This window comes from Phaseolus vulgaris, chromosome 2 (assembly GCF_051622355.1).
Source record: "Phaseolus vulgaris cultivar YP4 chromosome 2, ASM5162235v1, whole genome shotgun sequence".
NCBI classification, from domain to species: Eukaryota; Viridiplantae; Streptophyta; class Magnoliopsida; order Fabales; family Fabaceae; genus Phaseolus; species Phaseolus vulgaris.
The window spans coordinates 41647989-41776873 of NC_143499.1; the positions used below are offsets into that span (position 1 = coordinate 41647989).

At 29.7% G+C, this 128885-nt stretch overlaps 8 protein-coding genes, 2 non-coding genes and 2 pseudogenes across 23 annotated transcripts; 6 read left to right on the top strand and 6 right to left on the bottom strand.

Annotated features, from left to right (window-relative positions):
• Positions 1 to 11210: 11210 nt before the first annotated feature.
• On the top strand, positions 11211 to 18334 carry LOC137812149 (shaggy-related protein kinase eta). 9 transcript variants are annotated; one of them, XM_090298857.1, is made up of 14 exons: positions 11290 to 11414; positions 12721 to 12876; positions 13897 to 13986; positions 14165 to 14224; positions 14298 to 14358; positions 14449 to 14570; positions 14654 to 14728; positions 14825 to 14881; positions 16486 to 16626; positions 16733 to 16783; positions 16863 to 16928; positions 17056 to 17139; positions 17288 to 17389; positions 17559 to 18334. In XM_090298857.1, exons 3-14 carry the CDS (start codon positions 13897 to 13899, stop codon positions 17652 to 17654), a joined length of 1005 nt encoding a protein of 334 aa, XP_090154983.1. In that variant the 5' UTR covers positions 11290 to 11414; positions 12721 to 12876; the 3' UTR covers positions 17655 to 18334. The 9 variants fall into 9 exon arrangements, with proteins under 9 accessions (XP_068470161.1, XP_068470169.1, XP_090154986.1 ...); XM_068614067.2 differs by adding an exon at positions 13520 to 13569 and having other exon boundaries at positions 11303 to 11414; positions 12728 to 12876; positions 14298 to 14570; XM_090298858.1 differs by lacking the exon at positions 11290 to 11414 and adding an exon at positions 13520 to 13569 and having other exon boundaries at positions 12728 to 12876.
• An 8825-nt stretch (positions 18335 to 27159) lies between these two features.
• LOC137812151 (uncharacterized) lies at positions 27160 to 30932 on the top strand. The gene is made up of 3 exons (XM_068614070.2): positions 27160 to 27467; positions 27739 to 28490; positions 30305 to 30932. The coding sequence occupies exons 2-3, from the start codon at positions 27778 to 27780 to the stop codon at positions 30522 to 30524; spliced, it is 933 nt and encodes a 310-aa protein (XP_068470171.1). The 5' UTR covers positions 27160 to 27467; positions 27739 to 27777; the 3' UTR covers positions 30525 to 30932.
• A 671-nt stretch (positions 30933 to 31603) lies between these two features.
• TRNAE-CUC (transfer RNA glutamic acid (anticodon CUC)) lies at positions 31604 to 31676 on the top strand. Its single transcript has one exon. It is a non-coding gene; the product is annotated as a tRNA-Glu (tRNA).
• Positions 31677 to 37080: 5404 nt separating this feature from the next.
• LOC137809497 (uncharacterized) lies at positions 37081 to 43746 on the top strand (annotated as a pseudogene).
• A 559-nt stretch (positions 43747 to 44305) lies between these two features.
• TRNAE-CUC (transfer RNA glutamic acid (anticodon CUC)) lies at positions 44306 to 44378 on the bottom strand. The gene has a single exon. It is a non-coding gene; the product is annotated as a tRNA-Glu (tRNA).
• A 182-nt stretch (positions 44379 to 44560) lies between these two features.
• Positions 44561 to 47612, top strand: LOC137812152 (pentatricopeptide repeat-containing protein DOT4, chloroplastic). The gene has a single exon (XM_068614071.2). It carries the CDS (start codon positions 44692 to 44694, stop codon positions 47326 to 47328), a length of 2637 nt encoding a protein of 878 aa, XP_068470172.1. The 5' UTR covers positions 44561 to 44691; the 3' UTR covers positions 47329 to 47612.
• A 5716-nt stretch (positions 47613 to 53328) lies between these two features.
• On the bottom strand, positions 53329 to 54995 carry LOC137812153 (receptor-like protein 51). Its single transcript, XM_068614072.2, has one exon. It carries the CDS (start codon positions 54892 to 54894, stop codon positions 53659 to 53661), a length of 1236 nt encoding a protein of 411 aa, XP_068470173.1. The 5' UTR covers positions 54895 to 54995; the 3' UTR covers positions 53329 to 53658.
• Positions 54996 to 56464: 1469 nt separating this feature from the next.
• On the bottom strand, positions 56465 to 62507 carry LOC137809498 (cellulose synthase A catalytic subunit 8 [UDP-forming]). The gene is made up of 13 exons (XM_068610605.2): positions 62053 to 62507; positions 61606 to 61697; positions 61433 to 61484; positions 61200 to 61347; positions 60389 to 60658; positions 59619 to 59964; positions 59328 to 59465; positions 59084 to 59209; positions 58789 to 59001; positions 58212 to 58437; positions 57924 to 58123; positions 57390 to 57743; positions 56465 to 57210 (listed from the first exon to the last, which is right to left on the bottom strand). The coding sequence occupies exons 1-13, from the start codon at positions 62228 to 62230 to the stop codon at positions 56623 to 56625; spliced, it is 2931 nt and encodes a 976-aa protein (XP_068466706.2). The 5' UTR covers positions 62231 to 62507; the 3' UTR covers positions 56465 to 56622.
• Positions 62508 to 66506: 3999 nt separating this feature from the next.
• LOC150029169 (Transducin/WD40 repeat-like superfamily protein) lies at positions 66507 to 79953 on the bottom strand. Of its 4 annotated transcripts, none has more exons than XM_090298861.1 (12): positions 79835 to 79953; positions 79567 to 79728; positions 79275 to 79374; positions 78622 to 78683; positions 78342 to 78401; positions 75123 to 75182; positions 70605 to 70661; positions 70211 to 70253; positions 68151 to 68228; positions 67154 to 67478; positions 66913 to 67069; positions 66507 to 66809 (listed from the first exon to the last, which is right to left on the bottom strand). In XM_090298861.1, exons 2-12 carry the CDS (start codon positions 79696 to 79698, stop codon positions 66720 to 66722), a joined length of 1164 nt encoding a protein of 387 aa, XP_090154987.1. In that variant the 5' UTR covers positions 79699 to 79728; positions 79835 to 79953; the 3' UTR covers positions 66507 to 66719. The 4 variants fall into 4 exon arrangements, with proteins under 4 accessions (XP_090154987.1, XP_090154988.1, XP_090154990.1 ...); XM_090298862.1 differs by having other exon boundaries at positions 79807 to 79839; XM_090298864.1 differs by having other exon boundaries at positions 78324 to 78401; positions 79567 to 79895.
• A 2806-nt stretch (positions 79954 to 82759) lies between these two features.
• Positions 82760 to 85519, bottom strand: LOC137812154 (WAT1-related protein At3g30340-like; annotated as a pseudogene). The gene is made up of 6 exons (XR_016518769.1): positions 85268 to 85519; positions 84899 to 84961; positions 84663 to 84779; positions 83969 to 84395; positions 83113 to 83264; positions 82760 to 83002 (listed from the first exon to the last, which is right to left on the bottom strand). The product of XR_016518769.1 is annotated as a WAT1-related protein At3g30340-like (transcript).
• Positions 85520 to 106340: 20821 nt separating this feature from the next.
• LOC137812155 (BTB/POZ domain protein, putative (DUF177)) lies at positions 106341 to 110689 on the top strand. Of its 2 annotated transcripts, XM_090298865.1 has the most exons (4): positions 106341 to 106555; positions 106746 to 107315; positions 109515 to 109585; positions 109899 to 110689. In XM_090298865.1, the coding sequence occupies exons 2-3, from the start codon at positions 106774 to 106776 to the stop codon at positions 109552 to 109554; spliced, it is 582 nt and encodes a 193-aa protein (XP_090154991.1). In that variant the 5' UTR covers positions 106341 to 106555; positions 106746 to 106773; the 3' UTR covers positions 109555 to 109585; positions 109899 to 110689. The 2 variants fall into 2 exon arrangements, with proteins under 2 accessions (XP_090154991.1, XP_068470174.1); XM_068614073.2 differs by lacking the exon at positions 109515 to 109585 and having other exon boundaries at positions 106434 to 106555.
• A 4374-nt stretch (positions 110690 to 115063) lies between these two features.
• On the bottom strand, positions 115064 to 116213 carry LOC137812156 (uncharacterized). Its single transcript, XM_068614074.2, has one exon. The coding sequence runs from the start codon at positions 116019 to 116021 to the stop codon at positions 115269 to 115271; it is 753 nt and encodes a 250-aa protein (XP_068470175.1). The 5' UTR covers positions 116022 to 116213; the 3' UTR covers positions 115064 to 115268.
• Positions 116214 to 128885: the final 12672 nt, after the last annotated feature.

Genomic DNA, 128885 nt, shown 5'->3' on the forward strand with positions numbered 1-128885 from the left:
TAATTAATGCAAGAATTCTTCATCAAAATCAGGGTAAGTTGGGATAATACTCGTAACAATGAATTTATTTCTCATGTGTCTAAAAAAATGAAATGAAAAGAATGAGACATTTTAAGTTTTGTAGGCTTAATACAAGAATATATATATATATATATATATATCACATAAGGGAGCATTAACCGTGTAGATTAAGTGTGAAATAAATTTCAAAATCAGATATACACTATAATTTTAAACAAGACAACTTGCTTCTTATCATAATTTTATATTTATTTTATTTTTGAAAGATAAAAGTATTTTTGTTGGATAAATTATAATTTTATTGTCTCTCTTCATGTTTTGTGACAATTATTTCTAACAATCAAATAAGTTAATTAAAATTTAGAAAAATAGAAATACGCAATTAGAGGTGAACAAAAGCAGTTGTTGAAAGGAAAAGTTTGAAAAGTAAAGAAGAAGCAATAATTTCGGCTTCTTTAGACAAACCAACCAAACGCTCCTGTGAGGTCACATGCGTTTGCACATAAATATAAATAGCATGACCATCTCTTCACTCTCTCATCACAAAATAAAAACAAAACCTCACACAATCTCTAACATTTCTTTCTTCATTCTCTTTTTCTCTAAATTTTTCATAGCCATGGCATCTCAATCATTCTCCATCAAGTCCTTCCTCATTTCTCTCCTTATGACACTTTTCTTTGTTGTCCTTGTCGCTGCTAAACATTCATCTAAAGATTCATCCAAACATTCATCTAAACATTCAGTGTCGGCACCAGCACCGGGACCTGATGCCGAAGAAACTGGATTTTCATATTGACATTTTTTGTCTGAATCTTGGTAACAAATAGCAACATCTCAACGTTGCTTTAGGTGATAATTCTCACATTGCATTAAGTTTTGTGACATTTTTATTTGTATAAACAATCAGTGTTTGTTTGTTTTCACTTGGAGAATTACTACCATAAGTTATAAGTACATTCTTTTGAGAATTACTACCATGGGTTATAATCTGTTATGCATTTGTTATTATTTGACAATTTTGTACATCACAATGGGTTTCATTAGATATATTTTTTTTGCTCTTAAATTTTGTTCTCATAAAAAATTATGAATATTATTTAAAAATATAATAACTACTGAATTATTAGTAAAATATAATAAAAATAAAAATAATAGTTATAATATTTTTACAATATTTTAAAAACATTGAAAATTTAAAATAACATAAAATAGCTAAAATATGTAATAGAAAAAAATATAAAAAATTACAAAAAAACGATCATATATCAAAGTTATTGAATTATAATATCCAAATAGTAAAATAACTATTATAAATAATATAAAAGTTAAAATAAGTTATATAATATAAAAGTATCTAAATATAATATGGCTAATGATAATAATAATAATAATATTATTTTTATTTATATGTTACATAATTTTCAATGTTTTATTGCTAGGGACTGAAAATAAAAATATGCACAACAAGTAAAATTTAATAAAGTTTTATGTTTTATGAGTGAAAGAAAAAAAAATAAAACATTTCTTATATGGAAAATAATAGAAAAGAAAAACATATTATGTTTTAATTTTTTTTTAAATAAGGTTATAAAATTAAAAGATCGAAATCAAAATTGAATTATAAAATATTATTTAATCAAAATAAAACTAAAATAAATAATCGGTTTTTATATTTGATTCGGATTCTAAATCAAATTGATTTGTGTTCTCTTATAAGAGAGTGTGTGTGAAATAAAAAATCCAATTAATATTTTTTAATAAATTATTTTAAATCTAAAAAACAGGTATTCATCTTTTACTTTTTAACTTGACATATTACTAACTTAGTTTATATAAATACTAGTGGAAACACAGACTCTGTTGCATTTATGTATCTGCATATTTTATTTTATTATTTATATATATTTATTTTAATATTAAAAATTGAATAAAAGAGGTTATATGTATATTATGTATTTAATAATATTTATTAAAACTAAATTCATCAATTAAATATACAAATGAGAAAGAATATTTTAATAGTTTTGTGTCACTAATTTTACATCTGAACAAATACAAATATATGATTGCATCATCCTCGATTAACCATTTTTTTCCTTTACATAAGAGAGTCAATGAGAATGAATCAATAAATAAACACTATTTTTTCCATCTTCATCTTTGTGCTTCCTCCTTTGGGTTTTGTTTACCTCTGGATTAATGACTTCTACACCTTCGTATCAAACAAGCCTAAGAACAAAACAAGAACATGTAAATAAGCTTAATAAAACATTTATCTCTTTTTAGTTTTAAAACCTTAAAAATGATCTTTGAAGACAAAAAAGAAGTAGTGAATCATTAATGTTTATAAAACAATCATTTTAGTGTTTTGGATAAAAAAAACAACATTTGAGTCCTTAATAAAGAAAAAAGATTTAGGGGAAAAATCGTGAAGAAATAAGCAACATACGCCATATGGATATCTGAAACGCCATGTAGATATCTAAAATGCAATGTGGCTATCAGAAACGCAGAAAACGAAACGTGGTTAGATTTACACTTGTAGTGTTTTATGAAAAATAAATTGAGAAACTTACTCATTTAAGAGTGGAGGAAACATATTGAGTGGGGGAATTTGAGAAGAAAGAGCGTTGGAAGAAGAGTCACCCATCTTAATTCAAACAAGAGATCAAACCTCATGCGCTTGATGATGACGACAACTGTAAACCAATACAAAAAATATGTAGAAATACACAATGCATGTAAAGAAGATGGAACAATTGGAACAAAATAAAAAAAAAATTAAAAAAATTGAGGATGAAAGTACGTGTCTAAAAAAAAGAGAAAGAGAAAAGTAAAAATAGAAGGTATCTTTCCAAAAGAAAAGACGTGAAAGAAAGGAGTGAGGCTTCTGATAAATTAATATTAATATTGTAAGTGATACAATTAAGAAAGAAATGAGAAGTTTTTGACAGAGAGGAAAGTTGAAAGTTTGTTATAGTGAGGGAAGTGGAAAGTTTTTGATAAAGAGGAAAGTGTAAAGTTTTTTATAGGACGGAAAGTGGGAAGTTGTTAACAAAGCTACGTTTTGTTTTCTGATTATAGAATTAAAAAAATAAGATTGAATAAATAAAAACTAACAAGAATGTTCAAGATAATAATAAAATGACAAACAACCTCTTATTATATAGATAAAGTGGAAAAAATAAATGTGTACACCAACAAGAGCAAACGAGAAGAATCCTCTTTATATATAAGTATAGACAAGTAGTGAAATAAAAAAAGATATTTTTTTTTATATTACCTAATAAACTAAAATTTTAACGATTGAATATTAAAAAACAATTGTCATACATTTTCATATGAAAAAAATAACAAATAATTTTTTTTAAAAAGAAAAAAAATGATCAAATGTATACTTTATAAACCCTAAACCCTAAATACTTTATAAACAATATAATTCTATAAAGTGTTTTTCTTGAAATGCCACATAAAGAAAAAATGATGAAAATAAGGTTATGAAGAGATAAAATACCTTGAAAATTATAGTCAAAATATTAAATTTGACAAATGAGAGAGATAATAAAAATTTATGCAACAAAATTTTAAAAATGAAATGAAACAATTGACAAAAAAAAAACAATGGAAATAAGTTAACATTATTTTATTAATTTAAATTATAGATGGGTATGGAGATAAATTGAATATGTTTCATGTCATGATATTATCTATATCCATACTTTTATTTAATTAATGCAAGAATTCTTCATCAAAATCAGGATAAGTTGGGATAATACTCATAAGAATGAATTTATTTCTCATGTGTCTACAAAAATGAAAAGAATGAGACATTTTAAGTTTTGTAGGCTTAATACAAGAATATATATATATATATATATATATATATATATCACATAAGGGAGCATTAATCGTGTAGATTAAGTGTGAAATAAATTTCAAAATCAGATATACACTCTAATTTTAAACAAGACAACTTGCTTCTTATCATAATTTTATATTTATTTTATTTTTGAAAGATAAAAGTATTTTTGTTGGATAAATTATAATTTTATTGTCTCTCTTCGTGTTTTGTGACAATTATTTCTAACAATCAAAGAAGCTAATTAGAATTTAGAAAAATAGAAATACACAATTAGAGGTGAACAAAAGCAGTTGTTGAAAGGAAAAGTTTGAAAAGCATAAAAGAAGCAATAATTTCGTCTTCTTTAGACAAACAAACCAAACGCTCCCATGAGGTCGCATGCGTTTGCACACAAATATAAATAGCATAATCATCTCTTCACTCTTTCATCACAAAATAAAAACAAAACCTCACACAATCTCTAACATTTCTTTCTTCATTCTCTTTTTCTCTAATTTTTTCATAGCCATGGCATCTCAATCATTCTCCATCAAGTCCTTCCTCGTGTCTCTCCTTATGACACTTTTCTTCGTTGTCCTTGTCACTGCTAAACATTCATCTAAACATTCGGTGCCGGCACCGACACCGGGACCTGATGCTGAAGAAACTGGATTTTCATATTGACATTTTTTTTCTGAATCTTGGTCACTAATAGCAACATCTCAACGTTGCTTTAGGTGATAATTCTTACACTGCATTAAGTTTTGTGGCACTTTTATTTGTATACAGAATCAGTGTGCATTTGTTTTCACTTGTATACATTCTCTTTTATGCATTTGTTATTATTTGACAATTTTGTACATGACAATGTGTTTAATTAATTATATTTTTTTTGCTCTTAATTTTTTTCTCATAAAAAAATTATTAATATTATTTAAAAATATAATAACTACTGAATTATTAGTAAAATATATTAAAACTAAAAATAATAGTTATAATATTTTTACAAGATTATAAAAACATTCAAATTTAAAATAACATAAAATAGCTAAAATATGTAATAGAAAAAATATTTAAAAATTAAAAAAAACGATCATATATCAAAGTTACTGAAGTATAATATCCAAATAGTAAAATAACCATTATAAATAATATAAAAGTTAAAATAAGTTATATAATATAAGAGTATATAAATATAACATTGCTAATGATAATAATAATATTATTAGTTTTATTATATGTTACATAATTTCAATGTTTTATTGCTAGGGACTGAAAATAAAAATATGCACAAAAAGTACAAATTAATAAAGTTTTATGTTTTATGAGTGAAAGAAAAAAAAAATACAACATTTCTTATATGGAAAATAATAGAAAAAAAAACATATTATGTTTTAATTTTAAATTTTTAAAAAAATAAGGTTGTAAAATTAAAAGATCAAAATCAAAATTGAATTATAAAATATTATTTAATCAAAATTAAATTAAATTAAATAATCGGTTTTTATATTTGATTTGAATTCTAAATCAAACTTATTTAAGTTATCTTATAAGGGAGTGTGTGAAATAGAAAATCTGATTAAAATATTTTCAGTAAATCATTTTAAATCTAAAAAACAGTTATTCATCTTTTACTTTTTTAACTTGACATATTACTAACTTAGTTTATATAAATACTAGTGGAAACATAAACTCTATTGCGTCTATGTATCCGTATATTTTATTTTATTATTTATATATAATTACTAACTTAGTTTATATAAATACTAGTTGAAACATAAACTCTATTACGTCTATGTATCCATATATTTTATTTTATTATTTATATATAATTATTTTTAATATTAAAAATTGAATAATAGAGGAAAAAGGGAGTTAGTGGAAGGTGGAGGAGAGAGAAAAGGGAAAAGGGTGGTGGTTGAAGGTGAAAGGTGGAGGAGATGGAGAAAAGTGAAAAAGTGAATTTGACATCACGTTATTTGGAGTCGAAAGGATCCATTTATATACATTTTAAAAAACATAGAGATCAAATTAACTTTTTTAAAAATCACTATATTAAATTGAATATTGTCCATAAATGTAGGGATGAATAAGTTAATTAAACCTTTATATAAATACTAGCGGAAACACAGACTCTATTGTGACTATGTTTTCGCATTTTTTATTTTATTATTTATATATAAAAGAGGTTATATGTGTATGATGTATTTAATAAGATTTATTAAAACTAAATCCATCAATTAGGCTTGAGAGTCACTTCTTAATATGGTATTAGAATCATTTTGGGTATATCCTAGTGATGATTTGCTGGACTTATCAGACCACTCACTATCAGTTATTGGACTGCAAACCTCACGTTATAAGTCGGTTTTATGAGATCCGAGTAGAGATAAGTGGTAATAATTATAAGGTATTAAAAGCATGACAACAAAAAACATTAAAAATTAGACAAAAAAAATTAAAAATGATTCACAAATTGTAAATGACATGAAAAATAAAGATAAAAGTATAAATTATTATAGATAGAAAATAAATCTAAGCTAAAAATAAGATAATTGGTAAAAAAAAAAAATTATCGGTTTTGTCATTTCTAGTTTCCTGTTCATAGAATGTCAGTACCAAATACAAATATTCATACCAAATGACTTTCATAAATAAGTCGTTACAAAATGCTTGTATTTTTTTTTTTATGAAAAATGGTAATAGAAATTTAAACAAGTCAATTAAAAAACAAAAAAAAATTATACGTTTTTTTTTAAGTTAATAATAATTTTAAAATATTTTAAATTTAAAAAAACTAAATATAATTTTAAATGTAATTTTTTTAAATTCATAATGCAAATAAAATCTATGAAAAATATATTGTATGATTATCTCCAAAGATAATATTTATCTCTAAAGTAGAAAATAAGAGGAACTTCATTAATAATATTTAAAGAAATAAATTGTAGAAAATTTCACATTGATTAGAAATTAGGATATTTCACCGTATATAAGTTGGTGCATGTTAATATATTTAATTTTCTATTTTAAATTATTGGGTTTTGTTTGTTTGACCCAACTTTCTTTTTGTGTTTCAGCTAGGTAATCTTTTTTCTTATATATACACCATGCATTTTACTCTCTAATATACAAGTGAATAAAAGTTTTTTTTTTTCTCTACAATTAGGGTTCATCAAAACCTCTCTTTCTTCATTATGATTACGTGCGCTACATTAAAGCATCACATCAGACAAGGAATATTCATCTTCATTTACTGTAATATGGTATCAGAGCTCTTCGAATGAAGAGTTCTGCTGCGTTTCTCTCTGATTTTTATTTCCCTCGTTCTTGGTTATTTTTTTATTTTTTTTCTGTTCTCTTTCAAAATATTGATTGGTTTTAAAAATCTTTTAGGCAATGTTTAATGAAAACTCTAGTCTTAACAGTAGTCACACTATTACATGCAATTTTTGTGGTAAATATGGTCATACTGAGACCGTTTGTTTTTGCAAAGTGGGTTTTCCTCCTGGTAATGTTAAAACCTCAAAGTTTTCTTTTACTATAAAAGTCTGCACTTTTTGTAATCGTCTTGGCCACACTTTTGACACCTGTTATAAAAAGCATGGGTTCCCTCCTGGCTACAAATTCCCCAATTGGACATCCCAAGTCAATAATATGATTACTACTGACACTTTTATACGGATTTTTATACGGATTTACTTTATAAAATTATAATAAAAATTAAATAAGTCAACTAAAAACAAACAAAAGTTTTTATACGGATTTTTTTAAGTAAAATAATAATTTTAAATATAAGAAATTTTTAAATTCATAATGCAAATAAAATCTATGAAAAATATTTTGTATGATTATCTCCAAAGATAATATTTATCTTTAAAGTACAAATTAGAAAAAAAAAATTAAGAATTATTCATAAATTGTAAATGACATGAAAAATAAAAATAAATGTGTAAATTATTACAGATAAAAAATAAATCCAAGCTAAAAATTAGATAATTGATAAAAAAAATATTGTTTATCGATTTTTTCATTTCTAGTTTCATGTTCATAGAATCTCAATTCCAAATACAAAATATTAATACCAAATAACTTTTATCTCCTTTTATAATAAATAATAAATCTTATACATATACCACTTGTTCTTCAAGGGATTCATAGTTACTATCTAAACATGTTAATTTCACATCAATTTATAACTTCCATATTTTAAAAGAAAACCATTTCTTCAAATTCAAAAAAACATATTATAACATATCTACCATTTTCTTAATATTGCTAGATTAGCTGAAATCAGTGTACTGCTTAAAACAATATTCATCTATTTATAAAATATTAGTCAGATTCGTTGTAATATATTATCTGTTGAATGAAAAAAATTATAGTGACAATGCATATACTTAATTTCTTATAAAATATTTATTAAAGACTTATATCTAAGCAAAAAACTTTTCTTTCAATTACTCATTTTAAATTCATAGTAACAAAAAACAATAACAGCCACTGAAAATATAAAAATGGAAATGCCAAAAATGAAATAGACACCATATATTTGCAGATGGAGGATTTGCCACAAATAAAATTTGTTTAAAAGAATTTAAAAAGTCATAATCCAAGCAAAAAAAAAAAACGTTTCTCATCTCATTGATCCAAAGTTACAAAGTTTTCTCTTATTTATAAGTTAGGCTATCTTTTATGAGTATTGATAGATGAAATAGAATTAAAATCCCACACTAACCATAATTCAACTTGGTCCCCTAGAATTAAAGTCCTAATAACCATTATACACCCTATCTTTCTTTTTAATTATTGATTCTTTTACAAAAGTATGTTTCTTATTGTATATTTTTTTTTCAAGATAACATAACTTTTTTTTTCTAGTCCACCCTTAATTTAATTAATGAGAGAGAAAAATTAATTATAGGACATAAATTTACTTTGAAATAAGAAACTAAAAGGGGAGATAAGTATAACTTACTTAAAATGCATTAAAAATAAAAATAAATGTTTTTCTTGATTTGAGTGAAAAAAACTTTCAACAACTATTATAAAAATAATATAAAATGAGTAATAACTCAGGAAGACTAATAAACATAAAAAAAACACTAACCTAAAACATATTACACAAATCATCTTATTATTACATCAAAATTAAATACATAATTATGGAAATTAATAAATGAGTTTGGATTGATTCTTTAATTCAAAAATTAAGTAATCCACTTCAATAAACTCTTATATAAGCATATTAAGTATAAATTATTGAACTCATTTTACTCTCCAAATTATTGTCCTAAAATTTACACAAGGTAAATATGATACAAGCTTGTTGTTGTTGAGTATAAAATATCTATGACTTAAAATTTTTATTTATAGAAATTCTTGCTTTAATCACTTTACTCCTTAAAGAATATTAATAATAATTAGATCTTAAACGGAATTATTTTAATTATTAGTAATGAATTTTCACTCTAACTAAATTAGAAACACAAAATTTTGGTTTCTAGATTAGTTTCTATTATTGTTAAATAGTTTCTAAATAATTAGAGACCAAATTTAGAAACTAAATAATTGGTAGTTAAAACATTGGTTGTTAATTAGATACAAACTATTTAACAATGATAGAAACTAATTTAGAAACCAAATTTTTATTTAATTTTTAAAATGGTCTCTAATTTAGTTACTATTGCAACTAATTATTTTAGTTTTTAAAAATTGATTTCTATTTCATGATTTTCTTGCCGTGTTTGCACTGAACTAAAGAGAAAAAAAAAACTATTTATAAATTGCAACAACATAAAGTGATTTTTGCATAGGCCAGCGGAGAAGACATGATCATCATTTTCACTTCTGGTATGACTCCTCTACTATTAGTGCCACCAATTTACAAATTATATGTAAGAATATAAAATTTAAAAAATACTTACAAAATAATTATTTTTACTATTTTTTTAATATTTAGTATTTTAACAAGGTTACAAATAAATATATAATTAAATAGTACACAAATGAACAATAATACATATAATAAATATATTATAATATATGATTTTCACGTTTCATCAATTTATTATAATAAAACAAACATTTATCTTGATTCATGAATTATATCATCAATTTATTATAATAAAACAGTTTGTATGTAAGTAGTTTTTTTCAATTACTTCTTTTAATTTATCTCTTGTAAAAAATATTGTCATATTCTTTCTAGTTAATCAACCCTCATACAACTTCATTTGTAAATACAAAATTCAATTTCTTTTATGTTTTTCAATCTCCGATCATATTATATTTTCATAAGTTTCATAAAATATATATAACATTCTAAATTAATTAATAAACTATTTTATATTATTAAATTATATTCAAATCCAAAATTCAAAATCTATTTTAAGTAAATCATATTATAATGCTACATAATTTTTTAATAATGTAAAAGTAAGCTTTCTTGTTTTCTATCTATGCTTTGGGATGAGATTATGAAAGGTAAGAAAGTAAAAAGAAAAAGAAAAAAAATCAATTTATTTAAATTGATGAAAGAAAATAAATATGAATGAAACATGATATAATATATATTTATATTATTAACTATTTTAATATTATTTATAATTATTATAATAAAAATTAATTAATAAAATATTTGTAAAGTAATTTATTTGGAAGAGTATTTAATGGATTATGTAATTTTCTCTTTATATTAGTGGAAAGAAATGGAACACAAAGAGTGGGATAATAAGCATGAGAGAAAGAAAAAAAGAATTAATAAAATTTCATTTTAATTACTAAAATTGTTTGTTACTTATTTATAAATAAGTGTTAATAAAATTATAATGAGATGAATTATTATAGTTACCACAGTAAAATATTAAAAAGACTTGTTCTTACAATTTTAAGAATCAAGATTTATCAATGTAAAAAAAAGAATTTGGATTTACCACATAAGAAAAAGAGAAAATTACTAATGGAAATACATAGGTTTTATTCTAGGTAAGCATAAAAAGAACTGAGTCAAATTATATTTTTATTTTATTTTATTTGTTGGTGGGTGTGAGAGAAGGTTTTCTAGTTGACATAGCTTTCTTTGAATTCAACCTTTTAAGAAAAAAATTAATAAAAAGAATCAAATTTAAAAATTAACTTGAAAAAAGTAGAAATAAAATAAAATGTTTAATTTTCGGTACAAGAAAAATAGACAAAAATAAAAAAAGAGTATATTATTTAATTGATTTAATAAAAAAATAAAAATAATATATCCACATATTTTTTACTAAACTCAATAATTTTTCCGAAAAAACATTTCGTACCAAAAAGAACGATAAAAACAGATGAAACGAGGTTAGATGGTGTTATGGAAAGATATTTACGCAGCAGATATTTTATCTAAAAGTGAAAAAAATCAGTTATATATCTTGTTCAGCAGGGCGGTGGGCAGGTGCACACCACCAGTAGCTATAAATGAAAACTCTCCTCTCTCGCATCTTCTTCACTTTTCCACCTTCTCACAACCTTAACATCCTCTTACCTCATGTCAGACCATAGCCAGAACAAGGTGCGTGCGTTTCCCCTTTCTTTTTGTATCTCATTGGATTGCTTTATTGTTTTGTGTTCGGAAAGTTTATTGACACCCGAATAAAATACCTGATTTCGGTTATTTGGGATGATAAAAGAAGCCAAAAGAGTTATATGGGTTTTCCATTTTTTGTTATCCAATTTTTCTCCTTTTATCCTTTTCCATTCCTCCGGTGGCCTGGCTAGGAGACTCTTAGGTTTTCTTTTGTGTATAAAAGTCGGTTCCTTTACTGAAGATTTTGGTCCTTGGGTTTAAAAAGGGAAGACCCACTGGCTCAGTTTCGTCTTGATCTCTCTTTTTGTGTCTGTAATGTTTGGTTTATTTATTTGGGGGCAGGAGAGTTCTGAATTGGGTGTGTAATGATAAAGATTTCTCAGTGCTTTGGTCTTGATTTTATTTTTATGATCTTTTGTTTGTTATTTAATGGATCTTCTTGATTCCTTTGCTGCTCATGACTCTAGTTTCTGGTTAATTTATTAAGATTCAATGATGTTCTACTTTGCTGCTGGCTGCTAACGTTGTATTAAGTTATTTAATGTGCGATCCGTCTTACTTGTCAATTTCAACAATTGTTGCAAGTTTCTTGTCCCAGGATCTTAGTGCTATTATGTTTCTTGTCTTCAACCTTTTTACCAGCTTGTTACTGTAATTTATCAAATCTAATATGATTCTTGCCCTGTCTACCTACCCCTTTTTATTTTTTTATGCAACATATATGGGGCTTAGATTTTGAATAACTGAATTGCAGGAAGACCTGGTTAGCACTCTATATTCTGCTGGTCAGTGTCTACCGATTGTTGAGGATTTCTTAATGAAAATGGTGTAATTTTGAGATTTATGGAATTGGAGATTTTTTTTAAAAAAATTATCCGGTTAACTTGTACCAGTGTGAAGAAGTCGTATATTAATGACATGACTTCAGATTTGTCAAGGTGAAGTGGTGACACAACTTCAGATTTGTCAAAGTGAAGTGGTGACACTACTTCAAGTTTGTCAAAGTGAAGTCATGCCAGTATGTCAGTATGATATGACTTTAGTGTAAGAGAAGAAATCGTGCTTGACGGACACGACTTTGATTAATTTTAATTCAGGTTCATATATTTGTTGTTTTTTTTTTAATGAAGTTGTGCTAGCATGATACCATTTTAGTTGTTTTTATATTAGACTGAAATCGTAAACCCTTTACACGACATGTATAGGATTATTTTTATTTATATTAATATTAATATATACGGTTTTATATATAAAAAAATGATTAATATGTTATTAATTGTCTCATTTAAAGTGAATAGTAATGTGGACGGATCGATACAATCGTCTTATTCAAGGTATTTAGTTCAACGGTAATGGCTATTTGCATGACACGACAACATATAAGCAATGGTACATTAACCATATTATATGATACATATCGTCTTCGGAGTCTACATTTGACAATCATGTAAGTTTACTCGTTATACTTTTCATTATGTAATTTTATTTATCTAAAATTTGACATTGTTTCCCAACACGTCACATGACCTTGACTAACCCCAACCCCAACTTCCTTATCAGCATGTTGGGTCTTCTTATTGTCAACATGACTAGGTACTTGGTTAGTCCAGTCAACTAGGTCTTTAGTAACTACCGATGTCCATATACATGGATCATCATCACCATTTGTCTTTTTATTTTCCACACCAACAAGTTTCGCACACATACAATATTTTCCCTAATTAACCAAATCTTTTTTCCGGTCCACCAAATATGTTTGGAACTTCGACATTCACCCCTCCATTTACACACAATCTCACATCATCCATGTATTATTATTGACCCACATTTGTCCTCACAAGGACTCGATAATGACGGTGGCAATGATGATGATGATGAAGACAACAATGATGATCCACCTCCACCTCTTTTTAAACATCACCATCCACGAAGGCCTAGAAGACAAACAAGAAGACCATCTTGTAGCACTTCCTCTAATAGATAAATTATTTGATATAGTGTAACAATATTCATATTTTAATTTAGTTCCAATTTGCATTATTAACTTTCCCCTTTTTCTTCATTTTGGGGTCAAATAAACTTGGATTAAGATTAATCAAAGTCGTGTGAGTCAAACACGGCTTCCCCTCTTACATTAAAGGTATGTTATGTCATGCTAGCACAACTTCATGTTGACAAATCTAAAGTCGTGTCATGCTTGCACGATTTCTTTTACAACAAGATCATATCATGTTGACACGACTTACTTATATGGTAAATCTTTTAAAAACTACTCATTTCGGTAAATTCTTCGTAAAATTGCACCATTTTTGTTAAAAAACAAACTATTGAGTGTATAATATTTTTTAATAACTGTATTTTCATGCTTAATCTTCCTTGAAACGGCGTATCATTTTCAAAATACATGCAAAACATTTGAAATTGCAGTATTCCTTATATCTTGTCGATAAATGTGGCAATTTGACAGATGTCCACTTCTGTTGTCAATGTGAATGACTCCCTGACTGGTCACATCATATCCACTACAGTAGGAGGAAAAAATGGGAAGCCCAAACAGGTATTTTCGTTGTGAACCCCATCTTTCCTGTGATTTAAGTTATTAATATTTTTTTACCAGATTCTGAGTTTTTAAAAAGTTCACTTGAATTTTTAAATGTTGTGGGATTTAGAAGATTTTACCTTTGATCCATAGTAAACCTTTGAAAATTTAACGTCTTTGTTGATTATTCTTGTAGACTAGAAGATATCTGGCAGAACGCATTGTGGGGACTGGGTCATTTGGAATTGTCTTCCTGGTATGCCAATACTATATTCATATCAGTTACTATCTCCATATATCAGGCACACGGTGATAAATTTTCCTCTTAGGCTAAGTGCGTGGAAACTGGGGAGCTAGTGGCCATTAAGAAGGTTTTACAGGACAGAAGATGTAAGAATCGTGAGCTACAGTTAATGCGCATGATGGACCATCCAAATGTGATCTCTCTGAAGCACCGTTTCTTTTCCACTACAAGTGCAGATGAACTATTTCTTAATTTGGTGATGGAATATGTTCCAGACTCTATGTACCGAGTCTCAAAGTTGTATACTAATACTAATCAGAGCATGCCACTTATCTTTGTGAAACTTTACATGCACCAGGTATGCTTCAGATTTTCTAGTGATTGAGGAGGTTCTGTTTTTATCTTTTCACATCCTGATACAGGTCTGTGGTTCACATATAGATTTTCCGGGGTCTGGCTTATATCCACACTGTCCCTGGAGTTTGCCACAGAGATTTGAAGCCTCAAAATATACTGGTTTGTTTATATGTTTTAGCAGAATGCAATATTGACTTTCTTTCTGAAAAAGAAGGAACCATTTCCTGATCTGATGTAATTTTGTGTATTCTCTAGGTTGATCCTCATACACACCAGGTTAAGATATGTGATTTTGGAAGTGCAAAAGTGCTGGTATGTTTGATATCATTCTCAGTACATTCACATATTTTCGTGTGGGTCATTAATAATTATTATTATATGTAATAAATATGCCCATATTCCCCTTTAATATATTAGAATCTCAACCAAGTATTATAAAATATCATGACTGATAAGAAATTTGACAGAGCCACACAACAAAAATGTGTTGTAGTTCGAGAGCCCAAAGCCTTATAATCCAATAATTCCAGTGTTGGAAATCTCATACCTTGCAATTGGATCTTAACAATCACCTTTTTGTTGATGTAGATGACAAGGGTGTTGCAACTGTAACTGTAGCAAGGAGATGGTAAAAAGAAAACAGAGAATCTATTTTTATAAATTGATGTTTTGTTTACCAAGATGTGAAAAACTTAGAAAATCCTTTTTATTAATTTTTTTTTTGTGTGAAAACCAACCTAGGTTTAGAAGTTGGTTGTGCACAGTAAATGGTGGAAATCAAATATCACTGCACCCATACATTAAAAAAGGTTACTTTCGTAATTAATTGTGCAATTATTAATAATTTTTTAAAATATTTGTTTTAACCCCAAGATAAAATAAGAAATTGAATAGAAAACAAGGAAATTATGTTTTATATCTATTTTAAATAAATAGAGAGCTTCCTTACTCTGATCTAACCCTCGATGCAACAAGAAACTCAAAGCAATGCCATTTCTACTTGCTCCGTCATGTCATAGTCGTGTTGTTTCATTATTTTTGGAAGCTTCTTCTGCTTTCATTTCCTTCTTTTTCTCATCTTCCATGCTGTAATACTTTCCACATTTGAGTGGTCCTCTCGGAATAACTATATTTCTAACTGCTTCACCCTTCATACTCTGATTACTGGTTTCACACCTTGTAGAATTTCCCACTATTGCTACTATAATAAATTCATAATTCCATGAGATCGCACCAGTATTCTCTAAAGCAAAAGGCACTGCGATCACCACCCAGTAGGTGGCTGATTGATGGGAGGGACAAGGAGTACAGAGTGCTCCACCACATGAACTTCTTAAATATAGGGTGCTGATCTCTTGACCTGTTCAACCCTCTAGAGCTTCGAAGTCCTACAAATCTTCAATGACATGACCCTTGCTTGCCTGAACATTTTGTTCCCTTTTCTCTTACTCTTTCATTGCTTTTGCTAGTGCATGAACACCATAGCCACCCTTTTTTTCAAACCTTCTTATATTTCCACAATAATTATGTGATGATTCAGTACCTTCCTAACTGATACCCCATCCCCTTGTCTGTGGGATATGTATTGTCGTTCTCCACTGAAAATTGCTGAGCTATATATATCTATGTGTGTATCTATCTTGCCAGCTGTTACATTGTAACTTTTTTATGCGGTTTTTTGTTTTGGCCTTTTGGGTAGACCAGGCATTTTTGTCTTGTGATATTACTTTGTTTAGGGCCTTTTGGGTAACCCATCCAGTGTTTTGTTTATTCGAGATTTCTGGATGATTTTTATACATTAAACTTATGTCTTCATAAGCTTTTAAATTGTGACTCTATTACGATATGCAGGATTAATATTTTTCGGTGTTATTCCAACTGATGTTTGTTGCTTACTTGGGATTTTATGTGATCAGATTAAAGGTGAAGCTAATTTATCACACATATGTTCACTTTTCTATCGGGCACCCGAACTAATATTTGGTGCCACTGAGTATACAACTTCAATTGATATTTGGTCAGCTGGCTGTGTCCTTGCTGAACTGCTTTTGGGCGAGGTTTATATCATTGCTTTTCTTTTATTGTTAAAATTATGCAAATAGTCTCATTCAATAATTATTTACTACCTCCATGCCATCGGACAAAAAAATGGAACTTTTGAAGCCATTATTTCCAGGCGATAATGCAGTGGACCAACTTGTAGAGATTATCAAGGTGCGACTTACAGCATGTTAGGCTTTTAAGATCGTATCACTATTTTCATAAGAAGTCAGGTCTAAAATCTGTATTCCAGGTTCTTGGCACACCCTCTGAAGAGGAAGTTTGCTGTTCAAATTCGAACAATTTCAAGTTTTCACAGGTTAGAGCACATCCATGGCACAACAGCTGCACTGTTTACTCTTCTTCCACTTTGTTTTTTCAGATTATCAAATTTGAGTGTATAAAGGAATCCTGGACGTTCTAAACCTTAAAAATTTTGAGTGTAGATATTCTGCAAAACAATGCCTCCAGAAGCAATTGATCTTACTTCCCAGCTTCTGCAGTATTCCCCAACACTTCGTTGTACTGCGGTGAGTGTTTGCTTCAATTATGATTTATATTTCTCAGTGTGTAAATCATTTAGTCTTTCTTCAACATGCCATTATATTTCTTCTAAATCTTTATCAGTTAGCGACTGTTGTATATAGCAGTTTGAAGGATTTTTCTTTTGTCATGCAGCTAGAAGCATGTGCACATCCATTCTTTGATGAACTCCGGGAACCCAATGCTCTCTTGCCAGATGGTCGGCCATTTCCTCCTCTATTCAACTTTAAACAAGAGGTGAGTGTGGCTGCATCATCTTCATAGCTATGAATGAGGGTTACAAAAATCTAAATGGCCTAGCTAACAAAATTGATAGACAGCTTCATTATGAATACATACACATGATCTGATATTCAGTAAGTTCGTTGTATATGGTCTATTAAATGTTTTTGTTCTTTGTTTGCAGCTATCCGGAGCGTCTCAAGAGCTTATTGATAAGTTGATACCTGAACATGTGAAGCGGAAGATAGGGCTACCACCTACCCATTTTGGTGGAACATGATGTTAAGCTGTGCAAGGTGTATTCTAATGGCTACAAGTTAAAAGAGGGGTGCCATCTTATTGTCCAAATTACAAGTTGTTATTATACAGTGGCAGTGTAGTTGTGTGCCTGACTCCAGTCACCATCTCTATAGCATGGGTACCAAATTAAAGCTGTATACATACAAACATACCCCAAACATGGGCAGGACAATGTTGTTTGTTGGGTCTGTTTTCTTACTGGCAATGGTAGGACAGGACTCTTTCTTCCTACACCTTCATATGTTCTTCTTCATCCTCGTACAAAACATATGTTCTTCTGCCATCCTCGTACAAAACGTGAAAATAACTTTTTATTCTTTTCACTACCATAAATTAGTTTTTGATTATGTAATCCGGACTACCATAAATTAGTTTTTGATTATGTAATCCGGACATGCATTTGAAAAAATATTTTTTAGATTATATAATTCGGAGTCTAAAAAAGACTTTTAAATTATGTAATTTGTAAGTTAATTACAAATTTGAAAAAAAAATTGGATTACGTGATTTGGGTGGGACTTTTTGAAAATATGAAAATTTATGGAGTGGAAGAACATATGGAGGTGCAGGTGGAGGAAGAAACAGTCCAATGGTAGATATCAAATATGTGGTGTGACCCAAGCATGCCCTTCTCAAAGGTAATGCCGCCTGTTTCTCCTATCAAGTCTCTTATATTCTTTACCCTTCCTTTTTATTTTGGCTTAATTAACTAAAACTAAAAAAAATATCAAATGTCATTTATAGTAAAATTATTTCTTAAATAAAATTAAAAGATATATTTAATAAACATCAATATTTTCTTGGTATAAAAATTACAGTTAACTAGAAATATACTTTAGGTCAGTCTGATGGCATATTTTTTGTATGGGTCAGATCATGTGTTTTGACTTAGTAAATTTACTCCCATTGGATTTTTGTTATAATAAATTTATTAGTAGATTATTTTGTAAGTTTGTTATTTTTTATCTTAGTTTTCTAAGCATGTTTTTTAATAGATTTTGTTTTGTTTTGCTAACATCTTACCCCCTTTTCCGTTACTCTACATATTCACAGTATAATTTTTTTATTAATTTTTTGTGATAATTTTCAATTTTGATCTAAAAACTTATTTTAAATTAATTTACATTTTTTTAAATTTAAATTTTATATTAAATTATATTTTAAATATGTTAATATACAATCACATCTATTCTATCACATTAATCAATCTACAAACTTTTCAACTAAATCTAAACAATATTTATTTATACTTTTTTTTATTTTAATTTTTTCTCAATCTAAATAAAACATGCACCTATTTATTTTGGAAAATACTATTTAATTTCTTAAACACATTTCATCACGTCCAAGGTTGAATATCTTGAAGATGTAAAAGATAACATGATAACAGATAACACAATAAATTCTCAATAACTCACCTATCATCTTATAAAAATAAATTTTAAATTTAATTTATTACTACAAAAAAATAGTTTAATAAGAGATTATATTTGTACATAAATCATATATTATAATTTGTATTGTATGTTTATAGTTAAGAATAATAAAAACGAAATTCAAAATAAATACATTTAACACTAAATATCTAATAATAGGACAAACATGTTAAAAGATAAAATGGTCATTGGTCATTAAACACGTTAACATTAAGTTGGGTTAGTTATTGTTGATCTTTTAACTAAATATTTATCTTCAGATAATTTTAAGAATGTTTCACAAACTAAACTTGATTTTATGATATGACAATTATTGTAAAGATTATATTTTAAAACTCTTATTCAGTGATGTTTTTTTTCATTTATCTTGAGCACTTAATTTATTTTAGAAAAACTTATTTAGTTGTGACATAAAATAAACACATGACATTAGAACTAAAAGTTGGTGATAAGAGACTTGATATACTGCAACACACTGGAAATAATACTCGTTATTAAAGAATGTGTCATGATTTTTGCTAATTTTTTCCATAACTCCATGATGGATTGGACCTTTATAAATTATATGTAGGTTGATTCTCCCTGCACCATATTATTTATGATTTCCACTCACCATATACATGTAAAATGTTTATTTTGTTTTTAATGATTTTAAAATTTTCTTTTCAGATATTGATATCTGAATGTTAAATTATAAAGTTCCGGATATACAAATCTGAAACTAATATGTCACTTATTTGAACAGCACAAATGACTTTTTGGATGTCAGGATCCGTAAGCAAATATAAATGAATTTTGGATCTCAATCCTCAACACCCTTTATAACACACCATTCTGGATATGAAAATTTGGAACTCATTATTCACTTCTGAATATGACCATCCGAAAAGCTTAAATAAAATATAAAAATGATATTAAAGATTTTGAAATCCATAATGTATAAAAATGACTTCTAGATATTGAATTTGTAAGTAAATATATGAAAAGAACAGAAAGAGATTTTAAAATTTTCGTTAAATGCGAATCAAAATTGATTGGATGCAATAAACAATTCTCTTTTATATGTATAGTATTCGTTTCAAGTCCGTGAATCTAGTCTGCTCCTCGTAGAACACCATCATGTATAGAGAATAAGACTAAAAAACTAGAAAAGGCCAATAAGAACGACAAAACTGAGAGATTAACTTTTATAGTTTTTACATTTATATGATCTCAGTGTAATTTTTTTGTAATCTTTCATGATTAAAAATGATCTGAATATAGGATTTGCAAGGGTCAGTGATGAATATTTTGTGGCACATATTGATGATGGTAATTAGGTTGATGGTGTAGTTTAGCCTAGCCAGTGTTTTATTTGGGAAAATAAGGTGACGCATGTAAATGGCTTGCACATGGCACGAAGCGGTGGTTGGATGTAATTAATGTATACCCCACAACCATAATACTATTATCACCCCTTCACAACCATTTTGTGCCAAATTGCATTGTCTTAATGCTCAAAATTAGAAGAAATAAAGGGTTTGAGTATTTGATAAAAAATTAACATTAATTTTTGTTGATGAAAAAAAGTTCAGTTTAGGACACATTGAGCATATCTCTGTAGTTAGTTAAGTAGGTGTTTGTTTGTTGGGTACGAAAGCCCTATTTTTCTACATCACATGCTCACGGATTTAATTTATCTCTCACTTGTCTCTGTTTCATACTTTCATTTCATAGCCTGACTGACTGTTTGACCGTACATTAATAAACACGCTCACTTTTCTCTCCTTCCCTTCTCTTTCTGCTCCCAAATTTAAATTTAATACTTTATTACGACTCCAAATATTAACACCATTTAATTTTATTTATTTTAAAATGATACTATTAATGTATTAAATTTATTTTTATTATTATTCATTTTTAAAATATTATTATTTATTACTAAAAACATACATATTTACTAGAAGCAGATAAAAAATAACTATAAAATGTTTAATAAAAAATTATCAATCTTGTTATATTTTATATCAAATTTTAATGTTTTGTTTGGACTAGGAACTTAATTTGAGAAGTAAATTTGAGATGATTTGAAGAGAAAATGTAAAAAAGGTGAGTTTGTTTGAATTAATATAAATAAAATAAATATTTTAGAAAAAGTTTGTCAAAATTTAAGAGAGTGATGTGATTTATATAATTAAAATTATATATATTTTTAATTATATTATCTTTATATATAAAAATTATTTAAAAATTAATTTGATTGATTTATGTATAAATTATAATTATTTGTAATTCATGATTGAAATATTAATTTAAAAAAAAATACAAAATATATAAAATTTGATAACAAAATATTTAATAAAAATTTATTTTTATATTAAATAAAATTATTATTTTAATCTTTATTTTTTATAATTAATATAATTATATATAAATTTATTATTATTTATTATTGTTATTTGTAATTATAATTTTATAATAATTATTATAATTAATAATTATTATATATTTTTCTAACATAAATATATTTAACATTTAATATTCTAATTTTTAAATTTTATTTTATCATGTTATATTTTTTATTATATTATATTATATTTAATTATGTAATTTTATTTTAAATAAAATTAGTAATAATTTGAATTTAAAATAAAAAATGTATTATAAATAATTATATATATATATATACAACTTTCTTTCCAAATTTTTCCAAGGAAGGAAAGAAAGTTTGAATCTCAAAATGCTTTTCATTTTTGTACTTTTCATTTATTATTTTTTTAATTTTCATAGAAAATATTTGCTTTTCTCATAAACAAACAATACATAGGTACTATTTAGCAAGAGAGAAAGAAGACTGAGCCGTTTGTATATGCTATTTTGTAAAAGAAAATCAGAGAGAGGATTTGTATAAAAAAAGTTTTGGATTCATGACAATTATGAAGGGACACGGAAATGTATTATTAGTTTCTAAGAAGGTGAAGAATGTTGTAGGTTTGGATAAGTAGTGTCACTGATATAATTTTTTTTTAAATTTGTTTATTCTTTATCCTTTCTTTATTTAGTAAGAATGAAAATATTTTAGGCATTTCAATACTGTTAAAGTTTCCCGATTTATAGTAGATATGATTACATGAATTGTGAGTTTATCCCATTTAAATTCTTATATTTTTTTCTATATCGAATATTTAATTTTTGAAAATAATTTAATTTATTAAATTTTTCTTTCATATTTTTATAACTAGTACTGTGGAATTAAAATAGTAAATGGAGTTTATGGCATTTGTGTTTTATAGCGTGAATGTTTGATGAAAAATATTGAATTAAAGCATTTATCTAAAGATGGTTCCGTTGTACTAAGCTAAGGGTGAGGAGGTACTAAAAAGAGTAAGTGGTAGAAGCTACTTTCTTTCTCATATAAGAGGTAACAAGCAAGTATATGCTATCAACTTACTCACAAAAATATGTTTTTCTCCTTACATCTTACATCAACTCAAGGAATAGGTAATGGCTGCCCATTACTCCTTTCCACTTTTCCACATATTTCTAGCTCTCTTTTTGCCTCCCTATTCATCTACTTAAATTCTCTATTAGCTTACAATTAATTAAATTTTCAAAACTTTTAACTATTAAATAACTATAAATAAAATATATTTTTTAAGTCGATTTATAAAATTGAATTAAAGTTAAAATTTACTTTTTAACCTAGTATATTTAAAATCTGTCATAATTTGAGTTTATTGTAATGATCAATTCATCTATTATTATTTTTATATAATCTTCTTAATCTAGTATTGAGATTATTTAAAATCTGTCATAATTTAAGTTTATTGTATTGATCAATTTATCTATTATTAATCTTATATAATCGATTATATGCATAAATTAACCAATATTTTATAATATATAAATAAATAATGATAGATTTTTTTTATAAAAATTAAAAATACTTATAAAATATTTTATTTATTTATTTAAAAAAAATAATATATAAATTTGTGACTTCATATATAAATATGAGAGTCCAGTAAATGATATAAATGAAAAAATTATATATAAGAACTAACAAAAATTAAAAATAATTTGTAGAAATTAAAAGTATTAAATATGCAGTTTTTATGATTACAAAATCTAAACAAATAATTAAATAAAACATTAATGAAAGACAATGTTCTCTTCATATATCAGAATTTAAAAATAATTGTTAATACTGCTATCTATACTACCAGGCCTTTTTCTTCGGTTCAAACATGCCGTCAATCAACATCATGAAGATGACTTCTTGCATCAAAATTTAATGAATCTCTCTCTCTCTTGTTGTATATAATGATGAATCTTTACTTAGCAAAGAAAAATCCAAATATAACTATGAAGACTGTTGAAAATTATTAGAGAATACACTTTCCATTTTAAAATTCGGTATTTCTTTTAAAATTTTACTCTAAAAAATTAAGAAACTAAAATATATATATATAAAAGTTGTCATTGATTTAGATTCTTAAGTAATAGGTAATAGGAGACTGTTCAGTATTTTGGAACATACCTGATAAAAAAAATCCTAATTTGATAAATATTTAATAATTACAGAGTATAAGTATAAATGCTGGTAATTTATTTCTTTCTTAAGACTCTGACATTTGGGAACTTGGTTAAGGTATTTTTGTTTAAATAGAGATACTTAATTTTCTCCGTTCTCCCAGGAACGGATATCTTGAAACTAACTTGATTCTTGGCTTTACCAATATTAATTTGTTAATTAAAATATGAGTTTATGAAAACCATGTGAGCAAGAAATAGCAAGCTAGAGGTGAATGTGTTCTTGTTTATTCTCCACTTTAAATACATGGTTTATGTTCCCTTTTAACACTCAAATTGTAGTTAATCATAGCTCACAAAACTTTAATAATTTTTATACTTCTTTATTAATTGACTAAATGATGTTGTCAGTTATCACATGTTTTGTGGTGCTCTAGGACCTTTTTTAATAAGAACAATCACTTCTGGTTTGATAATAAAAAAGAGGCATACATGCATACTATCTTTTTTATTGTTCCAACTAATATGGTAAAATATTCCCCACAATTTACCAAATCAATTACTAGTCAACTTTACTTAACTCTTCATGGACTTCCATTTTCTTTCTCTTAATATACTTAATACTTATTTCTTTAATCAGACTTTAAGGCTTAATTTTATCATGGTATTAATAAAACACTGATTAATACGGCTATATTAGAATAAAAATACAAAATAAAATAATTTTAGTCCAAAAAAATAAAATAAAGAGTGACTTACTCAAATCTTGTTTCTATCATGGATGGAAAAAGCCACATTTTATTTAAGTGTGCTAACAATAAAAAGTTAAACTCATATTTTATTATATTAAACGAATAATATAGTTTTAACAAATTAAAAAATTATCATTTTTTTGCATTCAATATTATTTTATGTTATTGTCTATAATCAACAAAATATTTTCTCTACTCGCTTTTCTTTCTATCATCCTAATTAATTATAATTTCAATATGATTAATGTTTTTCATTAAATCATTTCAATAGATAACATTGTCAAATTAGTCATATTTGATATTAATGAAACATGATAGCAATTGGATAAGAATATGTGAATTTGATAATTTCAAACGTTTCAATTATTTATACTAATCCTGAAAAATAAGATGTCAAGTTGCATAGTGATATCTAACACGAAAATTTTATTAAAAAAAAAATATATATATATATATATAAAAAAAAAGTTAAATTAACAAGTGGTGAATTCCCAATAAAAGTAACATTGTCTCAAATTACTATTATTTATTGATTTAACTTTTTCACCTCAAACAAAAATCGAAAGTATTTTCAAATTTTCCTTAGTTGATGTCTCAATGTGTCATCCATTCAACTTTCATGGGTAGCTAGAATTGGTATGTAAGCTTAATATTCCAAAGAATATAAAGTAATTATTTGGCTAAGAGATTGTTCAGATAAATTCTTTTAGAAAGAGTTATACGAAACAAGTTAAGGAAAGATATTTTTTGTTCATAATTAAAAAAATAATGTTAACATTGAGTTTTACAATGATTCAATGGAAATTTATGCAAACATTCTTATATTTAAAAACTTTATTTTTATAATTTTTATTTAATAAATATAATATTTAAATATAAAATAATAATTAATTAAATAAAATATAAAATAATTAAGTGTATAATTTGTGATAAATATAAATAAAATTAATATCTATTCCAAATTTAAAAGTGATATAAATTTTATATAATTTAAAATTAGAGGATGTGAGAACCATTTGGCATAACTAAAAAAGATACAAATATTTGTTACTTTAATTAAATTATTTAATATGATAAATTATTTCATTTCACAAATAGTGGTTGAAATTTATGTTACTCTTTAATTCCTAAATATATATATATATTAAGAAAATAATTAAATAAGGATCAATTTTAAAAATAAAAAATAAGTAGTTGTTATATTGGATATTATTTTAGAGATTACAAAAATTTATTGGTATCTAAATTAATTTTTATTATTAATAAATAGTTTATAAATTTATATTTAATTTTTTTTTAAATATTTTTTATTTAATAACAATAATAATAATAATTATTTTAACTAAATAAAATTTTTAAAAATGATAATTTCTTCCAGTTATTTAATATGAAACAAATTCACCATATACTAAACATTCTTTTAACTTCCTCCTATCCTAGACCCAGTAGTTACCTATAGGTTATTTAATTTCATATTTAATACTCAAAATTACTTCTCAATTTTCTCTTTCAATAAAATAACATTCTATACCCTCTAAACCAGAACGATTAAGTTTTACTATATAATTTATTTTTCTAAATGACTGACGTTTTCAGTTTTTAATTAAATATTACTTTTTTTCTAGTACCTCTAAATAAATCATATTAATACTTGTATTAACAACACATAAAAATAATACATTTATTGAGAGGATAATACTATTGTAATAAAACTATGTCTTTATAGTTTTCCTAATTCCCGTCAGTTACAAATAAATCAATTTCCTTGTGGCTTATCGTTTATCTGTTCATTGTTTGTTTGTTGAATCAAACTCAAAGTTTTAATGAATTAAAGTGTACATTTAGTTATACAGTATCAGTTGCACTAACAAGTCATTGGTATTATACAAGCATTTTTAAATTTGTTTACTTTTTAATAAAAATAGTATTCTATGTTACAATTTTTTAATAAAGATAAGTGATGTAATAAAGAAAATGAAAAAATAACTGTAAAAATATTATAGAAACAGAACAAATGGTCTCTAAATGTGCACACCCTTCATCATAGCTTGAATAAAATTCCAACACGATAAAAAAATGAGAAAAAACTGACAATTCTTCACTGGATTGCTAATTTAAATTATTTTATTCGTTAGTTAGAACATTTTATGTTTTATATAATGTCACATTTCTTTTGTAGACTTTCAATATTAAAACGTAAAATGGGAAATCTTTAAAGGCATTTAATACAAAATGTTTCTAATACTCCTTGTATTCCTACTGTTTAAACTGGCATTAAATTAAAATAAATGTCATAAATTTGTAAATGGATTTTTTCAATTCTTTAAAGTGTGTTTATTTTAGATTAAAGAAATCAAAGGAAGGAAAATAGAGAAAAAAACAAGTTAATTTAATAAAATAAAAAAGATGAAAAATAAACAAACAAATAAAAGAGTTAATTCTATTTTTTTTCTTCTATCTTCTTTTCCTAAATCAAACAATCCATATTGTTATTTCTCTCTCCATCTCCATGCCTTCTATACTCTGTAAAGGGTTTAAAAATTATTTTATTTTTCAAGTTTGTCATTAGTTTTCATATTTCATTTTATTATGAAAAATATTTATTACATTTTAAATATAAAACTGGAACATTTTAATATTTTTTAATGTTAACCATTGAAATCGATTTTAAAATAAAGATTCAATGTTTACAAAATAAAAATAATTAAATATTATAATGAGAAAAATTAAAATAAAACATTATTTTGTAAGTTTATGAGTGTGTACTAATGCAGGTCGCTAAAGTAAAAGGGTTTAGTGTAAAAGGACGGAATAAAGACAAAAACCTCAATTTCTTATCCTTTGCTTTACACACTAATCCATTCCATCAAATGATTCAAACGCACTCAATCTATTTTCCAATTTCGATACCATTTTCCCAGTTACTTTCCTCACCTAACCCTGCTACTACTTTTCATACATATAAATAATCATAATTTTGTCCATTCTTCCAACTCCAACCACAACCAGAGCCATAGCCTAGAGCTTTAACGCGCTGTGTCTGGATTCAAACGTACCCAGTTTCATTTTTTATTCTTAAATCCAATGTTTGAGGTAAACCCTCCTCTTTCTGTCTCATTTCGCTCAGACATCCTATTGGTGATGATCCAAGTTTCATTTTTTACCTTTTCTTTTGCGTGTGTTTATGTTTTTGGAACGATATTCGAAGGTTGTGTCTCAAAACGTTAAATGGTCGTTTAGATGTGTATTGTCCGTGTTTTCGTTGGTCACATTGTTCATCCACTGTAAATAACAGATAGTTTTTATTTACTTTTGTTTTTCTTGGTGGGGTTTATCACTGTGGGAGACACGCGTTTCTTTTCAGGTTTGGAATTATTGAGTGGAAGAATTTGATGTTGGGGTGATGGATCTGGCAAAAAGCAAAGGCAGTGGTGAAGTTTTGGATCATGTTGATGAAAGGGTGGGTGAGGATTTTAACCAATTGGTTGAAGGAAATGCAATTGATGCAGGAGGTGGACATAGCTTGGGTGAAAGAGTTAGTGTAAGTGGGAAAGATGGGTCTCCTGAAGAAACGTGTAATGGTCTTGGTTTGAATGGGGAGCTAAAGGAGGGGCTACAAGAAGTTAGTGATCGGAACATGGGTGACCCTCAAGAAATTAATGATACATTACACGGGGTTGATCAAGGAACCAGTTATAGTTCAAGAAATTTGATTAGTGGGGAAGTGCCTGAGACTTTTGTTATAATAGATCCTTCCGCTCAGATTGATTGTGTCAGTGGAGAAAATACAAAATTGGAAGCTAAACCTAATGATTCAGGGTTGAGCAAGGTGTCCACGAAAGTAATAAAAGGGGTGTCTGAGATAGATAAAAATTCATGTGTGATTGATGTAAACCGTGGCAGCTGCGACGGTTTTAGTGAGAATTTGGAAGGTGAAATGATTTGTAGGATTTGCCATCTGGCCTCTGGGCAACCATTAGAAGCAGCACCTATTGGCACTGTAAGTAGTGCTACTACTAATACAGATTTGATTCAGCTTGGTTGTGCATGTAAAGATGAGTTAGGTATTGCTCACAATCATTGTGCTGAGGCATGGTTCAAGATTAAAGGAAACAGGTAACAGTTGATTTTGTTAATACTTGTTTATTTCTATTGTGTATATCAACATCTTGTTTTGTTTTTTGTGTTAACCCCTGCAAAAGTGAACTTGTTCTGATGTGTTGTACGTTTATTTTGAATCAAAATGGCAAAGAGATTCCTGAGGATTTCTACGTTTCGGATTTCTTAGTATATGTAATCCTACTAGATACAATTTCTAAAAACGAAACCGACTAGGGATGTGCATTGTTTTAATAATTTGTAATTTTATTTCTTTTTTATTGATTTTTTCTGTCACGTCTTGTCTAGTGTGAAATCTTCGAAACGCTGCGGCACACTTATGCAAATAGCTCTAGTGTTACTATTATGATTATTAAATTTATTTCCATCAATTGTAAATTCCAAATTCCAATTTTATTTTCTTATTATTATTAAACTTTATCTCAACAAATTTCTTGAATTTTAGTCTGAATATTTGAAACCGGCTTCATTGCTTATCATTTGTTGTCAGTTGGTTATTGCATGTAGTTCGTTGCCGTTTCACTTTTTGCTGGTTACATTGCTAACTGGAGAACCAATATCATCCTTATGCACCCTGACACATGGAGTTTTTAGTAGTAATTAACTTAAATGAAGGGTGAGTTGGGCTAATGCATCCACTGACACCCAGTTGGTTTTCCTTCTGAGGTATTGGTATTAGCAAATAGCTTGGCTTCTGGTGGTTGCGAGCTGAGGTTAATTGACATCTCAAATTCCAAATGATGGCACCAGGTCTTAGTTTGGTATAGTTGCATATATTTTTCATGTTAATATCTGGTCAAAAAATGCTCTTCTTGTCTCCATGAAGTTTCTTTGAATCCTCTGTTTGTCTTTTCAGCTTATATGTGGGGAATGAACTAGGAAAAATAAGTTTATACTTCCATCTCCTATAAAAAGAATAATATATTGCAATGTACCTCCTATTCCTTTTTGTTTTCCTCCATGGTTCCACCCCTTCCTATAGAAAGGAAAAACAAAAACTGTACACATAGAAGATTGTATGCCAGAAACATTGTATTTGAACTGTAATAATTTCCATGATGATTCTGAATGTGGCCATATTTCACATTTAAAATAATTGATATTGGTTCTTAGAGAAGAAACTCTGGTGGTATGGTACCAATGTGACTTTCACTAACGAAGTAATATGAGAAGCTCTCTCCACTTGCCTTCTCTATCTTGACCTTTGTCAAACTCTCAGTTACTGTTTCAATATTGTTTACATCTAATTTCAAATTATGAAATGATTGTTCAGATGTATGCTCAATTCAATTTTTTGCTGTTCTCGTCTCAACTGCTCCTGTTGAAGAACGGTCTGAAAATACCATGGGTTTGGGTAACATAACTCAAATTTGTGTTTGAAATTACTCTCATGCACAGTGGGGTGGGGTAGGATGGGGTGGGGGTAGCTCTATCAGTACTTTTTTTCCCATTCACATCTTGTGTATATGCTTGCAGCTTATTCTTTTTTAAAGTTGAAAAATCTTTATTGCTTATTGAACTGAGATAGAAGAGTTACACGTGCATTTTGCAACCATTTACATGGTTATAAAAATGTTATCACCGAGAATGGTTGATCATGTTTAATAGTTGAATAATCCCGAAGTTCCTTTTGTTCTATGCTAATCTCGTTTCTGATAGAATCTAGTTTTTTGGTTGAATTATTCCGAGGCTCCTTTTGTTCTATGTCAATCTTGTTTCATATGCAATCTAGTTTGTTGGTTGAATAATCCTGAGGTTCCTATTGTTCTGTTAGTTCTTTCACGATCTTTAATTGTCTTTCACGATTATAGGTTGTGTGAAATATGTGGTGAGACTGCAAAGAATGTTTCGGACGTTGCTGATCATGGATTTATGGAAGAATGGAATGATACTAGATTCATTGGCAATGATAATACCTCATCCAGAAGGTTTGGTGGATGCTGGCGTGGACAACCATTTTGTAACTTCTTAATGGCATGCCTGGTTATAGCTTTTGTTCTACCATGGTTCTTTCGTGTAAATATGTTCTAGTGGAAGGAAGCCAACACCACTCTTCCCTTCAAATCTTCATCCTGCTTATATGATGAGTGCATGTCATTGAAGTTCCTGCCATATTCTTTCTCAGAAGGGGTGGTAATGCATAACCATGACCAACTTCTCATTTTTTCAGGGTATGTACCTTGAAATTTGGTTGTAAAGAAACTTGCCAACTATGCAAGTTATGGCCAAGTTGTTTCCTTATTGCATTCTTTGGATTGGAGTGCGTGTGGTGTACTAAATTATATATATAATAGCGGCATCAATTTTATAATTGAGAAAAGTAAAGAAGATATTTTACTTGTGGCATAGATGTTATATGTTAGAAACAGTAAATTATTCGCTGTAAAACAGGCAAACAGAAAAAGCCCCTCCTTGATTTCCCTTCTCTTTTTTACCTTCTTATACTCTTTTCTTTCTTTCCTATCTGTTGCTTTTCTGCTAATATAAAGTTCAAAGAATCCAATGTGATTTGTCATTAGTGTGTTTATGTTCCCTTCTTTTTGTTTACAAATGTTCTAGCTTCTAATCGAACTTTTGCTTTTGTCAGCATTTTCTAAAGTTAAACAAAAGCAATATACTCAAAACACTTGCCTTAATTTTGAAGGTACATATGCTAATGAAACATTTTTATGCCCAAGATGAATCCTTGATCAATATTTTGTTTAGTGATTGGTCTAGAATTTTTAACCAATGGATTAAATTGGTATGTAAACATGTTGGGGGTATTAAATTCAAATATTTACGCATAATACATATAATATTACGAAAAATAAAATGAAATCCTTGTAGCCCCGACTATATTTGGAAGGTCATTTGATCTTGTGCTAAGGGAGCTAAATAATGGAGTATATTCCACCTTTTAAATTGAAAAAAGTGAAAATTGTAATATCTCAAAATTATTAATGATTAAAAAATAAAGAATTTGTGTGACTTCAACATGAACAATATGCGCAGGAAGGCTCTATGACAAGAAATTGAATAATGTTTGAATCAAGTATAAAGTATATTAGATGGCCAAAAGATGAGAGTGAATTCGATAGATAGAATTTATGGAATAAGATTACCAAGCATCCGTTGTAGTCTAGTTGGTTAGGATACTCGGCTCTCACCCGAGAGACCCGGGTTCAAGTCCCGGCAACGGAATTTTTTTATTTATTTTCGAGCAGATTAATTGAGGAAAACCATATCCCTGAAAATTGAAAAATGTTTACCACCAATTTATACATAATACAAATAGAGGTAACTCTCAGTTTAAGTTTAAACACGTGAAACTCACTTTTTTTTGTCTCTCATCCCGTTTAATTTCCTCATTCTCTCTCATTTTGCTTTCTCAGTCCTCTTTCTTTACAACCCTTTTTCTCTCTCATCCCTTTTTTTCTCAAACCCTAATCACATCTCAATCTTTTGCCCCCTTCTCTCATTTTTTCCTGTACTCTTTTTCACCATTTCGGCAACTGCAGAGCTGCTGTATTGGAAAGCATTTTTGCCTAAAATTACCCTTAGACATCTGTAGAAATGGCGCCTTCTTTTGAAATTTGAAATGGAAATGACGATTGTTTTTTACTATATATATACACGTTGTTGTATAGATCAATTTTTCATTTTTGTTCGATTTTCTTCTTTTCATTCTCCATGGAGCAGGTAATCTTTTATATTTTTGTTAATCTCAATCTCACATTTTTGGTGCATTTTTTATATTTTTTGTACTCTGTTTGTTACGTTTTTGAATTTTTTGGGATTTTCTGATTAAAGTTGTTTGCTTTTATATTTTTTGTACTCTGTTTGTTTTATGTTCAACATTTTAGCTCATCCTTAATCTCCATTTTTTATTTCTGTTCGAGCTATGTTCGAGCCATTTTTTATTTCTTCGTTTCTCTTCTTTTCATTGTCCATGATTCAGGTAATCTATTCTATCCTTTGTTCATCTCCTTCTCACATTTCTGTTGTGTTTTGATATTTTTTGTCTATTATCTTTTTGAATGATACTCTTCATCTGTTTTATGGTTTGTTTTCTCCACTATTTTTGACATTCTTCGTTTTTTGTTAAAAGTTCCAGGCTTTTCTGTTCAAAGTTACTGGCTTTTCTAGGTTTTTCCGATCGAAGTTTCTGATGGAGTTTTGTATTGTCTGTTTCATGGTTTGTTTTCTCCACTATTTTTGACATTCTTCGTTTTCTGTTCAAAGTTACTGGCTTTTCTAGGTTTTTCCGATCGAAGTTTCTGATGGAGTTTTGTATTGTCTTTTATCTTTTTGGTGGATGTTGTTTATTGGTTTGTTTTCTCCTTCTCACATTTCTATTGTGTTTTGATATTTTTTGTCTATTATCTTTTCAGAATCATACTCTTTATCTGTTTTATGGTTTGTTTTCTCCACTATTTTTGACATTCTTCATTTTCTGTTCAAAATTTCAGGCTTTTCTGTTCAAAGTTTCTGGCTTTTCTAGGTTATTCCGATTGAAGTTTCTGATGGAGTTTTGTACTGTCTTTTATCTTTTTGGCGGATGCGGTTTATTGGTTTGTTTTCTCCAGTCTCTTTTCTCCATTCTTTTTTACATTCTTCGTTTTCTGTTCAAAGTTTCTAACTTTTCTAGGTTTTTTTAATCGAAGTTTATGATGGAGTTTTGTAGTGTTTTATGTTCAAGATTTTCTGTCTGTTCAAAGTTTTCTTGATGCATTATGTTCATCTCATTTAGGGTTTATTGGTGACTTTGTCATTTTTTTTTCTTCATCTAATTTGTGCATTTGATCCAACTTTAAAAAGGTATTTTTGTTTCCACCCATTTATATTATTTAACTATTATTATTATTTAATCTGAGCAACCTAATTACCTTTTTGCATTATATATTCTGAATGTCCTTATAACATGTTATTATTGTTTTATATTTTCAATGGTTCATTTCTAATTCCAATATAATCTATAATTATGTGTAATGATGATTTCTGATTCTTACTCTTTTATGTCATATCACTCCATTATATATTCTGAATGTCATTATAACATGTTATTATTGTTTTATATTTTTAATGGTTCATTTCTAATTCCAATATAATTTATAATTATGTGTAATTATGATTTCTGATTCTTACTATTTTATGTCATATCACTCCATTTTAATTTAATGTATTAATATTTTAAATTTTAATATATGTATATTTGTAATTTATTTTGTTAATATATTTTAAGTTAACATATTTAAATATTTAATATATTTAAATATTTCATATATTTTAATATATCAATATTAATATATTTAATTTAACTATTAATTAAATTTAATTAGTAATATATATATCGGTAATTAGTAATTAGTAAATAGTAATAAGTAATATATATCATTTTTGTGATATTTTTTTCATTTATGTTTGTTTTTTATGCATTTATATATTTTTTTTTGCCACTAGAGTAAATTTTAACAAGATATTTATTGCATTAATATTTGTATACATTTTTCTGTTAGAGAATTTGAATCGTAAGGTGTATTATTATATTTTTCTATTGAGTTCAAGAATTCAGGTTCTAATTTGAATAATAATATGTATTATATTATTTTTGTTGAGCTCTCTATCATTATAGTCTGATTTAATGGAGTATTTGGCATAATTTTATGTGAAAATCATGTATTCAACATTTAATAATTTATTATTTTTTATGTAGTTATATTTTATTATTTTAATTCAGTAGTTGGTACCTAATTCCATAATCCTTTTTCATAGAAATACACATTATTTCAATTTGCAGGTAAGCTGATGTAGGAATAGGATTAAGTTTTTTTTAGGATTTTTTTGATTTATTTATTTATTCATGTATAATTGATATGTTGTATAAGATAAATCTCATGTAATTTCAATGTAATATATAATATAATTATATTTTTTTTAATTTAAATTTTAAATTGTAGTTGATCTAATTTGTTGTTTCCAGCTTCACATAATTTGTACTGAATTATAGTGAATTATACTGATTTTTACAATGTATACAGTGTTGGTTTTCTTCATACAATTTTTATTAACTACTCGATAGTATGTTTTTGTTAATACAGTAAAACAAATATTCACTTAAACCATAATTTAAATTTAAATCATAAATCAAGATTTTCAAACCATAACACGTGAAGTTAATTTGATTTTATATGAATGTATAAACAGATATCATGGAATAAAGTAAAGACTGCCAAATCATAACAAAGTTAATATCTTTGATTTTCTTTCCATTTGATTTTATGAACACATTATAAATTATAATATTGGCAAATTAATCAATAAAATAAAATATTAATGGTAATTAAAGTTAAAAATATGAAATAAATATAAAATTTTAAATTATTTTATTTCCTACTTAAATAAAAATCTAAGCTAAATAAAATTTATAAGTTTTTAAAATCCTAAATAAATATAAGTCCCAAAAATTTAATGTCATTCTTAAATAAAAATTGAAAATTAATAAAAAAATTAAATTATTTAATGTCATTTTTAAATAAAAGTCTATATTAAATAAATTTCAAAATTCTAAATATATTCATATTCTAAATTATTTAATAAAAATCTAAAATTAATAAGATTTCTAAGTTTTTCAAAATTCTAAACAAATACGAATCCTAAATTATTTTATTTTCTACTTAAATAATAATTTAAATAAATAAAATTTGTAAATAAAATTTTCTACTTAATTTAATTTTTTCAAGTTTATTTAATTTAAGCATATTAGCAGATATTATTTCCAATTTCCAGATTATTATTATTATTAATAATCTTCAAATATTTAATTTTTCATATTTTCAAATTTTACAATTTCAAGATCATTAATTACCTTTTGATTCATATCTTTTTTTTTTCTGACTTCTTCTGCACACTTATAATTCCAATATTATTATTATTACTAATAATATTCAAATATTTAATTTTTCAGATTTTAAAATTTTAAAATTTTAAAATTTCAACAACATTAATAACATTAATTACCTTTGTGATTCATATCTTCTTTTTCTGACTTCTTATGCTACACACTATTTCCAATTCCAATATTATTATTATTATTACAAATGTTCAAATATTTAATTTTTCAAAATTTCAAATTTTAAAATTTTAAAAACATTAATTACCTTTCTGATTCATATAAAATGTTTAAGATTACTATTATTTAGCATTTCATTCAAATTCTTAAATAAATACAAAAATAAATGATTTAATGTTTTACACAAATAAAAGTTATTTTAGTTTATAAAAGTAATATAATAATATAATATTTTTTTAAATGAAAAAAGGTCAAATATAATAATATAATATTATTATTATCACTATTTATATAAGAACTAAGAACTAATTTTTAAAATGAATTGAAATATAAAATATAAAATATTTTAATGTTATTTAAAATAAAATAAAAATAATAACATGATCACATTAAATTTGATTTGACTGATGAACTTTTTCGAAAGCAGGAAATACAACATTAGAATGACAAAATAATACTTCTACTTCTTGTTTTTTTCTAAGACTTAACAGTACACGTATGACACGTAGAAAAATAGTTTCTTATCTTTCATATATTTCCTTCCATCAATTCTATTATTTGCACCGGGAATGTGTTGATATTATAACTCAATATTGCTCAACACTCAATTTATGTCAGCTAAAGTAAGAAAATTATGTTATTCAATTCCCATTGTTTGTTGCTTGGCATGCTTTGTCAATTAGATTGTCAACTAGATGGACTCCAGTTCAAAGGTTGACTTTTCATCTGTGAGCAACCCATTTTATTAAAGACAACGAAGTCATTCCCAACAGAGAACCGTTAATTGAGATAAGTAATGGTAAGTTGATTTTATTTTTTGTTTTGCTTTAAATGAGAAATCTTAGTGTAAATTTTTTTACTTTATTTTCTAATTTATTTTGTTTAGGTTGTCATCCTGAAAAAGCAAGAAATGCAAGAACAACAAAATCTTATCATCAAAGTCAGAAAACAATATCCTTATCTGGGAGAAGCCATGGTAAACTTAATTTTATCTGTTTTTTTACTTCAAACTACCATATTTTATGTATATATATATGTATATATATATATATATTTAACTAATTACTTATTTTTTAGTTTTGGATATTGATGATGCAAACTCTGCCACAAGAAAACGAAAAAATATACAGTATGAAATGCACAATACAAATATCAAAAGAACAGGTACTCTACCTCTCTTTATAATCGAAGTACAGTTAAAATTATTGTTCAACTAAATTGAATTTTGTAAAAGAACAATAAATTTAAACCATAGAATCAATTTATTTGTTACAATTGCATTTCGTTTTTTATTTAACTAACACACTATGTCATTGAATGTAATCATCTTCTAAGTTTTTTAATTATATTATGTTCTTACAATGAATTGTGTACTAATTATATTACTACATTACTTATATTACTACAGTATTGAAGATAATTCAAATAACTGATTTCAAAATAATTTTTGTAGGTCAAAATACTGTCAAGTCAATTAATTATGTTTCTTCTCAATCATCGGTTATTACGGGAAGAGATTACGCAGTTTCTGAAAACATGACAGCAAACAAAGAAGTCAACACTATGCATTCAACTACGAAAGTAGTGTCATCAATGGGAACTATTACTAAAGGACAAAATAGCCTTACAGAATACCTTCATGGTGAGTTCACAACTCCTCATGTAATTAGGTTCATTAAATTTGATACTGATAATACAGAGTGGAATATATACTAATATAGATAAATGTTAAATGTTATTTTGTTTCTATTAATCCAGATGAGGCAAAAAATACAGGAGGAAATACCAAAAACTTAATTGGTAGATTGCGGGAAAAATATCATCCAGGAAGAGGTACTATAATTATAAATTTAAAAAATTACTATTTTTGATACATTTATGACAAAAAGTAATTACAAATTGATATTCAATTTGTAACTTAACAAATGTTTTAATACTTATTAAATGCACTTTTCTACAGGTAATTACAATCGTGGAAGTGTAGTTAAGAAAACAATAAGCTTAGATAACAGGTCCAGGGCATACAGTGATGAAATCCTGCAATCAGTGACTAAGAGATTGAATTTTGAAGATCTGCAAAATGAAGAAAATAATGGTAATAACACAATGTGGTTAGATAAAAGTTGCAGTACATACAGTGCTCAAATCCTGCAATCAGTTACTAAGACCTTGAATTTTGAAGAACATGACGAAAACGAAGAACATAATGGTGATAAAAATAGTTTAAATGTTATTTTTAATTTAGTTAATTGCTTCTAAAGCACTTTGATTTACTTTGTTTCGTGTTCAGATCAGAGCATAGAAGTTTACACTTCCGAATTGTATTCAAAAGCTGAAAATGAAGGTGCATGTCTCTAACTTTAACTTTTTGTATTCAAATTAATTTCATTAATGTAAATGTAATATATAACCTTATTTATTATTTCAATATAGATATTGTTTCATTTGGACAACCAAATATACAATGTGAATATTGTTTGGCCGAGGTGTGGTATGAAGAAAGATCCTTCAAAACAAAGAGTTTCCTAAAGGTTTATTTTTCTATATGTTGCCAAAAAGGAAAAGTACAACTACCTTACCTACAACAACCTGCTAAATTGATTCTAGAGTTATTAAATGGTCAAGATCAACGAAGCCAACACTATTTACAACATATCAGAAGTTACAATAGTATGTTTTCATTTACTTCAATTGGAGGAAAAGTTCACTCTTCCGTAAATGATGGTTTTGGGCCTCCTCAATTTATTCTGCATGGACAAAACTACCATAGGATTGGAAGCTTACTACCTCACAGTGGAGAAATGCCCAAGTTCGCACAACTTTACATATATGATACACAAAATGAACTCTTAAACAGAGTATCTCACTTTGGGTATGTGTTACATTAGGTTAGTTTCTTTTCAGTAGATTCATTTATAATATTATTTTGAATTAATATTTATTTAAATTTTATTTAGGTCCAATTTGAAAGAGTTGAAGTTTGATAAATCATTGATTCAAGATCTTACCAAGATGATTGATGATAACAATGTCCTGGCAAAAAGTTTTAGAAGAGTCAAAGATTTTGTAAATTCTGATGTACATTCAGATTTTGGATTGAGGTTATTTAGACATCGTTCAAAAGATCCAAGGGTGTACAATACCCCTACAACTGATGAGATAGCAGCGTTAATTGTCAGTGATATGAGCAACCTGGATGTAGGACGAGATATCATAGTGAAAAAAATTTCTGGACAACTGTTTAGGTTGCATGAGACACATACAACCTTCATCCCATTACAGTATCCTTTAATATTCCCCTTTGGAGAAGATGGTTATCAAGAAGATATTCCAGTACGCAATAGCAAAGAACGTAAAAGAAGTCGTATATCGTTAAGAGAATTCATTGCATTTAGAATTCAAGAAAGAAGTGTTGAGTTTGGAAATATAGTTCATTCACGTCGTCTGTTTCAACAATTCTTGGTTGATGCATATACTATGGTTGAATCTCAAAGATTGTCGTTCATAAGAGCAAACCAAAAAACAATACGTTGTGATATTCTCAACGGTGTACAAGAGGCAATGAATAGAGGAGAAACAAATTCTTCTGCAGTTGGGAAGCGTATAGTTTTACCTGCATCATTCACGGGAGGAATGAAATATATGTTCAACAATTGCCAAGATGCAATGGCAATTTGTAAAAGGTTTGGATATCCTGATTTATTTATCACAATTACCTGCAACGTAAGTTGGCCTGAAATACGTGACTTTGTTACATCAAGAGGATTAACTGCTGCTGATAGGCCAAATATAATTTGCAGAGTATTCAAGATGAAATTAGATCAAATGATGGTTGACTTCAAAAAAGATGAATATTTTGGCAAAGTTAATGCAGGTAATGATTAATCCATATTTTAAAATTATGTTCAGATTTTTTGCATTATAATTCAATCAATTTCTATCTTATTATAGGTATGTACACTCTGGAATTTCAAAAAAGGGGTTTGCCTCATGCCCACATATTATTGTGGTTGGATGGAGAAAAAAAGTTAAGAACTCCAACAGACATTGATGGAGTGATTTCAGCAGAATTACCGCAGGCAGATTTATATCCTAAATTGTCAAAGGCAGTTGCAACGTATATGATACATGGGCCATGCGGAGCAGCTTGGTTTTCCTCACCTTGCATGACTAACGGTAAATGTTCAAAATTTTACCCAAAGAAATTTAAATTGTTGACTACTATTGATGAGGATGGATATCCATGTTACAGACGTCGAGATAAAGGAATATTCATTCTTAAAAATGGAATTAAGTTAGACAATAGGAATGTTGTCCCATATAGCCCATTGCTACTACTGAGGTATCAGGCTCATGTTAACACAGAATATTGCAACAAATCAAATTCAATCAAGTATTTGTTTAAATATGTCAACAAAGGTCCAGATAGAGCAAATTTGAAAATTACTAATCCTCAGAAAGACTCTACTGAGACACCGGTTATAGATGAAATTAAACAGTATTATGATTGTAGATATATATCTCCCTGTGAAGCTGTTTGGAGAATACTTGCCTTTGACATTCATCATAGATGGCCTCCAGTTCAAAGGCTGACTTTTCATCTGTTAAAAGAGCAACCCATTCTATTTAAGGACAATGAAGATATTGATGAAATATTGCATACAAATCAACATAAAAGAACAATGTTTTTAGCTTGGTTTGAAGCTAATAAAATCTATCCAGAGGGAAAAAATTTGACTTATTCTCAATACCTAACCATTTTGTGTGGATGTCAGAACAAAGAGAATGGAAACCAAGGAAAAAGGGAGTTAGTATTGGAAGGCTAACATATATTCCTCCTTGCACAGGAGAATTATATTATCTTAGATTATTGTTGAATTTTAAAAAGGGTTGTTGTAATTATGATAACATCAGGACTATTAATGGTGTTATTTACAAAAATTATAAAGAGGCATGCTATGCCATGGGTCTGTTGGTAGAGGATAAAGAATTTATTGATGCAATTATAGAGGCCAGCACCCTTGCTTCAGGAACTCAGTTGAGAAGATTGTTTGTTACACTGCTACTCATGAATACTATGTCTAGACCTGAGGAAGTTTGGAACAAAACTTGGAAATTGTTATCTGATGACATTGTATACAAAAAAAGGAAAGAGTTTAACCTACCAGGTATAAGTTTCTGCTTTCTTCAAACATTATAACATATTATTTTGTTCAAAATATGAACTGTTGTTCTTTTGCTAGGTCTTACAATTGAAGATGATCAAATACAAAACCTTTGTCTTCTACAAATAGAAGAATTATTGATTCTTAATGGTAAATCTTTAAAAGACTTTAACAGTCTTCCACAACCTATTCATTCAGATTCTTTTATTTATGAGAATAGATTAATGATTGATGAATTAAATTATGATAAGATACAAATGTCTGAAATTCATTCTTCTCTTTTTCAATCTCTAACTGCGGAGCAATTGGTTGTGTATGAGAATATAATGACAACAGTACTGTCACAAGTTGGAGGTTTTTTTTTCCTATACGGTTATGATGGCACTGGAAAAACCTTTATGTGAAAAACTCTGTCTACTGCAATTAGATCAAAAGGGTTGATTGTGTTAAATGTAGCTTCTAGCGGCATAGCTTCTTTGTTACTACCTGGAGGAAAAATAGCTCATTCTACATTTTGCATTCCTTTGTTAATAAATGAACATTCAACCTGCAACATACCTCAAGGAAGTTTTCGGGCCAAATTGTTGATTGAAACTAATTTAATTATATGGGATGAAGCTCCAATGATGAATAGGTTCTGTTTTGAATCTCTGGATAGAACTCTAAGGGATATCATGAGGGCTGTAAGTGAAGAAAATGCCCTTAAACCTTTTGGTGGCAAAGTCATTGTCTTGGGAGGTGATTTTAGACAGATATTGCCTGTTGTAAAAAAGGGATCAAGATATGATATTGTGAAGGCAACATTGAACTACTCAGAATTGTGGAAACATTGCAAAGTCTTCAAACTTACTGAAAATATGAGATTAAACAGTGAAAAATCAAAGCAAACTGCATCAGAAATAAAAGATTTTGCAGATTGGATACTTCACATTGGAGATGGAGATATGGAATTAAATGAGTTGGGACAAGCAACTATTGAAATATCACAAGACATTCTAATTCTAAATGTTGAACAACCTTTATTGCACTTGGTTGAATTTGTTTATCCAGGGTACATACAGAATCTCAACTCTGATGCATTTTTTGATGATGGTGCAATATTGTGTCCTACTACAGAATGTGTGGACCAAGTCAATGACTTCATTCTAACCTTAATTCCCGGAGAAGAAGTTACTTATTTAAGTTCAGACTCCCCTTGCCAATCTGAAGGACAAGAAAATGCTCAAGCTGAGTGGTTTACAACTGAATTTTTGAACGATATCAAATGTTCCGGAATTCCTAATCACAGTGTTAAATTAAAAGTAGGAGTTCCAATAATGCTTCTAAGGAACATTGATCAAGCCAATGGACTTTGCAATGGAACCAGATTACAAGTAATTCACTTGGGAAAAAATGTGATTGCTGCCAAAGTTATTACCGGAACAAATATTGGTGATAACATATTAATTCCTAGAATGAATTTGACTCCTTCTGACTCAGGCTTGCCTTTAAAGTTCCAGAGAAGACAATTCCCAATATCTTTGTGCTTTGCTATGACAATAAACAAAAGCCAAGGACAAACCCTTAATAAAGTTGGTTTATATTTACCACGTCCAGTGTTTACACATGGACAGTTATATGTTGCTATTTCCAGAGTTAAATCCAATAAAGGGTTGAAAGTATTAATTTTGGATGATGATGGAAATACAACTAATTCAACTACTAATGTGGTTTACAGGGAAATATTTGAAAATATTTTTACAGCAATACTTATCAGGTATGAAAATTCTTTAATACAAAACTATTTTTAATTCTGATATTTTTCTTCTAATATATCTTCTAATATAGCAAGACTAAACTAATATTTTTTTGGTATTTACAGGTTTCCTCTTAATTTGCATAGTAGATCTTTCATGACTATAATGCATTACAAAGAAAGGTATTCATCTATTTCTTCTTAATAAATTTCATAATTAAAATTGTGTATAATTTTGTTTTGATGATTTTGTTTCTTCGGAGGTTTTTAATATAGGAACTCCATTGTAATTATTGAGAAAGAAGGGTATATTTAGTACAGAAAATAGGAAGCTATTATACTTTACACAGGTTCTATATTATAATATTTTACACATGTGTTGTTACATAATTCTTCCTAAATAAAGTGATCAAAATTCAGTTGTATTCAGACAGGTATATGGTTCTTTGTTTACAAAAACAAGCAGCATAATCATCAAAAGTCCATAGAACTTTTGCTAATTAAATTTATTGTATCATATTATTTTATCTTATTTGTTTCATAAATATTCACTTCTTCAGTAGATTTCTTTAAACTACTGAATCAAAAACCTAACATAGGTACAAATTCATTCTTATTCTTTTTTAATATTTACATAATTCTATTAATTGTCCATTCTTTTATTGACATTTCTCTTTTATTTATTATATTTGCAATGATGCAATTAACATCAGATGTGTAATGAGACGTGTTGACATTGAATACAATATTGATCAACCCTCATATTATAGCACCTAAAGAAAAGCAACTATGTAGTCCATTTGTATTTTTTTAGTATGTTTTGTTCTCTTACGGAGTATATTTTCTGTTATAAAACTTTGAATTTAAAAATACGTCTTACTTATTTTGTTATCGAATTTATTTACATTTCTCATGAAATTACTGTTCTCTGAATTCAGCCTTAAATACACTTGGCCACAAGTAATGAAGTTCATATTTATTTTATAATAGTATTTCCTATAATTAATGAGATATTGCATTATGTTACAATTTATTATGTCAAAAGTTTTTATTTAATAATATGAAAACAGAATACAATGACTTACAATATTATGCATACATGTAGGTGTATACATTTAAGTTCTGCTTGCTGTTTTTTTAAACAATGTGTTTACCATTTTCTATGCGGTTAACATGTACAAGACAACTACATGAATATATGACTTATAAAATTATGAATATATGACTACCTCATGGATATTGTATCTAAAAGATTTTGTATGATTTATATTTTGCAGGTACAAAACACCGTTGACAATTTGATGAACAAGAAAATGCTCAGCTACAAAACACCCATTGCCAATTTCAAAGAGAAAATGCTCAAGCACAGTTATTCAGAACAAAACTTTACTATTTATGGAAACCTGTCTTCCTTTTAAATTTGAGAAAACATCTATCTAAATATATTTATACATTGCTATGACAATAAATATAATACACTGGGTCAATTTTTTATTTTTGTTTTTTTTATGTATTCTTAATTGTTTACTAATAATTGAATAATTGATCGATTTGATTTTTTTAATTCTTTACTAATACTTCAATAATTGATGTAATTTTAATTTATAATTTTAATTTTTTCTAAAATAATTCTTAATTTTCATATATAGATTTATTATTATAATATTATTATTTAAATAAAAAATATTATAAATATTCCCGTGCATTGCACGGGTCCATATACTAGTTCTATTAACAGTAGAGTAGAAAAAAAAAGAGAAATATAATTGTCTCATGAGCCCAATGTGCTTTTGATTAAACCCAAGTTTTACATGTAAAACAGTTTTGAATTCGTTTGTGACAATGATAATAAAAAATATACTTCCGTTGCCGGGACTTGAACCCGGGTCTCTCGGGTGAGAGCCGAGTATCCTGACCAACTAGACTACAACGGAACTTTGATATAGAGATTAATATAAAATAAATAACTAATTGTTAATGTAATATGATATCTATGTATTTTTTAAACGTAGAATTAAATGTGTACTTGGTTGAATTTTTTTTTATTTTTAAATAATTAACTTTTATGTTTAGAATAAAATTTTAAAGAAGTTAATTATTCAAGAAAAAAGTTTGTTCCAATGTTGGCATACGATGAGAATATGTGAGAAGATTGGAACGAAAAGAAGGCGTAATTTGATGGTTTAGGTATAAATAGTGGTATCAATTTTGTTTGTTTGATGAGGGTGAGGAACAGCAAAGCCAACCATGTCTAAAACTAAAAGCATAGCACCGTTGAACACTTATCCAACTTACCATAATCCTAGAAACAAGTCAAACTATGCAAAATCTCCCAATTGCTTCATCTTCTTCAGACAATCTTGGACAACGTATCTGCCACCTCCCAATTTTGATCTTTCTTGCAGTAGCAGTGTCGCTGTGTCTGCAACTTTGTCCAAGGCCACCTACAACGTAGCCATGGACAAGAATGCAAAAATTCGCAAATTCTGCCAAATGGGTGATCTCAGAAACGCCATGGAATTGCTCAAAAGGTCAAAAGTATCTGAACTTGAGCTGCATACTTACTGTTCTGTGTTGCAGCTCTGTGCCGAGCTGAGGTCTTTGGAAGATGGAAAGAGGGTTCATTCGATTATCACCTCCAACGGCATGGAAATTGATGAGGTTTTGGGGGCAAAGCTAGTCTTCATGTATGTGCACTGCGGTGATTTGGTCCAAGGGAGACAAATATTAGATGGGATTCTCAATGATAAGATTTATCTCTGGAATTTTTTGATGTCTAAATATGCAAAGATCGGTAATTACGAGGAAGCTGCGAGTCTTATGAAGAAAATGCAAAACTTGGGAATCAGAGGGAATCCTTTTACTTTTACTTGTATATTGAAGTGTTATACAGCATTGGCAAAGGTAAGGGAGTGTAAAGGCGTTCACGGGTATGCTTTTAAACTTGGTTTTGGTTCTGATAATGCTGTCGTTAACTCTCTAATTGCAGCTTATTTTAAATGTCGTGATGTTGAGAGTGCACATAATATGTTTGACGAATTGAGTGACCCAGATGTTGTTTCCTGGAATTCTATGATTAGTGGGTGTGTTATGAATGGGCGTTCCTGGAATGGACTTAAGTTTTTCATTCAGATGCTGCATTTCGGGATTGATATGGATTTGGTTACCTTGGTTAACGTTCTTGTGGCTTGTGCAAACGTTGGCAAGCTTTCATTGGGTAGAGCTCTTCATGCTTGCGGAGTGAAAACAGGTTGTAGCGGGGATGTCGTGTTTGACAACACACTACTAGACATGTATTCTAAATGTGGTTATTTAAAAGGTGCAACTGATGTTTTTGTGAAGATGGGTGAAACTACTATTGTTTCTTGGACTTCAATCATTGCTGCTTATGTACGGAAAGGTCTGTATGACGATGCCATTATGTTATTTGATGAAATGCAAAGCAAAGGTCTTAGGCCAGATGCTTATACTGTCTCAAGTGTTGTTCATGCTTGTGCTTGTAGCAACTCGTTAGATAAAGGAAGGAATATACACAATTTCATTAAAAAGAACAACATGGCATTGAATTTGCCTGTTTCTAATGCTCTCATGAATATGTATGCAAAATGTGGAACCATGGAAGAAGCTCATTTAATTTTCTCTCAAATTCCCGTCAAAGACATTGTCTCATGGAACACAATGATTGGAGGTTATTCCCAAAACTCACTTCCCAATGAAGCTCTGGAACTGTTTCTGGACATGCAAAAGCAATTGAAGCCTAATGACATTACAATAGCTTGTGTCCTTCCAGCTTGTGCAGGCTTAGCAGCTCTAGAGAAAGGTAGAGAGTTACATGGGCACATATTGAGAAAAGGATACTTTTCAGATTTACACGTTGCCTGTGCACTTGTTGATATGTACGTGAAGTGTGGGTTAGTAGTTCTTGCACAGAAACTGTTTGATATGATTCCTAAAAAGGATATCATCTTGTGGACTGTTATGATTGCTGGATATGGCATGCATGGGTTTGGAAAGGAGGCAGTTTCCACATTTGAAAAAATGAGGATAGCAGGTTTTGAGCCTGATGAGGCCTGCTTCACTTCAATACTCTATGCTTGCAGTCACTCTGGATTACTGAAAGAGGGATGGAAATTCTTTAATTCCATGAGAAGTGAATTCAACATTGAGCCTAAGTTAGAACACTATGCATGTATGGTGGATCTCTTCGTTCGCTCTGGAAATCTATCCAAGGCATACAAGTTCATTGAAACTATACCAATTAAACCGGACGCTGCAATTTGGGGTGCCTTGCTTTCTGGATGCGGGATCCATCATGATGTGGAGCTAGCAGAAAAAGTGGCAGAGCATATTTTTGAGCTTGAGCCAGAGAACACAAGGTATTATGTTCTTCTAGCGAATATCTATGCAGAGGCGGAAAAGTTGGAAGAAGTAAAAAAGTTACAGACAAAGATAGGTAACGGGGGATTTAAAAAGGATCAAGGTTGTAGTTGGATTGAGATTCAAGGAAAGTTTAACATCTTTGTTGCTGGGGATACTTCCCACCCTCAGGCCAAAAGGATAGACTCATTGTTGAGAAAACTGAGGATGCAAATGAATGGGGTAGGCTACTATAGTAAGATGAGATATGCATTAATTAATGCAGATGATATGAATAAGGAAGTGCTTCTATGTGGACACAGTGAGAAATTAGCCATGGCTTTTGGTATATTAAATTTGTCTCCAGGGAAGACTGTTAGGGTAACCAAGAATCTTAGAGTATGTGGGGACTGTCATGATATGGGGAAGTTTATGTCCAAGACAACTGGGAGGGATATTGTGTTGCGAGATTCAAACCGGTTTCACCATTTCAAGGATGGTGTATGTTCTTGCAGAGGTTTCTGGTAAATCATCGGAAAAATTCTACATAAGGGTTGTTCTGCAATGCCAATGTATCCTCCTCTTCACGTGAATTGATAGCTTCATATTTTGCAATCACAGTTCTCTTACTGTTGTAAGACTCGTTATAGATTAGGGTACAAGGTCATTACCAAAATGTAAGTAGAAGTGATAGTCATACTTGTGTAGAATCAGTATTTGGATTGGAATAGCTTCGCGGCAGATATCTGTAATTAGGGGTCAGATATCATTTTTCTGAAATAGATCATTGGTACTGCGGCATATTTATGATTTGTGCGAGTGATCTCATTTTGCTTTTAGATTCCAACTTTCTTTTTCTGAACTGATAATGTTGACCAATCTCGACTCGTGAGAAGGGAATCAAAATGAGAATGACAATAAAGATGCTGAGGAAATGAGAATTTCAGTGCTGTGTGTACCCTTTTCTTGAAGTATGGGTGTAGTTGCATATGGATGCCACGCCATACTGAATGGGTGACGTGTTTTTGAGGTATTCTAGATTCAAATTGCTCTCCATTAGGCATCTGATTTAGCTGAAACATTGCACATTCAAATAATCATATTCAATCTGTTTTTGTTTCCCCTTTAAAAGAATGTGAATCAAATTACTTTACTCCTCAAAAGTCACGAATGTGTAGCCCTTCAAAGTCATTTTCGTGGATTAAAATATTAATGGGCTGCATCATGCATAAAATATTTATATTTAAATATAGTAGCAAATAAAAAATCCATATACATAAATTAAAAAAAATAAATCTGTAGTTGAAACCTTGATAATATATATATATATATATATATATACACACACATTTTTACAAAAATCTATTACTTTCTTAAATTTTTTCATCAAGAGTTACAAGTTACAACTTAAGATGATAGTTTGCATCAAGAGATATCAGTATTCAAATATGGATTTCACCAAAGCTTAGCCCTTAAAAAATTTCCTTAGGTAGTCTTTTTTGGTCTTCCTTTCCCTCAACTTTTTGGGTTTCAGGGAAAGAATATCTGTAGCAGTAGTAAATCTTAATTGATAAAAGCTGTATCTACAAACTCAGAAAGGCCAATTAAGGTACTTATTAAAAACAAGCAGAACCAGGGACAATTTCCATGTCAATTATGGTTGGTCTGTTGCTTTGCTACCGCAACGAGTTGGGAATGATGCTCGTAGGTTGTGTTATCATAGCATAGCCCTTAAGTTTCCCTTTCAAAACCTGGTCCTTAATTTGCTAGCACTGGATATGCATTATGCTTGCTAATTATAACTGTGCAGAAATTAACGTTACATGCAAAACTACTTAACTTAATCCAATTAGTATAGCTAATCAAAATTGACTTAACTGGTATATATGGTCAAATACTCAGTCTCAGAGCTATTAGCATATATATCTTAAAATCGTAGAAAGAAAGGACCTTACATCTTCTTAACCTTTGTTCACAAAAAAATAACAATGTGCTGGTAGAAATAGGTGATGTTAAACATTTCCATTTAAAAATAAAATAATATTTATAAGCTTCTTTGAATGAGAGAGATAATTCTACTCATCAAATATTTAATTGACACTTATAAATTAAGCTTTTATCTCATTATATCATTTATGGCATCTATATACTTTTTTATTTTCTTTTTCTTTATTATGAGTAAATTAATATTTTAGTCTCCGATCTTTTTAAAATATGAGTCATGCACCAAAATAAGCTATTAACATAAGTCATTTTTTCCCTATTGAAATATAAGTACATTTATACTTCAAATTTTCGATAAATGACTGTATTATCCATCTAACAACTCTACTTTTATTAATTTTTTTAAGTTTAAGGTTTTGTTCTTCACTCTACAGTTTTTTTTATTACAGTTTTTATTATTATTTTCAATTATAAATAAACTTAACTTTAATTTAATTTTACAAAATCAATTTATAAAATAAAATTGGTATAAATTTATATAATGTAAATTGTTCTTTAATCTATATGAAATTTTTAATAATCACCCATCCATTTCCTTGTTTGATTGAATGAGGCATATTATAAAAAAATTCAAAAACAAAGCTGTAATATATGATGTGTAATGAATTAACTTAGATGTGGAAACTACTCATAAGTTGTACATTTAGGTAGTAATTATACCAAGGAATGATAATTCATCCACAACCATGCATTATTATTATTCTCCACTTACCAAATCATGTTATCAACCATCATCACATCACGTGACCGTTGGCATGACTATATATATCATGGTAAATGAAAGCAGTATTACTTCACCTTATGTTTAAATAAAAAAATTCAATATCTAAAATATATAAATACATTATATTTAAATTAATTTTACTTCAAATTATTTCACTTTTTAAATGTTTTGTTTAGATAAAATATTTTAAATATATTAAATAATATTCTTTTTTATTTAAATAAAGTATCTCAATTATTATTAAATGAATATTTTTTTAAAATATTATTAAAAATTATAAAATATAAATATTAATTATATCTTTAATTGATATTACTTTTAGTAAAAAATTGTTTAGATTTTATCATTCACATAGGTACAAAAATTTCTCAAGTTAGTGTTGATCGAAATTATTTTTCAATTAAGATAAATCAAAATTAATTATATTAATGTGAATAATTTTTTTATAATTAAATTATCCTTTTTCCTTCTCTCCTTTTTTTTACTCTTTCAATAAGGTGAGGATAAATTAGAAGACAACCACGTATGAAACAAATGGCATTAAACACTTTTTTTTGTTGTAACGATAAAATAGCAGACACTTTTATTTTAATACAAGTAAAAACAAAAATAAATGTCTGTAACTTAAAAGCAATAGCATGCGAGGTACACTTTTTTTTTTCTGGCACGGCACAAAGAAAATGAAGAAGTTTATATTTTTATCGCAGTCCTTCTTTTTCTGACTTTATAATTTCATTTGATTATCTTTTTAATCTTTGAAAAAATCAATTCATAGGCAAAGATTCTTACATTCAGAGAATCTGATTGCATCCCATGAATAGCGGTTTTTCTCTCTGCTACCACACTCTAGACCAAGATTAAAAAAATAACTGTAGTTCAATTTTTTAATTGAACAACTTTTATAAGCCACGGAATCATTAATTTTTACGTGACTAAAAAAATAAACAATTAAATATAATAAATATTGATATATTTTATTTTTAATATGTTAATAAAATAAATTTAATTCTATTATTTAGTTTTGAATTTTTAAGAGTTGAGGTAATTGAGTATAAGTTTGATTTTATAACTATTATATATATTTATTAAGGAAAAAATTAATATTGATATTTAATATTAAAAAATCACTAAGAATTTTTTAAACTATAAAATAAAAAATAAAGAGTAAAAAATATTTTAAAATTAATTGGATACTAACATTAATTTTGTTCTATATATATGTAACAATTATTAAACACTAAATATATATTTAATTACTCTAAATGTTAAAAAAGTTTAAATAAAATTAAGAAAAATATTTTTTATACTAAAATTACAATATTTTTTATATTATATTAGAAATAAAATATATAAATAGTTGTTGTAGTGAATAGAGTATTCATCCTAAAAGAAATAAGTGATTGTTACTTTTCATTTTTTTTTTTTAAAAAAAAAACTTATACAAGCTAGAGCTTTGATTTTTTTTTACCTACTTATTAATTAAAAATGCATCCGACATGGATTTTCATATGTCAAATTTTACAGTTTAATCTTCATGATATATATATATATACATATATATATTTTCTATGAAAAAAAACATTTAATGAGAAAATATTATGAAATGATTCACACTTAATAGTTTAAATTGAGATCGACAATAATGTATACACATTCTCAATTTTTTTTTTAATTAATTGAGATTGTTTTAGTACAAAATGTTATCAAATTCTGAAACGAGTAATAATATATAATGTTGAATAACTTGATGTTAATACATTAATATTGCCCTTAGTTTTGACCGTTTCTTACTTACTAAAGTCTTACATTGTTTGTAATATTAGACCACAAGTTGTTTATTTAATACTTCTCCAAAAAAATCCAAAAATTTAATTTTGTAATATGTTTTATTATTATTATAAATCTAATAAATAATTGGTATTAGTTTGTAAACAATTTTTCATGAAAAGATAGAAGATTTAATTACTTATTTAATTCGTATAATTCTCTGTTTTATATTTTTGTCTTTATATTTAAAATTATCTATTTATTGTTTATAAATATTATTTAATATCTTTTAGTCTTTATTTATCATTTTAAATTTTTTAATCTTCATCGCCGAAGTATTTAGGAATAAAAGAAATTATATATATATATATATATATATATATATATATTCAGATTTTAAAGATTAAATGAATAATTTTACCTTATATAATTTTTTTATAAAAAGATTAAAGTGAAAAAAATATTAGATATATGAATTAAATTTACAATTGAACTTATTTTTCTTAATCATCATCACCACAGATAAAGTTTAACCATTTACAAAGTTCTAGAAACTATCTCTTTTCAAGCAAAATGCATTCGACTTTTCGGATTGGACTTTTCTTAACTTCTCCTTCATGTTAGACCTAAGGTTGGCAAACTTCCTAAGTTGGACGGGATCAACTGGACCTTTTGGCTTCTCCTCTCGGTTGGGTATGTATACATGCAAGGCGCTCCGATACTAAAGTCAAGATCAGTTTGATATAGTTTATCAAATAAAAATCACTCTACTTACCTTTTAGATTGATGTCCTCTTTATAGTGTTTTCATACTGAGTCCATAACCTATTTGAGTTTTTCTTTTTATACCTAATATCTTTTTAAATACATACCTATTAATTTGGACCTTATCATTATGAGTTTTGTTACAGTAACTATCATTATGGACTTTTTTAAGTTTGACTTTTCGGTCAAACCTTTCCGCCTAACAATACAAGTATATTTTTAAATAATAATTATTTTAAAATAATTAAATTATATAGCATGATATATTTAATCCTTCTTAACAACACTTAATGATTAATAAATTACCATAATTTAAAATGAGATGATATATTTTATCTTTACCACATACCAAATGTTCACAATACACATTTTTAAAATAGACGAGAATACAATTTGAACCTAAAATCTTGCAAACTTGCCAATTACAGCGACTTTAGTTTTGAATATAGTTTTTCAACACTTTGCAATTAATGAAATGCATTGCATATATATAACTCCCACTAAATGATGCAAATCTTATTGCAATTTTAGTAAACGGTGTAATTCTTATTGCTAATTTAGTAACTCACACCAAAGTCTAATTCAGTTAATTAAATATTCAAGTTTGATATGTTTTTATGGATGAAATAAAAAAAATAGTAACTCGCTAGATCTTTCTACATTTCACGCAATAATAAAATGTGATAAAAAACCATTTTAGAACATATATTGCTTACTTTCTCAGCCAATGCTATTTTATTTTAATGATTTGTATATTAAAATATTGTCTCCACAAATTTTATAGAAAAACCACACTTAAAAAAGACATATTCCTCAAAGGTTGTCATTATTATAAGTAATGTTAATTGAAATTACAAAGTTGTTACATTCTTATTACTAGACACATGCTTACTGATTTGGCCGGGATAACAAAAAGCTTTCAATAAAAGAAATGATAAGAAAATGTTGGCAATACATTTTATGATCACCCATTTAGAGCACATTATTTTTCTTTTTGAATTTGGTAAACGAATCATAAAATGTTGTAAATTTTATTTCTTATTTATATATTTATAACAAAGTTGACCTATTAACAAAATGTTTGCTCTTTAAGCAAGGTTTATTCAAGAAAAAGGGAAATGAAAGTTTGCTGCTGAGTTTATTTGAGAAAAGAGTTGTGAAAGTGACGCAACGCAACAGACAAAAAGAGTGAGATTGAGTTAGTAGAGTGGTGGAAGAAACAATGAAAAGTGAGAGAAATAAGTGCTTATAGCATAAGTTAATCGCATCTTTCTGGATACAGCATGCACCTCTTTCTACTCATAAACAGCTAATTACAAAAGTGGCAAAGACCACCATCAGTCCTCGTATACAAATCATTGCACTGCACAAGAAATCGATTAAAATACCAAATGAAACAAAAGCTCAACATAAAAAATTTTCCTCTCATGATTCTAGGGGGTGCCACCTTTCATTTTTGCAATCTCTCTCTTTTCTCTTATACTCTCCCTCTGCACCATCCTCACCACTCTTTGCATCATAAATAAATGAATCAAACAAAGCCATTTCAAATAAATTACAAAAAGTTCTACTCTTCGTTGCCAAATCAAAACTTTTTTCTCAGCGACAGCACTTGGAGCACAGGATTAGAAAAACAACGAGAAAGACCATGGAAGAAAGTGCAATGGCCACACCAAGAACCAGTTTGTTGGGTCCATGATGATGTTCCTTCTTGTGACTAACAGTGGCACCACCATCATCATAATCACCCTCATCATAATCTCCATCCCTGCTGCTATCATCCGCAGAAGAACGCTTCTGCTTGGACGGCGGAGGAGAAACCGGCCTTCCGAACTTGTCGCAAGGAGCAATGTCCAGCTTCAACTTGGAAGACAAAACCGAACGGTTATAACACAAGTTCCCGTTGCCACCCACCTTGAACACTTGCAGCTTATCGATGAAAGTGGAGTTGAAAGGCAGAACCCCGCGAAGGAGGTTGTTAGCGAGGTTCAAGTGTTTGAGGTTACTCATTTGGGAAATGAAGGCTGGGATGGTCCCATTGAGCTGGTTGGAACTGAGATCCAAGTGAACCAAACCGGGTATGGCGGACAAGGAGTCGGGAAGAGAGCCCGAGAAGGAGTTGGAATCTAAGGAGAGGTTTTTCAGAGAAATGAGGTCCCCAATGGAATAGGGTATCTCACCCTTGAGTTGATTAGAAGAAAGGATCAAAACTTGGAGGGTGTCCAACATGGTGATGGAGGAGGGTATGTTGCCTCGGAGGTTGTTGGAAGAAAGATCGATGTAGGTGAGGTTGGGAGAGTGGATGTGTTTAGGGAGAGAGCCGGCGAGGCTGGCGTGGGAAATGGTGAGGGTTTGGAGGTTGGAGATGTGGGAGAAGAGAACGTAGGGAGCAGAGGCTTTGATGGTGAGGTTGGAGAGGGTGAGGTGGGTGAGGTTCCTGAGGTGGGAGAGGGAGACGGCGGAGATGTTGCGGAGGCTGTTGACGGAGGTGAGGGAGCGGAGAGTGGAGGCGAGTTGGGAAGGGAAGCGCGTGGGGGAGGCGGTGGAGGTGAAGGGGCAGTTGAGGAGGAGGAGGGTGTTGAGGGTGGAGAGGGATTTGAGGGCTGCGAAGGAGAGGGAGAGGTGGGGAGAGGTGCAGTTGGAGAGTTGGAGGGTAGTGAGGTGGCGGAGGGGTGTGGAGGTGTCGCAGACTAAGGAAGGCTGGGAGCATGGGTCTTTAGTTGTGGGGATATTGAGGGATTGTAGGGCCTTCACTTGCTTGGGGTCAAGGGGTTCACAAAGTGAGATGCTTATTGTGGGAAGGAGAAAGAGGAGAATGGTGAGGCTTTGTTTCATGGCTCAACCACACTCATACACCACCACAGATAAGTGATGAAGGAGAGGGTCCTCTTCTTTGCCCAATCACATCATACATATATACTGGGATTCAGAATCGCGCCAAATTTCACTCAATTTTAAACTTATATACAACACTACACTTCTCAAATAATATTAGTTTTCTTTCTTTTCTTACCTGGGAGTCTTATTCTCTGGGGTCAGAACTTTTCAACTGAATTACCACAGGGCGAGTGGGATCCAGCTTGTCCTTGGGGGTTTCACACTTACATTTTCATTTCTTTTAGCTCACCTTTCATAACCCTCTTTCTAATCAATACTTTTATTATATTCCGATATGATAACTACTCTTCATTATCATGTCAACAACAATGGTTTTCACTTTTCAGTAAGACAACAGACAGAACAACCATGGGGTAAAAGGAAGCACTCAGCGTTATCATTATTATATTTCTTCTCTTTCTTTCTTTTAGATTTTTCTTGTCATTTTAGTTTCCTTTCATTCTTTATTGCCAAAAAAAAACTTATGTTCTTTATTTCTTCCATAAAAAGAAAAAGCATTGTAATTATTTTGAGATACCCTTTCAAACTACGTCAATCCTGTAAGACATCCTTTTATTTGACGTTTTTTATGCATCTTTTGTCTTGGAAACTCTAACGAGGGCATCAGCCAAACTTTTGCCATAAATCTATAATTTGAGGCTCAGCATATATACCTGTTTACTCGAATTTTAAAATTAAAATTAAATGGGGTTGAAACCAAAGAGTAAAAAGGAAAATTAGCAAGAGAAAATACACATCTTTCAACCAAAACTTATCAGACTGAATTTGAATAAAACAATGTTGATAACAATAAACAGTATCATGGAATTAGAGACGAGGAAGGGAAGAAAAATATATTTTTATTTATATATTGCAAATTGAAGTTCGTTAGGGGATATATAGACAAAGCAATAACCATTACAAGTTTGATTTAGTGAAAAGAAAAACAAATCAATATATTTTAAAGGTAAATATTATGAGTAATAATTTATAATGTAATATTGAATATTTTAATGAAAGACTATTATAGATCCTTAAATAATAATAAAATATTTTTAAAAAATTAAAAAGAAAATAGGGATGAGTATAAGAAAGGAAAAATTTAAATAAGTTTTCTATTATCATAATTTGTTATATGTGGTATTGTTGTAGTGATCTATTATGCATTCAAGTTCCTAATCTTTTTAGTCGAGGCAGATTTGTATCGCGATTTTGTGGTATTTTGATATTTGTATAAAATCTTTAATGTTGATATGGTTGTAGTTAAGGAGCGCTTGGTTAGTGTTAGGGTATAAAAAATCACTTCTTAATAGGTTGTGTAGGACCTGAAAGGCTAGGGAAGATGAGTCCTGCTAATAGCAAGAAAGTTTGAAGTATAGGCTTATTCAATAATGTAATGCTGGTGAGTTATACGCAAAGAAAATTGGTGAGTTTGGTAGACAAATATATGCGGAACATTGGTAATCTTGTCATGGTGATGGAAACAGTGACAATAAATCGAACAACAACTTGAACTTCAACTTCTCAATGGACATAAAAAATCTCTATTTTTCACGTTCATAGATAATATAAATACTTAGGCCAATGCTTTTAGATTTTCCATTCAGTTCAAAATGGCTACAAGTATTGTCCCATGCACTCTTATACATATTTTCAAAACCTCTTGGTAAACATTCTTGTAGTGACTTAACAATCTATGGCAATGCAGGTTTCAGAGAGGGTTTCACTGTCAACTTTGTTCACGAATGGGTTTATCTTGACCCAAATAAGAGAGAAGACAGAGGCCATTAACACTGACCATAGAATAACAATGGTTGGTGTGCGGTTTTGGCGACCCATGAGACCTTTGAGGAATGGGTAGAGATGAAAAATCACCCAGAATGCAAAGAACACTTTCCCAAAGAGGGGTCCCCAAGACTCGTACCCCCCATTAAGTGCGTCAGAGAATCCAGCAACAACACCAACCAAGTTAACAATGATAAGGGTTGTTGGAGGAATCAAGAGAGTAGTCCACTTGACAAGGTAAAGTTCACCAAACTCACTGTCTTCTGCAGCCTTAGCAGTGACAGTGAAGTTGGTGTCAACACCAGCCAGCATCTTTAGAAATCCTTGGAACACAGCAAATAGATGGGCTGAAACACCTCCAATCACCCAGAACTGCTCATTACGCCACAAATCTTCAATACTAACGCCACTCCAGCGCAGCTCAAGCACACTGGTTATTATAATTGAGAGGAAAAGTCCAAGAAAGAGAAGACTTGCAACGTTGGAAAGCTGTGACAAATTGTATAGAACAATGTAAGGCATTGGTGATTAGTAATGAACACTTTTCTCGGGCTTTGTTATAAATATTTATTTTTCATAGGACATTTACAGATGAACCATGGGGATTACTCAAAATATAATAATTCTAACTAATCATGCTAGAACAAAAACAAAGATGAGGAAATTACCGTTGGTATGATAAATTTTCCTGTGAGGAGACAAATGGCTGGCAAACAGCAATAAGCAATAAGTGGAAGGGATGTAAAAGGGTACACAATGGTGTTTATGTAAGCCATTCTCTGCAGCAATTTGAGACGGCCTCCAGCAAATCCATACCAGAGGGGGCAGTGTCTACTTAGGAAAATTTCAACTGATCCAAGTGCCCATCGAAGGACTTGGTGCAATCTATCAGACAGGTTGATAGGTGCAGACCCTTTGAATGCAGGCCTCAAAGGCATGCAGTAAATTGATTTCCATCCTCGACATTGCATCTTGAACCCCGTTAAGATATCCTCTGTTACTGAACCATAAATCCAACCAATCTGAAAGGGTTTTAATTAATCAATGAAGCAACTACAGGTAAAAAAGTGAAGTAATGAATCTAGAATGAGATTTTAAATGGTACAAGTCCATTAACAAAAGTATAATTCGAAAAGGGAATAGGAAAATGAGAACCTGAAGAAGGAATTAGTACACAAATAAATATAATATTTAAGCCAAACCTCTTTTCCCCAATCAGTCTTTTCTTCATATCCACAGCTAATTACGTGAATGGCTTCCTTGATCAGCATTGAGGGATCTGCAGATTCAGGCACTCCTCCATTCTCCATTAGTGTAGATTCAATGAAAACAGTAGACAAGCCAAAAGTTTTTTCAAAGCTCATTTGTGAAATCAGCATTGACCTCTCATTGTCATCATAATCTGGATGAATGAAGAAAAGAAACCAGAAGAATATTTCAAAGATTCTTATGCTTCCTTAAAACTGATTCAAAAAATTGACTAAGCTTACTGTCAATCTCCTTGAGATTATAAACAGCAGCTTCAAGTTCTTCCCGCTTTGCGTTTCTGTAAACGCCATCTGTGGTGGACTTCTTCGAGGGGCAGCAACAGCATGATGATCTTGGTAAGCTGGGCATAGAAGGAGGGCTATAGCCGTAAAGTGCTTGTCTATTGAAAACACACCCAGTCCCCACATATACTGGTCCTTGAATGCCATCAAGTCCTTTCATGTTAACCTGAAATGAACAATTAAAAACCATCAAATAGGGATGAGGGTTGGGAAGTATAGAGTTGTGTCCATGATTTTACTTCAACGTTGTTGAAAGTTACCGCATTGCATGCATGTACTGTGTGTATTTGATGAAATCTTTACATTAATATTGCTAACAATCAGAATATCAGGACAGGAACAGAAGAAATGCAAAAGAATTAGACTCTTAATCGCAAAACATAGAAAAACTAATCCTTTTTTGTCTCATCTCATGACTAGGAAGAGTATTTAAATAATTGTTTGAAGTTTCAGCCACATAAGGAGATGCCACTTCTCTATTGACCCTAGATGAAATCTCGCATCGATATTAACTCACATCAAAGAAGACTGTATTGCGATTGGCATATCGATCACTACGATCAATACCGTCAAATCTTTGGGGGAACTGCACATAGCACACATCTCTACCAACTTCTGGATCCATGAGAAAACACATTGCTTCCCTAACGGCTTTGCTGTTGTTAACATAATGATCACAGTCAAGATTGAGAATGAAGGGAGCATTTGTGAGAACTGCAGACCCTCTCACCTGCATAAATCCATACAAACATCTAACATTATAAAATCTTATTATCCTTTATATGAAACATCAATGAACTATCTGCACATACCAGTGCATTTTCAGCACCAGCTTTCTTGTGATGTTGGTAACCTGGTCTTTTCTCTCTGGAAACATAAACTAGCCTGGGAAGTTCATTTCCTTCTATGTCACGGGCACCAGTGTGTCCAAGAAAAACCTGAAAGTGGTAAACGTAAATTTTGCTTAAAGTATTACGTGAATATGTAGTAATAATTGTTTGCTAGAACTTAACTTGCCAATCTTATGATCATAAAAGACAGAAATAGTGGACATACCTGAATCATGCCAGGGTGATCACGTGAGTTATTTCCCGGCCAAGGGGTACCATCTTTCATAGTCCATCCTTCTTCTGGTGTTTTCTGAGCCTTAGCTACCATAGCATTAACTCGTACTTTATACTCATCATAGTCTCTCTGGCAGAATTGAAAGGTAATCAATCATGAAGAGGTTCCTCTAAGATACTCATGTTAGAAAAACAAGGTGGTGAATACAAGTAAATCAGATATATCTGACTATCAAAGCTGTTCTTTCGCTGAAATCATAAGTAGGAAGCTTTACACACGTACCTTCATTGCTCTACGCTCCTTCACGAAAGAAGGTTGCACCTTGTCCTTCAGGTAGTCAATCTTCTGAGAGAAGTAATACTCGGGTGCTCTTGGTTCAATTGAAAACTTCTTGCAAAATGGCACCCACTTCCTTGCAAAGTCAGCAGTCTCCACAAGAGATTCGAATGTGAGCATTGCAGCACCATCATCTGACACATAACACGATACTTTATCTACTGGATAGTCAACCGCAAGGATAGAGAGCACTGTATTAGCAGTGATCAATGGTGGCTCTTTCAAAGGATCCACTGTACTGACAAAGAAATCAACAGCGGCAAGTTCATTGGTTTCACCCTCTCTTTCAAACCTGGCATGACATTATAGAAGTGTGCATCAGCATCCAAAGTACAGCCTCAGTATCAACTCTTCTCGGTATTACTTTATTGAATGGATATAATTTTGACTAAGAGTAAACTTCCACTCTCCCCTAATAATATGTTCATTAAAATCATTTGACTCATTACGCAACAGTTTTCAACTCGTCATAGCCAAAATTATTCAATGATGTGACAACACATGATCACATTCATCATATAGAACTTTTTTACATAGGGAGTAGCTAAAAAATTGGATTATATATTTCGTTAGTTCATTTCTATAGTTGCCTTTTGCAATTCCTAGAAGAGAAAGAAACAGAAACAAAAACATTCCCATTCTACAATATGAATTCTAGTGCAACTTGAATAACAAGGCACGAGACATCTTAATATCTCAGTATTTTGTGCATTTACCTTGCAGACAGATTGTCAATAAAAGTTTGCCTATTGACAGGAAACCATTTAGGGAACTGATCTAGCACCCAGGAAAATGCAAACCAGATCTCACAGATGATAGATGTCAACCACAGAGGAAAAGCACTATGAACAGGGTTGGTAACTCGATAATGGAAGAAAAGACCCAATATTATCAATCGCATTATTATCACAGTTCTGTATGGTGCTATTTTGGATTTTGACATTGGAATAGTTACTGAAAGTGGCGCAGCAGCAGCTTCTGTGGGCCTGCAAAATATATCGCCATGTGAATTATAATGAATTTTATTACAGATTTGCAATCAGAGAATTGCAACAAAAGTCATTAATACATGAAATGTACTCAAATTAAATCAATAGTCTTGCAAAACAATTTGGTGAATGATCAAAAGCAATTATTATACACAGGAAAAAAAATGAAATTTTAATTTGATATAATAGCTGGTAAATTACATTTTCAATACACTGAAGAAGAGTAAAAACGATGATTAAAGTGGTCCTGACAGTTGAAATAGTAAAAACATGTCTTCCATTGATTCTTCATATCTCATTAGGAGGATAAAATATTGAAATGTTTTTACATTTAGATTTTATCTTATAACTATGAGACTTTACCTTGAAAAATGTATGATTTCTCACATCACTTGAAAATTAATCAAATTTTTTTGCTTAATTCCATGCTTCAAATTAAACATCTCTTACAATTAGCCTAATGCACAAGGCATACTTCTATAATGCCATATTAAATTACCCATCTCGGGAGATTTGTGTCATTTCTCATTGAACTCACCGTTTTTCTTCCATCTGCTGCTCTGGTGGAACGGAAGCCTCATTTTCTACCTTTGGTGCAGCCTTTTTCTTTTTGTTCTTTTTATCCTTTCCCTTCCAGCTTTCAACTCTATTTTTCCAAAATGATTTCCCAGATTCTTCGTGTACTTCTACAAGAAGAACCATATTATAATGATCAATGCTTACTTCTAAAGAAATTGTAAGGAAAAATAATCTGAAATTTCTCTCATATACCACTATCAACCGTGGATACTGAACTGGCATGTCTAGCGTGGAGTCCAACATCCTACAAAATTCAAGTTGTGACTGTTAGTGCAAATGCAAACAATTAAAACAATATTCCAAAAGTTGCTGTTTTTCCTAAAAACAAAGACTTGTCCAACTATCAATTCCATGTAAACCATCACCTGAGAGTTACTGATTTCGGAAGCCATCGTGGATTGATTTTCATGAACTTCTATCTCATGGAAATCCTCCTCCTCCTCCTTTTTTGTTCTCTCTATAAAATACACAAAAGGGGACAACTTAGGATGTTTCTAAAGGCAAACCACTTCATGAAATGATTTTACTCGAGTGAGAAAGAATTCTCAGAAAACAGAAAAAAAAGCAGTCATCTAAAAGATTTATAGATTAATTAAACAATGCTAAGTACTTTTCGTTGCCTCTTTCTCACAAAGTAAAACTAATATACTCTATTACTTTGTTGAATGATTCTTTAAATGTAATAAGCCTCCTAAGATCATCAGTTTGGGATACAAGAGCTACAAACCCACATAGCAGACAGAAGCAACTTAGAAATTCTTTCTTGGAATTAGAAATTAGAAACATATAAAATGTAGCATTAAAGGGTTTACCTTCATAGGGAGTGCCACACTTCATGCAGACCCTATGGTCCTCATTGAGCTCATGCTCAAAACAATCCTTGCAAATTGGGAAATTGCATTCATGACAAGCCACAAACACCTCCCCATTATCATCAAGTCCCACTTGTTCCCCACAAGTATTGCAGAGGGGAACACCAGACTGCACCATCTTTTGGTTATTTTTGCACCACCTTCTATCTAAGGGCCAAAAAAAGGCTGTAATCGTTCACTGACCTTTGCCTCTGAAGCTCATATCCGTTTTATATGAAAGACCATAAACCTTTTGGAAGGGTGGAGAAAGCAAGCGTATAGAAATGCAAAGGATGTGTGGATGGTGAGGTGGAGGTGGAGGTGGTGGTGGAGGGTTCCTTTTGTGAGGTTGGAAAGTTGGTGTTGTGGTTAAAGTGGTAAACAACATAAGACTATAAGGCTGAGAGAAGAGAAGCAACGTCTATTTTTTGGGTGAAGGGAGCAATGTATCAGATTATGGCGGGAAGTGTAAACGAGGCTTCAGTTGACAGCTGAGTAGGTTACATCAGTTGATGAAGTGATTATGTTAACTTTGGAAGTTCAAGGAATTGCTTTTTCACCGCATAATTGCTTCCTTTACCTATCACTGTAACCAAAAAAGGTAACCTTTCAAAAAAATTATACTTTTCAGAGTAATGTTATCCAAAACTTTTCCTATTATGCATTCCGAAAACATTTTCAAGACATTAATTCTGAAATAGAAATCAAGAATAGTTATGCAATATATAATCTAAAATTCTAGATTATTCATTAATCCTCCACCTTTTCATAATAGTTGAACTCCTTCTAATTCTTGTTACGTGATGAATTTGGTGGTTTGATATTTTCTGAAAATACAATCATAGAACCATGTAGTGCAGATTCTGATTACCTATTTCAGTACAAAGTTTTTAAATTTTAGATTTCCTGAAATTAAAATAATTTGCTTTCCAAATTAATATTCTGAATAGACTTTAAATTCTTCCCAAACTTTATTCCTAAGGATAAAGTTATTTTAGATTGCACCTTTCGAAATATATTTTTGGAATTCTCATCCTAAAATATTTTTTTTTCTAAGTCTTGAAAAATATGTAATTTAAAAACCTTTTCTTACATTTCATATATTATTTTTGGGAATGCAATGAACATGTCCACGAAACAATTATTGAAATAAAATAAGCCAAGAAGTGTTTCATGCAACTTTTAAATATATTGAAAATGTTTCTTTTAGTTGGTTGAAATTTATTGAAAGATTATAAAATTTTGTAAATTTTAAATTTTTTTAATAAAAAAAATCTAATTTTGTTAAGAAGTGGGCTTTAAGCCTAACTCAACCTCATAAAACCGGCTCATAAGGGAAGTTTGCACCCACTTATCGTGCGTGGAGATATATGTTATGAGTGGTCCGATAACGGTCCGTGGGTGGCCTGATAAACCCAACAAATATTAGTTAGAATAGACTCAAAATGGCTCTCATACCATGTTAAGAAGTGAACTTTAAGTTTAACTCAACCCCATAAAACCGGCTCAATGAGGTGAGGTTTACACCACTTATATACTATGAAAGACTCTAATATCTAGTCGAAGTGGGATCTCCAACAAATTTTATAACTTCTAATAAATTTTGATCATAAAATTATTAGAGAATATAAAGGACTAATAAAGTTCAACTCTTTTATATTTCTTTTTTCTCTCGTTTACTTTCAATCCAAAACAAATTCACTCATTTTATTTTTCTTAGTTGTGTTTCTCCTCTCCTCGGAAATTATGTTAATAAAGTTCAATGTTTTCATTTATCGAAGTGTTTTAATAATTGTTTTTCTAAAAACGACTAGCAATATATAATTTTCAACTTATTATTAATTGAGTTAACATTTATTAAAAAATATATTTCTTAAAGTAGTGTATAAATCTCACGTCATAAAAAATTATTATTTTCACATTAATTGTCAAACATAAATTTTGTCTACTAAATATATATATATATTACATCAACTTAAATAAAGATATATTTTAATATATAAGTGAGTAAGACAAATCTTATAAGTCAGTCGCATAATTATTTAGGTTAAAATTAAAGTTCACTTCTTAATAATATACACTCTAAAAATATTGAAGAAATAGATTGCAAAATATGTTATTCCATTTTTAACAGTGTGTTATAGAAGTAAGTAAATATATTACAAATGTATTATTGTGTGTTACTATGTGACTCTACTTATCATATGACGATTTAGCAACAATAATTTTAAAAAAATAATAAAACAACACAATAAATTTCATTAACAATACAATCTCTTAAACTTCAAATATCAATATCGATCCTCTTTGAATAGTTGGTCTAAATTGATACATGGAAGTCATTTACCATCAAGAACATTTATGATATACTATAACACAAAGTTAACGTAGCAATACGAATAGGTTACGAGATTTTCTAATAATTTTAAAAATATTAACTTAAAGAAACAAATATTTCTTTATTTAATTGTGATTCGCTTTGTTGAATTTTCTCCTTTCTCTAATAAAAATATAACTCAAGTACTTATAATTTATGAGTTGACTTTTAAAGAATGTCATTCATCATAAATATCCAAAGTGAGACCCAACTAATTAATAATGATATTTCAATATTTATAGGGATGTAAATGAATTTAACACTCGTGAATTATTTAAATTTGACTAGTTATATATTCAATTAATCTTGTTTGTTTTACTAAACAAATATAGTAAGTCCCAAATTTACGAGTTTAAGGTAAAAATATATATATATAAGTAACGTAGGAAAGTGTATAATAATAATAATTTCATTTAAAAACATCAGTTACATACATTTTTATATTTAGATTTTTTCTTTTAATCTTATTTTCTTATTTTTACTTTATCTTTTAACGCAAATTTTTTATTTATTAATATTACATTAAAAACCTGAGAAAACTTAAAAAATGATGAAAGAGTAAATATTAATTGTTATAAATCAATTAAAATATACCTTACTTAAAGTTTGTAGTTTTAATTAAGTCTACATTTAATTTTTTAAATTTAACTCTTTTACTCATCTTGAGACATTTTTTTCAGCCTATGATTCAAATAATTCAATAAGTTTGATTTAATTATCTCTAATTTTCCAATTTTAAATGGAGAACTTTTCATCAGTTGGTTTGTTTGTTGCTAGCAATAAATTTTCCAATTCTATGTTGCTCCAACGTTATACATCCAATAACTCGAAATGATACAACACTTCATCCTCCCAAATATTAAATATGTTAGATATATATTTTTATCCTTAAACACAATATTTAATCCTCCCCAAAATATAACTCCCATAAATCTCATTAACTATTCTCAATAACAGGATAGCACTATATGGGTCCATTAGTATGTTATTATGTCAAAAGGATATTTTTCCTATTAATTAACATTGAGAATTTTCTACAAGAAGAAAAATAATAAATAATATTTTTTGAAATTAAAAATATTTTTCATAACTTCAAAATCAAAATTTTGAAGAAATTAATGAAAACATTGTTTTTACAAATTAATTCATGTATTTACTAAATTAAAATAAGTTGATTTTATAATTTTTCTTCCAATCGAGCCAAGATAATTATCATAAAGTAGACTTAGTGTATTACAAATTCACATACAAGAACTTGTTCACCTACAAAATGTCCATTTCTTTTTATTTGTTATTTTCACTTCTAATATAATAACTTTATATTTGTTTTATTTTTTATTTTGTCAAAAAAGTATACTAATATCATGAAAAAAAAAATCTTGTTTCATCCAAACATTTAAAAATAAAGTATACTTTTTAGAAATAAAAATAAAATCTAAACGTTTTTCACAAAAATTTTAACGACGTTAATTAGATTCATTTTCAATTCTACTCCCATACTTCACTGTTTCAACGACAAATAGCAGTAGAGAAACAAGTCCAAATTCAGATAATAATGCATGTATAAAATAACTTTCTAAAAAAAATCGTTTATGGATTATATTGAATGTGGGTTACAGATGTATCAATGAAACATAATTTCGCCCACTTTAGGCATGAATTTGGTCATCGTTGAGTCTAAGTGTAAAATGGGTGGGTTACTTGTGCAGATATCGGACCAATTCCTGCACACAAATTACTATAGAGTAAAATTTCCATCGCAAAAGAAAAATGCAATATCAAGGTTCGTCTTCTTTATTCATTCCATTTAGCACTTTAGCTCGGTAATGTACAGTAGAACAAGTTACTTTAATCAGATTTCACTAAAAATTACTTGAAGACATCAATTTGCACTAAGACACCAAGCAAGACTAGCTTCACTTCTACCAGACCTAAGATATTTACAAATAACAGCTTTTTTTGGACAACTACAAATAATAGCTTTGACACCCGAAATTAGAAGTAAGGAGTATATGCTATAGAGGCAGGCAAAATCATATGAAGGATGAAAAAGTGCATGTAAACATGGCATGAATCACACCATGCAAATAGTAAAAGCAGGCACCTAGGCTAAGAGCTTTGTGCTTTTAGAACGTTTCCTGTAAAGAGCACGATCTTCAGCATAAGTGCAACATAACAATTTCAGTCATTTTAGGTTTGCATTGCTCTCCAGGAATACACGTTCCAAGAATCAGTGTCCTCTAATTTTAAACTATGCTATAGAGTAGACCTTTACTACTTTAGACGTATCACACACAACAAGGTTTTCTGTATCAGCTGAGGTGGTACACAGCCAATTGACCTGCCAAATAAAGCGTACAAATGAATGCATTATAGACATTTGGCATAAGCAAAACGAGTAACCAATCGAAGAGTTCCAACGAAATTTTATAACAAAAACTCACTTTTCGAGGTACTTCAATGTTCAAATGTAGGATATCATTGTTGTCATCCTCACTTAACCCAGCATCTAGATAAAGGGACCAATTCCACACCTTCACAAACTTATCATTTCCTCCAGATATCAAGAATTTCCCTCTTTCCCCGAACATTGACAATGCCCTGTCACCCACATGAGTTAGGGGACAAGTCATTCGTGAATTTGGCATTACAGTTGCTAATATTGCAGATAAATAATGAACTTACAGGCTGGAAATAGCCGCAGTATGGCCACCTAAAGTGTAATCCAAATGCAACCTCTTTTTACCATTTTTATCTGCCTCTGTATTGCTAGATGAACTACCATCTTTTGATCTTGAGTGTGATCCTTTTCGAGAATTTGAAGAGCTTTTTGATTTTGTAGAAGCCATTTCTGTTTCGATATTAATCACATCAATAGCTCCATCACCCCTAGCAACAGCACATATTTTGTCTAATTTATCTAGCATATCAACTTCTGGAACAGCTATTGCATGAACAAAAGCAGGATTGACACACCGCCCAGCAATGCTACTACTCACATCAAACGTAGCTGCAACAAAGAAAGGGCAGGAATAACAAATTACTTGTTCTTTCATTTGTTTATAAAATTACGTTTTCCCTTCATTTCATGTCAATCATTTATTACTCTTACCATTTTTTAGAGTGAGCATGTTAGCAAAAGTAAATAAAAGGAAATGGCTCCATGTAAATAGTTCCAAGTTCCAACTCTAAAACTAAAAGGACAAAAATAGCAAAAGCATCATTATGCACTAAGTGTCAGCCTGTTCAGTTATTATCGAAACACATACATGCAAGCCTCATATACAGATATCCAAAACTTCCATGCTTTAACATTTTCTGTTTCTTCAAAATCATACTCGCTTGGGACTTGCATTTTCTATTGTCACTAGTCACTAAACAGCATTTTCATATTTATTTCATTAGTAAAATACTTTTAAGTGGCCCAACATTCTTTTTATCTGCGGTAGAATCATGGTGAAGGGTGGCTATGGTTGCACAAGCCTTTGAACATAATTAAAAAATCATTATCCTAGTAGTTTCCTTTTGCTACATGTATTTAAAAAAAAGTAGAGATACGAGATGTGAGGACTTACTGCCATTGCAAATGTCAAATGAAAAAAAAACACTACAGGAGACTTTAGTTTAGATAATCAAGTCATCTCATACAAAACTTTCTAAAGACAAAGTAAGATATTTATACCGAAGTCCACTACTTTGTAGGGGTGCCCTTTGGAGAAGTCCCACAACATGAGCATTGAATCAAGACCTCCACTAATGACTGGGAAAAAAGGTTAATAAAAATGGAGCCAAGTTACTATACATATGGATGCCAATGCCAATTTCTGTAATACTAGCATGAAATTTACACAAACAAATGAGGCTGTTATTGTAAAACCTTATACACTTTAACCCCAAGGTTTCCAAAATTTCATTTTAAATAGATTATTGCGCTTGCACAAATTCTTTTGATTAATCTTACCAACTCGTTAGTCTTAGGACTCTAAATATTTTTGTTATAACTTTCCTAAATATAATTTTCATACCTACAATCGCCAGTAGTTTACATCCACTCAGAATGCATGAGTATTATATTGTTAATATAATTGAGTTCACAAAATAAGTTGTATGGGGTGAAACGATATCACAAAGTTAAACTACTATGAGAAATCAGAAATCAGAAAATTAATACTCCTTCCATCCCAAAATGACAGCAGTTTAGACTATTAAAAATAAATAAATAAATATATGAAGATTTTATTTTAGAATATTTGAGAGTATCTTAAGTGATCTTTTAGATTTATTCTTCTTTTATATTTTGATTTGTTTCCTAATTAATTAGCATCTTTATAATTATAGGAATATCTTATAAGAAAAGAATTCGATTTATTAGAATATATTTATAAACATATTATATCATGTATATAGAAATAAAATATCCTATAATTTGAATCAACTTATGTAAAAAGAACTTTGTGGTATAGTCCATACACAGTTTTTCAGCATATCTTCCATATACTTTTCTCTCATTCAACATAGACTTAAAAATCCAAATTGACTCATGTTCTCACTTTTCAATCTAGCATTAAATTTTTTATTCCTCATTTTTCTCCCAATTCATACTCTCTTAGTCTCAATAAAAGTACACATGTTTCAAAAGGTGGTATATTTATTGTTATTTTTAATCTATGTGAAAAAAAACCTTGAACTGCAGTCATATTTCAACATGTAATATTTTTGTTAAATAAACCGACCTTAAAGGTCAATGAAGAAAAATGTCATGCTGTGTCTCGATAGAAACAAGAATCACAGCAACCTAATCAGGAATTAGTAGTACTTTCCATTCCCTCTTAAGAAGGGAATGATTATTTTGTTTCCTAGTTGTCTTTAATAATATGATTATTTGTTTTAATGATAGGAGCAATAACAAAGCCAGAAGTTATACACATGTTTGGTTACGTGTCCACTGCAATGTGATCCACATCCACACAAGCATTATTATGAGAATAAAGTGTCTCAAGCAGTCATGAGCATGTAGAATAATATTGATACCCTCCCAACAATTGTATTCTTCTTGGTTAGAGCATGTAGAATTTGACACAAACTTTTATGTTCCTTTCTGTCAGAAAAACTGTTTCTGATATTATTCATAGAAGAGGAATTACTCTTAAATAAAATACAAAGACTTAAATAACTGAAAATCCTAATTCAGGATAATGATCCTGTACAATAAATATAAAATATACTTTCAGCCTATTAATCATCCTAATTATGGAATGTAATTAAATATCCTCATTATGTAATTAAAACTGCAAGGAAATATTGACTGCAGCATAAATCATGGGATTCTGACACTGTCCAATAAGATAATTGGTATTCTAAAAAGCTACAAGGACAACTCACACATATCTACTCTACACATAACCATATCTCAAGGTCCGTTGAAATAAACTTCTTCTGAACTACTTATAGAAGAAAAATGAAAAAGACTACTCAAAAAGCTAGAATTAACCTCTAGCTAAGCTAATTTCTAGAAGTTCTCTCCCATTAATTTTTCTATAAGTTTATTTTTTAACTTATCATAAACTAATTTTAACTCACGAAGCTTTTTCCATTTTTTTCTTATTTTCTTCTCTTACAAATGCTTTTGAATAAGTTATCTAAACAAACCCTTATTCTCATTAGATACCATGAATTGTACTGTGAGGAAGAGGGGATCAAAGAGTTTTATGCATAAAAAATAGCAAGAGTTTATCTAAATACCTTCCCAAGATCTCCAAGGAAGGAATTCCACAGTGCTACATATCTAAAACTCAAGGTCAAGGTAAACAATAATATTGAATTACTTACTAGTTATTGAAGAAAAGAGAGAGAAAGCATGAGAAGAAAAACTGCATTCTGTTATTAAAGGATAGAGATACAGACATACATACAAGTCTAAACAACAGACAGCTGTATCCAGCTTATGACAGCGGTATACAGTTGAGAACTGCTCTCTTAAACAGTATATTCACATAGTTATAGAACAAAATAATATGAGAAAAAATTAGTGGGGAAGGGGGACCTGGAAAGATGAGACATTAGTGAGTTCAGATAAAACTCCTGATTTACATCAGTAGAAGCCATGTAGTGAAGCATAGCTAAAAACCAAGGATACACTTGTATGACCAGCTCGAAGTGTTTTATACAGGCATTGCTGGCGAATGTCAATTATCTGTAAAAGAAACTTCAATTAATAATGAAGAAAATGAAATTTGTATGATATTAAATGTTAACTTGGCTTTTCTCAAATTAAAGAAATGGGAAAACTAAAGTTGTAAACAAAACAACAAATAGTAAGTCAAATTATACAAGAAAAGACATCAGCTTTTAACTCATCAATTAAAAGCAGTATTAGTCATGTTTTATGGCAGAATACAATGCAAATTTGTGGTTTCTTATGTAATAGATCAATATTGCTAGTAAATGTCATTGAAGGAAACAAGATGCATCCAAGAGGGTAGACTTTGATTAGTTTGAGGCTTAAGACAAAGTTGATGGTTGCGGGAAGGGTTGGCATAGCACAAGGGGAAGGGTGAATATACTAATTACGGGTTCCCATCATAATAGGCAGGGTATTAATTTTGCTGCCAAGGAGCATAATTTAGTGGATCCGATGCATAATTTGGATTAAATCTAATATTACAATATGAGGCATATAGCCAAACTTGTAGCAAACCTGACACTAAACATTGCTACCATCTCCTCGGCCATATCTTTTTCCTCTTCAGCCTGAACGACCACCTTAACGATTGGAAAAATAGGAGTTATCACTTAGAGTTTGCAGGCTGAAAACTAGTGCCTGCAAAATTCTCTTAACACGCAGAAACAGTAGTTGTAGCTTGTTGTGAAGAGACCTGAACTAGTGCTTGAGTAAGATTCAAGGTAGAAACAGAATCAAGCATCTCTTTCTGTTTATTAAGGTTACTTTCTTGAGCAAGAAGAATAGATTCAACATCATCAAAATCAAACCGGTTTGGATTGCTATTAACAAGAGCAACCACAGATTCATATTCAGCTGGTAAAGATTAAAGAAGTGCATCAGGACGTTCTTGAATACAAACAATTTCACCAATGGGAATAAGAGAATTGGAGATCATTTTGATGATGAGGAGCTGGAAAATTGATCAACTTGAGAAAAAAGGACAAAAAGCAAGTCTCTCCTGGGTTCTCATTTTTATATAGAAACTAAAAATTAATCCAAGATACAATGAAAGAGAGAAAGGAGTATAAAACAAGTAAATGCACCTTTAGGACCCTAGGTACATATGATAAAGTCTATTCTAACACTCCCCTTGAAGTTGGAGCATATGGATTGTATATGTACCAAACTTGAAACAAATAAATTAAATGATGCCCTCAAGGATTTTGTTAACATGTTTGCAAGCTGATCCTTGGATCCGATAAACTCAGCACAAATTTCCTTTGATAACAACTTTTCTTGAATAAAATGGTAGTCAATTTCTATATGTTTGGTCCTCTCTTGAAACACATGGTTGGAATCAATGTGGAGATGCAAAATTATCACTACATCTTTATTTGTTGAATCTCAATTTTAATTCTAGGAGGAACTTTTTTACCTACATAAGTTCACAACTCAAAGACGTCATTGTCCTATATTCAGCTTCAACAGTTGATCAAACAACTACATTTTGTTTCTTGTCTTTCCAAAAAATAATATTTGCTCCAATGAAAACATAATATCTTGTAGTAGAACATTTAATCATAGGTATCCTTCCTAATTAGCATTACAATATCCAAAAATTTTGGTAATCCCTTTATCTTCATATAAAGGACCTTGTCCTAAAGCCTTTTTAAGGTATCTTATAGAATATGAATGACAACATTCTATTAATCAATACAAGAAGTTTGTATGAACTAACTAACAATACCAACTGCAAAAGACAAATCACGTCCAATAATAATAAGATAAATTATTTTTCCAACAAGACTTCTATATCTGTCTAGGTTAAAGAAAGATTCACACTATTATGCCATTAATGTCTTATTTGTGACAATTGGACTATCCATTGGTCCACAGTCAATTATACCCATCTGTTTTGGGATATATAGAGCATATTTACTTTGACAAATTACAATACCTTCCTTTGATTGGGCTACTTCAATGCCTAAAAAACTATTCAAGACATCCAAGATCCTTGGTCTGGAAATAAAGGAAAAAGTGTTCCTTTAGTTGAGAGATACTACTAGTATCATTCTTTTAAATAACTATATCATCAATAAATACTATTAGGTAAACACATTTTTCAAAGGAAATATGACAGTAAAAAATCGAATGATCTATCTTATTGCCTTTCACCTCAAAGGTTTCAACAATAACCAAGCACATGGAGATTGTTTGGGACTATAAAGAGAGCAACACAATTTATAAACCAAACCAAACTCTCCCAAAGCAACAAACCCACGAGATTCTCATGGAGACTTCCTCATTTAGATCACCATGAAGAAATGCATTTTTAATATCCAATTGATGAAGAGGCCAATGACAAATAGTTGTCATGGCAAAGAATAGGCAAACGATAGTCATTTTTGCCACTGAAGAAAAAGCATTCATTGGTCATCAATCTAGCTTTGAGGCAATCAACTTCTACAATTGGTTCCAACTTTAATAACATAAACCCAACAACACCCAATCGTCTTCTTCCCGGATGGAAGAGGAACTAACTCACATGTCTTATTATGTTTAAAACCTTGAATTTCAACAATCTTAGCTCATCCCATTCCAGGATGATCAAGTGTTTCATTCACACTTTTAGGAATTGTACTTGAAGACACAAAGGAGATAAATAAAATAGGAAGGAGACAACCTACAATAACTAAGATAATTGTACATAGGATGTGGATTACATATAGAAAAAATATCTTTTTCGGATAGCAATGGTCAACTTGAATCGTCATTACCTGAAGTTATGGTATCGAGTGAAGATTGGAAGGACTTGATGAAGAGGACTCATGTTGGAGCATTGGGCTAGTCATTTGGGTCCTCGATGGGAGGTAGTAAGAGGTGGTGATGATGACTCAGGAGGATTTTGGATGGGATTTAGGTTTTTTCCAAGTCAAATAACTTTCCCATTAAGCTTTTTTGACTTAATGGTGGGAGAACCTAAAAAACAGTGTATTCGCCCATAAGCCATTTTCTACTAGAAAAGAGGGATAAAACGGAAAATCTACAAAGATAAAAGGAGAGCCAAACAACCAACCAACCCATAAGGAAGAGACAAATAGGGGTTGGAATTGGATGTAGAGAGGAGGGTGAAATGAATTCTGGTGGCACAACATCACTCTGGTGGCTAAGAGGCGGCATGTGCTAACACACGCCTGGCAAAAAGGCCACTCATGAGGTAGTTTTGCCTTCTAGATCGATAGGGTTGGTCTTCACTCAAAGAGATGCTCAATTGAGCAAACTATGATTGTCGATGGCAACACCCAATGACAACTGGTGGCCGAACAACATTTTCTTCATCAAACAAGACAAGGACAAGCAGAGAGAGATTAACCTACTCTGATACCAACTTGAGAAAAATAAAAAGAGAAGAAATATTTTAGAAAGTGTGTGCTCTTAGGTTCTCGTATTTATGTACAAATTGTAGATTAATGACATACTATGAAAAAGAGAAAAGAGTAGAAAACAAGTAAAGGCACCTATAGAATCTTGGGTACAACTCAAAACAACTTTTTAATAAAGCCTATTATGAGCCTATTCTAACAGATCATTTACCAGTCCAAGTGTTTCGAAGTTTAGATTGAAGATGTGGAGCCTATACTTTCATTTTCAAATGAAAGTGTTGGTGAACTTTCTCCCAAAGTTGCCAAGAATGATAATAACCAATAACCTTTAAGCAGAGGAAAGAATGTGAATCCAAAGCAACCACTTGCACCCATGGCAAGGCAGTTGGAGGAAAGAAATTGAATCTGTTAGGGCAACAAGGATAATAAGGCAGAAGGAGGAAAATGTAGGAAGGAAATGATTGAAGGGAGAGACCATACATTGTCAAACAGCCTCAAGTATGAATATATTTTTTTTCCTTCAATGATTGACGGTGTGTTTCGTTTTTCTGTTTCACATTAGAAACTTATTTGATCAAGAAAACTTGAAATTGTTCAGTTCTCGTATCAAAATCGAAGATAATGACTTTCATATATAATAATGCATTACAAGTGGAAAGGTGATAAGGGCTGGAATTTACTACTAATATTTGTTGGGAATTCAAGGAACTAGCCTTGATTACAGTCCAGTTAACATAAGAAAGAAGCAATAAAAACTACAAAAAAGAAAGTACTCAAAGAATGTTTTCTTCCCATTGACAACAATCACCCCACAATGATACTCCTCACTCCTCACCGTGCCCCCCACCACCCTCATAACAACATCTCGTCCATGATTCCACAAATTTGCCTCTCCCTCGTGACAACTTTCCATTCTGTTAGCTCCCTCCACTACTTCCTCCTAACATAATTATCCTATCAACTATACTCTTAACCCTTTCTTCTTTCTCTTCTAAACTGTAGTTGGAGGCCCCACTGCCATAGGCCCACGGAATGGATATATTCATCGAGAGCTGATAGATGTGATAATACTATAGGAAATCAGAAGAGGAATTAATACAAGGCATACCTTAACCTCACCATTATCATCTGCTGCAGCAAGAAATGAGGACTTTGAGTTGCATACAACCTGCAAAACCAGATAGATTATTATATTATAACAGCATTATAAGCAAAAGAGCTCACATAGGATAACTTGATATTACAATAGAATGAAGGAATGCACAAGCATCTTTAAGCTTAAATATAGTGTTGTAATCTAGTTTAATAATTTCAATATCCTGTGTGGGTCAAGAAAGTCATACAAAAAAATTGCTGGAAAGTCACCTTAATTATTGAAAGCCTTGACCTGCCTTAGTTGCAGCTTCCTTAGGTTGCCATAATTGCAGTGTTGAAAGGGTATCTTTAATCCCAAATTCATTAAAGATATGAATTAAATAAAGCTTATGAAGTTTGAGCGATCCCTATGTTGGTACAGGGCCCAACAACACAGACAGGCCCAATTGACAGAAGGACCAGCCTCAGTGGATGAAGGATTACATAATGTAATGTAGGTTTACTTCTATTAGCAAATGGGCTTTCGTTTAGGCCCAAGACTATGTAACCCCAAAAATATTACCTATTCAGGTGATACGTTTTGGAATAATACAATGAGAAAGTTTTTACCCTAGTTTAATTCTCTTGTTCCCTATGTATGTTCTAATTATTGGTAGACTGTAGCGAAAACCTAACACCCTACCTTACAAGCAGGTTTTATTGGTTTGAGTTAGATCCTAAACTCAAAAGTCTAACATAGTATTAGTACTTATTCTATAGCAATTGTAAATTCGTAAACTTGGAGAAATAAGGTAATGGGAGGCTAGTTATGCTTAACACAACTAGTTCAAAAATGAGCCACCAAAGTATCTAACTACACACTATAGCAAATGTGCCTGAATCATCCCTTTTGATTGTATGACACCAACTAGTTGACCACACCTTTAGAGATTACAGTAAGGTTGGACGGAACAAGTCTTTTAATACTCTTATTCTTAGGATCAAGACCCTCGGCAATGAGAGCTATTGAAGAATGTCTCCCACCCAAAAGAGAACAAAAATAAAATAGGGAGACTTTCAATTGAAACGTGTTTAGGGAAATCATGACTATTAGAGATAAAATTTGATTAAATATGATGTCATTTTATTGGGAAATATCTTACCAAATGTTTCTCATTATTGGATATTGATATTGTTACTTATTAATGTATCTCTTCTTTATTATAAATAAGAATACTCGTGTGTACAATACATACAATTTATTATAGTCATTCTTTGTTTCTCTCTTGTCAGCATGGTAATAAAGTAGTACTACCATTCTCCATGATGTGCTTTGTCACTAATGTTTTTAACATGGTATCAAAGCCTAACAAGAAGGGAACTCAAATTTGTGCTTTCCTAGTTAGCCCATTACTCATAAGAGTAAATTTTATCAAAATTGTGTACGTTTCCAATTTTCCATGTCCCCCTGTTGTCACTATTCACACCAAATACACCATTCAACACCAATATCACAATTCATCGATTGTGCCCTTGTTCCCCACCAATGACTTCCAATGAGCTTTCTTTCCAGTCAGTGTTATTGTTTAACGTAGATGTATTTTCAATGAGTATTGTTCCCTACCAACATTTTTGCAACTAAGATTGTTTACCACCAATGCTTTTCGACAAATGGTGTTTACCACAAACCTTTTTCTTGTGCGTACTATCTACAGCCGATGTTTTTCCAGCATGTAATGTTTATTGTCAACATTTTTCTAACAAGTTTCTTTTTTCATCGAGCTATTTCCAACCATTGTTCACCGCTAACATTCTTTTGCAAGTATTGTTTACTACTAACTTTTTTTTGCGAGTATTGCTCATCGTCAATGTTTTTTTTATGAGTTTCTTTTTTTTACTCTCTTTCGACAAGATTTTCCTGGCTAGCGACCTCCACCTCTACCATCACCTTGTTGTGAGGTGGTACCATTCTCAAAAAACTTATGTTACTATTTTCTGCAGGCTCAAAGGATGGGAACCCTTTATTTGGTGTCTGCATTCACTCTGCTGGAAATTCCAGTGGCTGTCTTAACTTTTAAGGCATGCAGTCTCCTTCCATCTCCATTTCTCCCTAGTTCGGATTTGCCACAGGTTACCTTCCCAGGGCATGAGAAATACTCTCCATGTTCTAGTTGATTTATGTTCGTTGTGTTTTATCCAATGGTGCTCTTTGGACTTCTTTAAAGTCCTCTGTTTATCCTTAGTAATTGTGTTTCATACCATCTGCAACTGGAGACTGTTCTCAGTGCTGGTGACCTCAAGTTAGAAGCAGAATATCCGTTTGGCCAATCACCGAGACCCACAACCATCTGCCTTCCATACAGTACCACCTTCGCTACATACACAACTTCCTCACCATGAGAGTGCATGGCTTTTGCATGCAGCAACCTGCTTCTGGCAACACCCCACCCTTACAGTGCTACTCTGACCTCCTTCCTGTCCACCCTCAATTTCTAGGTCTTATATTTGGACAGACATCAATTAATTTTGCCCCGTTTCCAGCAACTGAATTTTAAAGCATCTACCAGTCAGCTTTCCATTAGAAGCTTTATTTCTGGTCTAAGTCAACGCCCATTCCCTATAACAAGCAAGTCTACTACAGAAAACACCTCAAACCCTGCATCATCTGCACTTTCCAACGCCTAAGACTACCTTGAAGGAGAATGTTAGAAGATTAACAATATGTTACAACTTACTTATCAGCACTTGGTCAAATATAATTATGCTCATTGGATGGTGATTAGGCTATAAGCTAGATAGTGTGATGTGATTATTAGGCAGTAAATAGCTCCCAAATTATTTCCTCAGTCACTCCATCAATAGATTGTAACCAATTTGTAAATAATAGATCAAGCGTGCAGTTGGAACACAATTTTTCTCACCCTCTCTCTTGCAACACAATTCACTAATGTCTCTTATCATTTAAATCCACATGGACATGAAACCCCAATTTGCTTGATTTTATAGAGAAGTACAAGTGATGTGACCATTGAAAAAATTAAGACTAGAGAAATGAAATAGCCAAAGAACAAAATAGTAACTGAGTTATGCTAGCCTTTATTGACAGTAACAAAACGATAAAAGAAACACCTTCAATAAATGTAATAGAACTTTGTTTCATTTTTATATACCAAAAATCAGTAGGGATATTCGAAAATCTGGAAATAAGTGTCTAATATTATATTTGAATACTAACCACTTATCTAGTATCTACCTTGTTTATCTCCTCTTTGTTATAATTATAACTCTCCAATGGCTTCCATTGGGCAGCAGCCTTCAGTACACAACAAAACACAGAGGATCAGTATAATTGATAATAATCGTTCTAAAGAGCAAATAATTAAGGTAGAGCAAGAATAACAAAATACGCATGTATATCCAGATATCCTTTAGAAGAAACTAAATATGCAGTAATAAAGCAAATGAGGGCATATTGTACAAGGAAATAGAAAGGACAGAAAAATCATACATCTTGGACACCATAACATGCTTACCAATCGCACATCAAAACCCTTGATTTCCTTTCCAGAGGAGACATAAATCGTATCTTCCATCCCTGGTTCAAATGTCAATTGTTTTTTAAGAGATGTAACTAAGTAAACTTATCTGCTGGATTTATCGATGGGATATTTTACTGCAATTAAGATGTGTTTGATTTGTCCACAGAAAAAAAGATTGCTGGACGGTACAAAAAACTCGTCCCATGTGTGATACAAAAATGGTTTTAAGACAGCAAATAAAAAAGGATGTGTTATAATAATCAAAGTTTTGTAACTGTTTTAACTGTCATTCAGAACTTTAAATACTTGTAATGTTTTAAGTGAAATGAGAAAATCCCTCTTATTTTCTCTCAATTAGTGTTTCTGTGTGTGTGAGTGAGTAGAGTGCTGTTTTCCCAACAGGATGATGAAGTACAAGACGAGAATCTGAAAACATTTTGCTAAATAAACCATGGTACAACATTCTGTCCCATGCATAATCTTACTAAAATGTCAAAATTATCCCACTCCCTTCCTCACTATAAAACCCTCTCTCCCCAAAACCAGTGTGCACGAAGAATAGCTCAACTGCATTGAAAATGAAAACATAATAACAAATTGAAAACAAAGATGGAAAAGTGAAATCAAAACCAATAAATAAAACAGACCTGACTTGAAACAAATGGACGAAACTGGCTCCACGCTAACATCCATAACTAGTTGCGGCACATCAGGGCATCGCAGGTCAAACCAGCAAACACGACCATCCTGTGTTAAAAACAAGCACAGCAAGTGCTGATTAAAATTATGAAATAGTAAAATAATAATGATAATGATAAAAGATTAAATCAAGAAAAGCATTGATGAATCTTGAACCCTAGTGATTAGTAATGAAGCAACAGAAGATATGAATAAGAGGAATGGCATTCGAAAATTGGATAAGAGAGAGAAGAAACTGACATCGCCGGAAGTGACGATGACATTAGAGCGTTCGCGTGAGGAAATGCAGCAGGTTGTGCTATCGTCGTGGCCTTTGAGTCGTCGAGGCTTCAGCTTAAGCTTCGGCACCGCTTTCTCCGCCATGGATGCCATTTCTGCTTCTCTAAATTGTAGACTTTAAACCTAAATTTATAAGACGAAATGAATTGATGGCAGAGAAGGAAGGGATGGAGCGAAAACGAAAACGTAGTATTTGGATACGCTGAGGGATACGAATGGAGTCACCAACTTGCTTCGGTGAAATGAAACCGCGCCAAGCCTCACTTCACTTACAACCGGGCTCCAGGAATCTATTTATCTTTCGTATGCTATTTATATGTTCCTCGATTCTCAATAGAATTAAACCACTCTTTTGGGACAGTTATTTTTCAAAAATATTTTTCTCACACAAGTTAGGTAACCTAACCCGCAAAAATTACATATAAATTTTATTTTTTGGTTCACAAACTATTTTATTATTATATATTAAATTCTTCTAAATAACCCGATTTTATCGATTGATAATAATCCGTATGTATATCATAATTTATATATGAATCTAAATTTGTAATAGCAAATGTTTTGTTTTGTTGTTCAAATTATTAGGAAAATATCTTGAAAAGGATTGATTAAACAATGGTCAAATTTGAGCATTCTATATATACATAAAGCCACCAAACAACACTACAATACATTCTTTTATCTTCTATAGAGTTTATATTTTCTTGTGTGTATCAACTTGTAAAATAGTGGGAGTGTAATAACTTTCTATTCTATGCTACCTAAATCAACTTATCTTCTAAGGACGCTATATTTATCTATCTTATTTATGTGAGTAATCTTTTTATAAATACCTTAAATCAATCGTAGTCAACAATAACAACAAATAATACTTGACTATTTAGTTTTATGAGAAAATTAAAAAATAATAAGAATGGTTTATGTACTTGTTGAAATAAAAGAATGATTTATATATTTGTTAAAATTAATAATTATTTATTTACTTATTATACTAAAAAAATTATTAGATTAACTCTTCAAAAATTCTTAAAGAACGATTTCCTAATAGCCTCTACATTTAATATTCATCATACCCAATATGCATATTGTCATCAATGATACAGTCACCTATTGGACCTACAGTACCAATAGAGCATAGTTTTTATGGTTTATTGTCAATTCTCTGCAACTTAAATGTATGGCTAGTCAAAAGAGTGATTTGCACCTGTTAGTTGCATCAGCCTCTGATTGCCACGACTAATGCCTGTTTATTTTTCCAAACCTTACAGTTGTATAGCAATTGAACAGTGAGGCATTCCATAACAACATATTATGTATTATTGAAATGGAAGTAATGGAATATGAAATGGAGATACAACCAAACTAAAAGCTATATCGACCCTGCTGCAATGTAGCAGCCTTCACGTTATGGACTCATTAATTCAAAAATCTTACCTCTACCTATCAGTCGTTTGCTATGTGGCTTTTTCCTATCACCTACATTTGATTCTATTCAATTTGGATCAACTTAATCGATGCCTAATCCTGTTATTATGCTTCTCTCTATACACTCTGTTATAATTATACGAGTAACATCAATTAACACCAGGCACAAAAAGTTAATGACTCTCTAAGTCCCGATCAAATCTACTTTCATTGTCCATTTGCTTAACAGGTTATCTAACCTTTGGGCACCTGCTGCTGGTGTAAAGTGTCATAGGCGCCACTTTGATCCTTTGTCCCCTCTACCAAATTATTTCTCCAAAGGTTTCATGCATGCTACGGGGCATATGCACCAATGTGAAAGTGAATTTTTGAAATCTATTTCTTATCCAAGCTCATACCTTTATCTCTGTCAGACATAATCTATCCATTTGCTTCACATATTCCACACAAAACTTGCTATCTTGCAACTAAATAATAGGTGGTTAATTGATTCCTCTCATAACTCACACCCAAGACACAAAGAATTATCTATCATTATTCTCCTATGGCACAAATTTTCCTTTCTTGCTACACGATTTAATATTATCCTCCATGCAAAATGTTGCATCAAAGGTAGCGCCTTTACTTTCCATAATAGTGCATGTATACATTTTAGAATCTTCACCTATGCAAATATTTTGTAGCTTTTTACATGCTGGTTTGACAGTATATTGTTCAATTTCATCCTCTGTTTTTGTCCTTAAAGTGTTTTAAATTAATTATTGCATGAGTCTAGAGACTTGAGGCATTTTTCATTCAAACCAACTCCTCTCATCCACTTTTTTTTATCAACAACATATATATATATATATATATATATAAAAATAGGGTGCTCCAACCTTTTACACTAACTATTTACATCTAGTTTTCCACAAAAAAATTAGGCTTCACCCTCTGCCTATAAAGACAATACCCTCCTCCACTCTATGCACCACTCACACCTATTATCTTCCATCTACCTACCTCATCTAATGTTTCTTGCTTCAGTTTTGCATCTGCATATAGTCGTCTAGGGAATATATTCGTAAGGGAGATTTCTCTCATCCATCTATTATCCCAAAACATTATTCTTGTTCTTGAGTTTACTTTCCAACCCAAATTCTTATCAAACTAATTTCCCTCGTTTCCTTCCCCGCAGACGTTACGCATCCTCCACCACCATGACCCATACATAGATTCTAGGATGTCATTTCAGGGATCTTATCTTTCTGTCCCATCCTCCACTTCCGTTTATCTACTATTGCTTGTATTGAATGACTTTAAAAATTTAATTCCAAGATCACCTTCTTCTTTTATTTTGTATACGTTTTTCCATTTAACCCAAACTATTTTCAACGTGTGATCTTGATAGAAACCAACCTTATTTAACGAGATTCTATAAAAACCTTATTAGGTAATAGAAGTTTATAAAATTTCTCTCAAGCGCATTCATTATCGGAGGTTATGATAATCTAAGCATAAAAACAAAACTTCTAACAATATTTGAAATATATATACACATTACGTCAATTTTGATTTATATAAATAAAATATTAAAATATTTAAGATTAATATAATATTTTGTATGTATGATTTATATAAATTAACTTTCAATTTAACCATTAATTTTTAAAAAACATTTTTTCCATCTACATCTACCTGTATCAGTGCCAACAACTAGTTTCCTACTTCAAATACGAAAAGAGATGGAAGACAGAAACATGGTTGAAATTATCTGAACTGATAAACATAAAGTACTGCCACTTGATTCATTGCGTGGCGCCATACAAGAAATTACAGCAGCAGTATATGTATACGTTATACTTGTGGTTCTTGTTCCTTGGCTTCCTCAACTCCTTGGAGAAACTTAGTGGCACTATTCTGCATCATGTCCTTGCTTTTGCCCCAAAGAAGAATGTACAACCCGATCATCACCAACACGGATCCCACCACACTAAACAAAAAAAAAAAGAACCAAGTGAGATTTAGTTTAAGGGTTAAGTGGTTTTTGTAGAAGAAGATGGCATAGTTAGAATAGGTAGCTAGGTACATGCAAGAAATAACCTTCCAAGATGCAGCTGCTCGTGCAAGACTGGGATATCAATCATGCCAGACATTATCTGAACAAGAGGGCTGAATGCTGCCGTAAAGACCGGACCCCTCTTCTTCACGCACCATGACATGCCCACGTAGCACACACTTGACCCAACTATCCCCTACAAACATCGTTATTTATCTTCTTTAATTATTTCATTTTAGTCCTTACACATATTATTTTTAATCTCTTTTAATTCTCGTTTGCAGTAATTAAAAAAAATCAAATTCACATATATAATGTATTATTAAAAGATTATGTTTTAAGTATAGGAAGTACTGAATAAAAAGGTTTATATATGTCTTTGTATCCCTGAAGTATAGTTGTTTTTTTTTTGTTCCTAAAACATTTAGTTTCTGAAAAAAGTTAATTTATTATTTTCTACTAATATATTTTGTTTTATGTTTAATTTTTATAATAAATATATCATTTGATTTTAGTATCTGTGATATATTTTTCGAAAATGGTATTTTAGAATAAAAAATATTAAAGAGGTTAAATAAATTAATATAAACCCAAAAGAAAAAAAATTATTTGGAGAAGAAGCGATGCAAACTTTTAAAGGACCAATATTTAAATTTATAAAATATATTTATTGTTTTGAAGTATAAAACGTATTTATTTAATATAATATAAGAAATAAGAGATATTGTCAAGAAATTATTATCGCCCAATTATGAAATAATTATGTTAAAAAACAATAAATTAATAAAGTAAAGAAATGTTTAACATGACGTAGTTTTGGTTTTAAAAACAAAAATTGTACGTAATTATTTTTTACAAGGAAAAAATTGATTATGCAGAACTTAAAAGATAGTGACTTACAGAATAAAGAACAGTGATTATTTGAATCTTGTCCGTGAAAACCCAGGAGGAGAAGTTGCTGCCAGTGGACAAACCAAGAATAGCTGCTTGCATGGCTCCAAAGAAGGTCATGATGGCTGTGCTAGAATACTGGCAAGGATACCTCTTCCCTATTTTTTACTGTAGAATAAACCAAAAAGACCAAAAGAGGGTTCCCATAACCAAAGCTATTACACCAATGGTCCATTTCTGTGTTGTTCTACCACTAGAAGCAGCTTGGTCCATTGCTGATCTCATGGCTACTGGAGGAACTGCTGTTTCATAGTGAGAGACATCAAACAAGGGCTTTCCTCTGTAAAGTGTCAACACTAATGCCCCTCCTACGCACACAAATGTACCCAGAATCTTCGCTTTCCCACCTCTGCATTTAATGTTCACTGTTTCTAGCCTGTAGTAGAATCAAAAGAAAAGGGAAAGGATGATGCATTCATTTATCTTCCATTTAGCTGTTTGAGTGGCGATATTTACTAAGAGAACAAGATACATTGAAAAAATTAAAAATCTAGAAAACTTATCCGAGAAAACTTTATCAGTGTAAAATCTCTTGTATTTATGAAAAATATCAAATCTTTTCTTCTTCTTTTTCCCTAGAAGTTTTGATGAAGAAATTTGTCAAAACATGATCTAAAGTGGCTACATATTCATAGTTTCATACCCAAATGGCAATGCCATAATGAAGGTTATCACTGGCACCGTATTGACAAAGGCACAGGCAAATGTGGCTGACGTGTATTGGATCCCCAAAAGGAAGAAGTATTGTGTGACGGATGCCCTACAAGAAAGTGTCATTTCGTTACGTATTTTTCCACTATCATGTTAACCATAATGCATAAACATCTATTGAGAATTGGAATCGCAAAGAAGTTAAGATCGTATTTTCGTGAGACTAACCCAATAATGGCACTGAAGAAAAGGTAGCATAAAATTTGAAATGTGAGCCGTGGTCTTCTATTTCTGCAAGAAAATACAGTTACATAAGATCTCTCAAAAGTTCTCTCTTCTTGCTTAAATGGCTCCATATCTGAGCATTAACATCCTGGCTAGCAATGATTATTACAATTTGGTTGTCTGCATATGCTAACATAAAAACAATGTTCCAAAAGGTTAAAAGGTTTACATATAACTGCATCTCAGTAATGGATGCTGGCAACGTGAAATTTTCCAACTTTGTCTTAAAGAGATTAGCTTGTTAATGTGGCTTGGGGAATGGTTTCGGTTTCATAAAAATATTGTATAAGAAAAGAAATTGAAGGTGCCTACCTTTCCTTAAAGTAGCTGATGGGGGCCAAAAATATAGTAGAAACTGACAGACGATATGTGATGAAAACCAAATGGTTCATTCCTTTTTGAAGGACTTTCTTGAGAAGAATGTTCACCATGGTTAAAGAAAAATCAATTGCTATCATTACTAGGAAAGGTTTCCATTCATCGCAATTCTTCATTTCGGCAATGCAGTTTCTGGGGCAGGTGGAGTGGGGCCTCCCTTTTCTATATATTTTTCAGAAAATGATGAAATGGTTGCAGTGCAACAGAGGGCTACCTGTGGGTTTATATATATATATTATTCCAGAACAACTGGCAAGAAACAAGATTACTGTTTCAAATCAGACACTTTATACCTTTGATGGTAGTTTAACGTTTGGGTGGAATATGCTCTTTTCACATGTTATCTTTCGACTGATATCTGATCCTGTTAACGGAAGGGACTCTTTGGGAATCGTTTAAAAAGATTTTAGGTTGGTTCATGAATCATGAACCTGATAGAAACATTATTGGTTAATTTAGGCCACAGGTTTCATGTTTACAATTCATCTAGACCCGGAACAGGTAATGTTCTTCATGTTTTGTTCACGTTCTCGTACTTTTTTTGTGTGAGTGACAGGCATCTTTTGGGTGGAGCTGTGGCAGAAACATGGCATCTAATACTTTTTTTTACCTATCTTCCGTATCAAAAACATTGAAATCTCGAAGAAAATGTCACGTCTCAAAATTATTTAGTCACTTCAAAATCTTGGAGAAAGAAAAGGCACGCAACGATAGATCACAGTGACGCAAACCACGGGAAACTTTAATTTTGTAAGAGTAGTCAGCATATGCACTGGAACTTAGAGCTCAAACACATTTGGATTCAAAATGTCATGTTGTGTTGTTAATCATGGGTGACTGTACTTGATTTTAATATGAAAAGCCATTAGATAACCTTAACTCCAATTACAACCTCAAATTCTTTTACACAAATAATTAGGATTCAATTTTGATGCCTTAAAACTTTTTATTCTTTATGTAGTAGTTAACGGGAAAATCAATTTAAATTTTCTAATGCTATATTGCAAATTGTGGGAGCTGAATCTTTGACCAATTGGAACTCTACGTTCAATTTTAGAAAAGGGAGATAGAGATTTTAAAAAGGTGTTAGAAATGTCTGAGATATTTAACTAGCTTGTTTCAATTTACTGTTTAAAGAATTATGTATACCACAATTTTTTTTATCATAGAAGAAAGGAACACTGGCGCAAAACAATGATAGACGATATTTATAGACAACGTTTAGATTGTTTGTTGTAGTATAAAACGCGGTGATAAATTTAAAAATAAATTCATGATAATAATTAACTTGAAAACTGTTGTCTTTATAATTCCTTTTTAAAAAGGCGATGATTCAGTTAGAAAATTATGGTCTAATAAATTCTTATAGACGACGGTTTGAAACAGTACAAGAAAAATTTATTTTAATTGTCAATAAAAAGGGTGTTATAAAAAAAAGTCATTAGGTGGATGAAGTCTACTTAAGTTACACACAAAAATAAATGTCAAATATTATGTTTACTTTTAAACTCACACTAAAAATTATTAAAATAATAATAATAAGTTAGCGTCTAGAATGAGGATGTCTATAATGGAGACACAAAGTGAATACAAGTTAAAAATTATTAAAATAATAAGAATAAGTTAACATCTAGAATGAGAACACAACGTATATACAATCAAAAAATAAGTTGCAGAATGATACTGCATCGAGAATGGAGACACGAAGTGAATGCAAATTAATATTTTATTATATTTAGCATAGGTCTAAGCGACACTAAGATGACATTATTGTCACCTTAGCCCACGCTAAGTTATTTAATGAGAAAAAAAATAAAATTTGTCTCACATTTTCATTTTCTCACACTTTCAATTTCTCGTTTCTAATTATTGTTGGAGATCTCATATCGACTAGAGATTAGGACATTTCATAGTAGATTATCTCACCTCATAAACCAATTTTATAAGGTTGAGATAGGCTTAAAGTTAACTTCTTAATAATTATTTAATTTTATATCCATTTTAGTGTCCCCCAAACCTACGGTATAGTTAAATAATATATTTTTTTTTATGTAGGCTTAACCAACACTACCTTGTAAGTTAAATTTGTGTCCTATTGAAGGTCATCTTTAATGCATAGCCTCACCTTATAATTTGTGTCCTGACATTAATTGTTTGAATGAGAGAAAATTGAATGTTACCAAAATTTGGGAACACATTATATCCTAGATCAACTAATTTCACATAGTTATCAACAGTGTTAAAATTGATGATTTTGAAGGTAATTAATGGATGTACTAATAAAAACTTTGTGGAATTGCTTCTTCTTTTTTTTAATTAAATGCTTCAAGAGGGAAATATTCTACCTAAGGCCAAGAAGATTATTTGTTTGATGAGTATGAAGTATAAAAAAAAATACATGTATGTATTAATGATTGCATATTATACATGAATAAATTTGAATTGTTGAAAAAATGTATGAGGTGTGGGTTATCACATTACAAGTTGAAAGATAAAGACGAAGATAATATTTAAGAGATGACAAAGGATGAACCACTTATGAAGGTTGTGTGATATCTTATGATCATTCCAAGGATTAAGTGTTTGTTTGCAAATCCAATTGATGTTAAAAACCTCATATGACATGCAAATGGGAGAAAATGTAATGGCATGCATCTTAATCTAATTGATTCTATGCGATTGAAGAAATTTGATTATGACTTTCCTGATCTCAGTAAAGAGTAAAAAAATGCACGACTTGGTTTAGCTACAGATGGAATGAATCTGATTGATAATTTGAGTATCAACTTGGTTTATTGTTTGTTTTACTAGTTATTCACAGCTTATCTCGTGCATTGTGCATGAAACAAAAATACATGATATTGTCTTTAATTTTATTCGGTCAAAGACACTAAAGAAATGACATAAATGTTTATCTAAGTCCACTAATTAAAGATTTAATGTTGTTGTGGGATGAAAGTGTTAAAGTATTTGATGGGTTTTCTAATGAAACTTTCAAGATACATGTTATCTTTGCATCATCAATGATTTTTCTGTATATAGAAACTTATCAAAATATGATGGTAAGATCATAAAGCATATCCTATATACGAAGAAGTATCTCAACAATTGAAATATAAAAAATAATACATCTTCAATATAAAAATTTCTGAAAGTCATATGAGATTGAAAAAGTTTTTAGTGGACATAAAAAAAATTATTCCATCATGTAGAAAGAAAATATTGTATCTACAAGAAAAAATGTGTTAATTTAAAAATGTTTAATCTATGTAAACAGAAAAATGTTATCATTCTTGGTAATATTTTGTTATAGAGTTTTTCATATTTAATCGACCTGCTGTTATCTTTTTATATATAGTAAACACTCTTTTCCACATTTTTTGTGATTATACAATATAAATGTCAGTTCAATCTGTGCTTTTATTATTATTTTTTCTGATACATTTTGCATTATGCTTATTTTTTATTCGTCTAGCGTGTTTTTTCCCAACGGTATATATTGTTTAAGTAATTTGACTTCTTCTGGACTCTAATTACAGAAATTCAGTTATGCTAATAATTATAAAAAAAAATAGGTTACTTAATAAAAATGGTTCAATTAAGAGACTTCTAACACATTCATAAGAAAATTAAAAATATAAATAAATAAAGCGTAAAATATACTAATCTAAAAAAAGTTGAGTTATTGAGTTGGTTTGAATTGAAAAATAAATGAATTATAAATCAAAACAGCCAAATATTCAGTTCAGTTATTAGATTTATCTTTTTATAACTCAAACCAATATATATTCATGACCAGTTTTTTCTTCTTCTTATAGATTTGTATTTTAAATTGATTTTAATATGTTTTTAGTTGTTTAAAATTTAGGATAAATTTTTTATCACCAACTTTAAATTTATCTTTTTAGTCATTGTCATTTTGAATTGGTGTTAATATCTCTATCAAATGTATTCTAATTATATATATATATATATATTATCAAAATAAATAATTTTAAAAGAAAATCAACATATCGGTAGATGTTTGTTTAATGGTAAGACTAGAAAATTGATTATTAAGTAAATAACTTAGTAATTATTAAGCATATAAACAAAATCTATAGTTCATTTCGAGAATTGATGAAATAAAACAAGATATTATTACAACAAAATTATTAAATAAAAACTAATTTTAAATATTAAAATAATTAGTTACTATTTAATTAAATTAAAAACAATTTTATAAAATTCAATTTTTGAGTTTCCTTCAAAGTATATATAACTCCATAAAATTCAGCAATCAAAGCAATCTGAACGTCAAGAAACGCAGAGAAAGCTCCAATAAACTTTCTCATACTCCCACGGAAAATACTTCCACAAGCGGCAATACTTGGATAATCCTTAGCAGTCCCATCAGTGTTAATTTTAACTCAGCCTGGTGAAGGAAACTCCCATCTAAAAGGAAGAGGACGTAAAACTTTACCAGTACGAGTGTTAATACCAAAAAACTTGAGCACATTGAAATCGAACATATCATTCTTCATTGAAGCTTTAGACGAATTACCCACTAGACAAGTTAAATATTTAATAACCAAAATAGTCCTAGAAACCTCAATCTTATCCTGAAAACGAACATAATTTCTCACACGCCATATCATTCAAATAGAAAAAGTTATCACAACTAGCTTAACCAATGGACTACGATCACTCTTAATAAAAGAAATAAGATCATTCTCATTAGAGAAATCATAAGTAGGAAAAATGTGTCGAACCCAAATCCAAATACGCAAAACATTAGCACATTCAAAAAATAAATGTTGAATAAATTCATCGTGTTTTTCGCAAAGCGTACACATAGAACAAATATGCAGACCTTTATTTTTTAATATGTTGATCTGTAGGAAGTCGCCCATGAAAAACTTTCCAAAAGACAAGAATTCTAAAAATATATTTATGTTTTTAGTATTTCCTTTTAATTATTTTATAATATTATTAGTTATTGAGTTTCTTAATATTTATTTCTATTATATATTTTTATCATATTTTAGATGAAAAATATAATAGCATGTATCATAGAAAAATAAATAATTTATAATTAATGAATATAATACATTTTTACCATAAAATTAACCTCCTTTTAATTGCATTAGTTAATTTGGTTTGTAATTGAGTAGATTTTTCTTAAACTCATACCACACCATTCAATTAAATATTATTGATTCATAATTTATTTTAACTTAAATTAAAATTAGGGATAACAAAGTGGGTTAGACTTGACGAATCGATCTCTCAATTCGTCATCATTTAGGCGGAACATGTCAATCTTTTTAATTCATCAAGCAATATGGGTCACAAGCAAGGTTAGTCCGTCAACTCGCCCTTATTTATTTTTGGCACATTTAAAAAAAAATTATGCTTCTGGAATTAAAAATAGTGGTAGTTAATATTTTATATGAAACTTTATTTACATTAATTTCTTTATACATCATTTGATTTATTGAAATATTATTGATATTTTTTTATTTCATTAAACATTAAACCTTCTTTTATTAAAATATTAAAATTTAATTCAATTTTTTTTCTTATATTTATATTGTCCAAATAACAATATCAATAACTACAACAAATAATTAAATAAAAAATAAATAAATAATTACAAAATAAAATTCACTTTTTATAAAAGACGGATCAATCCGCAGTCCACTGATCTTCCAACCACCTTATTACGAAATGATTTAACAATTTCAACTTATATAACATTTAACGAACTAAAATGGTATGTTGTCACCAGTATGTAAAATCAATGTAACTCACCATCATCATCTCGGAGACAAGGTTAAACAATAAGAGGGGCCAATAATTAAAAGCATCATCTAATTATGTAAATATATCAATCTAATATAAAATATTTATAACCTTCTTTTAAAAGTAATTTAGCAATATATATTAGAAAATATATTCACACATAACAATAATATATTTTAAGATTCACGACTCCACTCATTGGTGAAAGATATAGATCAATATTTAGTTGTCGTTTTGTACATACAAAACAAGAGACATCAAATATCTTTTTCTAGGTTCAAGATTGCACTTATTATTTCTCATGCTACCAACCAAGGCTTTTTATTGAATTTGTTTTTCAAGATTTACATAATAACATAACTAGATTGTGTAGTCAAGATTAGAAACATTTTGGAGTTTTCATAAACAATGAAAATAGAAACAAAAGTGAAATCAAGATACATAATTGTCTGTGCAATAAAGAGGATAATTGAATATTTTATTGAAATAAAATACTGAAATAATGATGATGATTAAAAGAAATAAAAGTGAGGGAGTGACATACATCCCATCAGTCCATGATCTAAGAATAGGATAGCATAGCATAGCATGTGCATGCTTTCCTTTAAAGGTAAATGATGGAATGCAGCTTGGATTCTGATCACAATCACAAATTTATAATCCAACAAACAAAATCTGTTCTCCATTAGCCAGATATTATTTCAACATTGTCCTACAAAATGCCCATCCTTCTACTATTTCCTATTTCCTACCAGATCTTATCGTATCTCATCAATGTCATGCCACTCAAACAATGAAGCTACTAGCTTCATCACTTAAATCATTTTCAGATTTTTTTTGGGTCATTTACTGTGCAAAGAGGCTCTCCTGACACAAATGGCTTGTCTGAGATGAAATTTGTGCAAAACTAGGAACTTCTGCTTTGGAATATCTAAAGCTATCAGGGCATCTAGGCATTTAATCAGTACTGAAATTCCTTCAATTTAGATCATATCAACTGCATGACGTATCTATCTTACTATTCAGAATGTTTGCATTTCACCATTAATTATTTGTTATTCTTACCGGATCATTCTCTCCAAGTGAAAGAATGTGGTGCTTTTGGGAAGTTCAACTTCAACTTTCGATGATTATTGATCTTCGTGTGATGTTGATGAACACTTAAAAGGTATCTGTAACGAAAAAATGAAAAAGTGATTCAAGAGGTCTAATTCTTAAATAAAAATCTTGTTTCCGCACACAATAATGTTAAAAATTGAGATTAAAAACAATTTAAATAAGATGTTCTTCCTTAATTATCAACGTGTCTTTTAAGTACAAACTTTGATAAAAACTAATTTTATATTGAAAACTTTAAAATTATTTTCTGTTTAATTTCTTTTTTTATAAATTTTTTTTATGTTAGGCATCATCATACTACTTGACATTCCTGCACACCTCAAATAACAACAATAATTTGTCATCACATAAAAAAAATATTATTAAAAAAAAAATATAGAAACTAGACCAAAACCCTATATTAACAAAAATGATACATAGGTAGACTATACCTATTAATAAAAAAGTCTAATAACAGACTAGACTAGATGAAAACCTATTATACCAATGAAAGGATTATCTTGAATAAATCCTAAATTAGATTTTTTGTCTAATTTATAGGTCAAAGAAGTGTAATTTTAATTGATGAGACACTAATTAATTAGTGTCAAATTTTTTTGTTTTCTTTTTAATAAGCATATTTTATTTGTGTATACATGTTTGTATTTTATTTTTTATCAATAAGAAAAAATAAATAAATGTGACATACTTAAAGGGTGATTAAACCCTTATACAAAATATAGAAACGAACACTTCATTCTCTGAATACATCAAACTCCACTTGAGAATTCCACTACCAACACTCGCAAAATCAAACAGCTAAGTCCTACCTCACCCAACTACCTCAAAAGCTAATTCCCCTAAAAAATCAAAACAAACACCAACCCATCATCCTAAACACCTTTTTTTTATCGAGAGCATACATATATATGGTTATAAACACTAATCAGATAAGAGAAAACTCACAGAAAACAACTTTAAAGAAATCCATGACCAAACCTTTAATTGTTCCAAGAAAAAAAATTCAAAATAGTCCACCACTCTGTCCTTAATGTTTTAGAAATATTTGTTTCCTTAATGTTTTAGAAATATTTGTTTTCATTTGTATGAACATTAGGATATATACTAATGAACTTGAACTGTTTTAGAATGGGGCACCAGTAATTTGGAAAAAGTCTGGGTGGGGGCTTTGGGGGAACATTTGTATCATAGAGGTGTGGGGAAGGAAATCATCTGCTACCAGTAGGTTTGTCCAAAGATGGTGATGGCTTTTTTTTTTTTTGTTTTTTTGGAAATCAGATTAAAACACAGGCCTAGGTGGGAAGTAGGTGGTTTAAGTTAATGTGTCTCAATTAATATGGCAATTTTTTCCTTCTGCATACTCTTTTTCTGCAGCTCCGTATTAATTCTAAAAAGCTGATTTTAATCTGTTTAAAAGTTTTAAATAATTTTAAATAAAATATAGTTTCACATCTTTAAATAATCTTAGTTACTCTTTGTTGTCTTATATTTTTTCCAACCTCATATCTCCTTTTCAATGGTAGCATTTTAGAGAACAGTTTCATCCTTTGAATGTGTATATGTAAGAGTTGGTGAAAAAATTTATTCAATGTTTCCTAATGTAACTTTTTTTTTTTTAGTTTTGTACTTATTTTTTGCATATTGTTAGATTTTTTTTCTGAGTTTTATGACTTCTAGAAAATAAAAAAAATAGAATGAAGATCACAACTAATAAAAATATCACAAACCTTATATCAATTAACAACATTCACTACTAGCCACTGCCACCACAAGCAACCATCATCACTTGAGAATGAAGAAAAAAAAACATACTTTTTACCATACTCACAAAGGTATTATTAAAATTAAAAAAAAAATATGAAAGTGAAAAAAGATTTTTTTATTAATATTTCTAAGTTTATTTATTATTTATTATTAATAAAAAATAAATAAATTAAAAGAGATATTTAATGTGCCAACCCTTATAAAATTTATCTATTCGTCTGGTTAATTATAAGGGTTGAACTCTTTTTTGCCGTTTAAAAAAAACTTGTCAACTTATCCTAAATTATTATTTTTCCAATGTTCAATTACCTTTTTATGACCTTTATTTTTTTATTGAAAGAACTACAGCTGGTGTACTTAATTTATTTTCATTCTCATACAATTTTTGTATAAATTTGTGCATTGATATCTGGTTAATTAACAGTGTATATACAAAGGTTAAATATTCAATAACAGGTAAGATAAAAAAAAAAAAATTGTCTCTTTCTTCTTCCTTCTCTTCTCTTTAAATAGTAACATTGTCTTCTAGTATTTTGAGCAGCAAGTTAATTTATTAAAATCTGGAATGTTTGAGTTAATGGATGCATTCAAAGTATAAGCAATGGCTGAAAAAAAAAAGAGTGATGTAAATGGAATTATCCGATATAGCAGATCTTTAAAAATTATCTTGTGAATACAGATTTTATGAGTACAAATAGAAATTTAACTATTTCCAACGAAGTTGTTTTAAGTATGGTTCATTGTTATAATTGATATACTTCCTTTATTTCTACCAATTTTGAATTATAGTGTAAAGGAAAATATATGTTTTTATTTTAGTCTTATAATAACGAAACAGATATATAATAATTAAACAGATATGTTCTTAAGTTGTGTATTTAAAAATAATTTACTTGATATTTTTTTTTAATTTTATATTTTTCACTTATGAGGGGTGAGGACTGGACTAGTACAGTAAGAGACTTGTCACATGTTAAAAATTATTTTGACTTAAAAGTATATTTGTGTATGGTGAATTACTCCTAATGGATGGACTGGTCCAAATTCACAGATTCTTTATTACTTTTTGTCACACATTTTTTCTATTAATAAGGAACATTGCTTTATACTAAATTAAGATTTACTTTAGTTACGATAGGCTAAAAAAGAATATTATAGCTACAAGTTGTAAGAATAACTGTTTTTATTAGAAAATTATTAATTATAATCTTTAAAAAATAAAGTTCTCAGTACTGAACATAATTGCTTTAATTTAGAATAAGGTTCGTTCATAAATTTTACGGGTCTAGGATGGAAAATTATATGAATGCACTTCATATGGAAAAATATATTAAAATATAAATATATTTTTATAAAAAAATACATATTTTAATTAAAAAAAACTTGTATGTCTTACCGAATTTAATAAATGATAAAGTTTTAACAAATTTTAAAAAGATATATTAATTTTTTTCTCTCTTATTAACTCTTATAATATATTTCATTCTATGTTTGTTAAATGTATAAATTGTAATATTGTCTTTTACCTACAAAACCAAAATATACAAATATATCATATAAACTGGTTTTTAAGCATTTCTATAAGCGAAATCATCATTAATAAAAAAAATAATAAAATAGTGAAAAATTTATTTAAGTATTTAAAAGAAAATAGATAACTTTATTTTTTAATGAAAAATATTTTTCATGACTTTTAATGTAAAAGAAGTTCCTTTACTTTAAATGTTAAAAAAAAGTGAAGAATACTTGTTTTGGAAAAATGAACGCTTAAGCATATGAATAAATTATAATTTACGATTAATTAATTAAAAATTTAAATTATCAAAGTATATATATATATATATATATTTTTTTTATTTATTTTTTTTTAAAACATCAAAATATCTTTTTGCCCATTGAGTTTTTCCATTATTTTTTACATAAACTATTAGTTACTTTGTGCTATTGATGAATATAAGACCACGTTTTTGTCTATATAGATATCTCTGCAATGTATAAGATTTATCTTTAATGTACGGGCAGAAATTAGGATGAATGTTGGCTTTTATTTCCCCTTTTGTAATTGATTTTCCTCACACTTTTATTAATAACCTTAGCTTAGATTATAGATATAGACTTACTTTAGATATTGTAAAAAAAAGAGATCTACTTTAGATTCGATGGGCAAAAAAGATTATAGCTATAATATAGCTATCGGGTCTTTTCTTTTAACTTATAATCTATAAAATCTTCTCAGTACGAAATTCCTTCAATTTAGACCATATCAAAGGTAATATTATATATATATATATATATATATATATATATATACTATTTATTTTGTTAAGCGTTGATTTTTTCCCACCTTCTTTATATTATGTTACTAAGTTAGGTTTACAAAATTTGGTCTCATATATCTTATTGGTCTCAACCATTTTTGGAGTTTAAGAATTTGCCTTGTAAAAAATATGAAATAAAATTGAACACAAACACCTTATTATTCACTCATAAGGGAAAAAAAAACTTCGACTTTAGCAACAGGATACGAATTAAATTACCCTAAATTCAACACTTATTTTTCCTCCTTAAAGAGAATTGATAAATATTTAAGAAAACTGTTGTAAAATAGCTTATGTAATAAAGGTTATAGTAAAAAATAGAGACAAACAAATATTTACTGTATGAATAACAAAGTCAGACATTATTTGAGTGAGTATAATGGTAATATAACTGAGACGAGAGATTAAATTGGTACTATTAATGTGAAAAATCAAAATCACACTTAAGTGAAACTACAACAGGTCTTAAGAATAGTATCTGAGCAACAAGAGTAATCATATTAAGAATTTGAGTAATTAAGATTTGTTTCACCATCTTCTTTACACCAATCAAAGAAGCTTCAAAAACAGAGGAGGGAATCCAAAGTCCAAAAGAACCAAACTCACAATGCACACGCATTAACTGTTGTTGCTCTATTGTCCAAAATCCTTCTGTTGTTTCTCTAGCAATTAGAGGCAACTGCATTGCATGTCCACCACATCTAGGCCACTTCTGATGCTAATGCTCCATCATCTGAACATATGTCATCAATATATTGGACTGAGTGACACCAGAATGTGACCATATACAAGAATTGGCTTCACTTACGAGGGCAAGCAAGTTATTCCAAGAAATTTTTGTCTTATTTGAGTTATTGCACCTTCATGAGCAATGTTTGGAAACTTCCAAGTTAACTTCTTATCAAATAGTTTACTTTGGCTTTGAGTGTAATAAGAAGGCCACCGTAATTAAAAGAAGTTGCATGATAAGTGAGTTAATGTTCTGGCAGTTCAAAATTGGGACCAAGCAAAGCTGAAGCAGCAATGTCAAAAGCACAAGTTGTTAGTGTTGTGAAGAGATTCCTCTGCTGCTAAGACCAATAAACACCCCTCTATATGTCATCTTCTGCTGCAGCCATCTATGCCTCATTCAAGTTTCAATCTCCAATGTGCTTTGCCAAATCATGAGCTTCAAGTAAGATTATTTAGTTCAAAGCTTGGTATCTGCTTCTCTCAATGAGCCGACACAAAGAACATGCCAAAGGTGACATTGTGTAGTATAAAAGTCTTCAGCATTGACAAATTTACGATTTTAATATATTTTTTTAAAATAATTAATGTTAGCAACTCAAATGCTCCCATCATTTCTAACCATTAACATGTTTGAAACATGTTGAAATCTACTTTTCCATTCAAACCAATAGATTTATCAACCAATCACATTATCAACACTTATAAATCTAAACAAAATAAGACAATATATTCTCAAAGAAAATAGAAACCAATTTTAGAAACTAAAAATAATTATTTGTTATAATGACTAAATTAGATACCATTTTTTTTATCAACAATAAACAATGAATAAATGTAGGTCACTTAAGGGGTGGTCCAACCCATATACAAATCACACAACCAATAACCTATTTCTCTCGACTCATCCATACCACACCTAAAAATCACTACTTAAACACCAACAAGAAAAGCCTACAAGACTCTCTCTTACTCCCAACAAAAACTCATGACATCATCTCCATACAGGTCGAATGGTCAATATACTAAGCATAGAAAGAAAAAATCGCATCCTGTGACTTGGAAGTAACCCAAGACCCCCATCTATAACACCCCCCATCAAATATTACTTTGTTTCTATGCTTCCAAATCTCGTTGACAACTGCGGTCCAAATCGCCCCCCAAACTACGATCCATTTTAGAGACTGAATAAATGTTTGGTTTCTATTATTATTAAATAGTTTCTAAATTGGTATCTAATTAGCAACTAAGGTTTTTGCTATTAATTTCAATAATTTACCATCAATATCATAATTAAGTAAATCATAATATTAATGTGAAACCTAAAAAACACTCATAAGTGAAGTCAAAAAGTTTTTAGAAAAAAATAATAACTAAATCTAGATCAAATTGTGATTAGTTTAAGATTGCTTATATTTAGTCACCTCCTAGTTCTTAGAATAATTGAGAAAATGATAAAAATGTGCTTGAAAAAGTCAGCGACAATGTAAAAAAATCTAGAGGAAAATAAATTATAAAAAAAATTGTGATTTTAGAAAAAACTACACATTTAAAGTTCGAATTTGTACCCTTATAATATAACTTCAAATTTTAACATTTATCATTTTAAAATCATCTCTTACGACACTTGATAAAAACAGGTTCTTACATGTATTATAAGCATCTTTTATGCATTCAATCTATTATTGATTGAAACAATTAATTATTTAAATTCTAATGGATTTCGAAATCCATTCAAGTGCAAATTGTCAACCATAATAATAATTGACTTAGTTTTGTGAAGCTTATTAAAAAATTATTTCAGTTTTCAAAAAATATTGTTTTAATACAATACTTTGTATCTTTTACGTTGAAATGTACTCTAAGATCTAAACTGATTTGTTAAACATGTTATTTTTTTAGAGAAAAGTATATTGATTTTAAATTATATTTTATAAGCTTGCTAGAGTTTTTTCTTTGTTTTTATTCTTTGGATTTAAGTCACATGATATCATTTTATTTATTTTCATTCATTAATAAGTTTACATGTAACATCTAAAATTGGGTGTGTTGTTCTTTTTGGAAGATTTTAAGGAAATATACGTTATTTTATTGAGTGTGTTATATGTAACTTTATTATTAAAAAAATTGTGTATGAAACTGAATATAAATTAAAAAAGAATTGAACTAGTATAAAAAAATTAGCTATTCTTATCCTTTATTTTTTATTTTATTTACATTTTGTAAGAAAATCATAATTATTTTTTAAAACAATAGTTATTTAAGTGATTTTTTAATATATGTATTGGAAGTGTTTGCTTTGGTGCAAGTAAATGTTTGGTCTTGGATTGTATTTAGACCTTTTGGCCTGTATGAAGATGATGTCATGAGGTTTTGTCGGGAATAAGAGGAAGTGTTATAGGCGTTTCTTGTCGGTTTTTTAAGTAGTGGTATTTTTATGTGTTGGCAGGGATGAGTCGTGAGGAATAGATTAAAGGTGGTTTGTTTTGTATAAGGGTTGAACCGTCTTTAGAGTGATTCATATTTATTCATTGTTTATTTCTAATAAAAATAAAAGTGATTTCATTAATTTTTTCATAAAGTAAACAATATTTTTACTGTTTTTTTATTAATAAAAAATAGTTGGAACACTTAAAAAATATTAACTCTTATATAAAAACAAATAGTACTTACAGAAATTGCATAAAAAATACAAAATACAGAGTATATGCAGAGTCCCAATTGTTGAATGCAGAATTATGCAGATTATATTCCCCAAATTGGCTCTCCAGCATATCAACTTTCTTAAAATTACGGTTGATACCCAAATCTGGCAGATGAAACATATGCAGCAATAATTCTTACTAGATTCTTACTGCTATCTAACCTCTTTTTCTTCTATATACACGTGTATATATATACATGAACGAGAGAATTGAAAACCAATTAACCCAATTTAATTCTCGCATTTTAATCCATCATAAAAGAGAGAACGGAGAACCAATTAACACAATGTATATACGCATTTTTAATCAATCAAAATAACAATACGAGTGAACATTTAAAAACAAATGATTTTGAATCAATGTTATATTAAATAGCAATACAAAATATAAAGATTAATGTATACGACAAAACATTCAATTATATTTTATGATATTCATTCAATAAAATTGTGTATTAATGAAAAATAATTTTAATGTACCTTGTGCATATAAAATCTTGAAAAAAATTTATATTATGATTCTTATAAATTATGAAGTCTAAAAATAATAATTCTTAAAAAAATTGTTTGGAATTATCAATGTTCTCAAAACATCTGTAGACCTTTAATAAAAGTTTTCACATTTAGCTTTAATAATATTTTATTAGAAATTTTATTTATTTAATAGGTTAAATAATAATCACAATATTTGGTAAAACAGTTAAAACAAAAAAATGAAATATTTGAAAAATACGATATAGCTATATTAGTTTAAAATTAATATTTAAGTGTTTGATAAAAAATATTTAGTATAATTATTAATAAATATATACACAAGTATGTGTATTTATAATACTAGTTTAATTAACTTCAAACTCTTGTAACTTTTATTTATAGATAAATTATTTCAATTACATTTTCTAAGTTTTAATTATTATATTTTTCATTTGAATTTGCCTATTAGTCTTACATTATATCTTAACATATTTTTAACAAAATTTTAAATAAATTAAATCAGTATATACTCTTTAGCAAATATCATACTTTTATATACTGATTAATATGTACCCGTTAAAAATGTTGGAAATATAATATTGCAATAAATATTGTAAGAAGAATAGAAAAAATATGTAAAAAAACGGCAACAAAGAAATTTATAAATGCGTAAAAAAAACATAAAAACTTAGAAACTTGACATTTTAAAATTTATATTTAAAGTAGCATATTAAAAAAACTATTAAATATTAATTATCAAATACTGTTACGAAATAAAATTTTAGCTTGTAAGAAAGTTAAAAATGACTAAAATATAATCACGATAAGCATAACATATTATTTTTACAATATAAAATTTTCTTTTAGGAGGATTAAATTGTCATCTCTTAAAAACATTTTCGTGACTCCAACAACAAGTTCTGTTATTTAAGCATGACCTTTAAGAAAAAGAGTCCACCATTTATGTGAAAATATCGTGTGTGGAAGCCGTGATAATTTTAACTAAAGATTATAAGAAATTAAAGTAAGCCGTGATAATTTTAACTAAAGATTATAAGAAATTAAAGTAATAAGGGAAAATGAGAATAATATCAAAAAAATTTAGGTGGAAAACCCCTTTAAATAGAGATAAAAAACCATTAGCCAGAGAGCAAAAAACTTTCACTATAATGGTACTGGGAGTACAATGAATTCCTCTTAGACTAATAGATAAATAGTCTAAAAAAAAATTCTCTCTATATGGGTTAAACACTTACACCCAAGAGAAGAAATAAATAGTATATGAAAAGAAAGAGAGGAAACAAGTTGTGTTGGTGTTTGTTGTGTTACATTGCATAAGGAAACCATTATATATAGCGGTTCTAGGAAACAACAATAATAAAAACAATTAATGGTAAGTAACATCCCTTTAATAACAATTAATTGTAAACGGTAAGTAACTTTTCAATAATTTTAATTAATTGTCAACGGTAAGTAACTTTCAAATTATGACAAGAAAATGCATTTATAATTCAAAGTGTAAATAATAAGCTGGGTTTTAAAAACACACTTACACTACAAGAATGGAAGAATAACTGTGTTTTGTTAGCATACGGAAGAAAATGAAAGAAAAGAAATAAAATAGGAAAGTGGAATAACTTTTATAAGTTATTTAATGAGAGAGGGAAAAAAATTGAAATAAATTTTTATTTAACTATGTAGAAATTAAAAAATATGTATTTAAAAATTACACAAATATAGCTAAATAATAAATGAGGTGTTATAATTAATATTTTTAAAAAAATATACTATAGAAATGACTAAAATTTACTATATATTAGGCTTGAAACTTTAAATTACTCACTTCGGCCACGAAAAGCATTTTGTTTTTCCTGTTTTATTTACAAAGTAACAAAAAACATTTTCCCAACTTTGGTTTGTTTAACAAAAATAATTAAGAGAAAAAAAACGTAAAATAATTATTTAATGTTTGATAGAAGATTAAAAGTATATTTATAAAATAACATAAATACCTCTATAGATATAAAAAGGAAAAGTATAGAAAAATATTACATAAAAATTCAAGACAAATTAAAATTTTAAAAGAAAGATATTAATTTGTCTTGGATTTTTATGTATGATTATTTATACGATAATATTATTTATTTGCGGTTATACTAGTAGAAAAAACAAGTTAAGAAAAAAGTAAAAAATAATCATGAAAAATGTTACAATATTAATAAAATTATTATTTTATATTTTATATTTGAAATAAAATAATATTTTTATAAACTAATAATTTCCTTTATGGTTTCATAATGATGAAAGAATATATTACAGGAATTTTGTCATCATTTAATTATTTATTATTTTATTTTTGTATACGTGATAAATGCTGTAAGTGTAAAGTATACAAACCTTTTACTTTATTATTTTTTATTTTCTGGAAGTTGGAGAAATTTTATAATGAGTGTCTTTGTTCATATTCCTCACAATCATACAGTTATACAAGTACCTAATCTGTGTTTGATTCTGTTGCTTTTTAAAATAATATTATCAATTTATTAAATTTATCATTATTGTTAATAATTTTTTAAATTCTTTAGTTATTGTTTATCAATGAAAACACACATATTCGTAATATTTAACAGGGTTAAATAAGAAAAAAAATTAATGTCTCATAAAAACTATAAAATGTTTTATAAAAATGACTATCAATTTCTTCTCCATTATTCTCTCCATTCCTTTTGATATGTATTCTAAGATTATTTTACAGAAAAAAATAAATACAATAAATTTTCTTGATTCTAATAAAATAGTTGAATAATATCCTATTTCACCCATTTCTTTCTCCATTTAGCATCATAAATACATGTGTAAAATATTTAAAAATTATTATAAGACCTAAAAGTGTAATAGAAATATGTTATTGAAACAACTAAAGAGAGAAATGAAAAGAAACATTTTGTTTCCAAAATGGAGGATGTTAAAAGGAAATGGACGGAGTATGTCTTATATTAAAATTAGAAGGAGTGATTTTAATAATGATTTAAAAAGTTAATATAATGTATATAAATGTAAATATAATATTTTAAAAATAATTAAAGAGAACTAGTGTAGAAATAAATAAAAAATGAAAGAAAAATAACTTGAACAAATTAAAAAAAAAAAGTGAAAATGAAGCATTAATTAATTTGAGTGAGGAGGGGAGCAACACATGAACATAATTAATAGAGACAGTTGAAATTCATGCATGTCATTAAGAAAAACATTACATGGAGATACTGAACAGAAGAAGGGTGAGAGCATACATTAATTACTAAGCCGTTATCCCTCATTATCATACTCATACTCAAACCAGTGAAGTTACCCAGAAACCATTACCATCGAGGACAAGTGAGAAGTGAGAATTTCACTATGCAAGAAAATGGTGATCCAACACATACTTACATACGTAGTAGTAGCATGGTATTAGGTAGTTTGTTTTCACCTTACAAAGTGATTTCATCTGACAATGCACTCACAGCAACTGCATAGGCCCATGACTTGAGATGTTTTTTCATTGCCACAGCATCATCAAGCGGAGGCATCTTAGATTGCTGCTGAACATCAAGCATCTCATGCTGTTTGTATGACTCCTCCTCAAGCTTATCAAACCACAAATCAACCCTTCCATCGACCACATTGCTGCTTCCTAACTTGTTCCACTTCCTTCTTTTTCTCTTCTCTCTCTTGTTTCTTTCCCTGCTAGGTGCTACCGTGCCCACTTCTGCCGAAATCCCACCGAATTTGTGACAACGAGGGGTCAAAGTCTCCACATTTCGAGGCTCATCTTGCTGATTCAAAGGGAGTGGGGTAAAGGGTTTCTGCAAATCTCTCTCGGGGGATTCTTTGGCGTGGATTGAAGCTGCAATGTGATCAATGAAAGGGGCTACAGGGTGATGAGTGCAGGCAAAAATGTTAGTGTAGAACCAGAGAGAGTCAAGAGTTTGTGCAACCCGTGAACCATCCATGACTACTGTATGAGCAGAAATGTGAACAGGGCCAAGAGCATGCAACATGTGAACTGGTTTATGCAGTAAACGAGGAAGCTTGTTGAATAATAAATGCGGGAGTTTTATATTCTTCTGCAGAGTTCAAATTTGGAAGTGCACTATTTCAGAATGCCAAAAGAATGAGGAGTGCAACATTGTCGTTACGTGTTTTTTAAGAGGACCAAAATGCCCTTGTGTCTGAGCTGTGTTTGGGAAGAATTCATGCTCAAGGCGTTACATTAGATGCACTTTCCTTATCAAACAGATCATTGTCCAAAATGAGCTTGGTTTACCCCAAAATATCTACTGTTTCTGTATTGTTTTCAACCATATAACATGAGTTTATATAATGACAAAAAAGTCTATGCACAGTGTAAAAATTCATCAGTACTCAACCTGTAGAAAAACCAACTTCGTTTTATCAGATTTTTATTACAACTACTTCAAATTCTTATATACATAATTTCTGATTAATTAATAATACAATAGTGTTTATATTATATATATAATAACTTACTTCTCCTTTATCTTACTATTTTGTCTCTATTTGTCTAGTTGTATAATAATATATAGGTCTCCATAAATATTTTGTATATTATAAATAACTTAATATTCACAATATAAAATAGTTTAATCGTAAATCGATATTAATGGGACTTGTCCGTAAGTCTCTAAAAAAAAAAAAGAGTTAGAGGCAACAAAATATTATTAAGAGATTATTACTTCAAGAAGTTTAATGCACCATTATATATATATATATATATATATATATATATATGTGTGTGTGTGTGTGGTTAATCCATCAGAAGCAATATTTTACGTAATATTCAACTTTTTTTTTTTTAGAAATAGTGGTTTTAAAAAACAAATGCTAGAAATTTTAATTATTTAGTCATTTTAAAAATATCTTTTCTATAACTCCTTTTCTTTATATATTTTTTTAAGTTTTTGAAATTGTTTGTCCTTTTTTAATTGATCCTCTAGTTAGGAGGCAGTTTTATCAAAATTTAATTTCAAGTGAGTTTGTTCTTTGTTCTTAGGATTTTACGGATTTTACAAATTCAATCGGTTTGAGAAAGTTGGTGTCTCAAATTATTCTAGTTTCTTATTCGTGTTTTTGTTGGCGAAGTAGGGTAGTTTAAAGTTTTAAGATATATCTGTCCCACTGATAGCAACTACTATGAGCTTGAGTCTGAAGTTAATGCGAGTAAAAATAAAAAGAAAAAACAGTTGAATATTTGAAAAACTTTGTTTATGTAAAAAAAATAAAAATAAAATAAGAGTCCACACATTTTTCAGAAGGCAATTTCTCCCTCCACCATATCAATTTCAGCATGCACCCAATCATCTTTAGAAAATGACAAAAATACTCCTCCTAAATGACGAAAATAACCTTACACAAAAATGGGAAAAATTATTTTTGAAACTTTTATCTGAAATATTTTGGATTTCAATTTTCTGAACATATTTTTAAATTCTGAAATTAGCATGTATTTTTTTTATTTCTCAATTATAATTATTATTTTGAATTTTTTAATTTGGAATAAGGGTAGTCTTGGAAATTTAAAAAATTAATATGGTGGAGGTTAAAATTGATATGGTTCAGGAAGAATTTGCCTCAATTACAATTGTATGCCCAAGCCCAAAGTTAGATTCAATAATATTTTATTACTTGTAGTGACAATAAATTTTCTATAAATTTTATCTTCATAAAATATATTTGGTACAAGGTTAATATTAAAATTAAAACAATTCTAGTAGTTAAAATTTACAATTTTTTTTAAAAATTTCTTGTAGATAATTTTTAAAAAAAAAGTTTCTTTGCACAAATGAGAGAAACTTGTAATAAAACGCAACATAGTTAAATATGTTACGTGATATAATCAATAAATGAATAATAATAATAATAAAATTTAAAAAATAAAATACTATGATTTTTTTAAATTTTTTTATACTTTTATTCAATGAAAAAATGTTAGTTATCATTTTTTTCATTTATTTTTTTAGGATAATGGTTTTTTTTACCCCTCATGCTCTAGCCTACACCTCACTAAATATTAATATTTTACTTTTTAAAATTTTGAAAATTATGTTAACATTTTACACTTTGCTCATATTTTTATTAATTTTTTTATTACAAATATTAATTAATCTATTTCAATTCCCTTCTGTTTTAATTTTGTTTTTCTTCCTCTCCCTCTTGTTCTCTATCAATTAGAGACTCCCATGCAAATACATTTTATCTTCTTCTTTCCTTCCCACTCTCACCATTGAAACCACTATTCCCTCTATCCTTCTCTCATCTTCTCAACCCTCTGTAAGTCCTCTCTCTCACTCTCTCACTTTTTATCTTATTTTTCATGTAGGAATTCATGCTTCATCTTTATTTTACTTCCACCTTTCTCTTTTATGGTAGTTGTTTGGGTTTCACTGGGAATATGTGGTTCTCTTTACCCTGTTACACATTTCCTATACATACAATTCCTAATCAAATTTTTATGGTTTAGGTCTACCCTCATCACTGAAACCTGAAAAATGTCTCTTGTAATCCCCTCATCCTCTGCAGCCCCTTTGCATTTTTCTAAATTGGAGATTAACAATTTGAGTTCCCACCAAAAATTTGCCTCTAATTCCTTCATCCCTTTTCATCGTGAAGTGGGTTTCTGTTGTAAAACAAGGCGTATTGGGGTCCACGTGAGAAATGAACCAAATGTTCTTCATAAGTATACAGTTAGGTCTAAGGGGTATGATTTTGAGTCGATTGACAACGAGTCCTTGGGTTTCGATGACGATGAAGTTGATACGGGGTCGCCTTGGGAAGGTGCTGTTGTATACAAGAGAAATGCGTCAATTTTACATTTGGAATACTGCACTACCTTGGAGAGATTAGGTCTAGCAAAACTTTCAACCGATGTCTCAAAAACTAGAGCTGCTGCTATGGGTTTGCGTGTTACCAAAGCTGTGAGAGAATTTCCAAATGGCACTCCTGTTCAGATATCCATAGATGTGACCAGGAAGAAGAAAAAACTGAGGCTTGATGGGATCATTAAAACTGTCATCACTCTTCTTTGCAATAGGTACTCCCTTCAATTCATGACATTGCCTACTTTCAAGTGCTTTTGCTATTTTGTTTTTATCATTTCTTAGTTTTGCATTTTTCTTGATTTTACTTTGCTTCATCTTTATTTTGACAATGATTAATACTTCAGGTCTCACAAGTTAAACAGTAAAATCTTTATGACGGAGTATATTTTTGCATTACAGTAATTATTGTCTAGATGATCATTTATGCATTATTTTCAAATTTGCTTTGGATGTCACTCCATCTAATGTACCATATCAATGAATAAGGCAGGTGTAGATTAACCCTCAACACCTGATTCTAGTCTTAGGATTAGATGTTGACCTACTCTCCTCTACCTTCCCTTTTCTTTAGATTAGTTAAGCCCAAAACTATATCGGAACTTTGCTCAACAGGAATAGTTAAGTTGCCTTTTGCCTTTTGTCTCAAGATGAGGAATAGCTCGCAACTTTTTTAATGATGAAAAAATAATCATTCATCAATTCTTGCTGGAAGATCCTCCTTAGTTATAAAAGCCATTCAGAACAAAACCCTGCCGACTAGCAGGAAATTTGTCTCCATAATGAGATTTTTTCATAAAGTTAGGAACAACTTGATATTACAATGGTGGCATTAACATCTTTCATTTTTATTTGGTTTGAATTTTAAATTCTAAGAATTAGAATTGTGAAATTGCTTGTATATTTTTTTTATTCTCTCTCTGTTTTCTCTTGTACTCATGTATGATCCAGTTACCATGAAGGCTGAACTGTTGATGGCATGAAGGTTTATGTATGTGATATGAGAAAATATTATTTTTTCGATCAATTTAGATTGCAGTTCCAGCATTCTAATGGAACTGGATCAGAAACGGAAGGAAGACAAAATTCCTTTGTTGATTGAGTGTATCCCTAAAGAATTCCCTTGATAAATTTAAGAGACAGGCCTTTTCCTAGTCTCAATGTATTTCACCAAGTGACAAACTCTTCTTATCAACTCCTTTTCCTATCTACAGAGGCAGCTACTAGTTTGCTAGCATAAACTTACCCTCGATAATCCTATTCAGTTGCAGGCCCATTCCCCTTCTTTCTTGCATAACCCCTTTGTATTTCTTTGACTAACTAACCCTGTTGCCCTACTAAATAATTACTAACACACCTAACTGGTTGATCTATTGATACTTTGCCCCTGAACATTCACGTTGTCGTTGTCCTCAAGGTTAACAATATATAGTTGCAAGAAGATAAAATTCTATTTAACTGAGAGCATAAAACATGATACGATTATCAGTTCACCAAATTAATGAAATTACTCTTAATACCTCTCCACTTGTCTGAATTACTTTGATCCCTCTTGGTCTATTGTAACTACATAAGAAATTAAGGAAGACAAGTATGCTGTTTTAACAGGGAGGATATATTTTGTTGTTATATAAGTTAAGGGAGGTTTTGTATAGGGTAAAAGAAGGGAGATGTTACAATTGAAATTATGTTAAACATTAGGAAGTGAGTGTAATTCGCCCCTATTTTATTGTGGTATGCGGTGGAGTGAAGTGCAGAGATCTTACTGAGGCAAATGCAGAAGTTTCAATGAACTAATGGATTTAACGTTGCAGACTTTGCTGGCATGGATACTAGTCATCAACTTACTCTTCACACTGTTCAAAACTGATGATGCTCATTTGTGCGTCATTTTTTAAATTGGATGGTCATACGTTAAACATCCTCAACGTGGAAGCATTAAATCCTCAAGTTGATTTGTTTCTAACTTCCATTCCACTTTCTCCTTCACTGAATCAAAACAGATGCTTTCACTGAAATATAACTGCACTCAACTTGAATTTGAACTTGGCTTATAACTTCTTGCTCTCCCTTCTATTCTCTTGATTGAACCGTACTATTATCTACAATGAACTACTGGTACATCTGCTTCCAGGATGTAGTGTTACTATATTGATATGCTTTAGCTCAAAACCTTCTATATTTCCAATTCGACAAAAATGCTTTACTTTCAATGTTAACACCCCTTCTTTCATACCAAAAGTTGTAAATGTATAATTGTTGTTGATATTCTTTCGACAATAGGTTGACCTCTGTCTGTCACCTAATTGTGATGTGCTATGACTGGCTTGTTTTTTGAAGAACAATTGCTTGTTACGTAGTTGTATTGCATTATTCATCTCAATTTATTAAATCTCACACCAATGCTCCATTAGGTGCAACATGGAAGATTCTTGGGTAGCTGAAGTAACATGATATCTCATAAGTTTACAGTAGCTGCTAACAGGTTAATTCCTTTAGCTGTTGGATGCCACTCATCGCAAGTACCATTTTATATTGCGTTCACCTGACTTAGTTATCGAATATCTTTCTGGATAATAATTTTAATGTTTCATCCATATATGAGGTATTAAATAGTGTAAATATAGAACTTTCATTCAAGGACTTGTTGAACAAACCAAAATGTAGGCCAGAAAAAATTGTTTGTCATGTTCATGTGAAAATAAAAAAAATGATACCGAGTGTTCCCCTGTCATGTTCAATAATGCATTACTTCCACAACGTAGAATTTCTTATTTCGATGTGATTTTCTATTGAAGGTGTTGCATGCCATCTGCTGAGAGCATATTCTCTGAGTTCTCTCTTTTACTCACTGAGGAACCCATTGAAGAACCTGAGACTATTGATATGGGTGTTATTTTTGGGGAAGACAAACTTACTACCTCTGGAAACGGTGGTCAGGATGATGACGAGGATGCACTTATTGATTTGGAGGATCAACTATATTTTCCTTCACAAGAGAAGCAAATTGACATTTCAAAGAACATAAGGGACAGGGTGCATCTTGAGATTACCATGAATTCAGTATGTGATCCTGGGTGTAAAGGCATGTGCTTGAAATGTGGTCAAAACTTTAACACTGGCAATTGCATGTGTAGCAATGAGGAAGTAAAAGAAAAAAGCTATGGCCCGCTTGGAAATTTAAAAGAGAAGATGCAGTTGTAACACTTAAGAAGTTCATGCAGGATTTGCTCAAAAGGCTGTATCATATGGGTTTTTGATGTTCTGACATTCTTAAGAGCCTACCAAGGGTTCTTGAATCCATGGTCATACAGGGCATGGATGATAGATGTTATAGATATATCCATAGTGCATTTTTAGTAGCAGCTACGCCTCAAAACCTGTCTCTGGTATGCTTCTTTCCATTTGTATTAGCATTGTCTAAATATGCATTTCTTGGATTTTACTAGGATAGTCCTGATCTGCAAAATTAGAAGAGGGTTGCAGTGATTTGCGTATTAATTTTGTCATCTTTTTCTGATGTCAACTCTTTTATACTTTTAATTTCAAAACATATTTAACAGAGTTTGATATTTTGAATTTTTTGTAATACACTCTTTAATATAATTTCAAAACATGGTGCCATGGAAATCTTAAAGGAATTAAAGTTAAATAGGCAAGTAACAAAGGTGACACACGTTTTTAAAAAGAAAAAGTGAAATTATGCTCATGTTATGTGTGTGGAGAGATTTATCTGCAGCTTTCCTTTTTAGATGCGTACTTAAATTTTGCAGACACAAGACTCATGAAAATAAAGAATGTGCAAAATGAAGGGAAACTAATCAATAGTGGCCATGCCGCAGGTAACAGTGGAAGAAGTAATCATTACCAAGAGTCAAGTACTTTTATTAAAATGATATATTTTATTATATTAAACCAATTACATAGCATCCATAGAATTAAAAAAGGCATATGCATGACAATACAATTTGGATATAAAAGGATTAATGTTCGAGTTTAAAAGAGACAAATTCATATTCTTTTTAAACTAATTTCCATTTATTTTATCAGATTCAGATAAATCAACACTAAGTACTTTATATTATTTACAATTTTAATTTACTTACATATTTGAAAATATTAATTTGATGCTCATAATTTAAATTTTATATCTTGTTCTCTTAAATAAAATGTTCTATCGCTGACTTTATTAATATAATTTCACATTAAACTTACATAATTTATATTCTTTATGAATATGTTAACTTTCAGTTTTATTCCTTTTAAAATTTAAGTTTTTATTTATGTTTCTTATATAGTTACAAAATTAAACACTTTAAACCTATTAACACACATTTCATATCTTATAATATATTAAAAGTTCATTCAATACATGCTTATATGTAACCCATCAATAGAAAATACTTTTCAATATAATAATACTTTTTAATTATATAGTACATTTTAATTTGAAAAATAGACATAAAATAAAACAATAATTATAAATTATTTGTTAAAATATTATATAATAATGTACAAATTATATTTGGAACCCCTATTTTTCTTGTGAGAATTGTTTTCATTATCCACTAAAATACATGCGTTTCTACGTATATGTATTGAAATTGAGTTATAAGTGAATTAAGATTAAATGTTTGTAAATATGGTGCATTGTACTTCGAGAGAACTCAACATTAAATATAAATAAACTAAAATGTGGGTTTAATTTGTAGAAAATTAATTAAAAATTGAATTATGGTAATCGTGTGAATGTGACAGTTTCTCTAAAGAGTTAAAAAGAATATTTCTAATATTAATACTTATTGAAGGATAAAACAAACACACTAAATAATTATATCAAACAGAGATATATCTATTATATATTGCTATAAATATGCTTGAATTGCTTTTTATGTACACACCATATTAATTTGAAAAAAGTTCCTGTAATTAATGTAGAGATGGGTTCATTTAATTTTATTCTACATTGTTAGTATATTATAGTTATCTTATATTATATAAAAAAATGCATTAAATATATCATGCGAAAAAAATTAATGATCACATTTCATTTTTTGTAAGTTGACGTATTTATGTTATTTTACACGTACGTATATTTATTTATGTTACTTTTCTTCAACCAAATAAAAAGAATTTTTTTCCTCTATTTTCTCTCTCTACCAAATAATGTACTTAGAAAAATGTGACAAACATCTTGATATTCATTTAAAATTTAAATCAACAATTGGATACTTGCCTAAAGTTGTTGGAAAATATGCCTATGAAGTATATTTGAAGATCTCACATTTACTAGATATTAAGATATTTTATAATTTATAAATGAATGCAAATCTCGTCTTATAAACCAGTTGTATGAGGTTGAGTTAGATTTAAAAGTTCACTTCTTAATATGGTATCAGAGTCATTTTAAACTTATCTTAGCAATAGTTTGTTGAACTGATCAAGTCACTCATTATTGGACTATTATCGAACCACTCATAATATATAGTCTCATACTTCACTCTCGGCGTGAGGGGGTGTGTTGGAGATCCTACATCGATTAGAGATGAAAATATTTCATTGTATATAAGTGGGTGCAAATCTTACCCCATAAACCAGTTTTATGGGGTTGAGTTAGACTTAAAGTCCACTCCATAATATGTTATCAAAGTCATTTCGAGTTTATCCTAACGAGTGTTTGTTGGCCTTATCAGGCCACCCGCTATCAGGTGTGAGCGGGTGTGTTGGAGATCTCACATAAAGTGGGTGCAACCCTTCATTTCATGAGCCTGATTTTATGGGTAGAGTTAAACTTAAAGTCAACTTCGTAATATTTTTTTTTTCAGACTCCCCTTTAATCCAAATAAAGTCTTTATATCCTAGACTTTCATTCTCTTACATTTGACAATAGTAATTTTGTAAGATGTCTAGCAAAAGATGTTTACAAAATGTAGTTGCTTTAGTACTTCAAGATGTTTATGTGATCATGAAAGTTGTTTAAAAAAGAATCAATTGCTTAGATAAACAACTCTTGCATAGAAAAGAAGAAGCATTACCTTGTTTGTAAAAGCAATCATTACCCGCAAAGACCATAACACTTATGAAGTAACATGCAAACCAACACATACGGAGAAGAAGAACATATCAAAGCATGAAAGTTGAAAAAGTAATCATAATTGTAGAATTTTAGTTACGGTTTTCAGATGTTGTACTTGGTAAAGAAACAAACATAAAAGGACAATGTTCACGTGTTAGACCGTTAGATACATATGTCACTCTTCTCTATGATTAAAGATGAAAAGAACAGAAACACAAGCAAATAAACCTGACATGCCACACTATTTTTAAATCATAATATGATAAAGTATAACAGAGGACGAGTTATTATAAGGGACAAAACAAAAACAAAATCACCTAATATAAGATTTTTTCTAAATTTTGCATTCTTCATCCATCAATCAGACACTTTCCACGTGCATATCTTCTTAAAATATATATATATATATATATATATATATAATCTAATGACAATCACACTACAAAAAAATGTTATAAAAAAAAAAAAGTTTCCTCAAATTGAGCACAAAAATAAATATCAAATATTGTGTTCACAATCAAGATCTTTTAACTCATACTAAAAATTATTAAAATAATAAGTTAACATCTAGAATAAGAACAAAAAGTAGATATAATAAAAAAAATTAAGTGGCAAAATAATATTAAGTCTATAATAGGGACATAAAGTAGAGCCAAATAAAAAATTAAGTTGCAGAATGATATTGCATCGAGAATGGAGACACTAAGTGAATGTAAGTTAATATTTTACTATATTTAGCATAAATCTAAGTGACACTAATATTTGTTTTTCAAATAGTGTCCCTAATAGCGACAATTTACTCATATTTATTTTCTCACATAGTATCCTCAACAACGATGCTAAGTTTAATTATTGTTGGAGATCCCACATTATCTAGAGATTATGACATTTCATAGTATATAAGTAGGTGCAAACCTTATCTTATAAGACTGTTTTATGAGGTTGAATTAAACTTAAAGTTCACTTCTTAATATGCTATCAGAGTCATTTCAAGTGACCCGGTCACCTGTTATCGATCCGTTATCGGACCACCCATAATATATAGTCCACCCATAAGTGAGTCCAAATCTCACCTTATAGGTCAGTTTTAAGTTAGACTTAGAGTTCACTTCTTAATAATTATTTAATTTTATATCCATTTTAGTGTCTCTCAAACTTACACTATAAATAATATATTTTTTTTATGTAGGATTAATCAACACTACCTTATAAATTTGTGTGCCATTAAAGATTATCTCTAATGAATAACCACTGAATGATTAACTTCCATTTTTATTGGGATGTTATATAGTCTCATCTAACTTATCTCTCTTTTTATTCTTTGCTTCGCTCTTTTGGTAATTTTACTATCATTAGGCTTTGCCAACTTTGGTGAAATAAATCATCCAATTCAATCCTGAAAAAAAAGCCTGCATTGATATAAAGTAATATATACAAGAATTTAAGAAAAAAGAATTAGTTATTCTTTAGATTGGGTCTATGGTTGTTTTAGATAGTAGAACAGGTTTTGCGATATATTTGGGTTGTTGAGGGAATAAAGCATCGTCAGTGCAGTGCATCGTCTGCACAAAAACTGTGATACACAGGATTTTACTTATCAATGCAAAGGGAGAGATAAAAAAGTGTTTATGATATTTAAAATGCTGCTACTCTCTTTAGTTGGCGATTGTGGTTCAGCCAATTAGCGCGTAATTATGAACCCAATTCATCATTCAGTTATGTAAAACTCTATTTTCTAAGTTTGGTACCTACCAGTTACATTGTCAAATCCTTACCGAAACAAGCAAGGCAAAATCATAGTTTATTAATAACTAACCCAACTTATAAAAAGTTGAAATATTCAGACCTGACATGAGTTTCACAACAAAATTTATCAAGGACCTACAGATTGTGCCAATAAATCTGAAATGCTGAATGAAATTTCTCTCTTTTGGTATAAGAATACAGGTAACCATAAATATGTGGAATGCCAAATTCCAGAAAAAGAAGAAGAAGGAATAATTACATACAAAAATGGAGAAAAGAATAAGAAAAATGTGTATATAAAACAGAAAGAAAAAAAAAAAAACTTGGATTATGAACAACTGCATCATCATCTGACAGTGGAAGCAACTGTGTGTGCCCACCATCTGAGACTATCTTTCATGTCAGTTTCGTTGTTCAAAGCAGGTATTTTCCAATTCATCAAGGGGTTCTCTCTTTTTCTCCTACCATATTCCTGAACCTCCCATGCTTCAGAAAGGTAAGGCCTTGGGACATTTAACTCATTACAATCTCCTTCTTCCTCTTCCTTCTTCCCTAGCCTTTGCAGCCCAGGAATAATTGAAGCTAAGCTTGTGTTTTTATCCTCCTCTGAGAAAACAAAACCCAGATCCATGAACCCTTTTAGCTCCTCAAATTCAAGGTCTGACAAACTCTTGCTATCCCTCCTCTTCCTAGTTCTATTGCCTGAAATTTTGCAACTTTTTTTGTTCTTGGGACACAACACCTCATGGTAACTAATCTGTGTTGGACTCTCACCTTCCGAGTCAGTGACTTCTTTCCCTGAGAGAATGGTTTGGAGCTTTGGCGGGAGAAGAAGTACAGAGTCCGGAGAAAGAGAATCATGGTTGAATCTCGTGCTTGTCATGGATTGGTCACTCATGGATCTGGTGTGGCTGGTTCGGATCAAGGGAAGCTTTGGTTCTAATTCTTCTTCCTCTTCTTCTTCTTGTTCTTCTTTTTTCTCATAATCTAGATTTTCTATACCACTTGTAATTGGTGTTTCAGGGCTGGAATTTTCCTTCAAAATGTTAACCTCAAACCAGCAAGAATGAAAGAGCTTCAGAACAGCCTCGGTTTCCATGGCGGCTGTGGAGGAAATGAGAAGGGAAAATAACCTCTGTTAATTGCGTGTTGGAGGAAGTGATTTACCTAGTCCATGTGGCCAGCTAGAATATATATACACCAAACTCCATGACCATATTGCCCTTCATGTTACCCTCTAATTGCAATAGTTTATAACCAATTGTTTACACGTTTTGAATTAAGTTGGTTGAGGCATTTCTTTTTCATTGCATGTGTGATATAACTTTGTTGGAATATTATTTTTTATTTTGACGAGTGAAAAGTATTGTATTCCGTGACAAGGGAAATGTGTTCGGAATTAGGTGGTTCTACGAAGAAGTAAAAGGAAGGGTTGATTGAGATGGAACAGTGAATTATGAATGCTACTAGATAAAGCTCGATACAAGGTTGGGGATTTTCAAAATGTGACATCAGGTTACTTATGAACTACTCATGTTTATCTTATTATCTCTAGATTCTGACATTTTACTGGTTTTCTTCTCTCTTGTTTGAAGATTACAAGTAGAATTGGTGCCTCTAACTGCAACAATTATTGTTAGTTGCTTCCATATTACACCAACTTAATTGTCTATGTCACAGGATGCCATTTGCTTTTATTTTGTATGTTTTTCTCATTTTTTTTTACAGTTTTTACTGTTGTTCCCCAAACATGTTAACTCTTGTGAACTTTTGAACACAAGGTTCTGATTTTTATATTTTAAATTGGTAAGTTTAGTCTTTTAACTTTTAAAAATATATGAATTTAATGTTGTTTTCATAATAAAATTTATATATTTTTTAAAGTTTGAATTATCGATTTAAATATATAGCAATTTAAACTAAATTTTAACAAATATAGAAGGATTAAAACACATCTGTGGATATTTTGTATAATTAGCAGGTTTAGAAGGAGCAGAAGGAATTTAACTTCAAAATATAGTAAATAATTTGTTATAAGTTAAGCTACGTACACGTGGTTTTTTCTTTTTTATGCATAACATACACGAGACCAATATAAAAAAAGCTTTTAGATTATGACAAAGAAGGGGCAGCAACTGATACTGCAAATTTTACTGAGATCACGTGTGAACAACAATAGCACACTTAATTTTGTGTTTTCAAATAATTTTGAACAAAGGTGTTGACCGTTAGTAAAACTGATGTCAGAGAGAGTCTGAGAATAAGTAATAAGGACACACGACTTCCTAAAAAACATCGATGCACGGTTGCATTGTTTATAACGATAATAATTGAAACGTTGTATAGTATTGTATAGTATAGGAATACTGATGTCGTGTAAGGTACCTAAGTGTATAAGATACCATTTTATGTACCATGTATTTTTCATGTTAACAATAATTACGTGTGAATCTGAAGACGAATAAAATAATTATCTGCTGTTGTTGACTATTAGTTGCCTTGTCACGTGTTTATCTATACGAATAAAATATTCTTTCGCACACGTATTGGTAGTCAAATTTAAAATATTTTTTTTTATATTCCAAAACTAAGTTCGTAAGGTTCCTTTAGTAAAAATTAGGCAGCAGAATTTCTTTTAAAAAGTTGAGACAATATGAAAACGAATAATACACTTCACATTAATGTCATACTCGTTCTAATAATTCATCTCTATTACTTAAATGTACTAGGGAGGGAAAAGTCATAAAAGTGACCACGTTTAACAGCGATTAATAACAATAATAATAAAAAAATGAATTGAAGATCAACTTCAACCAAAACTAAACATAAATCGAATCAATCATCGGTGTAATATTCACCTTTTTTACTCTAGATTTCCAGTTTCAAGACTCAATCGAAAAGTAAGCTCTTGAACAAGTCTCAAAACCAAGATTAAAAAAATAGTAGAGGTATAAATGAATTAGAGTATCTCTACGGAAAATTGTTAAATTTGTTCCTTAACGTTTTATATTTTTCTAGATCATTAGAACTTTCAACGTGACAGCTCTTAGTTTTGGAGTGTTTTTTCAAAAGAATCTTACAACCGAAATTTCTTAAAAAAATAATTTTCAACCCAGGATCAACTGAAGAAAAAGAAGAAATAGCAATTTTGTGATCGTCCAATAATTAAAAATGAAATACAGAATCATAATAGAAAAAATAAAATAAAATTAAAAAATACACTAAGAATTATTTTAAGCCAGATGAATTTCTTACAAAAAAAACACAGTTGAATCTTTTTTTTTTTACAGATGGATTGATCGGATTTTGACACTCATAAATTTATTATATAACATAATTCTAATTTTGCATTGAATAACCCAATATAATTCATAAAATGTAATTAAATTGAATCTTTGGTAGTTTTTTTTTAAAAAAAATAAATGAACTAAAATAAAAAACTTAAGGAATATCTAAATCCTTATATAAATATTATGTTGCTAACCACCACAGTAAACAAATAAGCTTATGCGTCTAACCAGATTTACCCAATTTGGTAGTAAATTAAGAAGGGATTTCTATTTTTTTTTTTACTTTCATAGTATTTCTAAGATATGACTAAGATGGATCAAATAATCCTTTTTAATGTGATTACAAATAAACATGTAAATTCTTTTCTTTCATTCTTATTTTCTCACTAGTATGTACACTTTTTTTTTCTCTCAGTTTTGACCCTTTTTTTTATTACATTTTCAAAATCTTGTTTCTTTCAAAATTTGATTACACTTGCGGAAAAATTAATGATATTAGTGGAATAGTTTTTTAATCAAAGCTTCAAAGTGATACAATTTTAGTTTTTTTTAAATATATAAAAAAATAGTATCTAATCAAATACAACTTAATTTATTTTTAAAAGAAATGAAAGTGGTATTATCATATAGCACTTTTTATGATTTAAGCATAACTCAAAATATGTATTTGAAAGTAGCTTGTTCTTAAACTTTAAGTCCTTCAGACTTATCGATTTGGATAATTTTCTTAAAATTTAATTATTCTAATAAATTTATAAAAGAAACCAAAAGAAAATCTTATAGATTTCAATCAACGTATTATAATGTATAAGATAATCAAATAAATTATCCAAGTTTTGATAACATGCTCATACTGATCAATTCAAACTATCTTCATCTTCATCTTCGATGCATACACCCGAATAAAAGCTATAAATAAAAGTTAATTGTAAAATAAATAACACATCATAAATGGAATTATTTTGAAGCAAGATTTTTTTTATCGGTAATAAACAATTAAATTAAATCGATCCACTTAAAGGGTGGTTCAACCCTCATAGAGAGAATAATAGATAAGTTCTTTTCTACCTTCGTATCTAAAATTCAGAGATTAATCATCTACTTCCGTTCCAATCTAATAACTGAAGAAAAAACAATACAGCAACATTAAATTGAGTACATACATACCAAGGGTTCAAGACACCATTCAGAGAATACGAAACTCACTGACGGTATTTTTGAGTTGATCCAAAATCAAATCTTGACCTATGTCAGGAAAAATACTTCAGTATGATCAACCACTCCTCCTTTAAACAAACAATTATTTCTGTGTCTCCTATTCTCACTCATCAAAGCTACCCAAATATTACCTATAATAAGATTAACTGAATTAGTTGCATCCAAAATTTTGAAACAAGGTATTCATAGTTAACAACCAGGTGTGAACATATTAGATGAGCATTACAGCATGCAATAAGCAGGAAGATAAATACATAAACCTTGACATAGGAAAGCGATTAATGTGGGCAGGGTGAGTTGCCGGGCAAATCTTCTTTGGCGGTGAAGATAGGTTTTCTGCTTCATCATTGAAGCAGATGAATTATGAACTGCCAAAGAAGCCATTGCCCAGTAATGCACCTGCACATTGCCTTTCTTGATGATAAACTATATTTGGTATCCATGTGTATATATAATACCAGGACATGCATATGCATAGCACAACACAAAGGATATTCCAAGCACATCCTCCTCTCAACAAAAAAGTGGTCCATCTGCTTGCTTTAGTCTCACAGTGGTTACTGCACTTTCACATTCAGATGGTTCCACGGATATTTCTTTTCATATACCATTCGTTTAATTTTAATGAACATGTCTACAAGAAGAGAACAAGTAATGAAATGTTAAATTAATTATGCTCTGGAATAAAGATTTATTATATTTCTTAATGCCCGAGGCAATACTTATTATATTGAAATTCCTGGTAATGAAGATGATTTTTTATATTTTCAACTGAATGATTGAGAATGAAGATATTATTTTGTGTTCCCTTTTTGCTACATGTACATACTCATACCTGTTGTTAATTGCGAATCTTTTCTTTTCTTTTGTGTATGATAGCGTGACAGAAAATTTCACAAGCGAAGAAAGCTGGCACGAATGTGGAAGAACCTATGGCAGTAGACAGAACTTGTGTCAGTGAAATTTCATTTAATATTTTTCAATAATTTCTTAAATTTAGAACAATTTCTTTTCCATCAGTTCAACAAGCAATTAATTCTTGAATTCTCCATAATGGACACCTTTTATGCTTAATGTTGGATTGGTTTTATCCCCTCCAAAATTCAATATACTTAAAAATTTACCAGAGCATGAAGTCGTCTTGACTTTAACATAATAATCTAAATATAGATCTGTATATGTAATAAATTTATGATATATAGATGATTAATATATGATAAGTTAAATTTGACATTTACTATTCTCTAAAATCAAGTTAGAGATAGGAAGGATGGAAAAAAAAATATTATATTACTTTTTGAATAGTTTTTCGAAGTAAAATAATACTATATTATGTCGTCTAATCGTTATAAATAATTGTCAAATGCTTACTTTAATTAAAATATTAATTTGATTAATATATAACCTATTTAGTTTTAAACTTATACTGAGTCACTTACTAAATTCTTTTTAATACTTCAATACCAAGATTTACATATTCAAATTGGTTATTCTTTATTCTTTTATAAGTATATAATTTATCAACTCTGATTTATCAGTTATGTTCTTTATAATCCGAATGAAAAGGGTTCTACCTCTGCATGCATATTTTAAATCACAAATAAATGAAGACTGAAATTTTCGTTTCATGTATATATTTTTGGAGTCTCGATATGTTGACACCCTCTACACATGACACACGTTTGACTTTGCAGACGTGACAATGATGTGACAGAATGAGATTGCGCGCGAATGAGCAGCGCGAACTTCAAAATAGGGTAAAAAATAATATATTACATCGGTTCTTACACTACAAGAAAATCATGAAATATAAACCAATTTTTAGAGACCAAAATAATTAGTTACAATAGGAACTAAAATAGAGACCATTTTAAAAACTAAAAAAAAAATTGTTTCTAAATTAGTTTCTATTATTTTCTATTATTGTTAAATAGTTTCTAAATTGGTATCTAATTAACAACTAAGGTTTTAACTACCAATTATTTAATTTCTAAATTTGGTAGCAAAAACTTTGGTTGCTAATTAGATACCAATTTAGAAACTATTTAACAATTATAGAAAATAATAAAAACTAATTTAGAAACCAAATTTCTTTTTAGTTTCTAAAATGGTCTATTTTTTTTTATTTTTTTTATCAGCAATAAAAAATAAATAAATGGGAACCACTTCAGGGGTGGTTCAACCCTTATACATAAATAGCTAGCGCCTTACCAACCTCCAACCAAAGAACACCTTCCAACTTAAATAAGGAACAAGCAAAGCAACTCAAGAAAGCATTAAACAACCAGCCTCATAAAATGGTCTAAAATGGTCTATAATTTAGTTACTATTGCAACTAATTATTTTGGTTTCTACAAATTGGTTTCTATTTCATGATTTTCTTGTAGTGTTAGAAACAACCGGTGTAATATATATTTTTTTTACTCAGAATGACTCATATTACATCGGTTAGATACCGATGTAATATATGATCCATATTAAAAATAATTGATTTCTTTTTTCATAAAGAGTGGGTGGGCCATAAACGTCACATAGGTAACCACTTACAGACACACGGGTAACTAGTTTTGCGTGTGTCAGTATATGTGGAGGAACCTGTGGCTGGGTAGTAGTTTTGGTAGGTTATTACATCGGTTAACCGATGTAATATATGATTTTTACATCGGTTAAGTCATCTAACCGATGTAATACATGGTTTTTATTAGAAAAAAATTGATTTTTTTTTCATGAAGAGTGGGTGACCATAAACGTCACATAGGTAACCACTTACAGACATACGGGTAACAAGTTTTGCGTGTACCAGTATATGTGGAGGAACTTGTGGTTGAGTAGTTCTGGTAGGGTTATTACACCGGTTAATTCATCTAACCGATGTAATATATCGTTCTTATTAAAAAAAATTGTATTTTTTTTCATGAAGAGTGGGTGACCATAAACATTACATAACTAACCACTTATAGATACACGAATAATCAATTTTGCAAGTGTTACAGGTCATATATTATAATATAGAACCAATATCATATCCTCACCGGATGTCACGTCTGCAGCGTCAATTAATGACACGCAAGAGGTGTCAAGTTTGTTTTAGTGACAAAGGATGTTAATAAAACCTTTTTCACATTTTTATGGCCAAAGAATAACATTAGGATACTCCAACTGAATAAAAAAAAAGTTTTAGAAAAAAAGTCCAACTACACGAAACTTGACAAAGACTAGAGTTGCAGATAACCTAGAAAAACTCCAGACATAAGAAACCAAGTTTGAATTAACATAAAGTGTTCAAGACCAATTCCTACGTATAAAAAGAATATGATTGATTAGTAAATCATGATAGAGACAAATCCTTGTTTTTGAAAGGGATTGATGATGAAATAGTTGGACCAGTAAATAACAAGAACCTTGCAATGGAATTGTACCGGCATATGCTGCCTGCTCCTAATGCTTACCATTGGCATATCCAAGTTAGGTGCTCATAGCTACCTATAAATATCCTTTCATTTTATGATGATCCCTCAGACACAAATTTGGTCTGCTGTTAGGAATGAGAGGGCGAAACTCCTATTTGGCAAGAGAAGCAGAGGACTTCAAAATGCTTGCTTCTAGTTTGCCAAAGGAGATTTGCCCTGCCATTTTTTTACAGTTTCTGACTGCCGCATTTATTTTATCTATTTTCTATCTTCTGCTGATTAGACATGTGTTGGTTTCTTGTAGTAGTAGTTACAGTATGATATGACTGTATTTAATTAATTTCTTTCTTGTTTACTAGCTGTTTTCTTTTAATATGTGGCAGATGGATATGAAGGAGTTTAAACTGTCACATGAAATGAGAGAAAGATAGGTAACAATCAGAGATTACTCAGACAAAATTGACCAGCATCAGTATCATGGAGCTATAATAAGATGCTTATGCACTATCCAGATTTCCAGAGATACGAAGGAATTACAGAAATTCACTGCTGACATCTCTCAAGCTTACACAAACAGGGAGCTGCTGCATTGCTTTACTCTTATAACCTCTCCAGATTTGCAAAGCTAAATTCAATTGCAAGAAGCTGTTTAACATGACCAATGCTAATCATTTCCAAGTTGAAGATACTGGGAGCAACATAGGAAAGGGATACTAGAATTGTTGTTCAAGTAATCAGAACTCCTTGTAATTGATCAGTTGAGTGCATCATTATCTGTGATGGTCATTGTTATTAGGTATGCTATCAAACTTTCACTATACTTTTGTGGAGATTTTTGGAACTGTTCCTTGAAAATGTGTGTTGGTCTAGTGATATGGCGAGAGCTTTGTTTGGATGAGAATTTCATCAGAGATATGCCAATGGAGGTATTGAGGCTGTTAAGTCTCTTTTTGCCTTTTGTAAAAGATTTGGACATTTTTTTCCAATTTATTTAATTTATTCTTTTAATGATTAAAAAAGATGAAGATGAAGGTTGCAAAGACGCTGCAGTTAGCAACTTCCTTTTTCTGCACACTGCTAGTGTACTCTCTATTAGAGAGCATTGCTATCATACTTTTTGTAATCACTAAACTCTAGAAATCTTCAAATCTCAAACTCTCAAGGCTATTACTCCAGTTTAAATAAATTCCACGCGTTTTTCTTTATCAACAAAAATTTCACGCGTTATTCACATTCAAATGTTTTGCATTTACTAGATAATTAAAGCTAGTGCTTAATTCATTATGATAATAAAAACTAAAAGGTTCATACACTAAAATTCAAGTGTATCTTGAAAGAATAAACAGACAAATGTGGAATATATATAGCTTCATTAGAGATTATATCTAAAGGTATCATTGTGATAAAAATTGTTGATAATGCGGAAAATCCGCGGGACATGATGACCAAGCAGCATCTAATAAGACCCTATATATTTGTTTTATGTTTGGTATAATTGATTTTTCACCTTTTAAAGATGTGTGCCTAAATAAAACCCGAGTGAGTAAAATTGATTTTGCTTGTAAACCAAACAAGCTCTTTTCAAGCATTCAGTGGAATTGGTGTGGTGTTCATGCATGTCAATGTTAAGAATTTAAAATGAGTTGAAAGTTATAGATTAGATATATAAATAAGTAAAGTGAATAATATATAAATAAAAAGACTAAATCTCTATAATAAATGATTCACAAATAACATTAGAGTTGATATTTCATCTTAATGTTAATAAAATATATTTACATTCCTTAATATTTTTTATGATTATCGTTGCTTCTTCTAAAAGGATATATGTATAATATAAAAAAATAATGTTTTTAAAATAAAAGAAATATTTGTTTTAAAATTAATTTTTTTAGTTTCTTCTACTATATTTTTTTCCTCATTTATCCCTTATTTGGTCCTTCTAGCTCAAAATTACAATACCCAAAGTTCATATTTCACGTATTTCATTACAATAAAATCATGAAATAGAAACCAATTTTTAGAAACCAAAATAATTAGTTACAATAGTAACTAAATTAGAGATCATTTTAAAAACTAAAAAAAATGGTTTTTAAATTAGTTTTTATTATTGTTAAATTGGTATCTAATTAGCAACCAATGTTTTTGCTACCAAATTTAGAAACTAAATAATTGGTAGTTAAAACTTTGGTTGCTAATTAGATACCAATTTAGAAACTTAACAATAATATAAACTAATTTAGAAACCAATTTTTTTTAGTTTCTAAAATGGTCTTTAATTTAGTTACTATTACAACTAATTATTTTAGTTTCTAGAAATTGGTTTCTATTTTATGATTTTGTTGTAGCGTTGTTTCCTAACAATAAATTTTCCATTGTTGGAGCTTGAGAAGATGGCGTGGATAATCTTTCCAATGATTATTTATCGTATTTAGATTATTATAAAGATATCTAGCCCAGATGCTATCATTTAAACACCTCTTCCCGCCAAATCCCCAATATCTTAATTTAAATTTTGACAATCTAATAAGGAATTCTGATGATTACCTTTTGGAACTCCCCAAATTTTTCTTTTATTTCACCTTTTGTTTCTGTTCAATTATGAGTTAATGACACAAAAAGGTGTCGAATGAAAGGCTTTCATCATTACATGGATAAAAACTTGCTAGGATAAAAGAAGCGAGTATTGTTGCATTGGTTAAAAGAGAGGTATTATCATACACATACACATGCACGTGTATTTGATATATAATCTAAAACACTTAGTTTTCTGATAAATGGCTTGGTCCAGAGAAATTTTATCACACACATGCATATTGATTAATACATTTTTTAGATAACAGAAACTTCAGAGCTGGAAATATATGAATCTAATGCATTATACTATTTAATCTTGCCCTTCCATTATGCAACCCCTCACACTTTAAAAGGTCACTACTAGCAGAATAAAACTTTAAAAACTGGGAAAGAGCAGAAAGGGTGGTATCATATATATATAATATGGGTATTTTACTTTTCAGTACTTTAGAATAACAATCGTGAAAGGTTAAAGAAAAAAGAGAATAAGCTTGGTGAGAAGAAAAGATCCAGAGGTTTGTGCTCTCTTACTTTTCTCTCCGCTGTGTTCGTTTGTTGACAATTCCTTTTCTTCTCAGATGCAAAAGCGAATTTATATTATTAATAAAAATGCCAAATTAGCATGATTTCCATGAAATCATTATCCAAAACTTTTTGGTTGTAAAGAGTACGTTCACTAGATTTAACTTAGTATGTACTGTTCCCATTTCATTATAACCAAAAAACAGTATTCTTTGATCTTCGAAATTTTACGATATTAATTGCATGCACAGGTAGGTTCTTCTTCTTCATACTTAATTTTCTACAATTACTGTAGAATAGAACAATTTAAGGGGGTCTCTAATGTGATGGGATCGAGTGGATGGCATTTTCCTTTCCTGTGATTCATACGTGAATAATCTGCACTTTGAAGCAGACCTTTAAAAACAATGGATTTGAGAAAGAGGAATCTAAAAGCATCAATTCATTACTTTGATTGTTCAACATGTGACTTCGAATCACATGAAAATAATGAAACTGACCAAGATCAAGTTGTTTAGGCACATATATGATTCATAAGATGCTTCCGAGTGTAGTGAGGTCTTAGTAAGGTTGGTTGAATGAGGAGCTTTATGACAGCATGCAGAGAACAAAGAAGTTCCCTGAGGATAATCCGTAGCATATACCAGTACAATAAAAATGACTAAAATAAAAGGTAATAATCTCTAAATAAAGAAGGAATAATAGGAAAATAAGTGCAAATTGTTAAAAATATAAATTGTTGCAAATCTTATTTTATAACGATTTGGTAAGAAAGATTGAATTTTAGAATTTGATATAAATGAGTACAAACTTTATATTATAGCTAATTTTATAATATAGATTTAGATTTTTAAAAATCCAATGTGTTTTTACCAGAAAAATGTTCGGAAGCTCTACTTGAGAAGGACCGAAAATTCTTTAAGGAAGGAATACGTTCTCAATTGATCTTCAATGTGAAAAGAACTATCTGATGTTTAAGTTAGAAGTACAGAGATAATAAAGATCTTTGTTATTATCATTTTTTATTTTTTGTCATTGAGGATGTGTGATGTTTGAGTCAGTCAATTTAGGATGAAGAGATTTGAATTGGGGTGGTCAGTGAGATTTGAAGTCACAAGAACAAGATTTTATTCAAAGGTGGAGCGCTGGACTATTCTGAGATTTTTTTTTTGGCTCAATTGAAAGTTTGGTCTTGAACTACTTCTAAATTCTTCTCTGCTTGTTTCTCTTATTCTGATTGGTGTCTAATTCTTCTGGATTGACTTGTTTCGCTTTAGTTGTTGTCTGGTTGTGGTTTTTGGCAGGGCTAGTTTTGAATTGTTGGCAGGAAGGTGTGTGATGTAAGGATGTATCCGATTTTTTGTATACAGGTTGGATCACTCCTGAAGTGATTCTTATATATATATTGCTTATTGCTGATAAAAAAAAAAACAAAGATAACAAAGATGAGAGAGGTTAAGAGTATGAGATAAGATAAAATTGTACTTCTTAAAGAATGAATATTTATAGATTAATTAGGTGGTATCATTTGAGTAGACTATTATGAGTTTTTTAGATTAATAATGTAACTATTATTTAGTGTTTCATAAATAGTGGTTCATCACTTTAGAATTATTGATTTGATCGTTTTATTAATGATTATCATAAAGGAAAGTAATCACTTGAGGGCAGATGAGTTACATAGTGAATATTTTCTGCTAAGAAGTCCGACCATTCAGCATCATACGTTGCTTCACAAGCCTTAATTAGACAGCATTGGTTGTTCTAAATTATAAATTTAAATTTACTTCTTCTGTTTGAAGTTTGTATTTTATTTTTTCAGTCACTTCAATTATTAATACTGGGTTTTAGTTTAACAATTACTGCATGAAAATGTTCTAGGCTTCTCGAAGAACCACGAACGATGGGATTAATCTTAAGTTCACGGGATTTGAAAAAAAAAACTGCCATGGGAAAAAAATTAGACTTTTGGATCTGTTGATAGCGTTTAAAAAAAAACAACTTTTTCATGAAAAATCATGAAAGATGGTATGTAAAAAATTAGAAAAGATAAACAAAAATAATGTTTGCGAAAATTTGGAAATAATGTACTTTAAGAGAAAAAAAAAATGTTACAAAAAATTATAGAATTCAAATTTTCGTATATATAAATTAAAGAAAAGGCTTTTAACAATTGTTCCAAGAGAATCTTTAGTCAAACCTAGCGAAAGACTTATACATTGGTGAGCTTAGAACTATAAGATTGAAGTTAAAGACAAAACTTACAACTTACTTGATTAAATTAAAAATGCTTTGGTATAATTTACTAATAAAATTGATGGTAAATATAAATTTTTAGTTATTTGAGATAAAAAAAATTCGAGTAAATTGGTGAAGGTGGAAATTAAAAAAAAAAAAGACTTAATTGCTAGAAGCTAGCTTTTTTTTTATCAGCAATAAAAAATAAATAAATGGAAACCACTTCAGGGGTGGTCCAACCTTTATACATAAATAGCTAGTGCCTTACCAACCTCCAATCAAGGAATACCTTTCAACTTAAAAATGAACAACCAAAGCAACTCAAGAAAACATTAAACAACCAGCTTCATACAATCCACTGGGTTCAAAACCCAGTCGGGGTACGTAAAGTAATTACAACCGGACTTTGCAAAAATTCAAGACCAAACATTTAAATACCTCGAGCGCATCTACCATGCCCCTGTCGAAGGTCACTGAGTTCCTATGTCTCCAAATTCCACTCACAACACCAACCCAAATCGCCCCCCAAACTTCATTAACCACATCCGAAGCCGAACACAACCTAAATTGTTGGAAGTTTATCAAAGAGTCCTTGTGAATAACAAACGACACTCCAAGCCACTCAAAACAAAGACACCACACCCGCTAGGTAAACTCGCAGACGGAAAACAGATGACAGGACGACTCTTCCACCTTCCCACACACCAG

Bases quoted from the DNA above. Each gene is read 5' to 3' on its own strand.
- LOC137812149 (XM_068614060.2), top strand. From the start codon at position 11,391: ATGTCAGACCATAGCCAGAACAAG. The intron at 14,729-14,824 runs GTTTGTTTATAT...TGTATTCTCTAG, and splicing joins TGAAGCCTCAAAATATACTG to GTTGATCCTCATACACACCA. The intron at 14,882-16,485 runs GTATGTTTGATA...TTATGTGATCAG, and splicing joins TTGGAAGTGCAAAAGTGCTG to ATTAAAGGTGAAGCTAATTT.
- LOC137812151 (XM_068614070.2), top strand. From the start codon at position 27,778: ATGGATCTGGCAAAAAGCAAAGGCAGTGGTGAAGTTTTGGATCATGTT. The intron at 28,491-30,304 runs GTAACAGTTGAT...TCACGATTATAG, and splicing joins TTCAAGATTAAAGGAAACAG to GTTGTGTGAAATATGTGGTG.
- LOC137812152 (XM_068614071.2), top strand. From the start codon at position 44,692: ATGTCTAAAACTAAAAGCATAGCACCGTTGAACACTTATCCAACTTAC.
- LOC137812153 (XM_068614072.2), bottom strand. From the start codon at position 54,894: ATGAAACAAAGCCTCACCATTCTCCTCTTTCTCCTTCCCACAATAAGC.
- LOC137809498 (XM_068610605.2), bottom strand. From the start codon at position 62,230: ATGGTGCAGTCTGGTGTTCCCCTCTGCAATACTTGTGGGGAACAAGTG. The intron at 59,965-60,388 runs GTAAATGCACAA...ATGTCATGCCAG, and splicing joins ATTGACAATCTGTCTGCAAG to GTTTGAAAGAGAGGGTGAAA. The intron at 58,438-58,788 runs GTGAGTTAATAT...TGTTCATTTCAG, and splicing joins GCAATACAGTCTTCTTTGAT to GTTAACATGAAAGGACTTGA.
- LOC150029169 (XM_090298861.1), bottom strand. From the start codon at position 79,698: ATGGCATCCATGGCGGAGAAAGCGGTGCCGAAGCTTAAGCTGAAGCCT. The intron at 70,254-70,604 runs GTATCCTTGGTT...CTTGAGTTTTAG, and splicing joins TTCGAGCTGGTCATACAAGT to ATATGTAGCACTGTGGAATT. The intron at 66,810-66,912 runs GTGAGTTTTTGT...TTTATTTGGCAG, and splicing joins ACATTGAAGTACCTCGAAAA to GTCAATTGGCTGTGTACCAC.
- LOC137812155 (XM_068614073.2), top strand. From the start codon at position 106,774: ATGTCTCTTGTAATCCCCTCATCCTCTGCAGCCCCTTTGCATTTTTCT. The intron at 107,316-109,898 runs GTACTCCCTTCA...TTTCTATTGAAG, and splicing joins ATCACTCTTCTTTGCAATAG to GTGTTGCATGCCATCTGCTG.
- LOC137812156 (XM_068614074.2), bottom strand. From the start codon at position 116,021: ATGGAAACCGAGGCTGTTCTGAAGCTCTTTCATTCTTGCTGGTTTGAG.